At 39.7% G+C, this 101434-nt stretch overlaps 2 protein-coding genes across 4 annotated transcripts; both read right to left on the bottom strand.

Moving 5' to 3' along the window:
* Nucleotides 1–16410: 16410 nt before the first annotated feature.
* On the bottom strand, nucleotides 16411–67684 carry ppip5k2 (diphosphoinositol pentakisphosphate kinase 2). The gene is made up of 32 exons (XM_078286317.1): nucleotides 67406–67684; nucleotides 60424–60894; nucleotides 59918–60113; nucleotides 55986–56076; nucleotides 54569–54654; nucleotides 54187–54341; nucleotides 53130–53231; nucleotides 52080–52241; nucleotides 51789–51910; nucleotides 50711–50812; nucleotides 49871–49957; nucleotides 48732–48807; nucleotides 48529–48638; nucleotides 48355–48440; nucleotides 48117–48242; nucleotides 47039–47160; nucleotides 46327–46509; nucleotides 45707–45848; nucleotides 44764–44987; nucleotides 43677–43804; nucleotides 43251–43365; nucleotides 41175–41282; nucleotides 40973–41089; nucleotides 40249–40419; nucleotides 37232–37405; nucleotides 31725–31800; nucleotides 30481–30600; nucleotides 25713–25775; nucleotides 24917–24937; nucleotides 21425–21565; nucleotides 20475–20567; nucleotides 16411–20351 (listed from the first exon to the last, which is right to left on the bottom strand). Exons 2-32 carry the CDS (start codon nucleotides 60595–60597, stop codon nucleotides 19774–19776), a joined length of 4251 nt encoding a protein of 1416 aa, XP_078142443.1. The 5' UTR covers nucleotides 60598–60894; nucleotides 67406–67684; the 3' UTR covers nucleotides 16411–19773.
* An 11795-nt stretch (nucleotides 67685–79479) lies between these two features.
* On the bottom strand, nucleotides 79480–95572 carry LOC139920129 (protein NLRC3-like). Of its 3 annotated transcripts, XM_078288317.1 has the most exons (9): nucleotides 94935–95572; nucleotides 91387–91506; nucleotides 89844–90070; nucleotides 87940–89746; nucleotides 86394–86567; nucleotides 84909–85082; nucleotides 83377–83550; nucleotides 80783–80829; nucleotides 79480–80532 (listed from the first exon to the last, which is right to left on the bottom strand). In XM_078288317.1, exons 1-9 carry the CDS (start codon nucleotides 95066–95068, stop codon nucleotides 79970–79972), a joined length of 3420 nt encoding a protein of 1139 aa, XP_078144443.1. In that variant the 5' UTR covers nucleotides 95069–95572; the 3' UTR covers nucleotides 79480–79969. The 3 variants fall into 3 exon arrangements, with proteins under 3 accessions (XP_078144443.1, XP_078144447.1, XP_078144448.1); XM_078288321.1 differs by lacking the exon at nucleotides 84909–85082 and having other exon boundaries at nucleotides 79482–80532; XM_078288322.1 differs by lacking the exons at nucleotides 79480–80532; nucleotides 80783–80829; nucleotides 83377–83550 and adding an exon at nucleotides 83588–84076.
* Nucleotides 95573–101434: the final 5862 nt, after the last annotated feature.

The following is a 101434-nucleotide window of genomic DNA, read 5'->3' on the forward strand; positions in this document are numbered from 1 at the left end:
AAACCCTGTTGATTCCTGTCCCTTCCTCCATGGCGTCTTTGATTGATTTAATTTATTTGACAAATTTAAATTAACGACATATGTACAGATCTTCAGGCAGAAGATATACATTAATTAAAAGAAACGGGTCAGGATAACACAATAAAATTAGCAACATTTCCTCTGGAAGAACAGCGCCCTCTTCCTGTTTTGTGCCGTAAAGCAATCCAGCAAATTTTCCGCAAAATCCAACCTAGTGCACACGATGTAAAATGTAGTGTAGAGGCCGGTAGAGTGTTAATCTCTACCAATCTTCTCAGTGATGGTCTCATTTGTTTATTGCAATTATACTTATGTCTCAAAATTAATGTGGTAATGATTTATTGATATTGATATACAATTATACATGTAGCACCTTTAAATCGCTAACGATTCATTTGAAGTATTCCTTGCTTTAGGTGACATTATTGTGTGCATGATTAGTGGTGAATGATAATTTACCTGTCAAAATGAATTTTAAGATTACATACGCACTGTAACAGACTGATGCAATCAATCAAATTGACCAGGGAAATAAAGATGGTGGCCACCTGAAAGTGTATCTTTAGGTCTTCTTGTTCCATCCCACAATGCAATGCAATGCATTCCAAGCTTTTTCTTCACTCCTTCCTCTATCAAACTGGCAAGAAGAGATGCTAACTTTAGGATGCCTTGATCTCTGGGCTGTGTATGAAAATGGCATCAAATCATTCGGCTGCCATCTTTGTACACCAGGTTTATTGTCAAAGTTTGACGCTGCAGGCATTTCAATCTTATCGCCCACCTTTCCATAAGCAACTACATATACCCAGTTAATATTCTTTGTTGATGTGACTTAAAAAGATAATGTTCCCATATTGCCATATTAAGTATTAATCAAAACAGTCACCTGCACAGTGTCTGTCTTCACTATCAACTCCATATTATGTAGTCATAGTGTACATAGTAGATAATCAAGTACCACTCAGTTACAACTGCTACCATGCCGTACTAAATATTAGCCACGTTGTCCATGTTGTAGTTTGTTTTGATACTGCTGCTGGTCTGAATGGAAATGTAATGGAAGTTTAATTACCTTTGGCATGGTTTAATTTGCCTTTCCTAATTTACTCTTTTTCCACATGATCTGACATTTTGACCTGATTAGAGCAACTGAATCCAATTCAACTGAAACTTCAGTGTGACTGTAAATGTCATTCTAGTTAATCCAACGCAGCATGACTACTACTCAGTCAGGTTGAGCAAATGATCTAATTGCAACCTGCATAGAAATGTATTCAGTATATCCTGATAGTCATTGTAGGCACCTTGACTCTACTGTGGAATCTGTTAACATATCCAGCAGTGTTGTTATTCAGTCCAACAATTCAGAGCGGCATTGTTCATATTATTTTCAATCCTGTCGGTCCATTTTTGCAACCTGCACATGGAAGCATCCATGATACCTTTTGCTGGCTTTTGTGATATATAGAAAATGGTGAAACTCAGAATATTTATCATCTATTGACTGAGAATGCTTTACAGTTTAAAATAATATTTGAAGAACCATTTTGGTAAAAACAGTTTACACTATAGAGAACTAGTGATTGAGGGGAAGTCTATGATGTTCTGTCAAACTGGCCATTATTGTCTGTGATGGTAAAGGAAATCTTTCCCAAGCATCAGAACAAACTATCACACACAAGGAACATTGTTAACCGACTTTTTTTTATTTTTTTTTTGGCATTTCTGCTTTATTAGACAGTCACAGTAGAGAGAGACAGGAAAGAGGGGATGACGTGCAGCAGAGGGCAGCTGTCGGATTCAAACCCGCACCGCTGCGATTAGGACTTAGCCTTAATGGTACGCACTCTACCAGTGGAGCCGCCCTTGTTAACCAACTTTTAAAAAAGTTTTTGTTGAACTGCATTTTATCATTATCAAATCTCATCATTCAGTTTGAGCATTGTGTTTTTGTACTTACCTATTTACGCTCCTTGATGTGACTGACTGTTTTACATTTATTATATTTCACTGAACATTGCTATTAAAACACTATGCTATTAATATGTTTGGAGTTTTTTTTATAATAAGACAACGCTTAAAAGTCGATGGGATTTATGATTATTACATTCAAAGAAAGGGGTACTAATAAAATAACAATGCTGTAGTTACAGGGTAACAAAACAATAAGTCCAGGAAAATTAAGGGGTATGTAAATGCAAAAATTTACTTCACCCGTTGTGGGTCAAAATGACTAAGCAAGGTTCAAAAGTCTTCTGTGGATTCTTTATTCAGACATGCATGGTTCAGTTCAGTGTTCCAGACAAGCAACAAAGAAGTGACCAAGAACGGAGTTCAGGATCCACTTATATAGGTTAAAGTAAACAAAACTATAAATCTTGGCCCATAGCCAAACCTACTTGGCTCAAAACCAAACCCACTAGTTCGGACTTTTTACTGCGTGTCCACCTATAGAATCACTTAAAACCACACATAACCATATATAGTGATCATGCATGCATTCAAGCACTGATTACATCATTATAGTAAGCAGGACAAAAGACACTCCACTTTCCAGGACAAAGGAAAGCAAGAACAGAGTGTACTATCCATATAAAAAAGCACAATATTAATTTTATTTCTTACATTCCTCCCTTTTGTCACAAGGTGACAACTAAGATTAAAATAAAATAACACCAGATACATCCTACTCTATGTATACTTCACTTAAACAGTGAGGAAAACATCACTTCTAAGAGTTACAAACAAGCTTCAATCAACACGAATAAAAACCAGAAATAAAGGAAAACAAAAAAGGAATAAAAAAAACCCTTGTCTTCAACCCATGAGCTTTACACTCAGTAGAGGGCTACCACTCTGGAGAGGTTTACTAGCACATTCGATGCAGAGTGGTTTCCCCTCGTTCATCTAAGAGCTGCTTCGTCGTTGTCACTATCATCCTAGAAGACAGATGCATTTTGCAAAATGGGAGAGACAGGGAAAAAGAACAGCAGCTTTAGCTGCAGCATCAGCAACAGCATTTCCCTATGAAACTGGATCAACACCACTTGTATGAGCCTGACAATTACAAACAGCATGAAAATTATGACACATTGAAAGCATACTGAGAGTCTGCATAGACCATGATATCTTCTCCAGCACCTAGAATAAAAGCACGAGTTAAGGCAAAGAGTTCTGCTGCTTGCGCAGAAAGATGTCCTGTTGAACCCTCTACAAAGAAAACAAAGTCAGGGTTAGTCAGTGGTATGTTAAACAAGGCATCACAAAGTTTGGTAGCAATGTCAATCACTTGCAAACAGCAGTGGGGTTCACTTTCCTCTGCTGTAGGAAGAAGTATGGAAGGGTTAAGGACAGTACAACACTTCAAAGTAACATAAGACATACTAAATAGAACATTCTCCCAATGCAGCATCTTCGCAGGAGTCAGGTAAGCAGTCTTAGCCTAAAGGATGAGAGAATGAACAGCATATGGAACATGTACAGTTAAGGGACACATAGCAACAAGGTCAGCAGTTGCAAGGACAGCTTCAGTAGCTGCAGCAACAGACCTTAGGCACGAGACCATTGCTCTCTCAGTTGTAGACAGATGTTTAGAAAAATAACCAACAAGGCGTTGCTTGTCACCATGGGACTAAGTTAAAACAGCTGACATAAACCCATCTCGTTCAGAGACAAACAGATTAAAGGGTTTACTATGGTCAGGGAGTCCTAAACAAGGAGAACTAGAAAGAGCCAATTTCAAGTCAGTAAATGCTTTGTCAGCTTCAGTAGTCCAAGTCAAGGAGTCAGTCATGGCCAGATGTTTACCACCGAATGTGATATCATATAGAGGTTGAGATATCTCTGCATAGTCACGTATCCATGGGCGGCAGTAGCCTACAAGACCCCAAAACAACATAATTTGCTGTTTTATTTGAGGTTTTGGTACCTCCAAAATTGCTGTAACGCATTCGGGACCGAGTTTACGACCTTCAGGTGTGACTATATGTCCTAGATAACGTACGGACTGTAAAACCAGCTGGATTTTGGTTTTGAGACCTTGTGTCCGTTCTCTGCTAAGTAACAGAGAATGGAGACAGTGTCTGTTTTGCAGGCCTGCTCAGAAATGGAACACAACAACAAATCATCCACATGCTGTATCAATGTACTACCACAAGGAACCTCCCAACCTGAGAGGTTCTCAGCTACAGCCAAAGCAAACAAAGTGGGGCTGCTTGAGAAACCCTGAGGCATACGAGTCCATGTGTAGCACTTACCATTGAAAGTGAAAGCAAACCAGAACTGGAAGTTAAGATGCACAGGAATGCTGAAAAAAGCATTAGCCAAATCAATCACAGTAAACCAACAAGAATCAGATGGGACCTGAGACATTAAAGTTACCACATTTGGTACTGTGGGCGCTGGATGTTGCACAGCGTCATTTACAGCTCTCAAATCCTGAACAGGTCTCCAACCACCATTAGGCTTCCTAATGGGCAGAAGAGGGGTATTACAAAGAGAATGAGGATGCTCCACGATGGCACCTTGTTTTTTCAGTGACTCAATATCAGGAGCAATTCCCTCCACAGCCTCTAGGCTGAGGGGATATTGCCTCTTACATGGTCTGAAAGAGGATTTAGGTTTTACCACTACAGGTGTTGCAGTTTCCTACAACCAAAATCAAAACCGCTAGTAGCCCATAGTATAGGCGGAACCTTGGAAATCATATTTTCTTCTTCAGTTGTTAAAGGCATATGAACAAAAGAGGTGGTGTCTGGTTCTTGGTGAAGAAGAACATCCTCATCTACATGCTCTTGAGATCCTAAAAATAACCCTCATATGTTGTCATAGTAAAAATACCTAGCATCTTAGAAGAGAGAATGATACCTTCCGGACTGCAGTACATATTTATTCCCAAAGCACACATGAAATCACGCCCTAACAAATTCACTGAACAAAAATCTGTCAGTAAGAAAGGATGATCTCCTTAATATTCACCATAAGTGACAGAAAATGGTTCAGAAATCGGTTCTAACACCGGAACTCCTAATGAGCCAACTGTTTTAAGAAATTTTGTCATTTTGGGCGCATTTGGGAGTAATTTGGACTGCACAACGGAAACATCAGCACCAGAATCAACCCAAAAAAAAAGGGCACCACTACATTTCCTACTTACAAACTTAATTTAGCTGCTTTCTGTTTCCTTGGGTCTAATTTAGAGTACTGACCTTGAGTTATAATAGGGTCAGTGTCTGCCTATCCATCTAAACTATCCTGTTCACCTATCTGACCTGTCCCCGCTATCTCCTATGGGTTAGCTGGCTGGAATCCTGGAGCATTCACAGACAGGCTTGAGGGTTGCATGTGGCCAGGATCCATCAGGTGCATTCTCACGTCTTTGTATGCCAGACCTGTGTTCTGATGAACAATCACGAGCCATATGACCATACCCCCCACAGTTGAAACACCTTAGACGTTGCTGGTTGTAAAACTGTGTGGGTGGCCCTCTTCCATAGTCTCTTCCTCCACGTCCTCGTCCTCTTCCTCGTCCTCTGCGCATTTCATTGCCCCAAGTTCCCGTCTGTTGATAAAACATTAACTGTGCAGATTGGATCTTCTTACTGTGTCTTTGCTCGATGTCAGTCTGGTTCCTTTCCGCATGGAGGACATAAGCCCAGACTTCGCTGAGGGGTTTGGTTTCCCAGGCGATGCACGTAGTCATGGTCTGATTCTTCAGAGTTGGATGGAGGCCTTGTATCAACGCAGTCTTCAGCAGGTTGTTGTAGGCATCATTATCCTGGTCAACACCAGAATGGGCAGCAAACACAGATTCCATTCTAGCACGATAATCAGTAGCAGACTCACCATCATTCTGCTTGGTCCTGTAGATTTTAGGCCAACTGGTACGCAGGGAAAGCGCGGTTTTCACAGCAAAGTAGAGCTCATCCACCTGGTCTCTGTATTCCTGGTAGCCTGGATCATAGATTGTGTCCCAGCTGGCTGGCTTGATGTTCGGCCATTTTAACAGAAAACACCTGCGACATACTGCTTCCACCTCTGCCAACGTAGGATTATACATTATCAACAACTGTTTCATTGCAACCTCCCTTTTCTCACCTCCGGTTTTGTGGGGGTCCAGCAGTTCTTTGGCAACTTCCTTCAGCTCATCAGGATGCCATGGCCTGCGGACCAGGACATGCGATTGCCAGAGGCCTTGACTGTTATCTGATTGTGGATTTGGATACATCATCATAGGCATCTGGTTCACTGTCTCTGTCTGTAGGTTCGCTGCCATGCTACGAGTCTGTGGGCGGTGTGAAACAGGAGTGACAGAGGTGGAACCTACATTTGAAGGAGGAGCTAAAAACCCCAATGAAACCTCCTTCTCCTTGAGCTCAGACCCTCCCACAGTTTGTAGTGATGGATAAACAGTGGATGGTTGAGGTGGAGCCTGAGATGTAGGAGGGGCTGAAACTGCCATCTTTGGAACCGCCCCCTTGTTGTCATCTTCCTCATCATCACTCTCGTCGTCACACATTCCTGATGGTGGAGTTGTGCGAGAAAGAGCATAGGGGGGAAGCAGGTCCCTCTCTCTGTCCCTACTTTTCTTTTTCTTTTTCCTTCTGCTAACCCTTTCTTCTTCTCTCTTAGTCATCTCTTCTGTCCCTTTTGAAAGCATCACATTAGCTATGAACTTTACTGCTTTAGCTTCTGCTTCTCGCTCCCACTTTTGGAACGCATTCCAATTCACCTTCTCTCCTCACTCAATTTCATCTTTTCCTGCTCTTCTTTTTCTTCTAGCATAACCCTACATCTAGTTAAACAGTTTACGCTCAGAGTGCCTCTTATGGGAAAAACACCTTCAGTAACGTAGTGCCAAAACGGAACATCCTCAACCATGCTTTTGCCCCATTTTTCTTCTATCACTTTTACAGGACCTGCAAGTGGGTCTGAAAGTAGTTCTACTTTTCCTAGTGTGCTTTCCATCTCGCTCTCAGTTGTGGTTGCTTTCTTTTGTTTTTAGAAGGCCAGTGTGGCCTCTTCCCTAGACACAATTTATGATGCTGGTGTCCAGCACCGACAAGCTACTTCTCCCCTCTTTGCTCTCTCTGCTCTGCAACTTTACTCACTTTCTTTTTTTTTTTCTTTCTTTTTATCACTCGGACCACACAATAAAATCCCCCTTGACAAATAACTATGTCAAAAGTATTTTACACTAAATATCACAATAAGTATCTATTTTCTACATTTTATAGGCGATGACTCCTCTATACCCGCTATGATAAACATATATCATTATTATTATTACTATTATTATTATTATTATTATTCCAACATACACTATTAATTTCGGTACCTTGACAACCACTTCACCCTACTCTATTACACACCCATCACTCATTCACAACTTCATTCACACAATGCCAATGAAATGAACCATGATATCAGCCAGGTAGTTTGTACGACACTTTCGTTCAGAGCAACGTACCCTTTGTGTGGATAAATACCCACAGGACACTGATATCACTGCTTCATTCCCATCCACTCACAGTATATCACAAACAATATCTCCCCTTAAAAACTTTTTTTTTTCCTCCTTTTTTTTCTTTTCTTTTTTCACTTAGGATCCCTTTCTACCCCCTGGGCTATTTCTCTTTCTACCCCCTGGGCTATGTCCCTGACAATCTTCCTTATCTAATAATGGCAACCTCCCTGAGGCCTAACTATCCTCCCTGAGCTAAAATTTTACGCCCCCATTAACTACCTAGGTTTTTTCTTTTCTCTTACTTGTTGCAACTATGAGAATACCTCCCTGAGGAAAAATGTTTTACTCCCTCCCTGAGGAAGAGAAAAAAAATTCACAGAAACTCACCACTTGCTCTTTAAAATAGATGGACGACCCACTGAACGCCACCCGTGCCTGACTTTGGGCGGGATCCAGACCTCCTTTGCTGGAGCGGAACTATCCCTGAGTCTCCTAGAGACTCCTGCCGGCAGTTGACCCTCAGTCTAGCCCCAGGCGTCGCTCAGTGCTGTGTCCATCCCATCCTCGTCGCCAAACTGTAAATGCAAAAATTTACTTCACCCGTTGTGGGTCAAAATGACTAAGCAAGGTTCAAAAGTCTTCTGTGGATTCTTTATTCAGACATGCATGGTTCAGTTCAGTGTTCCAGACAAGCAACAAAGAAGTGACCAAGAACGGAGTTCAGGATCCACTTATATAGGTTAAAGTAAACAAAACTATAAATCTTGGCCCATAGCCAAACCTACTTGGCTCAAAACCAAACCCACTAGTTCGGACTTTTTACTGCGTGTCCACCTATAGAATCACTTAAAACCACACATAACCATATATAGTGATCATGCATGCATTCAAGCACTGATTACATCATTATAGTAAGCAGGACAAAAGACACTCCACTTTCCAGGACAAAGGAAAGCAAGAACAGAGTGTACTATCCATATAAAAAAGCACAATATTAATTTTATTTCTTACAGGTAACAATTTTGTAATTATGAGAGATTTATAAGGTAGTTATGGTGTAACTATTTCCTTAAAAAATAGGACAATTACAAGGTACAGTAACGTAATTAGGGGGGACAAAAGAAGTGTTATCGGTGCTTGTTCCCTGCTTGTTATGCAGTAAGTCCAAAGTGTGCGGGCTGTAAAATAAAGCAGTGCTTGTTCCCCTCTTGTTCACTGTAGTTATGGAGTAAGTATAAGGTTGCCCCACAGTAACTACAGTTTAACAGAAAATCACATCTGACTACTTTGGTAATCGATGTTAGGAGAGGAGACCCTAGACCAGCTGTTTGGTGACATTTCTGTAACAATATAGCATACACAAAAAATATGGAACTTAAACACAGTAACAGACTTAATTGAACATACAAGAACTTTATTGAATGTAATATACAGTATGTTGAGATGAAATATCAAATATCAGTCCCTCCAGGAATTTGCGATTTTGCGATCGCAATAATTAACGCAAATTCAAGAAATCTCCGCAATATTTGCGAGAGCTTGCAGTTTTGCAAAATTGCCGCAACTTTTCCGCATGAAATGGCCAAATCAACAGACCGCTTGTGATTTGGACCAATTGTCACATTTCGTGTCGTGGTTAGGTAATAATGAGCGGGACAGAACATGATAAACATCTATGTAAGCGCTGAAAACAAGTATAATACTATTATTATTATTTTAATTGTGGTGAAAATCGGGACATTTTACTGTTTTACAGATATTTGTCGGGACTCGGGACACCCATCTTGAAACCGGGACAATCCCGGACAAACCGGGACAATCCCGGACAAACCGGGACGTCTGGTCACTGTAATCTATTCATATGTAGCATTTGTAGATTAATTCTTCAAGGACAACGCACAGCTGAAAGATGTTTGCTGGGAAGCCACAGAGAGAGTAGAAACAGCCTGCTCCAATGGAAACAAATCCAGGAGGGATGAATCCGTAAAGCAAGCTAATGTACTTCTTGAAGCCCTAACTAAAGCTGAATTGGTGAAGGTGTTCAGTGAGTGGGAGGGACATAGGTCAAAAAATGCCATGTTCCCGTCCATCAACTACCTGCACCAAGTGGCGACAGTGCTCTTCTTTGTGGCAGGATCTGGAAATGCTGACCTGAAGCTTCATCTCCAAGCTGGAAAAGCACATTAAGAACAACACGATCTCACACAAATACGTGAAATGAACACGAACTCTGAAACACAAATTTACGTGGTGTGGACACGTATTATACGTTTCTCCACCATGAATTGAATTACGTTACTACGTACGTAGTTTAGTTTAGGGTTAAGTTTAGGCAAGTAAAACAACTTTGGTTAAAGGTCCCATATTCTACACATTGTACAATCCATTTTTACACGTTCATTTTCCAGCATCTCTCTGAGCCTTACCAAGAACAGGCTGTTTCTGTCGCTGTGTCTTTAAGGCTCATTAATATTAACGACCCCTCTGTTCTGATTGGCTATCCGTTTCAAGAGTGAAATGTGAGACACTGCAGCCCGGCAGCTACAGCTAGCTTACGGAAGGCTCGGTTTTCTAGTATGGATTGGATACTTTAACAATGTTTAGATAGCACATCCAACTCCTGCATAATCAAAGAGGCTAGGGAAATCCTGTTTTACACAATATGGGACCTTTAAGGTTAGGGTTAAGATTATGGTTAAGTTTAGGCAACTAAAACAACTTGGTTAAGGTTTGGGAAAGGGCTTGGTCATGGTTAAATAAGAAAAACGTTTGTTAAAAAAGGAAATGTGACTTACGATTGAAATATCCTTTGTAAACACTGGCAATCGAACACCGGTCGCCATAATCAAAGGTAAAAGCTTACACCCATCCACCACCACACTTAAATGTGGAACTGTTTATAGTCGTGTCTCCTTTATGTAAACGTTTCATGCTGGGAATATGTAATTTTAACACTTTACTGTATGTGCCACCAACACGTAATTTAGTGTTAACAAGTCGTGCTCATTTCACGTTTTTTCTGTGAGATCAGGTTGGGATTTAGGTATCACCTTCTCAAGATTTGTAGATAATAGGCTACTGATTTGTTTATTCTGTATCTAGTTAATACATCACAGTAGACTATAACTACTTGTAGGGTCCATTAATTTCATTCTCTTCCTGATGTTTTACAGATGAATTACTCACAGTGTTTTACAGATGAATCACTCACAGAGCCTCAGTGTGCCCCTAACACACCCCTGGATAATGGGACTGATTATGGCTCATTGCACCTCTATGGCAGGTTTGGGAGAAGTATGCTCTCATGCAGCAGCTCTAATGTATGCTGTATTGGCTGCTGTTGAGATTAAAGATGGACAGACTTATACCCAGAGAACCTGTGCTTGGGCCCAGCCAAGTATGCATTGTGTTCAGCGAGTGCCCTATGCAGAGATAAGTAATATACATTTTTACTAAGAGCCACATAACATCTGTAATGCCCCTTGTGTTCCTGACTTTACACCATCAGAGAAGGAGTGCAAGATGTTTTTTGAGATGCTGCATCAGAATGATGGTCTGGAGTCCAAGCCTAAGAAAAGTGCCATCCTCTCTGTTATTGAGGGTCACTCGTATATTCCATTGATGACACAGCTCGACTCGCCATCTCCATTGTCAACGTTGATACTGAAGATGAACCTTCGGTTGCCCTCAGTCCTCTCAGGTGTCCAGGGAAATGATCAGTTACATGGAGTATTGATAGACCAGCATTTTCACTTAACCCAAGAGAATAAAAGTCTCAAGACCGTTCACAATATTACATGTGATTTTTTTCCCATCTTTTTAGCTATTACGGTTTTAAAAGACACAGTAACTGAACCTGTGTTTTACATGGTGAAAATGTCATATTGAGAGCGCTCATCTTTTAATGTACACCAGTTATAAAGTTACCGAACTAATTGATCTTGATCTAAGCATCTTCAAGTCTTAACTTGAGTGGCTTACAGCTTCAGAATAAAATGGGAAACAATGGGCTTCACACAGTGATCATCTCTGCATTGCTTACATGTTGATGCACAGTATTGGGAAGGGAGATGTGTTGAGTGTTGGTGATATTGAGAATATTACCATTATGTGTGCTTAGTAATACTTCTTTTCCAGATGGGGAGAAGTCTGTGAGGCAGCAGCCAGGAGAGACTACACAGAGATGCTGGCAGATCAACATGAGGATTTCGTGGTTGAGGTGTCTGGGCTCATTATCAACCCTGAACTCCCCAGGCATGGATAGTCAAAAATAGATGGAACTCTGAAACACCAATTTATGTGCTGTGGACATGTATTATGTGAAAAACCTGGGTTTGTATTTAGCATAGTAAGGTATTGTAGCTAATCGTAATTGTTGTTGTGGCCATAGAAAATATACTTCCTGATCCAGAGTGGGCGTCTGGGCACCTTGAAACCATAGCTTGAGCCTCATTATGGTAAGTATATACAAACTACGTACATAAATGTTTTGCCTTCGGGCCAGTCGTTAGCTAGCTAGCAAGCTAGTAAATGTTAACTCTGTTGGAGTGGGGATAATGTTCGCTGTGTTGACTAGTCCTTTAACGTTCTATCAGCTAGCAAGATAACTTTAGCATTTACGTTAGCAAAAAATTACCATGACAGTAAGCACACTTCATCACGTTTGGAATGAAACCTAAATTAATTTAGTGCAGGAACCATATTTCCCTGGCACTGAGTAACCTTGCTATGGACTAATGAGAATTCTGTGGCACTGAGTAGCCACCGCCATGTAGTGGGTTACTAACGTTACCGGGTCAACTTCGGCTAGCACTTCACTTAGCATTTTTCTAAATGTGACGCACAGTTTCCAACTCCTTTGTCTTCACTCTTCAAGCACCTAAACAAAAGCGGGAGGCAAAGAAAGAGCACGTGGCTCCTTTTTGATGATTGGATGGGAATGGAACAGACAATGATTGGATGAATTGAATGGGGAGAATCCACAATCACTTTCCGCCTTTTCCATTTCCACGCTGACAGGGGCGCGGTGTAGTGTTATGAGCAAGGGGGGTCAGAATCCAAGATTATTTTTTTACATTTTAGATGGTGTCCCAAGGAAAACCAAAAGTTCAATCGGTGGTTAATGAAAGAAGGCCTACTTCGAAAATCAATGAAATGCCCCTTTTGCTCTCATGTTATGAAGCTGAAACTACCCTACGGCAAAAGGGCGGCAGCATGGTGAGTGGTTGTCCATGTACAGAGTTAGGCCTGTGCCCATTCTCGGTTAACTGAGTAACCGTGGTAACATGCCCCTATGAGGGTAATGAAAACAACTACAACTGGTTTACAAAAAGTCACTCATTTATTAATTTTGCACATACCATATAGCCCTCACCCTAAACACCCTAAAGTTTTTTAATTTTTTCTTCCTCGTGATTATATATTTGGAGTGCCTGGATTGTCCTTCGGTTTGTAAACATCATATTGTACTGTTGGTCTATTTTTGGGAGATTAACCCTTAATTATCATGCACAACATTGATTTTGCTCATTTACCAATTGCAGCATAATGCCAAAAAAGGACAGGCTAAGAAAACAGAAAGAAAGGGAGCTACAGCAGGCAGCCCAGGGTAGCAGCTCTCTTCTATCCTGGATCAGGCCATCTAGCAGTAAGGAGGATGAGGGAGATGTATCGCCACCTGATACAGAACCCATCACAGATGAAGAAGAAAGGTCAGAGCCCAGAGCAGAGTCATGTTGAAATAGTCATGTAGAAATAGTGAATGCTAAAGACCATCGTCTCTGTGTGAATTGATACAGTAATTTTGTAGAAATCTGATGAGTATTAAACATCTGCATGAGTGTATGGGTCAAGGGAGTAGGTTTGATTTTGACATTGGTAGGGACACACATGGGGGAGGTCCGGAGGGGATGTAACCCCCACTGTAAGCTGAGGCATTTTGCATTTATGATAGACTTCTGACCGCCATTTCATGTCATCTAGAGCCTTAATTTATAGATAGTTATGGTAGCCAACACACTCATTAACAGACACACAGACACAGGGGTGTAGCACATTAATGAATCCTTTACTCAAATTTGCCAGCTGAATGGGACTTTGAAGAGCACATTTTGTTTTAAGGCAGGTACTGTGCTGTTTCCTATTCAAACCAATGATCTGTAAACATGTATTTACATTTAAAAAATAATAATAATAATAATAATAATAATAATAATAAGATATTGTAAACTATATCCAAACCCCACATACAAACAGCTGAGTCAAACACATGCCTACGCCTGTCATTAACAGAAATGAACTGTTGGCATATTTGTTTTACATCAGTGTTGTCCAGTGTGGCACACAGCAGCATTGTTCAATCTCACTTGTGACATGTAGGCTACTTACGGTCGTCACTCATCACAGACGCACGCAACGCGGTACTTAAATAAACTAACTTTAATGGCTAAACACAACTGTTACTAATATAAAATAGGATGGAGTCTTCACTTGCATGCTCGCCGGTAGGCGGAGCTTTGGCTCTTCTTGCCCACAGCATTTCATATGTTAGCAAGAAATGGCAAAGCCAATCAGCGATTTTTTGGGGGGGTTAGGGAGGCGGTGTCACGCCAATTTTTATCCGGGCTGCAAAAATGGTCCAGGTGACGCAATGACATTCTAAAACAGCTGTTATACTAAAGTTTCGTTACAGCGTCCATTGCTATGCCGACACAGGACTCCAATGCACTACACCAATGCAGCGGGACTCGTAGTAGAGAACGCGATCTGTTAACATTGACTAGACACTGACGGACAAAACAACGTTTATTGTCAATCAAAATAATTGCTAGGGACATTTCAGAGTCGCTTGATATTGGTAGGGACACGTCCCTACCGTCCCTACCCAATTCTACGCCCTTGGTATGGGTATTGAAATAAATAAATATGTACAGTATTTCCTCTAATAGTGGCCTGTAGTCGACACGAACAAATAAAGGCCGGGGGAAAAAACTAGGTCAAAACCTAGTACATGGCTGGACCGTGTCCGTCTCCTCTCTCCGCCGCTGCCTCTCCACCGCGGCCACGGCCCGCATTGATCCTCCCGATCCGAGCCCCGGACCCCCGCCGAAATCTCGGCCGGATCACCGGGAACACATCGGCGCCCAGGTTCAGTTAGCTTCAGTTAGCTTCAGCTTACATGCAAACAACGGTGGATACCGGTAAACTCCTGGTGCCTGTTATATAATGTAACTGTAGTTTGTAGTAACGTACAAGTGCCACAAGACGGCTCGACCGGCGGAAGTCTCTGGAGCATGCCGTCGTCGATTACCGTAATTATCATAATGCATTGCAGTAACAAAAAAACGTCTACCTAACGTACCGTAACAGAAGCAGATCAGAAAACAAGGAGGCTTCGTATTAAAATATGAGCAAATATACTTATCAAACAGAGGGAATTAGAAATAAAGGCCTGTCTCTAATATAAGCCTGCTTCCAATAAAGGCCTGGTACCCTCTGCAGTTGAGGTAAATAAAGGCCCGGGCCAATATTAGAGGAAATACGGTAAGTAAGTAAAAGATGTGTATGTAACTTTATTTTTTATAAATAATTATGAGAGGGGTGCCCCTTTTTTTCCGCTTGAGCACCTGCCCCCCAAAATGTCTGTGCACGGCCCTGGGTGTAGGGCTTAAGCTCTTAAAGTCGAGATGAAACGGCATTTCGAGAGTATCTAACTTCCGTATCGTGACGTATTTCCGAGTGAAACAGGAAAGACAGGCGGGACGTAACGTTGGGAGGAATTTGATTTGAACGTTGAAAAGTGGGCGTGTCATAACACCCGAAGACACACCGAAGTACCGTGCTGCTGCTAGCTAGCTAACTAATGAATCTTAGCCTCTTAGCTCTGTGCGCTAAAAGTTGAAGATTGATTGATGGGTGGATGTCATGATATTATTGGTTGAAATTGGTTATGGGCATGCTTACGTAAGCACACGGCATATTTTGTTTTATAGGAAGAAAACATGATTGAATTTTGATATAAGAACACAAAGAAATTGATTTTTTGTATTTTTTTTGGCATATATTGTTAAATAGGCGCACAATATGACCGGGGATGTGATCTAAAAGGGTTAAAAAGGCATTTTTCATTTCATCTCGACTTTAACTACTAATTGTAGCAATTGGATTTATAATGTAACCCCCGTTTGCCACTGTCGTTCACCGTTGTGCGGCGTTAATTAGCCAACAATTGCTGCTAACTTACCTGCGATGAGGTGCTCACTGCACAGTCTGAAGTGGTCTGTTGGTGTCCAGTTGTCTTATTTAACGGCAGCTAGCCACTTATTCTCTTGGGTCAGGATCTTCAGGCCCGGATGTCCCTTTGGCATTATTGCAGCCAGTAGAAGGCGTGGCCCCGCAACGCTTGTGTCACCAGAAACCCATGGATGTGTCAAATACTACTTGCAAAGAAATTAAACATTTTTGTTAACTCATTCTGGAGAAACAAACATTTTATACCTATTAAAAAAATCTGATGGGGAATTTTATATGCTTGATTTCTGTGACACAATATATTACCAAATAATTATATAACCATTTCTATAAGATAAAATAATTTGTCAATTTTGTGCCACTAATGAAGAATCTCTCCCTCATTTGTTTTAGTTGCCACTACATTGTTCTAGTAACAAGCACTTTATAGCACTTTAAGCGCTTTTTTTTTCTTTCTCCTCTAATGTTTTGTTACTTATTTAGGTTGTTAGGCCTACTGATATATGTTGTGATGATATATGGTATGTGTTTATTATTTTGGTTTGTTTTAGTGTGACTTAGTGTGTTAAGTTTGATTTGTGTTTATTGTTTGTCTTCTGGTGATTTATGTCATGTTTTTGTTAAATAAAAAAACAAGCACTTTATAGAAAAAAATCACATCAATCCCAGCAAAATGACTTTCCAGAAATTTATTCTGAATGTATACACAAATCATATTGGATATCATGTCATAGGAAAATAAGGAGTGATGAAAATCTTTGCCATTGTAGTTTGCGTAAGGCAGACACTTCCTATTCCAGTTTTGTGAATGGGAAATGAAATGCAGTAGCAGTGAGAAAATAGAGGTGAAAAACAGTTATCTGACTTTTTAAAAGCACATATTGGACCTTGATTTTAGGCACAAGATGAGCTGATTCATTCATACCATCAGTCTCACTTCTGAAATCCTCAGCAATGAGATGTAAGCAGGATAATTCATATTCCATTTCTATTCTGTACATCTGCTTTACATTCAAATATACAAGACACTAGCAATTGGTGACTAGCATAGGCGCCATTCACTCAGTCACAGGGACAGTCACAAAACATTGCATATATACAATCAACTACAAACAACTGTACATGTGTGGACTTAATAGACACTGTGCAAGCAACATGTACAAACTGCTGCGTCATGGGATGGCCCATGATTTAATTAACTACTTAAAAAAGTAACTAGTGGTTGCAACAGGGTTCATACAAAGGTTCATCATGGTTTTTGTGACATTTCCATTACTTCTCAATGATCTTCAACCAAATTCCATTAGCAAAATGAGTAACATTTGGTGGTCCCACTGCTACTAACCCTATGAAAAGCTGACTTCAAACATGGCTAGGAGATCAACAGCATATTTGTGCACCTCGATTGTAGCTCAAAAAGTAGTCACTCCTCTTGAGGGTTTGAAATAGAAAGTAATGTCAAAAGCATTTATTTTGGATTTTTTTTTTTGTCTGAATTCTGTGTACTCTTTAAAAGGAAAGCACAGAAATGAAGAATTTCAAATAATAGAGAAATTAGATTTGTAGAATATTCATTCCTGTTTCTTAATTTGAGCTAAATTTCCAAGCTATTAATTATGCTAAACTAAAACGATAGAACATTTCATAGCATGTTAAAACTCACAATGTGGAAGTAGCTCAAGTGAATGAAGTGTCAAATGATTTACAAGTCTGATACTTTACCGTTTTATTGAAAATGCTTTTTGCTAGAACATCTTTATTTGGTTAGCTGCTGGTTTCAAAGCAAGTTAACTCATATTCCCAAGGCAAATGGTTGAACAAGCTTGATCAGTGCACCTGATGGCATCTTACATGTAGTCGCAGCAAATACTAAGTGCAGTAATTTTTAGCTGCTTATTGTTTCAACATCTCTCATTCTACTTTTGAACCACTATGTTGAGAATTTGCACCATTTAATTCTAGGCCATGGACGGGGCACAGTAGGACATGAGGAGCATTACATTAGTTTACATGGATCTGCTGACTATTGTAACTGGTAGAAATGGAAAGGTTGACTTCATAGTCAGTTAAATTTGGTAGGTATGAGATTTATACGTTACTATTGATAATCTTAGTATTTGAGCATAATACAAAAGCACTTTGACTCGCAATGTAAGCCAAGATACATTTTTTTTTTTTTTAACGTAACACTATAACCAAATTTATGATGGGTTACTGTTTTGTATTTAATTCTGACTATTACTACATTTTCTATTTCATACATTTTTGAAATTTTGTTATTTTACCTTTATGTTAATGTGATAAAACCCATTAATAGAATACTTTATATATAATGTATAACGTTATATATAACGTTAACAGGAAAAAAGTTTACAGGAAAAAAGTTATTACATTAACTGGAGGTAACTGGAGGTTATTAGATTCACAGGAAATGTATCACATTGAAATGTATCTCCCAAACTCATGCCTTTTTCTTCTGTGAAAGCTAGTTGTCCTCTGCCTTCCTAGATGGTGTAGTGGAACTGTAAGCCTGCGATCACACTGTGAGCAACGTTTATTTCCTTGTCTTAACATCCATCCAGTTAATTGAACTTTAGCAACTGAGGCTATGTGGAGAGGTTGTTGCTTCGTCTCAGCCAGAAGCACTGTGGGCTGCAATGTGGATGTCATGCCCCTCTGAGAGTAAAATCATTTGCAGGACTGAGCAGGTTGCCTTGGGTCTTCTTGAATTTTGTTGTTAGGAATTATTGGAAATTTTAAATGTACAATTGATACACTTGAGCTTGATACTGGTTGCTGCTATATTGGTCAGCTTCACAGACAAAACAGGTGGAGAACAGCTTGAAACAAGCACTAAGCTAGTTTCACTTGTTGAGATTTTATTTGTAGTCTTTCAAATTAAAGTTGTGGAGAACGGGGAAGCTTTGAATGGCTGTAATCAACATTTTGTCCATTTTGCACTTGTCAGGCGGAACTATTGTTTACGAAGCAAAAACACATCAGTAAGGAAACAAGGAAGAAATGAATGGACTTTTGGTGAGTGATGAAGGGATGGTAAGACTACCAGCCTCTGACTGTCTCTCTGAAAGTGTCTCTAAATGCAGTAAAGAATCCACAGCAAAAGAAAGGTGGTTAACAAGGGATGCTCAGTGTGTTTCTGTGGTAACAACATTTTGGTGGTGTGTACATCTCCAAAGGTAAAGGGGGACAGATTACAGAATTGGAAACCAGTCTTCATTCTGAGCAACTTCAACCATTGTTCTTTTAACTAACTGTTAATTGTGTGAACAATTTCTAATACAAACAACTACTAGCTACTGAATTGTCACTCTACTCATCCAGCCCCCCTATGACCCACACAGCCCTATAAAAATATCTATTATTGTTAAAATACATTACCCCAACACTAGTCATCCATCCCCAAATTTTGCCACATCTCCACTTCTATATTCTACGATGCTCATAATTTATTTCTTCATTCTATTGAGTGAAACTACCTCATGGTAAAATTGACCCCATACAACACTACTCATTGCACTTGCTCTTCAGCGGCAACCATAGTGTATGCAATGCAGTTTGAATGCACATAGATATTGAATATGAATATGCACAGAGTGATATGTTTAAATGACTACTTCAAGGCTTGTACTGTCACTTTCCACTGTATGAGCACTATGTGTGTGTACTGTGTTACTATGCATATTGATGATACGTCTCTGCACCAAGGCCACCAAGAGTAATTGCTGTACATTAATTGTACTCATTAAATAAAGTGATTTGGATTACAATAACTTTACAAAATTTGGAATACATTTTGTATTTTTACAGGCCTGGAAGTCACAATTTTCTAATTCCATAAAGTATTTAGGATTTTCATGAACGTACAAACCCTGAGCAGGTATTATTTCAGAACTAATACCAGAGTGACCCAAGATTACAAGTACACATATTTTCTCCTCCTAACAGCTATTCCAATAGTCATTGAATTGTATCTAGAAGATATGTAAAAACGTTCATTCAACTGATGAAGTTGAAGTTTATAATGAATCATGTTTCATATCCTGTGCTTTGCTGGTGGTCGAGGACGACGCCGTCTCTCCAACAGTAACCCTCTCCTTGTCTACAAGCGGGACGTCGAAAAAAGAGGCAAGTGGCTGCGCTTCACAACTCTCGGGACTCTGGGATGTTTGTAGCAGCGCTTTGCCGCTTACAGCATCTTGAGCAGGCAGAGCTGGACATAATGTACATGTCACAGTATCTTTCTTCGGGTGCTTTGTCAGCACTATGCCGCCTGGAGATTCCTGTGCAGCGGGTGACGCCGGCACCGTAAAAGTGAACGTTTCTTCTGGCACTTTGTGACTTTGGGTATCAAGCTGTAAAGTCTGCTTGACCCCTTTGCTCCCTGCGGTATCAGGGAATAATGAGAGAAGTTTCTCGCTGGTCTGTTGGAGAGCTGTGGATCCAGGAGAAGGTTGCTGGTCCTCAGTGGTGGTAGCTGGATGCAGGACCGGGTAACAAGTAGTTGTGGGCTCCGGCGACTTATTTCTTGCTGCGCCGTGTGGGGGAGGAACTTCAGGACTACACTGGAGGGACTTGCTTGGGGATGCACCGCTCACTGAGGCAAACAAAATGAGAACGGTCATAACGGCCGTTCAGAAGAGACACATTCCAGTCATATTATTCAACGTGTTCATTTTATATCAATGATCTACAAATGTAATCGTGACAAAGCATTTACCATTTGCCTTCTCAAGGATCTTTTTGCCTTGCGTGAATGGACAAGGCAGGACCTTAGCCGGAGTATAAGTGTTGAGAGGAGCTTTCTTCACAGCTGTTGAACATAAAAGACAGCATTCCAAATGGTCAACGTTAATAAATTAAAGCTGGGGTAGGCAGTGTTTTTAAGAACCATTTTGGTAATATTCGGTGAAAATCTCTTTAGATTCTGACAAGCTATCAGTAAGTCCACCGATAAATCTCTGTGATGGTCCCAGGCCCTGCAATCAGCCACTCCAACATCTCAGGGCGCTTGAATCTTAACGACCAATCAGGACAGCTCTCTATGTCCCTACCTGCCTGTCAATCACACGCACACATAGCTCAGTCTAGTTCTGACCAGCCTGCAAACTGCAGACAGAAAACGAATATATCCACAGACGAGATGAGTGAAACAGCCATAATCCAAACTGAACACTGGGACTGGAATAAACTTGTGTAAGGAAGCCAGTTATTTTCCCCACTGCACAACACATGTTCATCAAGGAGGAGCCAAATTCAGGTCACTCAGTCAACCCAACTATGGCTTTGCAACTGTGGTAGCTAATCTATGTGTGACAAAAAATATTTTGTTTGCCAGCGAATATTTCAGTAACAACTACACTGAGCTAGCAGAGCTGTGTTTTGCATAAAAGGTTTGCCCGAGACGACGCTCTCTCTCCAATGTAGAGTGAACCTCGCTCGACCAACATTTATATTACAGTGTGTGTTTGTTACCGCGATGGCTAATCTACACTGACAAAAATTATTTTTTGCTGGCGAACGTTTTAGTAACAACTAGATTGAGCTAGCAGAGCTGTGTTTTGCGTAAAAGAATTTGAATTTATGGGAGGGAGGGAGCAGAGAGCTGCCTGCCCCAGCTTTAATGCAGAGCAACTTGCATATTATATTGATACATTAACTGATACAAACCTGGAGAGGCTGAGATGTTCAAGATGGAATCATGGGATTTGGCAATGGAAGCCAGGAAGTCATCCACTTGCTTAAGCGAGAGCGAGTTGTGCAGGGTCTCCAAAGGGCATATGGATGGAACCATGGAGTACAACTCAAAACCTAGGGAGAAACGGCTCCAAGTGATAAGCTTATGCAATACTGCCAAAAAAAAAAGTGTATATACGCTTTCTTTATTGTTGACCATCAATAATTTTGAACCAAGCACTGGGGGAATGAAATCAGCATACAAAATCATAGCACTTTCATAATAACAGAAATGACAGCAAGCTAAAACAATTGTAAAACTCCAGATTGAGGTGGATACTGTTGGATGGAGGCAGATGAATCACAGAAATACACATTTTACTGAAGCACTTGCATCTACCACAACTCTGTCAGCAAGACTGAGATGAATGAGTGCTCACTTACCTGACTGACCTACTTTTTATTGGAATTATTAAAAACGTAAACAGGACTGATCATAAATATCACAACAAACTTAAATTAGGGAAAATACAATAGGAGTATTATACACTGACTGTCTTTATAATTATGGGTCCAGCGAAATGAAAATTCTACTTAGCAAAAATGATATGGCCGATAGTATAACAACAGTTTAAGAGTAAAATAACAATATGCAAATGAATGTTTAACCTTCTTTGATGAGAAGAATTTGAAACCTTATCTTAAAATGATTTCACTGGCTACAGTATAAACAATGGCAAAAAGGGTTCATTTACCTGATCATCAACAGTAGCTTCAAACCTAACCCCCATTTGCTCATCACTGATGTGACTCCTTTAACAAAACATGCTACATACAGGATAGGGTCAAAACAAACACAACTAAGACAAAGTAAAGGGTCAAGAGTTCTGGTGTCTCTTTATTCGAATGGGGCGTAATTCCTGGCACTGTTTTAAATTCCTTGGAGGTCAACATAGTAACAAAGATTTTTAGATATCACCTTTGTCTCATGTTCATTTATTTCCAAATGAAATTGCCGCAATTCCCTAGGGCATTATCAATCTGTTAGGTCGCTCAGTACAAGCCGAGCAGATTCAGTGAAAACCATGGCAGAGTTATGTAAGCATGAAAGAATGAAGTCATTAATATCGTATTCATACTATAGTATAAATTTTGCCTGTCTAAATGCAAATTCTGATACAGATCTAACAAGGCGCAAGTAATAAATAACAGATGCAAGCCATGAGACCGTGGTTACAGAGTGCATCAATAAATGTCTGACTGCTTTCAGAATATTCTAAAAATCACATGGCTACAATATTTTAGAAGTACAAGTGTTTCTTACTGATCAATATTTTTATTTGACTTTAAAACTATGGATACATTGCCTTTAGATACCAAACGCTGAGGATTTCACGGGTCTACAGAATGGTTTTGTGCACACCCATTAACCTTTAAAGGACAATTCCAGCGTGATTCGAGTTTTTGCTCTTTTTTGACATTTTCCAACCCTTAATGTTAATTGTGAATAATTTGGTCAGTAAAGGTAATCACTGTGAACGAGAGGTCACCAATTGTGTTATGCAAAGTTGCATCAGAATGCTAATATTAAGCTAATATCAAGCCAACAGACAAACCATAGCAAGACACTTCTGCCAGCATCCGTCCATTAAATTACATTGAAAATAAAGCTTTTACACAATTACGGCTTAAAATGGCTACCCTCCTCTTTACTGGGAGTACTGTATTTAAAAATATTTACTTTGAAAAACGACAAATTGCGAAGGAAAAATAGCATATATCTCATAACATGACAAAAGCACTGGAAAATGATCTACATTGATGTAAAACAGTAAGGGAATGCAGAAAATGAGCAAAACAATAACACTGGAATTGTCCTTTTAACACCAATTTATGTCTTGAGTTTTTTCCTCTCACTGTAACAGCGTAAAGTCTCTACTTTCTTTGGATTTTGACTGAGAGTGTAAGATAACATGAGACTGTGCTTTAAAATGTTGGCAGTCCAAAACAGTGTTCAGTTTTCACCATCACCCTAACATTTCTTATTAAAATCTGATTAAATTATTACTTGGAGAGAGGAAAATGTAGGAATACAGAGCCACCAGAAGCTTTGACACGATTTTATAATGGAGCGGGAACATATTTTTGACCATAACCTGTATATTAAGGGCAATCTCTTTTTGAAGACTTAGTGAAGACTATCGGGGAGGTTTTAAAAAAATGCAAATGAATTGTAATACCCAGCACGACATAGATATTTGCTTCTCTTTTGGGAACCCATTGCCTCAGGCTGTGCTATAATCAGTGTGGGCAACAATTAGAGAATGAGGCAGAAGGACCAGAATGAGGAACAAAGAACAAAGAACAAAGAGGAGGAGCTAGTAATTACACTAACAATACATTTATTACTAGAATATATAATCTACTATAATAAAACGGGCAAGTAAAAAAAAATGCACAAGAATCTTCCATCAATCAAAAGGCAAAATCAAACAAACAGACCAAATGAGTGAAACTCAAATGAGAAAAAAGTTGCAAGCTCATGGGGTCTTGTATCCACAGCATGAGAGGAGTGTTGAGCATAGTGATGTGTAGCATAGTGGAAAAATTTGGATCGGAATGAGCACATCTGTCCAGTTATGTTAATGTTCCTTTATTTGTTTTACCTCAATATTTACAGCAGTAAGATTTTAGTATGAATAATCCCCCACTGTCCACTGAATCAAACACATTGATGAAACTTGTAGTGCCTTTCCACACAGTATGATCCTTATCTGGAAGTAGCCTACTGAAGAGGTATATTTTTACTATGGAATAATGTAGGTTTAGTATGGACAAAAAAGTGCTGGTATTTTAAAGCCAAACTTTTGAGAAATAAAAACTGAGGGTATAATGTACTTGCAGTGATTCTTATGAAGTAGGATTTCAACAACTTATTCTAGCATAACTCAAGAAACGAGTATTGTACCCTAATATTTAAAAATAATGCAACCACAAATACACATTTAGAGCTTCACAATATATTAAAAAACTTGCTTTTGGATATTGACTGTCCTTTTTTCAAGAGCAATCAAGAGTGATGAGCCAATGAAAATTGGCTCATGCATTAGCTTTCTTTTCTGGCAGGGCAACTTATTTGTTTTCAACTGTTGTATGGGTTAAGGGTTGTGCCCATAATAGTGTATCTGTTTTTGAAATTTTAATAATCACTAGATAAATAATGTTAATATTAGGAGAAGAGGTGTGCTGTGGATGGTATGAATGGTGTACACAGCAAATCTAGGTAGGCCGATGCCATAGCCAACGGCTCTGAGGTTGAAGAGTACAAGGTTATAAGGAGGGGAAGTGGGAATTGAGGACTCAATGCTAAAGGCTATAAAGGAAGTTGAGCTACACAACAAAAATCTGGTTTAGCTACTAAAGAACACCAAACTGCATACAGACAAGAAAGAAATGGGTAAATTAAACTTGATAAAAAACACTTACCACAGAACATACTGGAAAAGACTGACCCATTTAGAAAAGCAGATAAAAAAACAAAAACAAAAATAGATCTCAAAATTAACAAACTTCCAAAATGTTCATTTACAAACTAGATCCCAAAAACATTGAATGATGCCAGGAATATGGAGAATAGGCAATGTAATGCCTACAAACTGAGATCTATTATTAATTTAAAGCACAATAGTAACTTGTAGCAGTAAAGGCAATTATTATACAAATCTTTTCCATGGTGCACAGTGAATGTCCCTCTTTGTCCACCCATATTCTGGTCTTTTAAATTTCCATTTCTAAAACAATATCCAGGGTTTTGCAAATGACATTTAAACATTTTAAATGTACGATACTAAGGTAACAGTAGGTTCTAGATGAAAACATCCACCTACTAATCAAAATCTCAAGACTCCATTTAAAAGACACTACTACCAACTGTCAATTTCTGGAAAAATCACAACGTTGAATGTTACCAACATCCAGGGGAATGGTACCAATGGCACTTTAAGAATAATGGCACCATTAAAAATCTGGGAGAAAACCTGCTAGTCTGGCCAGTCACCCATTCTATTCTAAACCATAACACGACTGGGACGGGGAGTTTTCAGGTGATCTGAAGAAGCACATGGTGTCTAAGGGTTGCATGAGCATTCAGCAGTCCCAATGTTCGCAGTCGCATTCCATGTGCTTTCAGAGTTAGCAGAATCATGGGAGGGGGAAAAAGTATTCAAACCAAAATAAAGTGGATGAGGTAACGGTGCATCTTAATTAACAAAAGCAAACATACCATTGGTCGGGTGTCGCGCAAATGAGATAGAAAATCTTTTTACACCAGAACCACGCGTGGCCTCTGAGAAAGAGAAAAACAGGCACCTGAAATGTACAATAGCTGGCAGAGACGACTTAAGAGAGGACAAAAGATAACAAGTGTTAGATGGCATGCAGGAAGGAAGGGTGGGGAAAAGAGAAGAAGCATTTGTTTTAGTGGTGAGTTTCATGTTGAGATTCCCTCAGCCAGAGCCAGAGCAAAGTGGGTGAAAAACAAACCAAAGTTTAGAGCCGATGCTAACCTTTGATGTTTGTGAAGTTCATCTCTACTGGCTTTGTGTTTTTGTTGCTGGTTGAATATACCTTTACTTGCGAAAATACCTTTATTGCGAATAATCTGCAAAAAGTGATTAGCAAACATCATCCATTATCATGTACTTGATGTCTAATAATATTGAATCTACAGCATCCTCCACTGTATAACGATGACTTAGGCCTTCCATGCCCTCAGATCAAAGACAAAGTGAATTAAAGGGATTTTGAGGAAATACAAAATCTTAACGTTAATGTTACCCGGTTTACTACAATGAACTGAGACAGTATTTCCAACAACTCACCATTCATATTAATAAAACAGCTGAATCATCATCGTACTTACTCATCTACTGCTACTGAACTAGTTTCCTCCAGCAACAACTATGAGGTTATGAACCAGTGTGGATTGACAAAAAAGTGTGGTGGTGCCAAATGAACTGATATTCAGATGAGGAAGATGCGGTAAAGGCATGTTAGTCACTTGACATCAACATTCCTTCAGTGCATCATGAAAGGCCATAGCAGTCAGCAATAGTAGTAGTTGGGCAGCTTCATACAATGACACTAAAGCTTCATAAAAAATATTTTTGTTTTAATTAAAGGAATTTCACTGAGCTTCACATGCTACAAAGCTAGCTAATTGACTGTTAAGATCTGTGTCTATTGCACTTGACTAAGCAGCTGTGGAACAGATCACCTAGACTGCAGTTTTTCAAACCCGAAGACCCAAAGTGGGGTCACAGGATGCCACTACTGATGAGGTCAACTAAATGCAATAATCTTTTTGACAATAGATAGAATAATTAGAATAGAATAATTAGAGCCTATAAACATTATAGGCTATTAAGGTAACAGCCTTAAAAACAAGAAAAACTTTGCCAGACAGGTCTACACAATTGTCTGAAAAATCACTTGGGGCTGCTTTTTTTAAAAATATGTTGATATTTTTCTGCCAAAACAAATCACTTGTTAAATCATGATTTGTAAACTCAACCTCAGTTTTGTAAATCCTACCCCAAAGGGACGCCAGATGGCGAAGCCTTCTATCCAGAACGACCTACCAAGCCCTTCATTTTTGTGCGTGGTGCGCGATGGCTCAAACTTTCACCCTTCCACCTAGGCTTTAGTATCATGTAGAAGGTACCATCAAAGTTCCAATGAAGCCCTTTGTTTTCCCAAAACGCGGTAAAGCTTGCTGATGACATCGCTCTACGCTGCTGCACGCACGGTTCACGCAGCCCTTCAGAATAAAAGTGGGCAATTGTTCCAATGTGAAGAACAGGAATTTATGTGAATGAACATATATGTACATGCTGACCAAGCACTTTCGCCGTGATTTATACTTTAAGAGCTAAAGAATAAGGGGGGCAATGCACATCATAGTATTCTATAGTATTTATAACTTGGTCAGTTCTTGCATTAGAAAATCCATTCTTATTTCTAAAAACTTGGACCAGTCAGCTGATAAAAAGGTCATCCGGTTGGCCGATGTAGAAGGAGGATGCACAAGAGAGAGCTCTCGATAATCAAGCTACTAATTTCTCCCGAATACGTCGAACTTTATATTATACAACAGTTACATTTCTTCAAACATATTACAAGATAATTCTTGAGCTAAAATTAGCAACTACAAACAGAAACAATCCTGTGCACTAGGGCCACCAGCAACTCGAGCTAGCATAAGCATAGCAAGTAAGCTTGCATACATGGTTGCCACCGTCTCAGCCAACAATGCACAGCCGTCCGAGGTTAACACCAATACCGACGCCATCACCACGAGACAGCAAACAAAGACTCAGCCTTAAGGATGACATATCAAGTTTAATTCAGGATTCAATTAAACTGCTGCAAACAGCCGTGGATGCTCTATGGGAGACAGCCATCTTCTTTCAGGGCCACCTCACGGCTACAGAGTCACTAGCCGGTGAGAACTTAGAAAGGTTCAGTGCTGCTGAGGCTACAGTCCAGTCATTACAAACCTAAGGACATGTCTATGGACAAACTATCTAAGATATATCCAAACATTGATAATACATGTAACAGGTGTTGCAAGTCCCCAGCTGATCTAACACACATGTTTTGGGCTTCCCACATGTAAGTGACTACTGGTCAACTATTTTCAGAACTCTGTCTGAAGCGCTGAATATAGACCTACAACCAAATTTTTAGAGTGCCATCTTTGGAGTTCCACCTACTGACCAGCCATTGCTTAACAAGATACAAATACAACCTTGCCTTTGCGTCATTGCTCGCCCACAGGAGAATCTTGCTTAACTGGAAATCTGACAAACCAAAGGTCTCAAAGTGGTTAGGAGATTTGTTATTCATGAACTTGGAAGCAGTAAAGTATACAATAAGAGGATCAAAGGACAAACTTTACTCCATCTGGGGTCCTACATTCTCATTTTTGAAGACTTTTTAAATATATATATATATACTAGTTTTATTTTTTTTGTTTTACAAATTTCATGTCAATATTATTTATTTCCTTTTTTCATTTACTAATCCACTTACGTTCAACCTGTTTTTTTGTGTTTTTTTAGGGTGCACAATAATACGTGGAATTTGTGTTTAAAAAAAACAATGCAAAAAAAATAAAAAATAAAATGGATTTTGGGAATTTATCTCAACAAGTACACAAGAAAAAAGCTCATCATACACATGAAGCTCCCTTTTTCACTGTAGGACCTATAAAATACATTTAAGCTAATTGACTTGATATTCTTCCTTTATATTTATAAGAGAGTAAATTCAGTCACACAGTGAAAATATGACATATCTTTCTTCTTTATCTATAGGCTACTACAGAATAACACGGGGCCTAACCTTTTTAGCTAGCCTATACATTTTCTCCAAAGAATGCTCTTTTTCTATTAATACTCTGATTTTCCCAGTACAAAATAAAAATAAGGAGACAGACTTTTGAACATGAAGGCCTATTTGATTTTTGTGCTATTGGCCATTTACTGGTGTAGTACTACAAGAGCTTTGCCTAAGCCTGCTTTTATTTAGAAAATCACAAGGTGAGAACTGCACAAAAAAATGCTCTACTTCCACATCCATAAAATCATGTTTAGGATACAAACTGCCAAAAGTAAGAACATAATCAAATAATCTGTAAATCTGTAAATTTAGATATCAAATGAACTAAATACATAAATGATGATTTGCAATTGTATCCCGAGGATTGTACTTGCAAAACTTGGGTTACAATCCCAACTCTGGATTTACAGAACTCATTTTGAGTATGCAAATGATTATATATGCCCGAACCGTTCTGTTTACGTATGATTTGTTTTGGCAGAAAAACATGGGTGGGTGTCCAGACTAAAAGTTTGAAAGCCAACGGGCTTCACGTTCTAAAACATTACTTATTTTCAAAAAATTTGCAAAAGATACCAGTGAGGGAAAACATAAAAGTCACAGGGATGGGTAAAGGATGGTACTGAGAGCCAACGCACACAGCTGTCATGCCACAGAATTCCAATGATTTGTCATGTTGACAATTTAGGAAAATTGCCTATTTGAGCAATGTGAAACATTTATAAGCCGCGCAACAATGTAAACATTGCTTGCTATACTTAAACCTGCAATAAGCGATATCAGACCTTATAACCAATCCTGAAACTGATGTGTTCTATGTGGAGATTTCATTGAGACATAATGATATTACTTATCCACGTGTTTAAAAGCGGCGCTCTCCCCCTCCTCCTCCCCCTCCCGAAAAAATTCTCATAACGGTGGAATCGATGAAGCGAGCGAGTAAACTTATTAAACTAGTAAACCTGCTACCTGCCTCTTCACTTGTCATTGTGGGACATGTGACCTTCAACGGGAGAAAAATCTGTCAAGCGAGACTGGTAACTGGCGACACTTCGCCGTAGATACATTTAGCTTAGCTATTAGCCTTTATGCACGGTGCTTTGCAATGTTTGTCCTTAGTAGGCCTCCGTAGTGCAGTGGCTTTGCTGTGTTTTATTTACGAATGTGTTGCGGTTTCTGTCACCCTCTAGTGGTCAGAAAATCGCTTATTGCAGCTTTAAATTTGGACTCCTCTTTAACGCACTGCATAAAAAAAAAAGAATAACAGAGAAGCTAAATAAAATCTGAAAGGATGGGATGAATTTGTGCAAAAATTAGAAATGCATTACAAATGAAATACGTCAACCTTTGATGTTTCGAATTAAGATTATGCCTGTAAAAAAAATCAAAACTTCAACAATAAAAAAATCACTATATGGATCTTTCTGGGTGACAAAGTAAAAAAAAGAATACTATCCAATCAGTAATCCCATCTAAATGAGTAATGATTTAGATGAGAAACAAGTTGATCCATAAAAGGGAAGAATGAGTACCATGTATGGCAATGTATTTCCTATTAAAATACACAGGAAGGAAATGTCAGGATTCCTTGACAAAATGATAAGGGTTCATCTTTTTCTTCCAAAAGATGTGTGCGTGTTTGCACATACCATCTAAGAAGCCAGAAGAGGTCAGCTTTTTGCGGTGCGCGCGAGCATAATCTTGTAGGTTTGGTGCACTGGAGGAGCCTCCGAGCACCATGGTGCTAAACAGACCAGCGCAATGAGATCCTGATGAGAGTTAGAGAAGATAGATACAGCAACCTTGTGGGCCAAATCCACACCACTGGAATGCATGCACCATGCATTTCTAGGAGATTCTTGCCACAAAAAACTGTGCAGTCTCATAAGAGCCTTCACATACTGGCAGTAATGTCACTTAGCACAAGGGGAAGAGAAGTACTTCTTTCCCTTTTCATATTTCATGTAACACAAATGGACATCAACACTAAATCTTCATCATGTAACTGACTGAATGTCTTTTTATAATTTCTATATTAATTCAAAAGCAAGATCGCTATCGCCACTGAATGCTATCTTAACTATCAATTACAGCTTTGTTTAAACATGTCCTTTTAACATCCTATATTTATTTTAACTCCATTCATAGGTCTCATGCCTTGAGTTTTCTACATTTGTGATAAGTATAATAAATAAATCAACACCATTAAAAGGACTAACACTGAAAAGGTAAGAGTTAAGGTAAACCTACAAACATACTAGGAGTAGGAATAACAAGAATGTAAAATGAGCAGCTAGCTGTTCAACTAATAAAAAAGGCTAGGACATGAATCGCAAGTGTACACTGTACTTAAACTAGTATAGCAATTTCTAAAATGGTAGCAAACAACAAATCCCTTTTCAATGGTGTCAAGAATTTGCTGTGGCTCCAACATTTTAAGTTACAAAAGACATTACCAGCATATATGAGAGATTGAGTCAGCACCTCATTAGTTGTGTGGCAAAAATCTTAGTCTACAGTATGCTTAGATTAAAGCTAATGTACAGTTTTACTTGCTCAGGCAAGCTTCACATTAAAACTTTTAGTATTCAGTCATTAAGTGTTACAGAGATTAGGAGAGGAGCCTGTGCAAAAACACTAGGTGTTTTAGGCGCAATCAACAGACAGAAAAGATTTGAAATGCACAAAACACATTCTTATACAAATTAAATATATCAACAGTAACATTTCAGTGACCAAAACGTTAAGCAAGTTAACTGAAAAATGTGTAGCTACATTCTACTATAGCCTTTTTACTCCAAGTACAGTAGACATTATATTGCATGTGAAACATTCTACATGTATTTATGATGACATGTTTAATAACTTTACAATAATTTTAAAACATGCTTACCTATTCCAGTAGTGAGCTTGAGTTCAGAGTGAAGTCTTGTGGGTCTTTGTGTGTGGGCATTGTTTTCTGACAGAACCTACAGTGGGCAGATCATACAAACTATGTAACCATGTTTCACTCTGACCCCCATGTGGGTGGATGTCCACAACTTCTACTCAAATGGATACCTTAACTGGACAACTGGACAAATAGGTTAATAAAGCAGCAGGTGGAAAACATTAGTGCAGTAGGCAAACAAGGACCAAAAGAAAAAGGAACGATGAATCATGCAACATCCCCATGGCCACACAGAGTCCATTTCCCATGAGAGATTGGCGATTACACAGGACACATCAGGCAAGAGAATATGCAGGATGGCGGGTGAGGATAGAGACAAGGCAGCAGCTTGCAGATAACAAGGTTTCAACAATCATGACCGCACAACCTTAACCAGTTAACACATTTAGGGTGTTTTCACATCGCTCTTTTTAAATTGAACCAACTCGTTCCTCTTTGTGGACCAAAAAGGGGATCAAGAGGAATCAAACTTGGTTCTCTTTGTGCTGAAGTTGTCTTTCCTTTTAAAAGAAACATAGGTTGTTGGCTAGTCCACTTCAGCTATGACGAGGTCCCAGTCCACTTTCTGTTCATGGCTTCATCTTTATTTGCAAGTCCTTTTATTAGTCCATTTGGAACCCTCACACTTTGCTTCATAACATCATAAGACACTATTAAGCTGGTGATGGCGTGTGGTATTATGTTTACATTGTAAAATAGATGCAGTTAAATAAACATAAACAAACAATAGATACATGCAGGCACTTGTTCACTCGTTTTTTTGTTTAATTTGTTTGACCATGGCAAAGAAAAGACTGCTTGTGCTTGCTTTGGTCATCAAGGCAGAGAAGCCAGAGGTGGGTGCTGTAATCAAAGCTACTTATGTAGCATAAAATCCGGCCTCCTCGTTGTTGTGATTGGCTGGCTCACAAAAGAGAGAATGCTTTTTTTTTTTAAGAATAGATTTATGGGGTGTCCTGTTGGTTTAGTTGGCTAAGGCGCATACCAGGTAACTGCAATGTCCTGGACTCAAATCTGGCCTGGTACGTTTGTCGCATGTCGTTCTCATTTTATGGCATTCCTGCTTAATTAGATCGTTTACAGTGGAAAGAGACAAGAGGGATGGGAGAGAAAGCAGGATGACATGCGACTAAGGTCCTCGACTGGATGCGAACCTGGGATGTCGCGGTTACATGGTATGCATCACAGGCAACCAGGATGCCCCAAGCATTGGAGACATTTTATTTATTTTACATCATTTATGGCATGTGTGTGCAATGACTTTTATTTTAGTACTACCCTCTACAGGCCTGAGAGGGCACAATCCCACATTTGTCAAGGCTTCTTCCATTGAGGATTTTACAAAAGCAACCTTTAAGAAGATCGATGATCTCATTGCTATAGTCACTCAACTAAGCACCAATGTCAACATGCACAAGGAAAATAGTAAGCACTTGAAAAGCAAAGTTAATAACCTTCACTATGAAAAAACACTGCAAGAATACATCCTCAAGCAAAGACAGTCTTGGAGGAAACTTAACTTCATTGTGTGAGGGAGTTGGAAGATGAAGATATCAGGCCGTGACCGTTAAGATTCTGGGTAACCTGGAACCCCAGGTTCACTCGTCATGTTTTACTATGTGCCTGTATCAGTGGGCAGTTTGGAACGAGGCCATGAGAAGTTCCTGAAGGAAAACGGGCTCTGCATCAAGGAGGTTGACATTTGCAAGGACACTGTTGCAACTGGAAAGCTGTGGCCAGTTGTGAAAAAAGCTGAAGAGGAGTGGAAGAAGGCATGGTGGAGTGGAGCCATCATTTCAGGGGGAAAAAATTGCTGTGATGACAATCAATAAAAAGTTTTAAGAAATCTCTTCAACAAATGTATATCTACTTTTATATAGGTTATGTTACAAAAGATTCATTCAAATTGATGGACTCCTTTTGAGCTGCTTTTGAGTACAATGTTACCCGACTTGAGTTAAGAGTAGTTGCTAATTACTCAACATTGAATGCTGTTACTTTTATTTAAAGAGTAACTAAACCCCAAACCCAAATCTTTGGTGAAGCCTGAAACCTAATGGTGAAAAGTAGGGTACTGAACTGGCCATCTGCTATTGGCTGGTCTTTTAGCCAGGTGATGTCACCTTCTATAGAGTACAACAGGTGGTGACATCACCTGGCACAAAGACCAGCCAATGGCAGATGGCCAGTTCAGCACCCTACTTTTCACTTTCACCCTACTTTTAGGCGTCAGGCTTCACCACAGATTTGGGTTTGGGGTTTAGTTACTCTTTAATGAAATATATTTTACCAGTTGGCTTTTCTGACTGGTAGCCATAACTACCTCAATTTAGGGCAGTAATTGTTACAAGATTACATACAAGATTTAAACTTGTTCATATTGTCACATTTTCATTTTTATTTTGATTCCTTGTAATGCAGGGATTTGAGTTTTCAGGAATTTGGGTTTGCAGACCTAGGTTTTCTTCAGGAGACACAAACTTTGGCACACATAGTGGGGAAGTAATACATATTTTAGCCATGCATCTAATCACTGAGCTGGAGTTGTAATCCTGATTAATAAATTTAAATGTGATTTACTGAAAACAGTATCTTCTAAAGAAGGCAGATGGGTCATAATAATCAAGTTAGGCAATGCTACCTTTAATTTTCACACAATAAACCTAGAATTCAACTGAAAAAAGCAACTACAATGCATATCTAATTATCTCATTTTGAAATAAGGTGCTACTGAGAACTCAGTGCAATGTAGTAATTTTACCTCAAGATATCAACCAGTAATGTCACCTAGCTTGAAATGCTTTAATTCCATGCCAACTCCATAAATGAAGTCAGAGCACTTGGTGTTCGCTATGCGCAAATAAAGCACATTTGAATGCAAACGCAAAACCGAACCATTTAGAGTGTTCACACTGAAGCAAAAATGCTGACTAATTCCCCGATTTCACTTGTTTCCAGAGTTTCACTCAGATGAAACTCTGAAAACAAGTGTGAAAACACCCTTGAATCTGTGCAAAATGGAAAAGAAACACATACTGTATTCTCATTTCCCCCCGAGAGATGTAATATCACTGTTTCATGCATGGATAGGACTGAGACAAATGTGAAATGGGCTATTTTTTGAGGTGGAGTATATGAGGGGAGTTGGATCCTGCTCTGAATGGGGGATTCAAAGGTTATGAGAGGTGGATGTCGAATGGCTGAAGCCCTCTCTCACACCTCACAAAACTTACCTGAAGGGCCAAGGCAAACCCCCCGCCTGGAAACCCCAGTTATAGTGCAGTTAACTTGAGCGATACTATTAAAAAGCACCTTAGAAGTTCTATCATTAGCGTATGGAGTCTACTTCATTGCTTGGCATTAGGCATGGCTTACATTAAAGGTGCTGTGGTGCAACTTCAATAATCTTCATATTCTATGTGTAATTTCTGGTCCAATGCTGGCCTCTATCATTCAGCGTTATCATTGCAACAACACTCTGCCCTCCGCAGAGCGAGACCATCATCAGCATGTTGGTGCCGGTTGGACTGTTTCAGAATCGATGACAATGAACGTCCTATCATGTTTTACCGAGTTAGTGCATTTTTTTTTTATTCAATGGCCGCTTGCTACGATTAGGATACTGACATCACCACTATTCCTGAACGTATCAAAGGTAAACGTTTGGAGGATTATATACATGCTGAATTTACCAGAACACCCTACCAATTAGTAATTGTGTCTCAAATTATATTTTCCGATGTGTTTTTTGCCGATAAGCAAGGCAAAAATTCCCTCTCCACTCCATGTATGCATGCTTGTGTATTTGTTTTTGTTGTTGTACAGGGACCCACTTTCCTCACTCGCACTACTAGTGGCTGTACAATAGTAGTAGTAGTAAGTACAAATGCTATGGATCAGACTTATTAGTTAGATTATTAGTCAGCATTCGTCTAACACTTCACCTGTGAGTTGGAGCAAAATTGCTCTGCACAATTGCATAACTGTAGCTCCATATGCTCCAAATATTTCCCAATAGCAACCAGGTCATTCATATCTCTTGTCCTTATATAGTGAACCCCGGCACCTCACTGCCATGCAGCTATATTTATTATGATTATGATGATCATGATGATTATGATGATTATTATTATTATTATTATTATTATTATCCTCTGGTTTACACGCATCCAAGCACCTTTAACTCAGTCATGTGTCATCTGGAAGAAAACCAATACAACTAGATCCAAGCAACCTACTGTCAGTACTGTTCAGTTTGTCTAGTTGCACATTTAGGCGTGAATCACAGCTCATAAAACTTTAAAAAGTGAATGCTGTTCTCTTCCTTTTGAGGTTGATATATTTGATCAGGGTATAAATAAGTCAAATGTATTAGATCAATGCAGTCAGTTCCACATTCAAAGCTTTTTTTGGTTCCATTTAGCAAATGGGTCGAGAAATGTAGTCAAAATAGCCTTGCCTACATTTCCTTTGTGAAAAGCAGTCAACCATTACAAATACAGTATTTAGCATCCAAGCAGAATGGGCCAGAGTCCTGAGGACAGCAGCTCCAGGTGAATAGAGGACAGACATCCCACCCACACAGATGCACACAACAGATTCACTGTTCAGCCCTTATTGTGGTCCAGATATACTGATCAAATTCTCAATCAACAACAAAATTGAGCAAGTCACAAAGGACAACTAATGTTTGTGTTTCAGCAGATGAATATAAAGACAGACCTCTACATATCAGATGTGTGTGAACATGATGACTACAAACTATGCAGGTGGACTGATTCTGCTATGGCTATTAGCTGTGATATGAGGCACAAGAACACTAAGACATCTCTTCTATATATTATAGACTCAAATTCTTTAATTCAGGGCTGGTTGTGGTGGGTTTACCTACAGCCAAATCAGTTATGTGGGCTGATTTCAAATAGCCATAGCTGAATAGTCTGTGAGCACATAATGAATAAGCTACTAAAATGATGAAATAAAAAGGAGAAGGAAGGGAATGGATGAAAGTGACAATCAATGACAACTTGGATGATCTACACACTTAATGTGCACAGAACTCAACATAAATAAACCCAGGGAGAGAGCCCTATACTAGAGTGTCTTGATGACTGGCTGGAGTCATATTTTTTTTTAAGTGTTGAAACTGTGAATTGACTGCAGTTCAAATTGTACCCACTGTTGTAAGGTAAGCATAAACTGCACCTTGGGCAGCAAGAATAATATTTCAATTAAAGTGGAAGCTAAAAAAAACAAGAGTATGTTTAAAGAAATGTAGGAAGATGCATGGAACAGTATGTGTATGCCGATAAAACATGACAGCATCTTTACATTGATCTGCTGATTAGGTGTCCTTGAGACTGCCCCAATGCTCTCAGGTGCACGCGTGCGAAAGAGCAGTGAACTGTTTCTTTGTGTGTGATTGTAATGAATTAAAAGGGTGTAAAAACCTGTTGCCATGAGCCAAAAATACTGGAAGTGAAAGCCAGTGATTTGGGGGAGACAGGGGAGGAAGTTATTTGGTCCCCTGATCTGCGTCTTCGACGCCCAGTACCAACACCACAGGTATAATGAAGCCAGGTACCAATAGAGTCAGGGCTAGACACACTCAGGGGGCTCTCTTCCTGGAAGTGAGAGAGGGGGCAAAAACAGCACAGTCATGCAACATTACAGAAAAAGAACAGTTCAGCTATGTAGCTATGTATATGTCCAATCTCATTAACATTCACAAGTACGCCTGTTTTGGAGAGTAAGGAGTCGGGTATAGAAATGTGTGGTGGTCATACTTTGCCAGGTGCAGTCTTGATTAAGTCTGGCTGCAATGGGGACTAAACAGAAAGCATAAAAAAAGATGAGGAAAAAGAAAATCAATGTATTCTCTGTTAAAAGGGTAAGGTTGATATCTAGGTCAATTCCTTGCTACTTCTGGCACTGTAAGGTTGGTCATATAGATAACAATAAGCAAGTTTCAAACAAGGTGCTAATGTATACATTTTTCTCTGGGTATTGTAATACCATTTGCAGCATATTAAAGATACAACCTAGGAAAAAAACAACTCAGATCTTCACATTTTAATAGTAAATTCATACTGTCATATGGTGTCAAGACACATAAAAACTGTGGACCACAACATTTGGTGATTCTGAACTGCATTTCATTGTTTGATATTAGTGGTTTTACTTTCAGTGAACTCTGGGGAGGGGAAACGGTTAAAGATGTTTAGCACTCTATGTACATGCAATTTGAGGATGTGACTTCTTGTTTAGTGTATGGAAATGAGCAATTAAGGGCAAGTGATTGATGGCAAAATACTCAATGCACCATACAAAAATCTTAAATTCTTAGTGACCAATACTTATGTTCTGCTGGAGTGCAACAATTTTTGTTCATCAGGCCAGATGTATTATATAAAATATTTCCTTTACAGGTAACACTAACAACAGAGGTGTGACCAACTCGAGTCCCAAGTCTGAAGTCTAAATGTAGATTACCAAGTCAAGTCAGGACAACTCAAGAGTCCAGCATCAATTTAATATCTTAAAGAAAACGAAATATTTAGGACTTTTCAATGCAATACGGTTTTAACAGTATAAAAACTTGGTAAGAGCATCATGAGTTTGATTTCTATAATCAGTTTCAACTTCAATAAATTCAATCATTCCATACAAATTCAGAAAACAGAATTTAAATTCAGTCGTCTGCTGGAACAAATCTCATCACTTTCAATCCAAGTCATTTACACAAACACAAGATCTCAAGTCAAGACTTTAGTCAAGTCTCAAGTCTTCTCTTCATGCAGCAAGTCAAGTCTCAAGCAATTAAAATTGTGACTCGAGTCTGACTTGAGTCCAAGTCATGTGACGAGATCGAGTCCCCACCTCTGCTTTATAATAAGGTTGTATTAACTAACATGAATTAATGCATTAATTAATGGTGAACAAATGCTTAACTAAGGCATGAAATCATTTCTTCATGTAAATGCAGTAATTAAACTCTGTTCATGACTTATTTGTGACCGATCTGTCTCTGTTTTGGAACTTTGGAACTAAACCATTTACTAACATTAACAAAACATGCCCAAAACTATACTCATCACAACTCTCTTCAAAAGATCCTCATCCTTCATTAATGGGTTCCTGATGAATGGTAGACATTAATTAATGTTTGTTAACCCTTAAATAACCCATTTCACATTACCTGTTGTAAAGTGTCAGCTCTGCATGCCTTACCAATGGCTTACACAAGTCCATGTGAAACATGACGTAAGGGTTCCCCGACAATGATGCATCTAGTTGGTCTTCCAAGTATATTACTAATGGCTTACTACACTAAAGACATGAATTCAAAAATGGGACAGCTCTTTATGCTTCACAAAGGGTTACTGCAGGAAATCACACAAAAAAGACAGATCGGTCATAAATAGGTCATGAACAGAGTTACTGCATTGACAAATGCGGCTTTCATCACCATTAATTAATGCATTAACACATATTAGTTAATACAACCTTATTATAAAGTGTCACCCATTCACATTACCATTTCAACATGTGACCATATATAACTTAAAAACATGCATAATAACAAGCCTAATAATCAAAAGCAATCTGGATTATCAATTACTTAACAAATTTCAGCAACATTCACCTTGTAAAACTTATAGATAAATAATAACTAAACACAGTAATCTCCCAGAGAAACAAATTGTTGAGAACTTTGGAGTAAAGAAACTGTGAAACTAGGAAAGCATTGGAAGTAAACATATAGCTCAAAGCATAGGCATATTACTTACTCCTATCTACATCTATTCAAAGCAACAACGTGCAAAAGCAGCACTACCAAGAAGGCATCAAGAGCATGATAATGATTTGGGATCATCAGATAAATAAGGCATTGGAAATTCAAGGCTGAGAAATATGGGATCTAGGGGTGGGCAATATGGACTCAATTTCATATCACTAACAATAATAATAATTTCATAATATTTTCCCATACTGTGGATGATAGCAATATGCCATCACAGTCACTTGCAACTAAAACGCAAAATGAAATGAATTGAGAATAGAACTGATAAGCGCAGACAAATGAAATCTTAGAGATATTTATAAATTCAAAGTAGGCTATTGTTCACTATGATAATATATTGTAACATGATAGGCTTAATTTGTGCTCACAGTTTTCAGGGTCTGTAGCTACTGGTAATGGGAGCAATTTGGCATGTGGAAATGTGTCCGAAGATGAAAATTAAACAAAAGGCATTGTATCGCAACATTTCAAAATTCGTATCATTGCATGATGTAATGCTGGCACCGCACTGATGCAAGTATACTGCCCACCTCTAGTGCTATTATGCCTCCTAGTTGTGTCTGAAACTTTGTGCCCATTTCTGTTCACATGTATTGTGTTCCTACATCCTGTTCTAGCAGCACTAGGATATAAACTGAAACTGGACTTTGAGGGCGCACTTACTTCCACGGAGCCAATCTTTTTGGAGCGGGGTAGAGGGGACTTCCTGTGGATGTAGATGGGGTCGGACACTAAGGGTCTGAAGGTCATGAGGGCCCGGTCTGGCTCGTCTCGCTTGGTCAGGCCCGACTCCTCGTCGCTGTCGTTCTGAGATTTCTTCTTAGAGCCCTCGTTCTGACAGATGAACGTATGGATCGTTAGGAAATACAAATACTGCAAGTGAGCTGACTTCAAAGGCTGTGCTTTCTTGAGAACGCAATGTATGGCTAGTGGGAAAAAAACATGTAAAGAGAATGTAAAAGAAACAGCCTAATGAGGCAACAGCCACCACTGTATCTATAAAGTGTTTTGAAGGAAAAATCCACCCACAGTCCACAGTCAAAGTTTGCGATTGGTCATGCATAAAGGAAGCGCTTCATATAATATATCACACTGGGACTTTCAGGGGAATTAAAAATATAATAAACACTTCAATATTGCCAAATTACACAATCATTAATCATGGTAACATAAAATAGCGATATACGATTATTTACAATGAATTGTGCAACCCTAGGATACAACAAAAAACTATTACATACATCACAAAATAACTCCTGGAACATCACAAATTGATATCTAATGGTGTAAGTATCTGAGTACCTGAGGGTGGATTTTTCCTAAGATATTGACAAGGTTCTTATTGTATCTGAGGAAAAAGAAAGTGTTTAAGGTAGCGCTCCCTTACCTCTCGAGATGCTGGCCTGTAACCGAACCCAGAGGGCAGGTTCTTGTCCTCCTCACAGCCCTTGGCCCCTGGGCTGAAGTGCAGCTCCACGTGAAACCTCTCCTCAGATGAGGGGTCCTACGGTCAAACAGATGGTATTACTCCTTCTAGTCAAAATCACGAGTGAATATACCTGGATTTTGTCCATGGTAGATGTGTTAACCTTGTTGGGATCCTCATAAAGCATGATCACAATCTGCGTCATGTAGTTCAGCTCGCTAACAACCTTGAGGTAGTCCATGGCCCTTTTCCACTGGTCATCTTTGGTCTCCTGTGAAATTAGCAGTTAGCAGTGTCTGAAATTAACTTTTGGCTTTCCTGCCAAGAATAATTTTTACCAACTAAACAAATTAAAGAGTAACTAAACCCCAAACCCAAATCTGGTCATCTGCTATTGGCTGGTCTTTGGTGCCACGTGATGTCACCACCTGTTGTACTCTATAGAGGGTGACATCACCTGGCACCAAAGACCAGCCAATAGCAGATGGGCAGTTCAGTACCCTACTTTTCACCATTAGATGTCAGGCTTCACCACAGATTTGGGTTTGGGTTACTCTTTAATATGCATTTATTCATAGAAATATGCAACCCTTCCCGTTTTCAATGCTAATTTATGTATAAAATCAGATACTGTGTGAAACAGTCAATGACGGAACGACAGCAGATTCAGAGTTTCAATTTAAAACTTGCTCATGCACTTATTCGATGGATCAAGTTTGAAGTGACTTGCAACATGGGAATAATGTTTCTCATTAGTAGGGGTGTCACGATTTCGATTCTAAATCGAAAATCGATCGAAATGAGCGTTCGATTTCGACCTTCGAAATCACAAGCAGGTTCGCGATTCTCCCAGTATTTTTTTTCTGTCCACCCCTGCCTACTTGCACGCGTCTGAAGAAAAAAACAACATTTCAGTGACGACACAGCATAGCTGCTAGAGAGCGCTATTTCACTATTTCACTATAGCGCCCAAGAGCGCCCGTCATTTTTAAATCGTTTAAAATGTACCAAAAACTGAAAATCAAGTTATCAGCTTTGTTTTATATATACTTCAAGTTGTCATCGATGAACCGGAACTGGAAAATACTGTATATCTGGTGACACTGAGACGTTTGATTTTCCCCGGGTTTAGTCGTCCTCCACCGGTAAAAATGGCTTCGCTGGCTAAGCGTCATGCTTTTAAAACCTTCTGGAAGCTGTCAGATTGTGCTGTGAGACAGAACCTGACCCGCCGTGTGTAGTGGAAAGTTACGAAGACATTGTGAGGTGAAGTCTTTTGATCGAAATCGCTTGTTCTTGTTCGATAAAACTAGACACAAGATCACCTTCACTAAACAGCGGGACCTACCTGGCTCTCACCGCCGGAGACGGACGCTGTTTTCCGGGAGGCAGTGCGCTGCGGAGTCGGTAGGAGGACTGGCCGGGTTGAGGTGACTTTTTCCATATTTGTTTGGCGACTATTATTGTCTGATCTTATTACTGTTTGGGTTGAGGCGCTGGAGGTTTTGTATGTATTTTGAAAGCTTATTGTTAGCCAAGATAGGAAGGATCTGTTTTGTTGTCATACTGTGAATGTTGACACTTCAGTAAGGAGACGCCCTGAAATGTATTTGGTACCAAATTAAAGGGAAAGTTGTGGTTTTTTTTAAATGGAAAAACTTTGAAAAAATTTGGCCATATGGCCTTAGTGTGGTACATTCCAAAAAAAAAAAATATGGCAGTTATATCACACTTGATACCATCTTTTTAAAGATGGTATCAAGAATTTGAAAATGTAAATGACAGTTGTCAGGGCATAAAACCAATGATCTGTTGATCTTTACAAATCAAGACTCGATAGTCTAACAATGGCATAGCCGTCAGTGCTGAAAAAAAGTGCCGAAAATCGAAAATTGAAATAAATCGTGGATTTGGAGAATCGTGACACCCCTACTCATTAGGCTAGTCAGGAGGAAAAGTTTGCAGAAATTTTGACACTACCTATTTGTGTTAGCCAGTGTAACAGGCAGCCATTCAAGATCCTGTTTGTCACAGAGCTACAGTACAGTACATAACCTAAGCCACTGGTTCTCAACCATGTTCCATCGAAGCCAAAAAGTGTGTCCAACCAGCTGAAAACAGCTGCTGTAGTTTTTGGTTAGAATGAAAACCTACAGACTGCTGAGCCTCATGGTTGAGTACCACTGAACCGAAGTGAGACAACTGACTCCATTGTGTGAGAAGCTACTGTAAGGCTCACGTCACAGAGGGATCCATAGCGGAGAATGGAGAGCAGGGAGTGAACATGGCTCTCGCTGGTGAAATACAACCTGGTCCTCACATGACGCTCCGGTGACATCACACCACGCGAATACCTGAATAAGACCACAGAGGCATAAGCTGGCATTAAATTCATAGTCGCACACATTTTTCAAAATGGGTACTTACAATACACTTCCTTTCTGAACCCTGTTGTATTTGTTAGGTTTATTAGGCGGCCGGGCTGTAGCCTTGCTTTAATAGCTCAATCAATTTAAGGATGAAAAAAAGTCTTCAGACCAACAGACAAAACCAGTAGCGGGGCAACAGTAACTCAATAGGGGACCCTGGTCATACTCCTGTTCTGGATTTGAGTACATCAGCTGCATGTGTGCAGTAGCAACTGTGTGTTTATATGCTTTCTTACACTGGATGCAGCTTGTTGACGGTGTCGTCATCTTGGGTCCGCTGCAGATCAGAGCGGATCTTGCGGATGAGAGGGGTGCAGTAACCTTTGGCAATGTCCAGCTTCTCAGCCTGGGAGATACCATATTCCTAGTGATAGAAGTGGGAATTAACAAATAATCCACAATCCACCGGTTACATATTGTATTGATCTCATATTATTACCTGGTGACAATCCCTACAGTGCAGGGCTCCTATATATTTTCCATACATTATACATTTTCTCTACGCTATGGCACCGGTTCCCATTCGACCGGTACCTACCGGACCGAATCGGAACACATATTTCGTTGCCTCATTTCACACGTCACGTAGCCCTTCAGAATAAAAGTCCCCCGGCAATATACCAAAACTTGTGAGAGAGAAGGGGTGTGTGCAAGACTTTGTGAGTTAAGAAGGTATTTACTGTTATTATACTGTTATTACTGTTATTATAGTTGGGTCAGGTTTGATTTATTATGTAAATTGGTTTTGTATTTATTTAATTTAAACAGTTAATATATAGCATAGATCTGCTTCAGCTAACAACAACTCCTCCCTAAATGCCACAACTGTTAGTGTGGTTGCTGGAACAGATTTTCAGCAGCAAGTACACTTTTACTATTAATGGAATGGGGTTTTCTTTAAGTCTAGAGCAACCATTTAGAACCTTAGCCTATGAAAAAGTCTATCTTACATCTTCAAGGAGAGGCATGACAACCCTGCTGTATCCCCTCAATCCCCTAAACTACTAGAAAACAATTACTTTAAATGCTCAACGTCAAATCAAGAATTAAACAGTTGACCCATACATGGGGTTGACCTGCTCTTGGTGTCAAAATACATTCTGTGAATTAGTTTTTTCTCTTTCTCAATGTGTGCTTTGACCCTTACAATCACAGTTTGCAGCTATAATATTTGAATTTTATCCTTCCTCAATTTCCTTTTCACTTCTGAAATATTCATGTAGCACAAGAAAAATCGCAATGAATCCTACAATAAAATGTCCATGAGTTGCAAATTCAAACAACCGTTTTCATACCTTCCAGCGAGCGGTGCTGGCGACTGACCTGTGGGATGACAATGTCGGCCAAGGCCTTGGACAGGCGATAGATCTCCATGGTGTTGTCCAGCTTGAGTGAGCTGTTGTGCTGCACGTCATACTTGATGCAGTCATAGATGTCAGGGATCTTGCTGATGTTGTAGCGACCATTTTTCATCTTGAAGTCCTTCTCCAGCTTGGACCAGCGACGCAGCATCAGCTCTAACGTCTCACTGTGGTACAACTGGATGTCTGATAACACAGTAGAGACAGAAGGACATAGATGCAAAACATTCAAATGTTTGACCATTTTGTAAAAGCAATCTTATCCACATGCAACAAATGCTGATTTAGGATATAATGGGCCGACAAATATACTGTTACTGTAATTATATTTTACTGACTGTGATCCATCTCCTTACCTACATGCTGTTTAAGTGTTGCAAGATCTACAAAGATCTAGATTACTTTGCTCATCCAATAACTCATTCATACATTGATAATTTTTTGTCCATTTTGGCATATAGATAGTCCCGGTCAACCGCTGCTGGGATACAAAAAATTGCATCAATTGGCCCATAAGGGGTGTTATAATAAAGTCCCAAATTGTAAGTTTCAGCCTCGCCGTCCCGTTAGTCGTAGTGACGTGAAACTTGGTACACACATGCATCTCATTATGCTGCACAATTCTGCCTCCCAAGCCAATAAAAACGAGGAAAATTAGGATATCCACTGTAGGTTTATACTTAAACTTCCCAATTCATCCCATGGACTTTGCAACCTGTGCTCATCCCCACTCACAGGTTGAATCTGTGATCAGTCTTAATAGACCAAATCAGAATGTTTGTAAACAAACAGAGCAGCTATACTTCCTATTATGCGTAAAAGTAAAATAAAAACAGAAGGTTAAGATCAATTTCTATAAGTTGTATAAGAAGGATTTTTTTTGTTTTGTTATTGAGCTCACGTACCGGATGACTTGGGGTCCTCCATCCTTTGTCGGATCTGCAGGGTGAGGTTCTGGATGAGGGAGTACACCTTATCGCAAGTCTTCACTGGGTTCTTGATCATCTGCATGGACTTAACGAGAGATGTACCACTGGTAGGAGCAAGCTGGAAATATAAAAATGACTTAATATCTCCCGAGCAAGTAAGGAAGAGTGTCTAGAGAAAACTACAAAACACTGCATAAGAATAAGATTATCAGACATAACATGTAATCCATCTATTGACCAATTATAAACATATCAACTTAAGCCTATATAGACTCTGCTATATGGCAAACCAGGGCATAGGTGGTGAGTTTTCACTTGTCAGGGATGGATTCTTAAAGATATAAACTATCAGCTAGTCCTTACTGTAAGTCTATATGAGATCCACAAACATGTACAATAGTCATGTAAAAAGGCTCATCAGCACATGGATCATGAAGAATGGACAAAGGAAAGCGAAGAGAGTTACTAGTTGTCGCCAATGTCAGTTAAGCGATTGATATTCCCACCATCATCATCATCAAATCAGAGGCCATTTTTCAGGAGACTACACAACTACAACCCTCATTGTTCTAAGATGTCCAGCCCTGGCTCTAGACCTTCTCATAGTCCTCGGTGGTGAAGTCCCTGTCCTTCTGCAGGATCTCATGGAGTCGGGCCTTGACCTTCTGCTGGCAGCTGCTGAGGGAGTCGCTGTCACTGTCCAGCAGGCCGTTCATGTTGGCACTCTTCACCATCTGCACCAGGATGGGCGTCAGTTCCCCCTCCAGTGCTAGCAGGCCCTATGAGAGATGACACCATCTGCTGTTTTACTATAAAACCACAGGAAGCTATTGATCCAGCAGAACCACAGACTAGTCATCTCTACAAAACTACAACAGAGATACACTACCAGTCAAAAGTTTAGACACACCTGATTGAATGTACTATGTTTTTCATTCTCTTAAAGCCATTTTGATCTAAAGGCTTATACTTAAATGCTTGAAATGTGTTTCTTAGACAAATATAAATAGTGAAGTTGATCCTATGTATGAATTTCTTTCCAAAGCCTTTGCCTTTCCATCAAGACAATGGGCGGCTACTTTAAAGAATCTAAAATATAAGATAGTTTTGATTTATTTAACACTTTTTTGGTCATTGCATAATTCCATTTGTGTTACTTCATAGTTTTGATGTCTTTACTATTATTCAAAAATGTGGAAAATAGTAAAAATAAAGAAAAATGTGTGTGTCCAAACTGTCCAGACTGGTGGTGTAACTCCTTGTGAGAGCCAATATGGAATCGGGATGAGATGGTAATTCCGTGCAAACCTTAGCGAAGGCAGCAGCAGTCATCTGGACCCTGCCCTCGTCTGAGGCGTAGATCTTCAGGTCGTGACGGTAGGTGCTGTGCAAGCGCAGAAGGCCACATCCAGGAAACCCTGCATAGTCACCTGTGGTAGTGAGACATTTTAGCTGTAAACTGATGTGAATGAATATTGAAAATCGGGGTTTGTGATATTTTAAATCAACACTGTATAGTGAAAACCTCAGCTTCCTCTTTGGTTTACTCATCGGCTTTGAATTGGGTGAAATTCTAGATGTATTCTATGGAAATACTTTCACTGATAATGGCTGTATCCACTTTCATACAGTATGCTAGCGTCTGACCAACACCGTTTACAGTGTACATGTGTGGTCATACAGTGTGTCAACTTGTCAATCAAAGCTCTGTTTTGAACCTAAATGATACACCCACAGTTATCAAAACAGGCCCTAGATGGAGTATAAATGTGGGAGCATGAAATAAGTAATTATCAGAGACGGGGACTCGAGTCACATGACTTGGACTCAAGTCAGACTCGAGTCACAATTTTAATTGCTTGAGACTTGACTTGACTTGAGTTATGGTGACTTGGGACTTGACTTTGACTTGCACTTTGATGACTTGAAAAGGTTTCTAAAGTCTTGACTTGAGATCTTGTGTTTGTGTAAATGACTTAGATTGAAAGTGATGAGATTTGTTCCAGCAGACGACTGAATTTAAATTCTGTTTTCTGAATTTGTATGGAATGATTGAATTTATTGAAGTTGAAACTGATTATAGAAATCAAACTCATGATGCTCTTACCAATATTAAAACCATATTGCATTGAAAAGTCCTAGATATTTAGTTTTCTTTAAGATATTAAATTGATCCTGGACTCTTGATTTGTTCTGACTTGACTTGCTGCTCTACATTTAGACTTGAGACTTGACTTGAGACTGACTTGGGACTCGAAACTGGAATTTACAGTCACCAAAATGGGTCTTTAAAGTTAATGCAATACTTGCATTATCTTCAAGAATACAAGAAATTTGTGAAGTGACAAATATTGAAAAGTATTTAGGGTTTAATAGTAGCCCTTGCCTTGTCCTCCAGGGTACATGCAGCGGAACGCCCGGCCCAGTTCTTCAGCCTGTACCCTGCCTGCTGGGGTCAACTCTCCTCCCCACTTTAACACCAGCAGTAGCGATGGGTCGTCCCGCCGTACATCTGAAAAACCAGGACCGCACAACCACAGAGTTAATCCCAATTAATCCCATAAATGTAGGAACGAGGACAACTCAGAAGCATGGGTAAATGGAAAAGTCTTACAAGAAACTACCTTCTTCCTCACTTGATGCTTTGGGGCATCCATGTGGAAGGTAGGTCAACTGAACCTTGCGATTTATGCCAGAAAAGTGACCATACCTAAAGTAACGAGTGATATATTGTTAGAAAATGAGTAGTTTATCAAATGTTAATTTGAAAATTTGAAACCGTCATGTATAATGCTTACATTTCAAGGACTGTTTTCAGTTGCTCAAGTTTTGCTTTGGACTCTTCAATTTCAGAATCGTTGTTCTGCCCAAGTTCCAGCAGAAGTTGTCTGGCTATATCAAGCACTTCCTGTAGACATGAGTGACACAAATGGCATTTTAAGGAATAAATCATCATCCAATACATAGTTACATGCATTTTATCAAATCAATTTCTACTAACCTGTAACTGCTTTGGCTTTTTCAGTTTTAGCTTTCCACTTTTGTACCCATCACATTTCTCAAAGAGATCAAAAAACCTGAAGACAAAATACATAAGGCAGTTACAACAAGCACAGATCCTGTACAGACTCACGGCGCGTGTGTTCAATTCAATTCAATGCACTGAAGCATTACAATAGTTATCAGTTAAATAATTCCACTAATGTCACTTAAATACCACAGGCAATAATGTTACCTAATGTTAAAGTTTATTGGGCAACGGAAGACGTGGTTGTATGTAAATTCATGGAAGAGAGTGGGGCTCGGTGCAAACTAGTCAAATAAATAGTGACAACCGAATTTATGAATGAGAGTGAATTCTCATATGTATGGTACACACTGGAGCAGAGCGGAGTAAAATTATCAGACTGTATGTAAGGGTAACAGGAGTCACTCCACTCCTCCGATCTCGCGATGGCTGTAAATAATACCTGTAACCATAGTAACGTTTACTTCAGAGCAATATCGCGGCTACCATTGCTTGTATTTCACTTGCGTATTTATGGTTTACTTGACACCAGTAACCAGAGGCGTCAATGTAATAATAATAATAATAATAATAATAATAACTTTATTTGTATAGCACTTTTCATACAGACTATGCAGCTCAAAGTGCTTTGACAGTTCAGCACAACCATATCACAAAAATGAATAGTTCGGCACAACCATATCACAACCATCACACAACAACACAATGTATCCATAAGATCTTAATAAACCGCCACTGACAGCGGCGTCATACTCTCTTTTTCCACCGCATGGACTTGATACTTTTAACTGCAACATTTGGGCCGGTCCAAGACCACAGAACAGGTAGGAACAACCGCAATGTTGAGGAAACAGACTGGATAGAAAATTTGAGAATGTCTCACAACACTTACCTCCGTCTCTTTCAAATTAACGATGATTATGTTACGTAACGTAACAAGTGTTGCCGCCGTATGTAACGTAACAACCAGTTGTCTAGTCCGGTTCTGGTACACACTACTCGGACTAACCGAATCCGCTCTCAAATTCAGTAGTCAATACCTGAATTTTCAGGGAGTGAGTTCGGTTGTAGAATGCGGTTCTCTCCTTAATAACCGAGCTGTGTGACCTTACCTCTGATGGCGAACCTCCATCTTCATTTTCTGCTTGGGAGTCCTGTCTCCATGGCGAATCACAGCAATGACACAGCGGAGCTCCATCCTAAGTAGAGAATGCTAGTGAGTCATGATTTGGGACAGTGCAAAAATCTAACAGAAGGCAGACCGTAGTGGGATTTTACACTGAAGGATACACCAATACAAATATTTCATTGCCTATACTGATTCGGAGTGCATAACTTTGAGTATCTGCCAATTGTTTTCTTAAATAACAGCTGTTAACCAATCCATTTGTGTGGACGCGCTCTGCTTGGTATCATTCTTATCCATCCTAAAACAGTAAACACCATGCTGAAGCTGGAACAAATACATGCATGCAGTAGCTTACAGCATGACTTGGGACGGCGTTTTATTAAACACAACAGTTGAATCATTTTGTTTTAGAAGCATGTATGAATATATAAGACTGGCGATGATGCAGCAAAAAGGCCACACCTACAAAGTGCCTACTCAATTTCTATGAGCAAAATAAATCAATATTTTCTGTGTTCTTATAATTTACACTAGCAGTCAAAAGTTTTGACACACCACATTTTTCTTTATTTTTCTATTTTTCACATTTTCAAATAATAGTAAATAGTAGCTCTTTGGTGCCAGCTGTCACCACCTGTTGTACTCTATAGAAGGTGACATCACCTGGAACCAAAGACCAGCCAATAGCAGAAGGCCAGTTCAGTACCCTACTTTTCACCATTTAGATGTCAGGCTTCACCACAATTTTGGGTTTGGGGTTTAGTTGCTATTTAACAACTCTGATATAGCCCTGCTCAGAAGCTTTGTTGCAGCTCATACGCACATGGTTCCAGAGGTGGTCGGGACAATAGGGATGTCTTCAGCCTCCAGCGGTATGGACCAGGGTATTTGAAACTGTGGAGCCAGTTCTCTCATGACGATGTTTCTGTAGGACAGGCACCAAATTACATAAGAATTCTGTCCAAAGAACCATGCAGGAAAGACATTTTTGGTGTATTATGGTGTAATGCAATCTACAGGTATGAGCTTTGACTAAACTGTTTCTGTATTTAAGTGGACAGACTGCGACTGACTATGTCTAGCATTGCCCTGTGGAGTTGTGCTTAAACCTTACTATTATTCTCCTAATTTGTGGATTATGACAACTAATTTCTTTCGTATTTACATGAACCGACTTCAGTTTCTTGTTCCGACTAATTTTTTTGGTCTATATTCTGAATATCACCAAACTTCATTCAGGTTTTACTCTAGGATAGAATTAAATCCAGACCAAATCCAATTCTGCTTCTTTTTAATAATTTTGAGCCTTTCCACATTTCAAGATTTTAAATATGGTAATCAAACTATAGACAAAAGCATTTCTATGCTACTGGAATTAAAAAAGTATTTGTCACAGAACTTCATAACTCAAATTGAATATATTAAGGCCAGCAAAATTGTTTGTATGATTATTTATCTGCTGTTCAGTGTATAATATTCCCTTTTACTGTCGTTTTAAAAATCCCTTCTTGCAGAGCAAAATCTACACAGCCATCAGGTAATTTGATGCATTTCTTTATATTTATATTTTACATTTCTGTTGTTTTTGTCCCTCACTTGGTCTAAGTAGACAATAGGCACTATTCTAAACAAATGGCTTTGGGGTATCCTTGATGTACTGATGACTACAACACATAATGATAAAAATACTAAAAATCATTTTACTTTTAGATAGTGTAGTTAATCTAAGCATGGAGATATGGATCTACAGATAGAAGTTCAATATTCATTTGATGCATGTTATTAGACTACTTTGCCAGATAAAAATCATCTCCAAAAGCAGTCGCTGGTTAAAAATGAAAGTCCTCTTTAAAACGGATTGTATATGCAATATGGAAATATATTTCTAAATCTGTTCTCACCCCAGGATTTTTGCACAGTCATCGTAGTACTTCATGGAGTTCTTGACAAAGCTGAAGCCGTTGACATCACAGACGTACGACTGACCGTTGGCACGCAGCAAGTCAAACCCACAGACTGTTTGCTGTCGAGGAAGAACGACAAGAAGAGAAAATGTGAAAGGGTATTGAATTTCCTTGAACACACCACGTGTCCTCTCATAAAGCCATACAAGATGATAAGCCCAGTCCACATTATCTTGGCTGTCCATGTGAGGACAACCTGACACACTTCTGTGGTATTCGCACAATTACCTTGAACGCCAGACAAACTTTCCAAGCGATGAGCTTCTCTCTGGCATTGAGGATGACAGGGTAGCGCACCTCCTTACCCTCGCTGTCCCGCTCTACTTTGCCGTCAAGGGCCGGAGACTTCCTGGCCTCCGCGTGGGCATAGTCAGGCCCTACTGTGTAAACCTACGCAAAAAACACACAATAAGACACACATACACAGAGATACACGCTGTCGCAACACACTGACTCCACAATTGGCTGTTCTGGAATGAGAACTAAGCATGAGTGCAGAAAGCCAAATCCGTAATTTTTCCGTTGGTCACCTGTATCATCTGTACATCACCATGCGTAAGTAGTGTAACATTAATTTTGTATATATTACTGATCAGCTATGTTGACAAAATCTTTGTTTAGTTTTGTTTGATTAGATATGCCACAATTTATACAAAAAGTGTATACAAAAAAGTAGCCTCACTAAGGTAAAGTCATCTGGAGAAGCTAATGATCGCTGCCTTCTCTAGACTAGCACAATGCCAATTTCACTTTTGTTTACAGCTTCAGATATTGAATGCAAACCATTGAGTGGTGTGGTCACTGCTCTTGGACTACACCAAGCCAAATTACAATATTTATACTACTATTTGTACTGGCTGAAATAACAGTTTGGATTTGTTCAGCCATTGAGTCCCATATCATTATGTTTTGACACCAAAACCACACTATGAGCCATAACAAGAGTCCTAAAATTGGCTTTGAAGGTTATCCTTACTTTTAAAAGGAATACACCAGGTTTTTGGGAGATTGTGCCGTTGGTCAACTTCCCCGTTAAGTGATGAGAACATAGACACCAAAATTAGCCATGTGCCCCAGGTAGATCGTTGGCTTCGCTGTGCCACGTTAACACTTTCGCATACACTATGTTGAGTAATAATCGATGAACAGCATTCTCTCAAAAGTGAGAAAAGGAGAGCTTGTAGTGGCTCTAAAGCAGTAGGACACGGTAATTTTGATCGCTAAGTGAGAGAAAACATTTAATTAAGTCAATTCCGCAATCAATCAGAGTGTAGTTACCTTGACATCGGTGCCATCTGTTGGCATGAACTCCTCATAAATGTAGGATCCTGTTTTCCTCACGTTGCTCTCGGGGGAGTAAACACTGCTTCTGCTACCGATCTAGAAGGGGACAACAATGAAAACACTGGAACACTGGAACACAAATGCATGCTAATTACTAGAAACGGAAGTAGAATCAGAGGTTGAGGTGAATGACTCAATATACGACAGTGACTGAATAGTACAAGTTCTTGTAAACACCGTGGTATAAATCTGAGCGTGGTTTGGATAATGAATGGTAATGAATGTCAGTATGCTCAGCGTCATACTGACATAAACTGTCAGTGTCATATACCTCTACAAAAGTGTACCTTGATCTGAAGCTTAACATGCAGTAATACAACATAAGAAAATAAAACCAACAGTAATGCCGGTTCCATTCATATCTTTTGCCTAAACTACACAATTCTTAGTATTTTCCTCACTTTCCAGGTCTGCTCTGACTAATATGCTGCTGGATTTCACCCAACTTCCTACAGCTCAACAGTGATAAATCCGAGGTTCTTGTCATTGGCTCTCTACAAATGTAACATCTAGCTGCAGAAATTTGGGAGTCATCGTTGACTCCAGTTTAACCCTAGATAGTCAGGTCAAGAAAGTGGGACAGTCTTGCTTCCTTCAACTCAGAAGACTCCCTAAGATTAAGGCATTTTCATCTTTGAAACACTTGGAGATTGTGACACATGCTTTCAATTCTACTCGCCTTGATTACTGTAATTACACTTTTACCATCTTGCTTTTACTTGAACCCACTTTTCATTTTTCAAGTCATGTGATTTTAATCTCTGTCTTACCTTTTTATGTAATTGCATTTTATTATGTTTTTTTATGAAGTTACTTTTTCGCTGTTTTGTTTGCACTTTGTAACTGCATTTTGATATGCATTAATGGTGAACAAAATAACACCTCTTATTACTGAATTAAAGAAACTGTAATACTTTTTAAGGCTAGATAATTTAAGACTTCTTCAGACTTTTTGAGGACCTGCAGATAGCCTGAGATATGCAGACTGTACCTTCCTGAAGAGCCTCTGGCTACCCCCACCAGCTGAGGTGGGGTAGTAGATGTAGACGTTGTGGTCCTCGGCGCTTACTGGCTTCTCTACAAACGGCTTCTGGAACACTTCCCCGTTCACCTCCACGTGGTCCTCGCCTTCCACTAGGTTACACTCTGGGAAAACAGCAGTCACAGTACAGACAAGACACATACATGATAGGGTCTTTGAAAATTGTGGTCTTTGATTTGGGGTATTTTGTCATTTCTAGCCTCACGTTGCTTTATTCTTGCATCTCTCAACATCAGTGAGTTTATCTGAGCTTAAGGAATTACAAACACAGCAAACATAGAACATTTATCAAAAAATGTTCCAAAAAACCCCCCAAACTAGTTGCACTAACCTTCTGGTCTTGCAGGGTCCCTGTTGAGAACAGCATAGCGAGGTAGCTGGATCCCCTCTGCCTTCAGTATTCTGTATACCTCCCTCCTGAAAGAAAAGAAAAGCACATACAAATATACACGTCATCAGCTCACTGATAAACCAATGAGATCAAACAAATGCTCATTAGAGGAAGCATTTAGCTTCTTTACCGATTAAATGCAATTGATTTCTTTACATTTTAATTTTAACGACAATATAGTCACCCAACTGAACACAAAACCAGCACAGAATGATTGCACATGCAGCTCATATAGTGATCTTTGATGTACAGCTCTTTCAAGCACTTGATGATATATTTTTGTACTGTGAACTGTTAGGAGTTTAAATACCTAAGGATTCTGCCTGGGTACAAACATAATCTGAAAGCACAGCGATGATTCTCTGTGTACGGCCCTGTTTTCTGTTTCGCGGAAATCAAGGAGTCTCGGTTTAAAAATGGAATTTGAACTTCAAAGCATAATACCACAAAATTGACACAGATTTTGACAAAACTGGGAAAATATAAAATTTAGTTTGAGCAGTTTCTATCATAAAAAGATAAATAAATGTATTTCAGACATGTCATGGCATGTTGTGTGTCTGTGCATATGTTTGCCTGTATGTGTACATCATAAAATCCATGTGAGTTTGTTATAGGGTAATATAGAGCTTTTAAGAGAGTTTGTAGCAAAGTGCTTTACAGAAAACAAGGGACACAAAAATAGATTAAAATATAGCTGCAGGGATGAAGAAGGAGAAAAATGAAATCTGTTAGGCCTAAATACAATGTCCATTGCCTTCATTGATTGGGCATTTCACACAATACATTCACAAATATTTGAGGCCATCTATTCAGCTGTCATGGGGTAAAAGATCATTCTATTCTGGCACAACACCCATTTTTCCATTCACTGGACAAAAGTGTGAATGCCTAATTCACACATTACATATGCCAATTCAAATAGAGCTGGCTAGTCACATAATACCATGGTTCAACAAGTGATTTTCCCCATTTTAGCCACCCATCCAACGTCATTCTATTGTTGATTACAGCCTATCTTGATGACTCGATGACTGAAATTTCCACAATGCAAATCCAATTTAGTTCCATTACTCTTGCACCGTAAATTCTCTGAACAATTGAATGCGGGGACGTGACTAGCCAGCTCTATGATTCAGCCCACTAAGAGAAAACGTTCAAGTCAACCATCTGTGTTCTTTTTCTTCCTTGGAATGACATCATTCAGCAAAGCATGAATAATGTGTTTGGCATGAATTTTTTTTTTTTTTGTTGGACATCTTTCAATATTCAAATGCAAATAATAGCATTTATGCACACCCCTAATATAGACTTGATGGTCATGTCCTTAGCAACTGTCTCTTTAGCAACAACTCACCTGTCTTGGATACAATACTGCAGGTCCAGGTCATTAATGACAAAAGGGTTCCTGAGTTTCTCGTAGGCCACTGCTTTGTCCAATGGAAAACCTGATGGAATGACAAAGACAATAAGCCTTGTGCTGTGTGTGTCTGTATGTCAAAAAAAACAGTGTTAAAACCTTGACAAATTAACTAGTGAATAAACTGTGAGAAACTGGAATTGTCCAATTGGACAGGGGATTGGGGAAGTGGAGGGATTATTTTATTCCCTTAAAATGACACAAAACAAAAGAGTAGCATAAGAAGAAAGAGAAATTTAGCAAAAAATCATCTTAGTGCTGTAGAGACCAAGTTTAGCCGAGCATTTGTACTTTGCATCATACACAGGCATTTCTTTACAAGCCCTGTTGTATACTAAGCTTGTCAACAGACTTTAACCAAAAGAATGAAATTCCACTATCCTGCTCTCTACACTGACTGAGCAAGAATATGTTTGCAAGACAGTTAAGCTTGAAAAGCAGGGCAGCCAGGTTTAACCAGCAATGTTCAAATTATCCAAACAAAATGCAGTGTGGAATTCAACAAAAGACAGTGAATGTGCCTCAACCAGCATAATGCGTTAAACAAAGCAGATGAGAGGTGGAAAACAGGCTGTTTAGATCACATGTGTTGGTGGAATTTGCAAGGTAAGCCCTGGAAGGTAAAGTGACTGTGTAGATATCGGTTTCCCACCATTTCATCTTTAAACACACATACAAATATACTATATCTATGTATGCATAAGCCCTCCATCATGTGCAGGTACTGATCTATGAGAAGGTACTGTCACACGTGAAATTTTGCAGGGTGATTTCACAATGTAGTTCATGAGATCACACTGTCATTTAATGGAACATTTAAATTACTGAGGTGGAAATGTAAAATCGTCATAATGTGCAGGGTATATAACTGCCCACTATGCCCCTAAACGTGTGTTCACACTGTGAGCATCACAATCAACAAGTAACCAGAAGTACATTCATTTCCTATATAGCTGAACAACCAGGGAAAATAAGCTGATGGTGAAGCTTGTCGGACAACAAAAGTTGGCCATGGCTGAACTTTTCAGTCATCAGCTGTCAACAGCCAATCAGCTTTCTGCACTTCTTTGTTTCCCGACTGATCTGATTTCGTTTTATGAACAAAAGTTCCACCTAGCAAACATAAAATGGACGAGAAGTTGATTATAGTCGTTCAAAGCTTCCCAGTTCTCTACCACTTTTATTTGAAAGACGACAGGAATAAATGTATGAATAAATGAACGGTTGCATCTTTTCTGATTATTTTCAATGAATGCTACTGTGGAAAGTAGATACGTTAAAGCATGGGTGTCAAACTCTGGCCCGCGGGCCAAATTTGGCCCGCAGTGTAATTATATTTGGCCCGCGAGGCAATACCAAATGACTACTAGAGCTGGCCCGCCGGTATTACACAGCGCATTCACTGCTAATACTACAAATCCCATAATGCTCTGCTGTTGTTTTAGCGCGCCAATCAGGACAGTACCCAGAAACACCCTCTCCTCTGTGACATTAGTCATAGCGACCTCACGCTACAACTGTCACCGTGCTACCCCTTCCGAAAAATGGCGAAAAGAAAGGCAGAAAACAGGAGCTTTCTGGACAGGTGGGAGGCAGAATATCTGTTTACATATGTAAAAGACAGACCTGTTTGTCTTGTCTGTGGAGTCAACGTGGCTATAACTAAGGAGTACAACATTAGACGACACTATGAAAGCTACTCCAAGGCATGGGCTTGAATGGTTGATTGATTTATTATTGTTATTTTATTTTTAAAATTATTAGCCTGTGGAAAAAGTTTATTTTGATATTTAAATCAGAAGGCTGCAAATGGAAAAGGGGCATACGATTTTTATTTACATTTTATTTAATAAATTAATGCCATTGATGTGTTTTTTTTATTTGAAATTCGATTTTGCATGTCTGCACTATTAAGTTATATATTGTATGGTAATAAGTGTTGCTTGTTCCATATTCAATGTTAAAGCAAAACTTGTTTGGGTCCATATTAAAAGGTTCATTTGTTCAATGTTGGCCCGCGACTTTGTTCAAGTTTTAAATTTTGGCCCACTGTGTATTTGAGTTTGACACCCCTGCGTTAAAGGGTGGAACTTCAATAGCATTTAGTTCAAAGTACATGTGGATTTTCATCAAATTAGAAATGAACTAGAGATATTAAGCATAGAACAAGCTTAACTTATATAGGGTTTACTCTCTACTACCCTGGTCATTACTGATGACTGTAGCGTTCTAAATACAGTACAGTGTTACTTCCGAATAGGGATATTAATGATTAATCAATGATCATTTAATCACCGTTAGGAATTTGATCGATCTATCAAGCATTCTATCATGTACAGAGTTGGTGCATTTTTTGTTTGATGGACGCTTGCCGTGATTAGGATACTGACATTACCATGATTCCTGTTGTCTGTGGAGTTTTGGAACGTAACAAAGGTAAGGAGTCGCAATTTTGTGTGTGGAGTAACACTACTAGCGAAATTGCTTTAAATTTGCATCCCTACTTCCTAATGTGGGCCTTTCCTGGTAAAGAGTAAACAACACTGGGACCTATCAAGATGACTAATAGGTATGATACTTGGAATACTGATGCCAAGGTTGTTCTGGACAAGATAGTTCATGCAAGGAAGTAACTCTGAATTTCTTAAGAAGTTTCCTGGAAAAAAGCATGATATTATGTACTAAATATAGAGAAAATAGAGGAAGACTTCAAAGGAAGAGTTACAGTATCAAATCTGCTTATCGAGTCTGATTCCTTTCAAATCCCTTATCAAATCTTTTTAGGTAATTTTTCGGAAGGAAAAAAGACAATTTCTTAGTTAATAAATAATAGTTGATTTTAGTGAAGTGCAGCCACACTTTGGAACGTCTGAGGCGATCTTCCGTGCTCGGTCAGTCCAGTAAACAAACGGGGGATTTAGCGCACACTCGGATTACGTCATCAGTTGCAGACGGCAGTTGTAGAAGAGAGAGGAGAAAAAAAGGATTCGATAAGAGATTTGTTACACTCGGAGCTTAACGGATCTGGGTATTTTACCAACTTGGACCTGGTTCCAGAATGGAACCAGCTAACGGAACCAAACCCCAGTGTGAATGCACAGTAACAGCAGTGAACTAACAGGCACTGCGTAGTCACCGGTGTCAACCTTTACAGACCAGGCTCTGTGACGAAAGGTGCATGTTCTGGCATCTGTGTTCATTAGCAGTAGGGTTGTCGTGGTGGGCGGCGTTACCGGTGGCACACGGTCTTGGAGTCCACACCGGTGGCATTAGCCCCACACTGGGAATACTGTTATTTTGTATTTTGTAAAATAAAAGCACATATTCAGAGCTTCCATGTTCAAGTTAGGCTACAAAATGATAAATGGACATACTAACAACATACTGATCACTAAATCTGATCATTAATATGACAGATTAGGATTAATAGGATTAATTATTTGTCTTTACCTAGTGACAGCAATGTGTCCAATACAATCCAATGGTAGCCTAAAGAAGGGCAATATGCCAGAATCTGCACTGCACTCACATTAACTCCCTGAGTGTTGAGCAGTGTTATAAATCGCTGATTAAAAAGTGTTACCGTTTACAAATGCCGTTAATACAGTTTGGAGAGGAATTTTAAGTTTCACTTTCATTGTAGTGACGCTGACTTTGATAGCGCCTAGACCCTCTAGTGGCGACAGGCGGTATAACCGGTATAGCCGGTGTTGGGGAGGGAAACAACACCGGTGTCAAAATGGCACCACCATGACAACTCTAATTAGCAGTTGTTTAAGAGTCTATGTGCAAACATGGGAAGCCGCAGTGACCTAGTATCACAATGTGCACAATGTGCATGGCGCATAATAGTTTAACAACAGCCCTACCTTTGGAGTGGAAGGAGATGAGACAGTCGCAGAGAGGCCAGTTGTTGACGGACTCGTTGAGGATAACATCCTCCTCAAAGGTTACCACAGTGATGTACTTGAAGAGACACAGACGCTCCAGGATCTCTTTCATGGGCTTGGACTTAGATTTTTTGGACATGGCACAGATGCCAACCACTATTTGCCTCTCTGGTGGCTGGAGAAAGGGGATAAAACCCAAACAATCAAATCCAATCAAGTAAGTTATGTTGTGTAGTTTTTAACTTGTTTCTGGATAGACTACAATTTACTGCTGACCAGATGCAACTCAAATGATCTACCATCCAGTCCTCGGACATTGAAGGGATTTGAACCAATTGTGGACTCTATCTGGACTTGGTTAATGCTATGCTAGACAATATGTCTTTAGACATGTTTCTTACAAATATTGCTAAGAAATATTCCAGGCTGCTGCATTGGATGATCACATTGTGTTTTGCTGCTGAGTCATTACAGCCACTACTCACCGAGTCATACAGCTCATCTTCATCTTCCTCTTCTTCCTCAACATTCTCGTAGAGGCAGTCGTACCCTAGGACCCGTCCGGGCTCCAGCAGCTCCTCCGCCTCAGCGTCATCGCAGCCCACGAAGAAGCGTGGATGCTCCCTGACATCGGGAGGTTCTCCTCCGGAGGAAGACATAGCTCTTTCTCTGTCTCTCTACCTCCCACTACCTCTCCACAACCCAGTACTGCATCTGTCTCTCCAGCTCTACACAGAGCGTAGGGTCTCACCTCTCTGAGGTGCACTGAACTGAGGAAAGAGGGCTAGATTCGACAGGTGCTGGGGAGGAAATGGGTTTATCCCCAGTGCATGTCCAGTTGGTCCTGGTGTGGTGCTGGGTTACCGACCTCACTGCGTTAGAGGGTCACCCAAGCGTTGCTGGAGCCTCTATCCCCACTGTCCTGCTGCTGAAGGCCCAGCATGGTGCTCAGTTCTCTGAAAATACACCCCACAACCACAGACATTAATAAACACACATAGTAGCCTTACGTTCAGGCCCAAAATCACAAATTCAAGTAGTTACACCAAATTAAAAAAAAATTACAGAAACACCACATGAAAAGGGACTTTAACTTTGAAGTAACTAAACACATCACAATTACAAAAGGCAGCTACACAAGCTGGTCAGATTAAAGCTGCAAAATGCAACTCTTGAAATAAAAATTCTAATGTGATAGCCTACATTATAGATTGTCTGTCAGTCTGTGACCCCAGAAAAAAAGAAAAAAAAAAGCTGTTTGCCTGAAATTGTCTTTTCAATGATGTTGGCAACATTTTGAAATGTATACCATTTGCTGTGGGCGTGTTGTAAAGGCATAGCCAGCAGTGAGCTGGGTTGCAGCTATCAAAGTGAGGCTAGTGGCCACAGAACAGGGAAGTCATAGCAACAACAATGGAGGAAAGCAATAAGAAAAGAAAGAACAACGAAGCTAAACTTGCAGCAGATAAGCCCTGTTCAAAAACACAGAGAACATCAGCATTACTGCAGATAGACTGCGTTCCATGTCTGCTTCTTTAACGCCCGTGGTGGCTTTACAGATGCCAGTTACCTAACAACTAAGACTAACAACACACTTCCCGCCACAAAGAGAATGCATACAGCATACTGTAGTATGTACAACACCTGTTGTACTCTATAGAAGGTGACATCACCTGGCACAAAGACCAGCCAATAGCAGATGGCCAGTTCAGTACCCTACTTTTCACCATTAGGTGTCAGGCTTCACCACAGATTTGGCTTCACCATATTTGTGGTGCCTTTACTGTTTTATTTTCTTTGCACATAGGCATATATGCTTTGTCTGCATATGTTGGTGTCAGAAATATGACTACTGTTTACAATATCAACGAAGGAAAAAGACAAGGGAAGAAAGCTTTTGTTCATAGTATCTCTAAGGGCACTTTTATATTGCATTTGCAATATTCTGTTTATTCAATTCAACCCCGTTAATTGTGTGTGCAGAATCTTGGGACCATCCTCTTTCAAAGTTGCAAAAAGGTTATTGATAGGTCAAATGGTTTGGCTTTTATCGACCAATAAACTTTTAACAAAACACGCCATAACACTAAATTGCCCGTAACTCATTAACCATTCATCTAATTAAGCCAAAATTTGAAACACACGTTGAGAAGTCTTCTGTGAACACTCCCCCAAAAGCATTTGGAGTTCCATCACTAGTGGGCGCTATAAATGCAAAAAGTTTATATCTCGTAATCGGCTACATGGATTCGTACAAAATTCGGTTTGCACGATCTAGGGTCATGACTCAGTCAATGCATAAAATTTGGTAATGATTGATTAAAGTGGGCGTGGCTTATTACAACAAATCTAAATTTCTAGACATTTCACATTCCAAAATTCAAAAAATCTAAATAAATCACCCGTACATCCTACAGAGCTGAAATTTTTTCAGCACATCCACTGAATTGTGACAAAAGTTTGCCTCACTGCAACCTATGGTCAATTCAGAAGTCCGTCACTATATTTTTCAAAATATGCAAAATCAATTAACATCTATATCTCCACAAGTCTTCATTCATATGCTACCAAAATTAACAGACATTCTCTAGATGGTAGATATCAAGTGTGTCAAAGGGTGTTCAGATCGGTCAAACTGTGAGTCCGCAGTGATATTCAATATCTTACTGTAATTAGTACTGTATGCACATCATTTTCTATTTCGCCAAATGTTTGATCAAACTTCACCAAAATATTTGACAATACACCCGAAACGAGCAGAATGATGTGTGATTTTTTTCTGCATTTTATCACTAACATTTTGACTGTTGTAAGCATGTTAAGTTTAAATAGACAAAAATACCCCAGTTTTGCACATGTGATGTCATTGCCTCAACTTGTGAGAAGGTGTGTGGAAACCATGTCTTCCCAGTGGTGCAGTCAGTAAGTCACCTTCTCTGGGGATACAAAGGTCCAGGGATCGAATCCCCAGGTGGCAAGTCCTAGTTGTGGTTGCGATGAAATGATGAACTTGACAGAAGTCACGGGCCAACACAAAAGCCGGTGTTAGACTGCATGTTTGACCTTCACAACATGTCAGTTTTTGTGTGTGTCTTTCTACCTTCTGTAATGTTTTGTCCATCTTATCAAATTGTGCTTGGACCCCTCAATCGCCGCTTGCGGCTATATTGAAAAAATGGATTTACTCAAGTAATAGTTTTCTTGTTTATTTTTTTGCATAGAAATTTTTAAATTTAAAGATTGTGAATATCGGCACAAAATATCGGCTATTGGCAGCTTCAGTTAAAAAAATATCGGAATCGGTATCGGTGTTAAAAAACCCATATCGCTCGAACCCTACTAGATTGAGAGACTGTAGTGCCTGAAAAAATATGACTGGGCTCGCTAAATTAAATGTCAATAACGAGTCAATACCCCTCCCGACACTGCCTAAGTAAACTCACAACCTGCGGGAAACACTGCTTGTGCCATGTTCGGCAAGATGTGGGTCATGTTTTTTTAATTCTTTAAGCCTAGGCACAGACACTCCAGCATGGCGGCTCTCTCCTAGTTTCAGCGGCCTGTGCTGCCTCTCATTCCTTGCCTCTCTCTAATCTTTCACCTAAACCCCTCCCTGCTGGCCGCCAGGTCAGTATGGTATTATCATAGTGTCAGGGCTTGAATGCGCCTGCCGTGGCTTCATTCTTCTGCGTCCCAATGACAAACTATTCTGCTATCTGCCAGGCAGCCTAGTTGGAGTCAGTCAAGATTCAACGCTACAAACAGCTACCAGAACAATTTCATGAGCCAGGTCCATTCTGCAGAGGCACCAGTCTTCATTTCAGATTATGTCCAATCAACCAAGCAGCAACCTTTTTTCATTTTTTTCAGTGAAGATTGGTCTGCAGCGCTTTCTACTGCCTGCCATAGTGACTTGCTGGAAGAAGACAAAAAAAATAACCAGTGAACAGGTTAAAGTTAAAATCTTTGTTCAAACCTCAGCCAAAAAAAAAAAGTCTTAAGCCTAATTCATGTTCAACAAGGAACAAGGAAATATTAAATTTCAGTGGCATTCTCTCCCATAAAAAGAGTCAAAGAGAGAAAACAGTGTATTGGAACTAAAGCTAATGCAACACAATGCTCTAACAGCAGTTTGAGAGCTAGCTGGGCCATCATCCTCCTACTGTCCTCTCAGATGTCAGTGGTCAGTGTTGGTTTCTCAAAATTAACGCATTAGCAAGATGACAGTGATGGGTAGGTTTGTCTACATTACCAGCCACACTGGCAGGTAACCAAACAGTATTAGGAGTAGGCTTGGGCCGGTCCAGTATCGATCAAAATATCTGCTAATATCGACTTTTAAAAAAGAGACCGCACTACAATCGCATGTTAAAGCAATATGTGCAGGGCAGAATTAATCGTGCGTAACACAGATAGTCATTACATTATGGAGCTGGGTCCTATGTTCTCAGACCCGGGTCAGCGCAGCATTTTTCTGACACCAATCAGCCGCCTTCCAGCCATCATGAGGCGGGTTTAGAGCAGCTTTCTGTGCTGTGTGAAAGGAGAACTTGAAAAAGCCGATTTTACGCATTATGTGGTCTACGTTGTTATGATGTGTATGACACATTGCGAAGATAACCAGTCAGAAACCACAATACGCTATCACTTATGCTTATTGTCTAACTAGCCGAAAGGCTATACTTCCATGACTTGAACTAGCCCGTGCCTTAGATCTTGGTGCCGTTGAAGATCCTTTTTACTGCACTGCAGGAGGAGAAATACCTCTTGAAAATAGGCTGTAGGCTATTTGCATTGTGCTCGAACAGGCAAGGCAACAACATCCAAAGCCTCATCTTTTTTTACTGTCGTCCTTGTAGACACAATGCTGACGGCTCACTGTACTTTTCCACATCAGGGATTAACTCTATATCTTACATCTTCTTCAATTTCTCCCTTTCTTCACAGACTCTCATATATCAAAGCAGTCATGTTTATGTATTTAGGATTTCTCTCAGCCAGAGTTGTGGGTTGTGATTAGTCAAAATCTGTCTCTTTTTCTCTCCTTCTCTTTCTCTCAATAATCTGGGCCTAAATAAATTAAGTACCCTAAACATAAACATCTATTCTTATTTATTTTTGTGGCAATTCAATAACAGATCCAATTGATCATTCAAAACCAGATAGGTCGTCACCCTACAATGTGTTGCATTTAAAACTTGCATCAGTGCACACGGGTTAATCAACAACAAGAGTGAAGACACTGGTAAGTAGATCATTTAATATATTTGTGCTTCTGTGTTGATATGATGCAGATATGACTATCAACAGTGTATTTCTATCATGGTGTTTTCCTGTGAAATACGCACAAGGCACACAGAGAAAATAGACTAGACGCCGAAACTATCGCTGAGATAGTGAGCTGAACAGTCTGACCCATTTAGAAGTTTGCACTTGGTATTTCTTTTGCTGTTATTTATTATTAGTACTATAACTGTTATTAACTGTTTAGTTATTGTAATTGGGTTAGGTTTTATTGATGATGTAAATTTGTTATGTAAATTTGTTCTTAGTGATTATAAGTAGAATTTAAACAGATAAGAGTTAATATATTGCTCAATTTTTTTGCCTTTATGGGAAAAAAAAAACAGATGGCCAGTTCAGTACCCTACTTTTCACCATTAGGTGTCAGGCTTCACCACAGATTTGGGTTTGGGGTTTAGTTACTCTTTAATGTCGTTGTTTGTGCTTTATTTTAAAGAAGGTATCGGTTCAGGCACCGGTACCGTTTTAAAGTATCGTTTTAGCACTGGTATCGGCAAAATCTAAACAATACCAATCCACATTTTTACGTGATATCTTCTCCTGGCTTGCAGGACTGCAAGACTGCTCTGCATTACTAGTAGCTGTAAGTATAATTTCCATTGCCTTAGCGCGCTCTCACACAAAGAACAGAAGAAAGTAAAGAAAACTTCTTCTGTAATCAGCACTATCTTTAACAGCTTAACAGTGTAAACAAACGCTAGCGTGGTGTAGTGTCCTGCGTTGCTTAGCAAAAAAAGCAGAAGGGATTTGTTTGTGAAAGGGTACGTATTTATCATGTTATCTCGTTAATGCAGTACCAGTTAATATGTTTAGCGTTGGCGCAGTCAGCTGACGTAGGCACAGGCTACTTTTTAATTTGCCAGACCAGCTCATAATGACACATGCCGTTACAGCCGGTGTGTAGAAAATTAAACCGGTGTAAGCTTGTACACCATATCAAACCGATTACACCGGGAAACCGGCCCAACCCTAATTAGGAGGTTCTATTCTTTTTGGTTACTATCAAAACTCAGGTACTAGCTGTTAAAGGTGCAATAAATATATTTTTTTAATACCACAACATAACCTTATCTGTGGGGGTTGATAGGGTTGTTTAGCAATACCAATGACTCAATGATTACTTGGCCAGCTGCTGAGATTTCTGGCTTTCAAAGCTCACTTCCCGGCCTACACTCTGTTTTGGAACAAAAACTCACAGACCCACCCAATCTCCACACCCCACCACCACCTACTGGCCTTTTCAGCTGCTCACTTACGGAGGACGGTGCTACAAACAAGTGACCAGCATTGCAAGACATTTCAGCTACAAAGGCTAAGAAGCCTCAAAGTTTATTTAATGTAACAAGGAAATACGCTGTTTTGAAATAAAAGTAATGGGATTTTGATATAAACTATTTTTTTTGGCATTCACTGTTACATTATACCTGTACTTTAATGTAAATGTAGAATTAGCTAGCAATGTGAAAAAGTCATTTTTCATTTCAGTGTGACTTAAATGCCCCTTTAAACGTTTAAATCCACCTGTCACCATGTTTAAGCAAAGGTTGAAGATATCAGCCTTGTCTCCCCATGCTGCCAGTCTGTGTTCAGTAGTCAGTGAGGTATAAAGATCAGGATGCAACCTTCACAATAACATCTGCCACTGGCTTAACACCTTTACAACAGCAGAAACTGGGATGCGACTAGCTATCATCATCTAGGATACATGGCAAGCCGGGCCTTAGAATCACAGCATAGGCTATTTCATGGAGAATAAGATGCTGTTAGAGTGGATAAAATATTCACCAAGCTACACATTTAACCGGGCCTTATAAAATAGTGTCTGTGTGATGCTTTATTGATTCCTCTGGGTGAATCATATTTTCAGCCCCCGGGTCCTCCTGATAGCCCAAAATACAGTCAAAGGGACGAGAACATAAATACACACGGAACACAAACATACAACCACTTTCCACTGGTACGAATGGCTAACAGCAATAGCTAAAGCAACACTGACATTTTCAACACAGCTTTACCTGGCTGGATACCCTATGATTCGTGATAGCTAACGTTACTGCTGTTTGCTTCCACTTCCTGCCAAATACCACACGTGGTTCACTTATGGGTGCAATTTAAATGATTTTGCCACACCTATGGAAAAAAAAATTGTGAAATTGCTCTTACCTTATTTATGAGGAGAAGTCCCGTTCAAGTGAAATCCGCTAGAACGTCAGCTGACTGGACATTTGATTTGATAGCCTGGCTATGCTAGCTAACGTTACCGCGAGATAACGTACGTTATCTGTCGGACCTGCCGGATGCTGCTGCGGACATTTTTCACCGAAATATGGATAATGCGCTGCCTCGGCCTATATAAATGTTCAATAAGTCATGAGGTCCTTCATATTCAGTTCAGCCAAAACTAGACTGATGTTTTTCCACCGTAAGTCCACTTTTCCTCTCTCCCTGAGATCAGTCAAGCATGCGGGAATAACATGTAACTTCCTGTTGATGTTTTTTTTTTTTTTTTTTTTTTCAAAATAAAATCCTTCATGGTAAACATATTGCTATCAGAATCAGAAAGTAACTTTATATTGTAGTAAAAGTCAAATTATCTATATATTTTATCTATACAGTATGCACATGTCTCTGTTAGAGCCTGACTGATTACACTGATAGGAGGCTATGGAAGTCAGTAATAGAAAAACAAATGAAACCGAAATGTAGGCTATACAAATCTAGGGAATATTGCACTGAGTTATGAGGGTTTTAAACACTGCAGAGAAAAAAGAAAATAAAGAATATATTTAGGGAGTAATCTGTGGTAAAATAAAAATACAGTTGTGTTTTCCCCAAAATGTCCTTTTCATTGTATACATTTATAATAATAATAATAACCACATATGTTCCTTCAAGATATATATATATATATATGTACATACATATATAGCAAGACATAATACATTCATTTTTTTATAGGCTACTATTAGGTGTCTTTATTCCCAAATTCCTGAAACAATATTTGGCAAAGAAACAAAATATCAGATGATTGTTTCTGTGTAGATTAATTTCAGTCATCCAAGTAAAAAAATGAAAACAAAATCCACTGGAGTCACATGAGTGGAGGTGTGAATTGGTGTGAAATTGTCAGGTAAGATGTTGAAACTCGGCATTGCCCTGGTGATACCCCTCCTCCATACTTGCGCTCATACAACACTAGTTTTAGACATTACTGAAAATAATCCCACAAATTTGATCAAATCACCCATCTGTGGACAAAATAATTGTGCATGTGGGTACCAGTGCCATTCCCAAACAGCAATCTGAACTGCTAAAACAGGATTTCATTCTCCTGTTGAACTCTCTAAACAAATCCAAAGTTCAAAGATACATATTGGGTCTTGTTCCCACATTCAGCCATGGAATTGGCCGTTTCAGCTGACTAATAGCCCTAAACACATGGCTATCATCGGCATGTGCCATGTCAATTGTATTGACAACTTCAACCTTTTCTGGGAGCCTTCAGACCTGATGGTATACACCCAAACAGACCTGGAACGAAGATTCCCACAGCAAACTTAAAATACAGGAATTCTTTTGGATTCTTTTATTTTGGATTATGGTTCAATCATGAGTTTTTTGCCATTTCTGCTTTATTAGTAGAGAAAGACAGGCCAGAGAGAGGGGATGACATTAAGTCCATGAGGGTCTAGGAGGTTGAGTTTTGTAATCCAGCGAGCCTCCCTGAGAATGGGGGGAGATGCCATGTCCTACTTTCAAGTTGATGTTTTCATGTTTAGCTATGGAATAGTTAATTAATTCATGTTAATTAATGTATGACTTAACTATGAGTTAAGGCTCATACTGATGATCCATTAAGTGTTAAGTAATCATATGAACTAATATTGATTGCATTGTAGAAGTGGCAGGAAAGTTGAGACGGACAACTTCTCTCGTTGACTATACCAACTCGTGTGTCATTTATTTTTAACCACAGAGCAAGACAATTTTTATCGCGCTCAAAAACACATTACGTCGAGCTGACGTCACTCAGGAAACCAGACTTTCTTAAAGGGACCGTGTCTCCTTAACCCTGAGAAGCACACAATATAACTGCATGTGTTAAACATACTCAAACCACAGATTATGGTGAATAATGTCCATAGAGTCCGCCACAGCATCATTTATTAACATTGAGCCACAGGAGTTCATGACACATCATGCATTCATTCATGCATTAAATCATGATGAGTCATGCGTAAGTTATGCATTAAATAATAAGTTGTGCAGCCTTATTAGTGTTATCAAAAAAGGGATGGTGGATGTGGTGTGGGGGGGTGTAACAATCGGGGTACTATGTCTGAGTTTCACATGTCCTTGACTGATAAAGACAGGAACGGATCATAAAGATCTGGTAAACAATTTGCATGAAGTATTCAGTACTTTTCCACCCTGCAAACAGACACACACTAAAGAAAGAATGATATACTTAATGCATATAAATGATCCAATCTTGATTTCTTCCACAGTGGTGTTATAACTTTATTACAACAAACATAGTGCAAAGACACACACTGCTAATGCCAGTGCCTGTCATTAATGAGCTACTGATTGAACATAGATGTCTCAGGCTACTGCACAATCATACTGGCTGAAAAAAAGAAACACAAATAAAGGAGTCAATATGGGGGACTCACAGGTTTAGGCTACTTCTTAGAACTCCCTGACACCTGGGATCTTTTGGCCTTAACCAGCTCATCAGCGTCAGGAGTGATAGTGAATGGCAAGGTAAACACCTTGATTTTCGGCTCAAGTTGGTTCAGGACTTGAGAATTCCGCTGAAACTCAGTCATCAATCCTGGATCATCTTGTATTGATCCAGGATGTCATCCCCACCTGCGCTACTGATGTCTCTAAGGCAGGGGAAATGCGCAGGATTTTTGTGTGGTTTCTGCTGAAATGCACGGATGCTATCGTAGAACTCTGTGTGTCGCGACTTTGCGGCTTTGTGTTGAGAACTTTCAAGTGCTCAGTCAGGTCCACCATAAACACAAGATCCTGAATCCATTTGGGATCATCCAATTCTGTCACCGCTTTCCCCTTTCGATTCATGAACACTACGATTTCCGTGCACAACTCCCCATCTTAAAGAGTAACTAAGCCCCAAACCCAAATCTGTGGTAAAGCCTGACACTTAATGGTGAAAAGTAGGGTACTGAACTGGCCATCTGCTATTGGCTGGTCTTTATGCCAGGTGATGTCACCTTCCATAGAGTACAACAGGTGGTGACATCACCTGTCACAAAGACAAAGGGGGCTGGTTAGTTAGTCTTTAACCACTTATATGCTATACTCATTGGTATCAGTTCAACAAACTCTTTGGTGACATTCAAAGATTCATCAACACCTTGGATGAAAACTGGAAGTTGAGCCACATTAAAGAGTAACTAAACCCCACCCAGGCGATGTCACCACCTGTTGTACTCTATAGAAAGTGACATCACCTGGTACCAAAGACCAGTGCCTCCAGACCGTCCAGTTTGTTAAGTCTCTTTGTTTCCCTTGCCTTGATGCCGCCTCCCGAGCACGCCACAGCAAAGAAGAGTGCACTGGCTACTACAGACTGGTAGAACATCTGCAGCAGCCTGTTGCACACGTCGAAGGACCTGAGTCTCCTCAGGAAGAACAGCCTGCTCTGTCCTTTCCTGTAGAGCCTCAGTGTTGTCCGACCAGTCCAGTGTATTGTTGAGCTGCACTCCTGGGAACCGATAGGTGTTCACCATCTCTACCTCCTCCCCCTGGATGCTGACAGGGTTTTTGGGGCTTCCTGCTCCACCACCAGCTCCTTGGTCTTCCTGATGTTGAGCTGAAGGTGGTTGTTGTCACACTAACCTACAAAGCTCTCTACCAGCTCTCTGTATTCCTTCTCATTGTCCTCCGTGATGCAGCCGACAATGAAGGAGCCATCAGAGAACTTCTGTAGATGGCACATTCTGGAGTTGAAGCAGAAGTCAGAGAACCCTCTCTGTGTACTATTCTAGTGGCAAATGCTCACATACACTATTCAACATATTAACTTTGTTGTTTGGTTAATTTTGTTGTGTTTCATTATTGAAGTAATGCATATTTTGTATGGCTATTGCTGGGAGCTGTCTGGTCCTATAGCCACAACAGAGGTAGGCTGTAGATGTTGGTAATTTGATTTGCACTCATGCTTTTGCAATGTAACAATGATCTTATTTTTAGCCCTGCGACAGAAGGGGCTCTATGGATGGCATTGTTGGTCGGTCGGTCACTCTGTTCACTACTTTATGGGAATGTGAATTGAATTAGTCTATGCAAATTTTTTTTTAATATACTTTCTTATTATACTTGAGCTGGATTCATTGGTTGCTGCAGCCACAACACAGTGTAATAACCATAGTAACACTACTAGAACTATCTAGGGTTCGATGGATATGGGATTTTTGAAGGCCAACACTAATACAAATATTTTTAGACTGAAATCACTGATAGCTGATATTTTGTGCCCATATTCAAGATAATTAAATTTGATTATTGTCCTGCCAAAAAAAAAAAACCAGCATTTCAGTGTGTGCCCCAGAATCTTATTCTTCTCAGGGTGGAAAAGCCTCTGTGTCAGCATTTACACTATCATGGGACACTAAAACTCTCATTCCACCAGATAGTTTTAATGGCCATTGTCTTAGACTTTCAGTTTTGAAGTAGGCCAAATTTTTGTTTCACAAGACTATGAGTCTAACAGCCCTGTAACATTGAATTTTGTGGACCCCAAGGGTTCCTCCACTAGATGGGAGAAGAGCTCTATTCTTGTTAGGTTTACACTTGCCTCTCTCTCTCTCTCTCTCTCTCTCTCTCTCTCTCTCTCTCTCTCTCTCTCTCTCTCAAGTACATTCCTGTGTTGCTAAAGCGAATGGATGAAAAAGATGATCAATGAAAGACAAATAGATTTCAGGGAAAACAAAACAAAGAAATAGAACATAGAAACAAAAGGAGAAAAATACCTAAAGTGAGCATAAGATAAGATTTTTAATAATTCTATAATATAAAATTGTACATTGTTCCTGGTATTGTGGCAGCAGCAGACACATTTAGCTGCTAAGTGCTGTGATCTTCCCCCTACAGAGAAGGAAGTTTATTTTCATTTGGTAGGGTTAGGGTTAGTTACTTTGAATATGGTTTTGCAAAATTACAGTTGAAATTTTTCAGTAGGCATTTTATCCCAATTTTTAATTTGTGGTTTTAAAATAGAGCCTCATATTTCACTTGCATAGAGCATAACTGGTGTAAGGAGTGACTTGTATGAAATGATGATCTTGTCTAGTGCCTACTGGAGCACTTGTACAGAAAAGTTGACTGCTCTTTCTTTAATGTCACTTTGTTAGTATTTTGCTTTCTTACATTGTTGCATGTTGTTTGTAACCTGTATGTTTGTCATGATGCTGCTTTCTTGACCAGGTCTCCCTTAAAAAAGACATTCTTCATCTCACTGGGAATCAACTGGAGAAAAAAAACATAAACTAAATACATAGAAATGCATTACCTCAGTTTATGGAAAGTCATGTTCTTGCACCTGTATTCAAAATCTATAATTTTTTGTGTTTTATTTTTTCATAATTCTAGATACTTAACATGAATTGGTAAATCGGAGTGTCAGTGACATCTTTACGGTGGCCCTGAGGGTCAAAACACAACGACATTTCACAAAACACAACAATATTTCACAAAACACGACATTTCACAAAACACAACAACATTTCACAAAACACAATGGCAAAAGAGAAAACAATTCAACATTTCACAGAAAACGGAAAAGGTAGGTCCTTTCTTTATTGTTACTGATTGGATGTATTCGTTGTCACTCAAGGTAACAGGAAGTGGGACCAGAGCAATGGCTCTGAGAGATGCGTTCCGCTGGTTCAAATTATAGTTTTTTACGATTGCTTAAGCACGATTTTGAAAACAGGGCTCATTTTGTCAAAACACTACACACAATTCACACAACCACACACACAAGTAGCAGAATACCTCAGATCTTTTGCAAAATTAAACACTTCATTCAAAACTCTACAATAATTTATAAAAACCCAATTTTGTCACTGTATGGCACACACATGGTTCATACGATCTGTTTGAACCAGTTACACACTGCTGTGCTCAATCTAAAACACTTTTAACATTTCTACTTTTCTAATGATATAGTCTGGGTTAGATTTTTTCAGAGATATTGTTAGAGTAAAGTACATGAATATATTGACCAAACACAACACACAAGACCAGTACTGCACACTGATGAAAATATTTATTTCTCTCCACATTGTAAAATCAGTCAATACATCCATGCATTTCCAAAGGTTGCATTTTGCACTGAAAATCAGAACAGAACATATTCTAAATAGAATATAGTACATAAACAGCAAAAACATTTGTGGAGACAAAAAAGAAAGCACTGCAACGTTGCCTTCCATTTTTGTTTTGCTTACGCCTGACTGGTGAGTTTACAATTAAGCACCTAAGTGTCTGTACGCCTGACGGCCGTGTTTGATCAATTGGTTATAGGTGTGGTATTTTGAAAGGCAGTGCCTTGAAATGGCAGAAGAAGTGACATCATGTTAGATTTCTGTGTCTAATGTAGAGAAGTGTGTTTAGTGTTTTGCAAAACACTGTGTGTAGTGTTTTGCAAAAAGTGTGAGGCTGAGAATGTGCTTATAGTTGTGCAGATCTGGGCTGAGGTTTTGCTCTCTGAGTGTCAGTTTCAATAATTGAGCTTTATGTGTCATTTTATATGGAGGACCGGAACTGCCAAAATCAAAAATAAATAAAGAAATAAATAAATGACTCAATAAATAAATTCCCCTATTTATTTATATTTCTGTTTTAATTTGCTTCTGTATTTATTTACCTTTGTATTAATTCCCCTATTTATTTATACTTCTGTTTTAATTTGCTTCTGTATTTATTTACCTTTGTATTAATTCCCCTATTTATTTATACTTCTGTTTTAATTTGCTTCTGTATTTATTTACCTTTGTATTAATTCCCCTATTTATTTATACTTCTGTTTTAATTTGCTTCTGTATTTATTTCCCCAAACGTATTTATTTCTGTGTTCTATTTTTACATTTACATTTCTTTATGCGTTTCTGCTTCATTACGCAAATGAGGGGGCTGTGTCTCATGGGGTCAACTTTTCGCCTATTGGTTGATCGACATCAGAGTGCCTAGATCGACTATACATGCCTTGCTCCCACACCGGTGGCCAGGCTCACTCACTACAGAAATGGCTACCTCCAGTCAGGAGATCGCTAGAGAAAGGAAAGTTTTTTGCTTGCGGGTTTGTCTGTCGGTGACATTGCAAGGCTTTTTGGGGTTGGTGAAAGAACAATTCACCGTCGGATGGCAGAGTATGGCATAAGGTGAGTGTGCATGTGAGGTCTCGGGGTGGATTGCTGTTGTGGTAAGTTACAGGATTTTATGTATTTGTAAGAATTTAAAATTATAGCAACTGGTGTTACACTGAAATCTGTGTGCCGTCAAAACGTGTCCGCTAACGTAGCATGAGAATGAGAAATGGATACGGTAGTTTATGGTATTTCAGTCCGATTAGCATCAGGTAACGTTAGCGATTTAGCTGCAGTCCCAATGAGAAAGTGTTTGATGTGGGCCTGTGAATACGAAGAAGCCTGTTGGCCACAACGACAACAATTAGCAATCGTCTAGTTAACCAGGTCCTGAAAGGACAAACCTACTATGATCGAGGTTAGGGGCTAAGTTAGTGCCGTTAGTGGCATGCTAATCTAGCGTCAGCGTTAGCGTTAGCGTTAGCTCCTCTGGCTCACTTTGCGGACACATCTCTAACGTGGCAAAACTCGAACAGTACTTTGTTTATCGGGGACTCTGCTCACCGCAAACATTTCACTTCTAATGCCAAATTAATGGAAGGGAGTTACTGGCTGATGACATGTAACATTTCATGTTCTGTCTTTGCACCTAGTCTGGTAACTCTAGTTACCAGTTACAACGAGACTACAATAAACGCTACCTTTCTCGAGGTTGTAATGTCCTATTTTTTCTTGAGACTGTGTTTAGAATCAACTACATAGTAATTATTGAGGCTGTAGGTTTGAAGGTTTGAAGATCCCCATCCCAGAAGACCCGTGCGCCCAGTCTAACAGGACGTCATTGCAGCCACGTGTCTCGGTTCAGTCAAGAGGCAGTCTGAACCCGACGCAGCTGGCAGCATCAGGGAGCTCACAGTTGCACAACACCACACACTGGTATCACTACTCTGACCCTGAGACCTAGAAAGCCCCGGCACTAGCTGACAAAGGATCTGTAGGCTAGACACTGAGAAGAGGGTACACATACTGTCAGTATATTTCATTTGAATACTTAGTCTCTTCTTTTGTTGTTTTGGTTATCTGGCATGAGGTCAGGTTGTAGTTGGGTGTTTTCCACGAATACATAACAGATAACTAAAAACATCAAATTATAAATCATTTTGGTCATTGATACTGCACTACTTTACTACACTGCAATAACTGCTACAGTGGAACACTCCCCTGTGTAAACTCACAGATGTAGATTTTGTAACATAACAGCACTCCATTATGGTCCTGCATAAGCAATGTTATGTTTTTACATGTGCCTTTTTTATGCTTTTTCTAAAATAAAATAATTGTATTCTGTATGAACAGTCAGTGTTGTGGTTACTTACTGGTTTCACATTTACTTTACATGGGTGTGTAAAGGGAAAAACTTATATAATCCCACACACAGTCTACACTTCTATGGTGCTTTATTACATTTCAATGACTGAAATGTAATAAAGCACCATGCAAGTGTAGACAGTGTGTGGGATTATATTACTTATTCAGTAACTTTTGTCCTCTGCCCCTGTCACTAAAAGACTTTTAAGTGTGCTGAAGTTTTTTCTACATGGATGTGTAATAAAGTATAACAACACAGTTATTTTACTCAAATTTATTGTCATGTAAAGTATTATCCAAAGTCACATGTTCAAATCAATTCATGCACAGAATGCATAAAAGAAACTTACTGCTCTATACTTCTAAGCTGTAAGGGCCCATAGTCTGTTTTATAAATGTTCATTGCATTCTGTAGTGAGAACACATTCAAACAGGCTGCAGACCAGGATGATCAACATGCATGTAGGTGGATCCTGAAGCTGATTCATTCTTCTGGTAACCTAGGGAATGAGAAAGGGTAACTTATTGAATTTTGCAAGCTTTATAGGAACATTACACTGATAATTACGTTTATCTATATTATATGTTTATTATTTAGCACAGACAATTTAGAGTAGATGTGAGTACTGTACAAACTAATGTACAGGACAAAGAAAGGTGTCAACTCTAAAAGAGGTAAGATGTTATGTACAGGGGGAATGACCAGCAGGCCTCCATGAGATGCAATGGTTGAATATTACAGCTATAGTTCTAAAACTGTTGAGCTAGCGTTATAGCTGAATAACACTGGCATAAATTACGACAGTCATATGTCCAAATGGTAGAAAGCATGGGGCATAACCATATGTTTGCCGGTGTCGTGACTATATTTGTATCCCCTTAAGAGGAGTTCTTCTTTCGCACACATCACACATCAATTTGATGTATTTGAACGTAATAACTACATAATGTCTGGTGTGTATCGCTAGCCAGTACAACGGCAATTGTAAGACACTTCATGGAATAAAATTACAGCAGCTATCCAAGTAACGTTAGCCAGCGAAAAGCTACCGACACCTACTGTGTTGACTAGACAGCCTCAAACCACCGGCACCAGTGAACGTCAGGCTAAAAATGAATCAAACAAACCATGCGGTACAGTTACCGTGCGAGACACTCCGGCAGGTAACGTTAGATTTCGTTTTTATGGGATACAAATTTGTCCACTATGGCTATCCAGAAATACCACATAGCTGACGCAACCACATACACACGCACGGTGAGAAAGTACGAACAACACACTGAAATTTCAACCTACCGTTCAGAGACATCCTGCTGTAGCCGTGTCTGTAAAACTTCGGCAGTTGCCTCCTCTTGTTCGGTTGACAGATTCCGCCTAAAAAATTTACGGTTTTACATGTTCTGTCACAGAGTTTTCTTCTACAAGGAGCTGCCATGTTGGTTAACACTTCTCCTTCCTAGCCTGGCCACCTGCTGGCCACCAGTGTGGGAGCAAGGCATGTATAGTCGATCTAGGCACTCTGATGTCGATCAACCAATAGGCGAAAAGTTGACCCCATGAGACACAGCCCCCTCATTTGCATAATGAAGCAGAAACGCATAAAGAAATGTAAATGTAAAAATAGAACACAGAAATAAATACCTTTGGGGAAATAAATCGGGGGGAAAATGCAAAGGGAAAATATAATACAGACATAAATACAGAAATAAATAAAATGAAAAGAATTAATAAATAAAATGGAAAATTAAATGGGAAAGTAAATAAATAGGGGAATTTGGTGCATTTAATGGCATATTTATTTATTTATTGAGTCATTTATTTATTTATTTATTTATTTTTGATTTTGGCAGTTACGGTCCTCCATAATTTTAGTGTGTAAGCAATCGTAAAAAACTGTAACAGAAAATAACGCTTCCGGCGTTTAGCCTTCAAAATAAAAGCGCAATATTTTAAACATGTGTAAATACTGTTTTAAACCAATTACTTTGTATTTAATCGTCAAATTCAATAAGTGAACACCCATATTAATGTTTGATGTCAAAATAATAATGATAAAAATGCTATAATATGTGCCATTTTTAACTATAAACGCTGCATATATTACACTTTCTGACATTTTTGACTAAATTGGACACTGTACAGTTGACCTTTTAGTGTAACTGCACAAGTTCTATGTCAAAACACTCCTGCAAACCTGAACTTTAACACACAATAATATTTAGGCCCAAATGGTTTAAGAAAAGTCATGACATGCCCTCAAAGTCAGCCATACTCTAACAGTGGGACATTTGTAGAAAAAAGTATCTAAGACACACATTTGAAACACACACAATAGTCTCAAGTCAAGTCTTTTTCACACTGTAAAATCTTTTTTTTACAGTTTTCAATTTTACTGGTTTCAATGGCAGGTGTGACTGAAAAAAAGAAATGGGACAAATTAGATATAAATACATAAATAATAAATATACAGCTTGGACCTGAATGATAGTGTGTAGAGAAAGTACAGGTCTACAGGAGTGTTTTGACATAGAACTTGTGCAGTTACAATGAAAGATAAACTGTACAGTGTCCAACTTAGTCAGAAAATGTCACAGTTTTACAGTATGGCTGACTTTGAGGGCCTGTCATGACTTTTCTTTAACAGCTTGGACCTAAATGTTGGTGTGTAGTGAAAGTACACATCTGCAGGAGTGTTTTGACATAGAACTTGTGCAGTTACTCTAAACTGTACAGAGTCCAGTCAGAAATATCAAAAAGTGTAATACATGCAGCATTTATAGTTAACAATGGCACATAATATGGCATTTTTCATTATTATTTGGACATCAAACATTAATATGGGTGTTCATCTTAGTGAATTTGACGATTAAATACAAAGTAATTGGTTTAAAACAGTATTTATACATGTTTAAAATATTGCGCTTTTATTTTGAAGGCTAAACGCCGGAAGCGTTATTTTCTGTTAATTTGAACCAGCGGAAGGCATCTCTCAGAGCCATTGCTCTGGTCCCACTTCCTGTTACCTTGAGTGACAACGAATACATCCAATCAGTAACAACAAAGAAAGGACCTGCCTTTTCCGTTTTCTGTGAAATGTTGAATTGTTTTCTCTTTTGCCGTTGTGTTTTCTGAAATGTTGTGTTTTGTGAGATGTTAATTTGTTTTGTGAAAAGTTGTGTTTTGTGAAATGTTGTTGTGTTTTGTGAGATGTTAATTTGTTTTGTGAAAAGTTGTGTTTTGTGAAATGTTAATTTGTTTTGTGAAATGTTAATTTGTTTTTTGAAATGTTGTGTTTTGTGAAATGTTAAGTTGTTTTGTGAAATGTTGTGTTTCGTGAAATGTTCATTTGTTTTGTGAAATGTTGTTGTGTTTTGTGAAATGTTGTTGTGTTTTGTTAAATGTCGTTGTTTTGTGAAATGTTGTTGTGTTTTGACCCTCAGGGCCACCGTACATCTTCAACCAAACTGGCAATGTAAATCAATAGATTATATTTTCCTTGATTTTCATGACTCACAATTTATTTAACAACAGACCAATACACTGCTTTATTTAAAGGCAACAATAATTACATATTAAAGTCAACAATTTCTGTTTAAAACTATGCAGATCAAACAATCTTCATTTAACCTTTATTCCTGTAGAAAACAAGATAGCTGTTTAGCTTGGAGGAGTGAGATTGATCAAATAAAACAAAGATTCAAAGGACAAATATTTTAACCTGTCAATCACCAATAACTGATGAAAAACAATAATTTGATTCTGTCAAGTTAAATATCTCATTCATTTCATTTTCAAAATAAAATGTCTGTTCTTGTACATGTGATGTTAAAACTCTGATCAGTTACCGTTCACATACAATCCACTCTGTTCACAGTGACTGATGGATCATGTTTGTTTACAACGACATGAGCAATAAACCTATATGAAGATGCAAACGTTAATATTCTCACTTTAAGGTGTGTGTGTGTGTGTGTGTGTTCCTGTCCAGAGTGAACTATCATTTCAGCAGCTGCTTGGTCACAGTGTGAGTGTTTCTCTCTCCTCTATCTGACACAGAGACACTGAGGAACCAGGCCCAGACCAGAACCCAAACCCAAACCCAGGGTAGAGTGGTTCAGTGAATGTGGAGTGGAAGGTGTGGATGTGGATCAGTGTGTCAGAGGAAACTGTGTAGAAGGACAGAGAGCCAGCAGGCCAGTCCAGATACACTGCTACTCTGTTAGAGTCAGAGGAGAGGGAACGTATGACTGTTGATCTGTTATTGTGACAGGCAGAGTAACTGTTATCAGAGCAGTCCAGACTCCAGGACTTGTCATTCCTTCCAAGCCAGCAGTCAGCACCCTCTCCTCTCCTGCTGATTCCTCTGTAAGTCACTCCTATATGAACCTCTCCTTTCCTCTCGACCTCCCAGTAACAGCGACCAGTCAGACCATTTCTACACAGCAGCTGTTCCCAGAAGTCAAATCTCTCTGGGTGATCAGGATATGGCTGCTCCTCTCTCACTGTCACCTTTCTGTCGTCTTCAGACAGGAGGAGCTTTCTGTGTGCTGTGTTTGGGTCCAGTGTGAGTTCACAGGCATCTGATGGAGAGAACAAGACACAATACAGCAGCAGCTTCTCATCTAATAAACCTGTTGTGGTTATTTGTTGATTTATTGACAGTTCATTTTTTAGCAGTTTCATGATGGCACATGATGTCAGCCATCATCCTGATTCACAGTAGGATCTGAATGAATGGATGTCACATACTGTGGTGTAGATGGACTTTCCATCTCAATAGTTGAATGTGTGCTGCTTTGTTTTCATGAATCAAACTAAATACACACTTACACTTCCTCACACCTGGTTTCAACCTCTGCACTCCACCATGTTCCACACTGGAGAAATAAACAGGGAATAAGTCAGATCAGCAGATTCTCTTTGATGATGGAAACATGGACATTTAATAACCTTCAATATGAAGGATTTCCACTCATATCCTCCATTAAACATGAAACAGTATTCCTCAGCTTCTCAGTGTAGCGATACCAGGGAGACATTTGCAGAAAAGCCCACAACCTTTCTGTTGTCTTCTTGAATCAACACCAAATGGCCTATCACAACAAGTGGCCATAAAGGTGTCGAATGGACACAGTCCATGGCTCAAGGAGTTGAGTCTATGCCAGCCAGAGATGTCTCCACAGGACAGCTCAGGAAATTAATGACAGGATACCAACCCGGCGAAGAGCTTTGAAACTCACACATTCCACAATTAACGACCTTTATCTTTCAGCCATCAGGAGGAGAAGGACTCAAGAACTCAGGAATACTAATGAACTATACAATCACACATCCATACTTCTCACACATCTGAATATAGGGAATCACCCTCCTTTCTTCATTTGGAGTACCAGACTGTTCTGGTTAATCAGAAGGGACAGTCACCATTGGGTGAGAACGGGAATACACACCGTGTCAATACGAAGGAACCAATGACTGCTGTTGACACTATCCAGAGTCTCATCACTACCCCCTCTCTAAATCAGGACAGTCATAAATCTCTTCCCTTTTCACATTCCTTTAAAACCTACTTTCAACTATATTTTCCCAATGTCTTTAATGGATCTTTTTTGTAGTTTGAAGTATACTAGATGTGTTGACTATAGGCCCATATATATGTTGAAGATGTTCAATAGCTAAAGTTACATGCACAGACCATGATGCGTTAAATGATTGAAGTGTATCAGATATTCATCCAGAGACACTCTCCTATTTTCATGGTCCTACACTGCCACCTTGTGGTCATTTATAGCGACGACAGGTCCGTATAAAATGTCAGTGCATCCAAATGTCTTAAATGTTTAAATTGTCTTTCTCATATTGATCACGAAGTTAGAGACCCAAGTCACATATGCGAGTTAACTTGATGAAGACTTTATAGCCACAGATTGTACCAGGAAGGTATTTGATGTCTTTATATTGATGTGCTAGCTATATAAGTTTGAATGTAAGTTGACAGGTTTTTATTATTTCGATCAATTGACAACAGTAATTGGTGGAGATGTAAAATACCGACATATTATTTTAAAAGGAATCTTTATTAAGATCACTTAGTAATAGATCCCAAAATAAAATAGACTAGAGGAATGATTCCTCTTGCATTCCTTTCCCCCCTCCCTCTCAGTTCGGGGTGAAATCTTCTCAAACAAAGAAATTAATTAGTAAACCGAAAAAGAGCGCTTAGCGTGATTTGCATGGCAAACCACGCCTGAGAATTCAAAGAGCTATAAAATGTTCTTATCTGGGTTTTCAGGGAGTTCAACATTCCGCCCTCGCCAAGAAACCTGCTGAAGCCAAGACCAACAATTTAGCTACAATTCGACCTTAGCTGAAACTTAGAGTTAGAGACGTCTTCTCCAGATGAACTTAAGAATCGCGTACAAGAAGTTTGAACCTCGCCTCTAATAGTCAAGAAGTTATCAACGCTCGGCCAAGCGAAGATCATTTTCGAAGCTATTTAGGAACGAGATAATTTAGTTTTATAACAGTTAGAAGAGCTAGAAACGTCAACTCTTCCAAGACCAGCAGTCAAACACTGGTACAACATCGCCGCAGTGTTCCACATCCAGAGAGGCCTGTTGTCTACAGCTGTGAAAAGCCGGTAGCGCTGCTTGCCTCGTGACGATAACACATCAGAGACCAGCTGTTCCAGCGTCTGCCGTTGCCAGGTAACCGGCCAAGCCGAGCCCGTCTCTCCGAGCTCAGCGGGACCAGACAACCCGACCCGGCAGGACTTCTCAACTGAACAAAGTAGGCTCTGATTATCCACGTCTTTACTGCTGAGAGTTGATGCAACAGCTTAGATTCAAATTACTTGAATAGATCAGGAAAAGTTAGGCTTTTATAGTCTAGTTGCCCCGTAGCTTTCCGCCTCGTTTCTCTGGTTGATTGATCCATACATACCTCCATTTACTGCTGCCAATTCTTATTCCCATATTTCATTATCATTTCCCTTTCATTCCTAATTTGTTTCATTTCATGTCTATTTTTAGTCTATAGTTTCCGTGCTTCATTCTGGTGATCAATATACGTACCTTATATTGCTTACCTCATTGAATTTGTTATGCTTGTATAGTTAAATAAATATTCCCATTTATTACAGAGAAGTTGTTATGTGTTTCCTTACTTGCAGAGTAAAGTAATCCCTGTATTGAAAAGATTTCACGATCTTTAGACTGATGACTGATTAGTATAAGTAAAGGTCCTTCATCTACGAAGGTGGTGCCCCCTACGGTGGTGTAAATTGATATCTTTATCAAAGTTTCATATTTTCATGCCTTTACTAAATTCTAGATTTGATAATTTTGACTCTACACGCTACATCAGTGTGACAGAGAAAATGTGTGTGAGCTCTCAGCCTTCTAGCAGACGTTGCCTCTCCATACCTGAGAGAGTCCAGTCTCCAGTGTGGATCCTCCAGTCCAGCAGAGAGCAGCTTCACTCCTGAGGCTCCTGGATGATTGTAGCTCAGGTCCAGCTCTCTCAGATGGGACGGGTTGGAGCTCAGAGCTGAGGCCAGAGAAGCACAGCCTTCCTCTGTGAGCAGACAGCCTGCCAGCCTGCACACACACACACACACACACACACACACACACACACACACACACACACACACAAGCAGCAAACAGCTACAAATTGTTGCATGTTCTTGCAATGATGTAATGCAAAAAAATGATATTGATAATTATCTCGGTTCAATTTTCCTCAATTTAAAAATAAAAGCAGCTCGGTGGCTTTCAATAATGACCAGCAGAGTTCCTCTCTTAAAGCAGAATTGTGGTTTATGTTCAACCTGGGCTTTATTTTCCTAGTTTTTCCATCATGATGATTGATTGTGTTCACTTCCTTCACTGTAGAGCTTGACATAGCTTCAGTTAAACAGGAGCGCTGCTGTCCAACACACACACACAGCAAACGCACTCTAACAGTTGGACCCAAAAAGCAATTGAAACAGAAACACTCACACTGCAGTTACACATATCTTTAAATAGCTGCGACTGAATAATTATCACAACATTTCAGTTCTAATAGTCCATCTGATGCTTTTTAGCGTTGCTCACACACTTCCTCATGGCTGCTAGTTTTCTGCTGCGTTCAGGTCATATTGGAAGAAGCAGAAGAACAGGGTTTTGTTTCATTATTCTTGTTTAAAGATTATATAAGGTTATAGTGTTGAAAAATAAGACTGAAAAACAGTTTCACTCCCGCTTGTTGTCTCGTTTATTATTATTATGTTTTTAGTTCTATTCTGCCAATAAAAAAAGTGTTAAATGAAAGTTGACTGTGATCTATTCAACTTTTATTCAGGAGCAAAATTAACCCTTTAAACTTGACAGAAATAGTGATTTTATATATATGGTGATAAAACACGATGTCGATATGATTTAATTTGTCGATAAATTTTATTCATTTTAACATTTTCAGCCATATCACCCAGCACTAATAGTTTGTTAGTTATTGTTTATTCTTGAGGATTGCTTTTGCAAACTTTTGTACAGGTTTTCTGAAAAGAGATCCTAGCTCTCAGTGTAAACTCCTTGTTTAAAAAGAGTTACATGTTGGATTTTCTCATTAGTGCACTGCTCTGAAATTAGTTATGATAATGCAAAAACTGTAACTGTCTCAAATATTAACAGTTAAGCCAAGAATCTGGTTTGTGTTTTCATTTCAGTTCTGGACTCAATTTGTGACAGAATGTGACAAGTCCTTTACTTTAGGTTTCAACAACAGAGGCAGTAAGGAGAGAAAATAATGAAATATTCTCACAGAGGATAGAAACTAGTGATAAATGTTGGTATCTCAGCTGCTTTCAAAACTCACATCAGCAGGAAAATCCTACAGAGGTCAGGTATTTTCACTGACATTAATGTGCATGTAAAGCAGAATTTAAATGTTGAACAGTATCAGTAATCCTGACCTGAGAGTTTCCAGTCTACAGTGTGGACTCCCCAGTCCAGCAGAGAGCAGCTTCACTCCTGAATCCTGCAGGTCGTTGTTACTCAGGTCCAGCTCTCTCAGATGGGAAGGGTTGGAGTTCAGAGCTGAGGCCAGAGAAGCACAGCAGCTCTCTGACACGCTGCAGCCACTCAATCTGAATAAAGAATAAAGCATTGTTTCATAATCCAATTATATCTGTTCAGGTTCTAAATGTGTAGCTCAACATTGTTATGCCCTAGACAATGGACTTTACCATTTTGTTAGTGTGGATCAGCATAATATCTTAAACAAGGGAAGCTGAGTGGACCAACAGTAGTAGGCAACAGTACAAAAAGCTAGGGATTGAGGTCACAGCACTAGGCATAAAAAAAAAACTCAAGACTAAGCAACAAATGAAAAACACCACAGCACTTAAATAGGCCACTGAGCAGGTGAAACTAATGACTAAATGATAAACAGGTGAAAACAATCAACACAAAGATCCTCTAGAGGAAAGAGTTCATGCTGCCCCCAAGCGGTCATCAGAGGCAGCAGCAGCTCTATCTGAAATCAGAAATCCATCTGAAATCAGACAGGCTGTCACACCTACGTATGTCTCACAATTGGTCCAAATATGTTTTCTGGTATATCTTCATTGGTGGAAAATCACGTGTGCATATTTGTTCAGCCTCAGAACCTTTACGTTTTACAGATATTTATACGCATGTAATGTGTAGAAATTTTCATTATCCTTATTAAACTCCCTCATGATGAAGTTACCATTTCAGTTATAAGCTCTGGTTTCATGGATATTTTGAGGCATCAGGAGTCATCATCAGTAGGGGCCACAGTAGCTGTTTTACGGCACAGGACGTTGCCAAAGAGCTTGAAAATGTTGCCCTACGTCTCACTGACATTCAACAGGGAGTAAATATCTTCTGGAACCTACATGAAAAGAGTCCAGTACCATTTATGGACAAGGGAAAGTTATGGGTCAAATGGCTGCATTTGCAGTCCGGCTAAACTAGGCTAAATACCTAAATAGGTTTCATACTGTCACCAAATTGTACAGTAATGTGGGAATAAGAAGAACACACATCGGATCATAAATTAGACCTACTCATGTGATCAATCAATGGGCTATTATGGCTCAGTATATGTATGCCTACCGGTGCATAATGGCTGTGCGTAACGATACACTGACTGTCAAAGCTAATCTATACGTTTTTTATTGATTTTTCATTTTTATTACAATAATAAGAACACAATTTCTATTTAAATCAGGCCAAATTAACAAAGATTCCACCATGTATTAATTACAGCTTGGTTTGTGAAGGTATAGGTGCAGAATCAAATTCATTTCTAAAATAAAAAATCCTGTCTGATTTCAGATGGAACAACTCTATACAGATGTCCTCAAATTAAGTGTCACCACAATATTCATATAATATTGATGTCAGCACAGAAATAAAATATGCTGTCTGACCTGAGAGTCTCCAGTCTACAGTGTGGACTCTCCAGTCCAGCAGACAGCAGCTTCACTCCTGAATCCTGCAGCTTGTTGTTACTCAGGTCCAGCTCTCTCAGATGGGAGGGGCTGGACTTCAGAGCTGAGGTCAGGACTTCACAGTGAGTCTCTGAGAGTCCACAGCCAGGAAGTCTGTGATCACAGATTTAATGTAAGATTAGTTATTATGAAAGCAGAGCTGAGACTAAGCATACCAATCAAAACTACACAGCAAACTACTACTACTACTACTAATAATAATAATAATATCAATAATTCATATTATAGAATTTGAAAAGTTTCAAAAAGTGCTGAACGAAAAAACCAAGCAGAAAAGAATACATACATGCAATTACATGACAGTAATTCTGTAAAAAGTGTTTTAAAAACTGATTTAAAAAATGATAGAGAGGCAGGCAGGTCATTTTAAATTCTGGTAAAACAACACAGGATTAACATGACACTGTAGATGACTGCAGATTAAAAAACAACAACAACCATATCATGTAATACTAACAGTGATGTAGACACTGTCCACTGGAAAATACTGCTGTCTGTTGTGATAAAATGTCAGTTTTCAAAACTTTTTAAGCACAGCCTCTTAACTCCTGAAGCTCCTTGGCTGGTTTGTATTAAGCCACCTTCATCCCAAGGAAGATAACTATAAAAACAACACTTAACTGTAAAGTCATAGCAATCATTACAGCTAAACAGATTAACTAACATGATAGCTCTATAAACAGCAACAACAATTTTGCAACAACAATTCACAGATATTTTTAGCTAATCTTTGGAATAAACAGGTGTAACACCAGTGTTGGAGTCGTTACTGGAAAAAAGTAATGAATTACACATTACTTGTTACTTTTCTTAAAAGTAATGAATTACTTTACTTATTATTCCCTGAGAAAAGTAATTAGTTACCCTACTCATTACATTGTTTTTGCGTTGCACACTAAAACGATTGTGCTAGGCTTACTTGCATTCATTGGGCCAATAAATATTGTTGACCTAAGCCACATTACCAGCAGAAGTATCTAAATAATGACAGACACAAAATCTTCTTAAGGTTTTTAGCCTACAACATTAAATTCAGACTTTCCGAGATGTATTTCCCACTCTGTTGGCTTGTTCTACTTTAATTCCAATATTTCCGACATGATTTGAAGGCAGGATAAGACGAGGGGAATCTTTCATAGATATTACACCAATAAAGAGGTTAAAGAGGCTAAAGATTGAAACACAAGTAACGACCGATCTGTTAGACCGGTAACTGTAATGTGATTACTGAAACTGTAACAGTAATGCCTTACTTTACTCCGTTACAGGAAAAAGTAATATGATTACAGTAACACATCAATTTGTAACGTGTTGCTCCCAACACTGTGTACCACTGCTATGTAGAACAACACTTTTATAGTGTGTATGTTTGAGGAACTATATATCTTTATTGTAATTCTTATGGCGTCAGGTATGAAGGTCGCTCTACACTGTAGATAATGTTAATATTCACATCAGGACTAACCGAGCCTTTCTGCAGTTCCTCACAGCTGGGATCAGTCTGCTTCGTCCCACCTTTGATGTGTTGTACGCCTTCAGGTCCAACACATCCAGAACCTCCTCTGATATCTGCAGCATGTAGGCCAGAGCTGAGCAGTGGATCATAGAGAGTTTCTTCTTTGATCTGTTTTCTGACTTCAGGAACTCTTGGATCTCCTGATGTACTGAGTGGTCGTTCATCTCCATCAAACAGTGGAAGATGTTGATGCTTCTGTCAGGAGAAGTATCAGAGGTGTTCATCTTCTTCAGGTTGCTGATGGCTCTTTGGATCCTGTCTGGACTGCTCTCTGTCTGACCCAGCAGGCCTCCTAAGAGACTCTGGCTGGACTCCAGTGAGAGACCATGAAGGAAGCGGACAAAGAGGTCCAGGTGGCCATTTTTACTCTTCAGGGATTTGAACATGGCTGTCTTCAGGAAGACATCCAGTGATTGGTCACTGCTGTGATATTTACCCCAGTCTTTTCCCAGGAATGTGTCCAGTACCTTCTGATCCCTGTTTGTGAAACAGTGGAACATGTAGACTGCAGCGAGAAACTCCTGAATGCTCAGATGAACAAAGCAGTAGACCGTCCTCTGGAAGAGGACACACTCTCTTTTGAAGATCTCTGTGCACACTCCTGAGAACACCAAGGCCTCTCTGACATCAAGACCACACTCCTCCAGGTCTTCTTGGTAGAACATGAGGTTGCCTTTCTCCAGATGTTCAAACGCCAGCCTCCCCAGCTTCAGAAGAACTTCCCTATCAGTCTCCATCAGCTGCTGTTGTCTCATCTCATATCTCATGTCATACTTCTGCTTCTTCCTCTTTGTCTGAACCAGCAGGAAGTGTGAGTACATCTCAGTCAGGGTCTTGGGCAGCTCTCCTCTCTGGTCTGTAGTCAACATGTGCTCCAGAACTGTAGCAGTGATCCAACAGAAGACTGGGATGTGGCACATGATGTGGAGGCTCCTGGATGCCTTGATGTGTGAGATGATTCTGCTGGACAGCTCCTCATCAGTGGATCTCCTCCTGAAGTACTCCTCCTTCTGGGGGTCAGTGAACCCTCGTACTTCTGTTACCCTGTCAACACATGTAGGAGGGATCTGATTGGCTGCTGTAGGTCGGGAAGTAATCCAGAGCAGAGCCATGGGAAGCAGATTCCCCTTGATGAGGTTTGTCAACAGCACATCTACTGATGATATCTGTGTGACATCAGACACAACCTCATTGTTGTGGAAATCCAATAAAAGTCTGCTTTCATCCAGGCCGTCAAAGATGAACACAACTTTACAGACAGTGAGCTTCTCTGCTGTGACCATCTGTAATGTTGGATGGAAAACATGGAGCAGCATGAGAAGACTGTACTGCTCATCTTTGATCAAGTTCAGCTCTCGGAAGGAAAGCAGAATCACAAGACTGACATCTTGATTTTCCAAGTCCTCTGCCCAGTCCAGAGTGAACTTCTGCACTGAGAAGGTTTTTCCAATGCCAGCAACACCCTTTGTCAGAACTACTCTGATGTCTGTCTTTTGGTCAGGTAAGGGTTTAAAGATGTCGTGGCACTTGATTGGAGTGTCATGGAGGGTCTCCATCTTGGATGCTGTCTCGAGCTGCCACACCTCATGTTGGGTATTAACCTCTTCACTCTGTCCCTCTGTGATGTAGAGTTCAGTGTAGATCCTATTGAGGGGGGTTCCAGTTCCTGCTTCAGCAGTTCCTTCTATCACAAATTCACATCTGTTTCTCAGACTGATCCTATGCTCACCTAAAACCTCCTGCAAACCGCCATCCGCTGGAAGAGAAGAAAGAATAAGCAGGTGTTTAACAAATATGCTATTGTTTCCTGGTTTTAGAAATGGTGACAACAGTAGACAGACCCCCAGTCTTACATTGTGCAATGCTGGTTTGACTGGGTGTCTGCAGTCCAGGTCTTGTTCTGGACCTTTTTCCACACTGGGGACACACTGATGAACCAGACTGGTCCCAGTATGAGGTGATGCACTGTGTGCAGAACCAGTGTCCACAGCTGGTAGAGACTGGATCCCTCAGGACCTCCTGACACAAGGCACAGCAGGACAGCTGCTGCTTCACAACACCACGACTCCTCTTCTTCTTTCTGTAGGGATGAAGGCAATTTATTATGAAAACATGAAGATTTAAATAAAAAACTAAAATAAGAGCTTTAACTATTTTTTGTTGAAATTGTAAACTAAATATCAGGATTTTGCCGATACTATCTGCAAAGATGTTCAGATAGCATCATGCTGCCACAACATGTAAAGTTTATTTTCACATTTTTATCCGTCACCATAGTTTAATCAGTCAACACTGCACACCCATCCTCTCACCCATCATGGATAAATGTCACTGTGGCGATCTTGGATGAATGCAACATTGTAGCAGTTTTTCTGGTTCACTTCATATGTAATTGTCATTAATGAATGCTCGGCTCAATACAAACAACATGCAGTCCTATTATATCAACTTTAATGAAACTTGTTAAAGAGCACAGACATTGCCTGGCAGTCATTGGTAAATAAATAAGTTCCATTCTTGACAACCTCTGACTACAGACAGTGTTAGCAGGGCACAGAGATTGATCACTGCAGTTAGGGTGTCTGACAATAAAAAGAAGATACGATGGTAGAGTTCCACTACATTACATCTACATTATCAGTCAGTTTCTGTATTTACATGTCTAAATCTCCTGTTCTCCTGTTGAAATTGGCTTTTCAACGATGTTGGGACGTTTTGGTGTGTAAACCATTTCCTGTGGCCGTGTCTTATGCGTGTGGCCAGCAGTGAGCTGGTTGTGGCTATCAAGGTGAGGCTAGCAGGATGAGGGAACTGGACCAACTGTGGGGGAGGAGGGCGGGACTAAGGGTGCAGCCACAACTATAGCTGGTTTTCTGTGCCCCGAACCATAGTGGAAGTTTACTTTGTTGGATTTTAGTATCTACAAATCATTTCTTCTCCAAAGTTGTACTAGAAAAATATATCCAAGACAAAAATGTGATAAAATATTGTTAATAAAGTTTACAGCTTCTATTATATTCATTCAGAATCTTTATTGTGAATTTAAATTTAGATCACAGGTGTGTGAATATTTTCTTTGAGTGTAAATTCCAACATGCAAGTTGTAAAGTATTTAGCTGAAAAAACATATTTATAGTTTCTGGATAACATAATCCAGATGAAGATCCATTTTGGTTGAACAGCTGTATTGCAGAGCAGTGAGCAGTTATTTTTCTCTTTCCAGTGTCTTTCCTTCATATCCTCACTACAAGCTTTGCTTCGTGAATACAATCCTCTCATAGTGTGTAATGCAACAGTGAAGAGAAACAATTCTAAATGACAGAACAGAACATTTTTCCTTCATCATTATTAATCAAGTTTTATCAGGTAGGCTTACAGTATGACCAGTCCTCTTACTTTGTGTCTGAGGGTCCAGGTTCATTACTGAAGTTTGGAGGTTTGCCTTTAGACCGGTCACTCTTCATAGACAGACAGCTGGGTACTGGAGACTCTGCTCTCTGCCTGTGGTACTGACCTCTGGAAACAGAAATGTTTTATACATATCATTAGTTCTAGTAAAGACAGACAACAATGCATGTGACGTTGCATATTGTCACTTTTTCTGTCCATCTGGTTCCTCCATCTGGAGTTTTTGCTAAGGTGAACAGCTGGTTAGTCTAATGTTGTCAGTCTGAATGATTACAGGCCTGTTGCTCTGACTTCTGTTAATATGAAGGTGTTTGAGCGACTGGTCTGTAACCATTTATCCAATGTTGAGATGGACATGTTTCAGTTTGCCTATCGGGCTAATAGGTCTGTAGAGGATGCTGTGTCTCTGTGCCTACACAGTATCCTGCAGCACCTGGAGGCCCCCGCCACCTATGTAAGGGTTTTGTTTATTGATTTTAGTTCAGCATTTCATACCATCGTGCCCCTTAAACTATTTGATAAACTTCAGGTGCTGGGAATTAATCAGTCTCTATGCAACTGGATTTTAGATTTTCTGTCAGATAGGAAGCAGGTGGTTAAGATAGGTAACATGTTCTCTAGGCCTATGACCCTCAACACTGGGGCCCCTCAGGGTTGTGTTCTCTCATCTCTGCTGTACTCACTATATACCAATGATTGTGTATCCCATTCTGAATCTGTGCAGACTTTTAAATATGCAGATGACACAACAGTGGCAGGCATGATAAGGAACGATGATGAATCAGCCTACAGGGCTGAGGTGGGGGCCCTAGTGGAGTGGTGTAGGGCAAACAACCTGGTTTTAAACATCGCTAAGACAAAAGAAATGATAATTGACTTCCGGAGGGGTGAGGTGGTCCTCCCTCCACTGGTCATCAATGACCAGATAGTGGAGAGGGTTGACACTTTTAAATTCCTTGGCACCACCATATGCCACACTCTGAAGTGGGAAGTCAACACCAGCCATATAATTAACAAGGCCCACCAGAGGCTTCACTTTCTGCGCCAGCTTAAAAAGTTTGGCGTGACTGGGGAGGCGATGCTGCACTTCTACAGAGCTCCTGTGGAGAGTGTCCTCGCCTTCTCAGTCACAGTGTGGCATGGCAACACAACCGCCCTTGAGAGGGGACAGTTAGAAAGAGTTGTATGCACAGCGTCTGAGATCATTGGCTGTGACCTTCCCTCTGTGTCCTCCATATATGCCGCACGTATCAGACGCAAGACGCAGAAGGTGATCGCCGACCCCTCTCAGGCTGTTCGTTACTTGAACTCTGACGCACAAGCACTTGTAGTAGTAGAGCAAGCATTAGCCAACATACACTTTAAACGTAGGTTACAAAGCAACAAGCACTTTAAAATGAATGTAGCAGCACAAAGCACTTTAGGACTTCATCATATTATGTATGTTTGAATGTATAAATGTGATAACTGTTTTTGCTGTTCTTATTTCATATATTTTATTTACTTATGTGTGTGTGTTTTTTTGTCTGTTCTTAAGAGCTGCACTGAGGCAAATTTCTATCAACTGTGTTGACATGGCAATAAAGTATTGAATTGAATTGGTTATGTTCATATCCTAATCTGCTCTGAGCCAGACTTTCATTTGTACTGATCAGCTCTGTCCTTTGGCTGCTGAGCACCTCTTCCAGCTCCTGCATCCTTTGTTGTAATTTCTGTTTTTTTCCCTCATATTTATTTTCAACATATCCTGTCGTAGCGGCAACTCAAGGCTTTCTGCCTAGATTGTGCGTTGGTTAGTCTGATCAAGACCACACTGCAGGTCTTGATTAGTTTGCTTCAATTTGATGATTTCAGCAAGGCGTTCCTGTTCTCGGTCATGTGCCTGTTGGTCTGTCTCATGTGTGCTACCATGTTGAGAGCCACACACCCAAGAGCGTTAGAGAGATCCTTGCCTCTCTGTGTTTGGTCCAGAGCTTCAGACGTAAACTCTGCCAGGTTCTGGCTGATCGTGTCGGATCCAGCACTCTGTACAGACTCTGCAGAGTCAGTCAGTCTTTCATCAAGACCGCTAACAGTGACTCAAGCAATTCAAAAGAAAAAGACAGGTTTTAACTCTCAGTAGGTTTGGACATCTTGGTCCTAAGGATGTCTTCAGCTGCAGCAGGTTCTGATGAGTATACAGTATATGTGGCAGCCTAAAATGTACCACTGTTCCATTGTATCAGTGAGTATGTTTACATGCACACCAATACTTCCATTACTGGGAGTAATCAGCTTATATTATAAGTAACATGATTCCTCTAATGACTCGGTTTACATGGATTCAGTTAATAATCTGCCTGTCGCTCGTCACTCCACTGCACTGCTCCATGTTGTTTGCTTTGTAAATACAACATCCAGGTTACTGCGTCTGGTGACCTTTGACCTGTTCAGTTTGAAAAAGCCAAAAGAAATCTAAGGTGTTTACATGCCTCAATAGATGGAAAGAGTGAGCAGAAATCTAGCTGTGTTAACCAGGTTCTGCTTACTCTGATTATGAACTTAGTCTGATTAAGAGAATCAGATGAAGGCCTTAACATGACACTTTCAGTCTTAGTATTGCCTTAATTGGGCTAAGATCCAACTATTAGTGCGCATGTAAACGTACTCTATGTAGGAGCAGTTTAGTGGGTTAATCAGTGATTCCAGTAGTGAGAAGGTTTCAAGGAGGGACCACATGAAGAAATGAAGTAGAATTACAGTTAAAATTAAGTTTAACTAAACAAGTGAGTTTTATTTGATTAATTAAATGGCTGTAACGGCAGATGGGTTTTCTATGGAGCCTGGGAGTGGCCATCGGGAGAAAAATAATTCATGTCGTGGTCACGATTTACTGTAACATGAGCACAATATGCAATTTGAGCCCTCGCTTTGTTGTATTCATTCATTCTCTCCATTTGGTTAATATGAGCTCTCGTTTTGGTTTATTCGTGCGCACCAGATACAATTCATTCCCTCGATTTGTGCTCTTGACGTGCGCTCGACATGTAAAACGTGCACACAAGTTGCCGAAACGTGAAATAGTGAAATGGTGCTCTGGATGTATAAAACGTGTGCAAGTCACAAGCTTCTAAAGAGTCAGAGCACATCATTTCATTTGAAACGTGGCGTTGCCCTGGCTGTGTTGACAGTAAATCAAAAGAAAAGGCAACATGTTTTCAGAGGTGGTTGAACTCAACGGCTCGGCTTTTTGGGATAATTGATGTGCCGTTTTAATTGTGGGAACATAACTATTTTGTGCGCACAAATTCTGAATTAGTAGGAATGAAAAAATAAATTGAAATGTATTCCGTGCTTATGAATTTAGCCAAACCGAGGGCAGGTATTAACCAAATCCAGGGAATGAAATGTATCTCATGCGCACGTTGTTCTATATCTTGGCCTGCATAAAACGTTTTTTCTCTCCCTATGGCCACTCCTGGGCTCCGTAGTTTTCAGTACAATAGTGTAGGTTATCAAATAACATTTCCTCATTACAGTATAACCAGTCCTCTTACTTTGTGTCTGAGGGTCCAGGTTCATTACTGAACTCTGGAGGGTTTAGTTCTTTAGACCAGTCACTCTTCATAGACAGACAGCTGGGTACTGGAGACTCTGCTCTGCCCTCCTCTTCCTCCACACGAACACTCATCTTCTGGACTTCAGTCTGAGAGGTAAATCAGTAACACTGGAGACACACACACACACACACACACACACACACACACACACACACAGACATACAGTTAGTATCACCTTGTTTTCTTTAAATATGTCTAATTAAAACAGTGTGTATTAAACAGCCAATCAGGACTTTGTATCCACAGATGAATCAGTGATAAACTGTTCAGTTCATTCTGACTCTTATTCCCTCTACAGTCCACAGGGTGACAACTGACTCAGAGACTTTTACTGTAAAATAATAATAATGTTGTAATAACACCAACTGAGACTTTTACAGTAAAATAATAATAATAATGTTGTAATAACACTCACCCTGCCTCAGTCGTCCTGTTTCCCTCCTTCTGCTCTGCTCTGTGTCTCAAAATGGAGTCTGAACTAACTTGCTTCACACTTTCACTTTCACTGTTCCCTCCCTCTTCTCATGTACCTGGATCATCTGACCAGTGTTGCTCCTCCCTGCTGTATTTCCTGTAAATGTCTGTGTATGTGTGTGTGTGTGTGTGTGTGCGTGTGTGTGTGTGTGTACTTTTTCTTGAGATTTGTTTATGAGAAACTCTCTTGTATTGAATAGCTCTGATTGAAAGGAGGTTTGTGAAAAATGCTGAGTGGGGAAATTTTACAAGATACTTCATTTCTGAGATGAAGTATGTTGTTTTCAATACAAGAGTATATTTTTCAAGTTATTATAGTATATATGGCCTGATGAAGACTCTATAGTTGAAACACATCGGCGTAGCCCATATATTAAAGGCTTTTTAACCTTTTCAACAAAGAAGTGTGGCTTGGACTGTTCTTTTGGGGAGATCAGCCTTCTTAACCACAAACAATGAGCTTCATTCCCCCTTTTTTGCCTGTTGATGTGTAAATCTTGACTCAGAGACGGATCGGCCATCTGGAAGTTCTGGAAAAGTCCAGAACGGCCGCTTGTTCCACGCCGCCTTGACCCTTTTTATGACACTGTGCTATGCTTTGTCATACTTTGAGACACTTTGGTGTTCATTTTATGATAATTTGGTGCTTTGGTGTATTCTGGGGTACTTTAGGGCATTTAGCAATATTTTTTAATCTGCTTTGTGGTACAGTGTGGTACATTATGATACTTTGTGGTACTTTGGAGTACGTTTGGGGTAGATTATTGTTTTGGGCCTTTACAAAGCACCATACATAATTTAAGATGGAGCAAGGAGACAATTCATTCATTATTTATAATTGATTGATTGATGGATCGATCCATTCATATTTATTTATTCTAAATGTATTCATCTTTACAAGATTTTATATATATTATATTTATATTTATAAACTTAAAAGGGGTGGCTGGGGGGTTTAAAACTTAAATAGGGTGAATATTTTTACTTTTATATAGTTTTTACCCAAATTTACCACTGCAGTTACAACTTCATTCATTTCCTCTGTCAGATAATGACAAACCTCAAAGGTGAATTACCTCAGGTGTTATTACCTCAAAGGTAATTACATTTACTTTTCTGAGTAGTTTTTAAAGTCGGTCATTTTTCTTTTACTCAAGTACGTATTTTAAATCACATCCATTGCAGAGTACTAATTTTGTTGCTCTCCATAAGCAACAGAAACTGGACAATTGTAAATTGACAAATTGTGGAGCTGTTCACAATAAACAGTCTGTCAGCAAAGAAGAAAAGAGTAATCTGGCTTTACTTTGTTTGAGCAGTTTTTGTCATTTCCAAATTTTTCAATGAAAAGAATTGAGTTTGAACTCTGTCCTCTTGTCCTTTTAGAATTGCAGGGGAAAGATCACATCTATCAACGTTCTCTTTTTTGAAAAAGTAATTCAGTAACTTTTACTTTACAGTACATTTTAAATGAGCTACTTTTTACTTTTACTTAAGTATATCTCTACACCAGTACTTTTACTTCTATTTGAGTAAAATACCAGCAAAGTAAAAGTACATCTACTTGGACATTCTGGTAGTCTTTCCACCACTGGATACTAAACACCTTTCTATCAGTGCTAGTGCACTGCTGGTCTGTACATCATAAATATTGGAACTGAATAAACAGGCCCTGTACATCCTTCTATCAGTGCTAGAGTAGTGCTGATCTATAAACAATAAATATTATGAATTTTAAAAAATTGACCTTTTGCCTCTCAGCCAGCTCCAGGGTATCGCTGGTCTATAAACAATAAATAAGCAGAAGTAGTAGTAGTAGTATTAAGAGTACTAGTAGTAGCAGCAGTAGTAGTACTAGTAGCAGTATTAGCTAACAGCAACAAAAGCTGTTAAGCTGGTAGAGAGTGAAGTAATGGTGGTAATAGTAGCAGTAACAGCAGTAGTAGTAGTAGTAGTAGTAGTTGGTCAGTTGGTAGAGAGTGAAAGTAGAAACAGGATGAATGAACTGAATCCTGGTTCATTTCTCTCATCAACTGGTAGATGTGATGAGAAATGGGATGTGATGAGAGTGCTGCTGCTGGGTAGACTAGGCTCAGCTAGGTTGGATAGGTAGACCTGCTCTGTCTTTCCAACATGCTACTTTGTGTCCTGTGCTTTGGTTTGCTTCCTTGTGTTTTATGTTGTTGCATACTGTGTTACATCATTTTGTTTGGTGATTGATTGTTGATCAGTTAGATCTAGGTAGGCTCATTCTCTGTAAAGTCCTTTGAGACAAGCTTGTGATGAAGGACTACAGACTATAGAAACAAAGTTGACTTGATTTGACTCTTAGCAAACCCTGTTAACAGACATGTTAATCAGTAGCCTACATATTAAGTAAACATTCTCTATTCTACACAGACCCGGCGGCAGAAGCAAATCAGTGGACGGGCATTTCATTTTCGTGGGGGGGCTTAATTATGATATCAAAAAATATTTTCACCGCTTTTTTAAATCACATTTTCACAAGACACAAGACGACCTACTTTTGCTACAACAATTCCACTGTGATTTCAATAGCCTACGATTAACAATATTGCCCAATCATATAGGAAGTTCACTTTCACTCACTTTATTGACAAGGAACTGGCAGCCCACGATATACTCCAGTAGCTCCAGTAGAGGTTTTACTTTAACTATATCCATGTCTCTCTGTGGGGACTCCGGGACCGGGTCCAAGGCAGCAGTGCGCCAATGAGATGGCTGTTGCGCTCACCAAAACACGCACACAGCTCTCCATGCACTGCATCCACAACATTATAAAACAACCTCTCCAGCTCAGATTTTTCATTTGTTTTGTTTTGTCCAACACTTTTCTCCACTACATAGTCCCGTAGATTCTGGTTTACACCACACTTTCTCTTACTTGGCCCAGTTGTCGTTGTGGCATCGTTGGCCGCTGGTACAGATGTGTTCCATAATGCAGAGAATTTGTTGCCCAATGCATCCCGACGCACTGTTAACAAGTGTTACAGCAGTATACAAGTCCATATTCTCGGCTTGTAGCATGCGATTCGGGGGCTGTAACAGAGATAAAATCCTCTGGATCAGGTGAGCTATGAACTTGAAGCTCAGCTGCGTAATTGCGCGAAGGAGACCCGCGGCTTCGATGCACACGTACAGTTGAAATATCATCAAAATTGTCAATGATGATCGATACTGTCGCCAAATGACCTATCCACCGCTGATCCAACAGGCGTTTTAAAGTTTGGCCTTTGTAGTGAATTGATATTGTGGGTTTTCTAAAGAATTTCTAGATTGCAGATATGGAAAACCTCCTCAACTCAACTGACATGGCATGAATAATAACTAAATGAAGTTGGTGATTGAAACAGTGCATGTATGGTACGTTATATCACGGCCAAGTTTATACTCGAGTAGTTTCTGCACTCCTCCATTTTTTCCCTGACATAATAGTCTAGCAGGAGAAATAGGTTCCCATGTACCCACATGGCATTTTTTTGTAACCTGTTTTTTTAGGACCCTAATGGTGTCTAGTTAAGAATTTTTCATGTTGCCAAGGTCAACTAATGGCCCATGTGGTTCGTTTGGCGGCCATCTTGAATTGATGTCCACGCGAGTGGCGAAAAACGCCGATTTTCATAACTCCTGAACCAGACATCATACAAAGACAAATGAACCCACTTTTTCATATAATTTTGACACCAGGAATCAAATGGAAAGGTCACTGACATGGTACAACCACTCTTTATTGGTAAAAAAAACAGGCAAATAACAAATTTTAGGCTCATATAACTTTTGCTATTTTGTTTCCTGTTTCCTGCAATAGCCAAATGAAACTAGTTTATTCTATCAGTTGCAAGGTTATTAAATGGATGGCAATCACTCTAACTGACATAGCTGGCAATCTGATAATGAAAGCAAAAGTCATCAAAACCCCCTGTTTCACTGATCATCATCGTCGTCCATCTCATCATTAATCTCCACCTCATCCTCTTCCCCCTCATCATCATCACTGACGACACCAGCAGCCAGACCTTCATCATATGGTTTAGGCCTCCAGAAGATCGGCTCAGCTGCCCGCTTGTAACAGGCCATTCTATAGTTCACCCGCTGGATGTGGGGGATGAGTGAGTTTTGGCAGGGGGGCAGGCGAGCAAAATCGACTCTCGACTTGCTGCTGAGGGTCTCGTCTTCTCCCACAATCTTCTTGAGCATCTTGCTCCTGACCAGGTTGACTGATGTCTCACGTGCTTGACTGTACATCACGCATGTGAAGCCCTCCAGCTGCTCCTGCACTTCCGGCTTCACCTTCCACTCATCGCCCAGCTGACTGTAAAGAGATTGTTGGGATAATTGCTAAGTTTGCTCTTTCCAAATCTTGCATTCTATTCAATGTACATAACATGCCAAATTATCTAAAAATTCATCCACCTCAACCTGAAAGCCTTTTGAAATTTAGGGTTCTTCTGGAGCTTTTTGAGCGGTGCCACCTTGCCCTTGCCCTTGAAGGCGCTGGTACAGTACTCACCACTGAATACATAGTAGCCGAGCAGGGTGCTGCAGTACGGCTGCCCAAGAGAGGTGGCCAGCTCCGTGACATTGACCAGCTGACGGTGCCTGCCCGTGCCAGTGTCAAGGTAGATGATGAGGTTGATGCCGTCAGCGTGATGCAGGAGGATGAAGAAGACGTCGGTGTCCGGGGTCCTCACTACTGCCGACTTGAAGCCCAGCTTGACGGCATGATGCAGGTAGAGCACAACCCGGCTGTCTGTCTCCTCCCGGTCTGACTGGAGGGCATGGATCTCGGTGACCTCAACCTGAAATGGCACAAAACACCCCAATGCATGGTAGCTTATATTCTTGGCAAACAATCTGCTAACACAAGACCTCATTGAAGTTTCCTAGGTATGGATCAATCAACTTACTTCTCCATCTGATGACAGTAGCTGATGAGCTATTCCCTCCACGATGAGAGCAGCTGTCTCGCACTTCGCCAGGGATGCGCCATCATAAACTTTAGAGAGCTATATAATGTATTATGCAAACTCTCTAGGGGGGCACAGAAGCTCTGTAGGCGGGCCCGGCCCCCTAAGGCCCACCCATAGCACCGGGTATGATTCTACACACTGAGGACAGAGCTGCACATGAACTCTGCTGAACACTGACTGTTACCTGGAAGAAGACTGGAAGTAGACTGGATATAGACTGGTTGTAAACGGTTTATAAACTGGAAGTAGACTGGCTGTAGGCTGGGAGTAGACTGGTTGTAAACGGTTTATAAACTGGAAGTAGACTGGCTGTAGGCTGGAAGTAGACTGGTTGTAAACGGTTTATAAACTGGACGTAGACTGGCTGTAGGCTGGAAATAGACTGGACCTGGGAGGACCATGTCGTCTCCCATTTTTTACCAGAATTTTTTACTTACTTGCAAATAAAGTCCATTATCAAATCATTGCTTTCTAAGGGTAGGCTATACACATAGGAAACAAAAGAGATTTAGAGGATAAACTAAGGGGAGCTGCAAACAGGAGAGGTACAGTCTCAGCAGTCTACAGGTTGTTGTCCCTTGCTTCACCTGACTGCAGCTCCCGAACTAAATTACAGTGGGAACGTGACAAGGGTGTGCTCACAACACAATGGGATGCAGCAATTAAAAATGCTACTAAAATATCAAATTGTTTGAGATACAAAATTTTGCAAGTAAAGGTAATACACAGGGCCTATATTACACCCTGCACATTGAAAAAAATTGACCACAGGTTATCAAACTTGTGCTGGCATGGTTGTGAAGTAGAGGTCACACTTATGAACTTGTTGTGGTATTGTCCACTCGTTAAGAGATTTTGGTCGTATGTTGTTGAAGACTTATCATGTATTCTTAATATAGATATCAAACCATGTCCGGTAAATTGTGTACTTGGTGTGAAAATGTACAATCGCAATGTGAACAACGTATTATT

This window comes from Centroberyx gerrardi, chromosome 2 (genome assembly GCF_048128805.1).
Source record: "Centroberyx gerrardi isolate f3 chromosome 2, fCenGer3.hap1.cur.20231027, whole genome shotgun sequence".
Lineage (NCBI taxonomy): Eukaryota > Metazoa > Chordata > Actinopteri > Beryciformes > Berycidae > Centroberyx > Centroberyx gerrardi.

What these genes read in the sequence shown, in the direction of transcription:
- ppip5k2 (XM_078286317.1), bottom strand. Translation starts at nt 60,597, where the DNA reads ATGTCTTCCTCCGGAGGAGAACCTCCCGATGTCAGGGAGCATCCACGC. An exon ending in TTTTTGGCTCATGGCAACAG is followed by an intron (nt 31,801 to 37,231) that starts GTTTTTACACCC and finishes TGCCCACTGTAG; the next exon opens with GTTCTGTCAGAAAACAATGC. An exon ending in CAAGCTCACTACTGGAATAG is followed by an intron (nt 30,601 to 31,724) that starts GTAAGCATGTTT and finishes AACTCTCATCAG; the next exon opens with GATCTCATTGCGCTGGTCTG.
- LOC139920129 (XM_078288317.1), bottom strand. Translation starts at nt 95,068, where the DNA reads ATGAGTGTTCGTGTGGAGGAAGAGGAGGGCAGAGCAGAGTCTCCAGTA. An exon ending in TGGAGACTGGACTCTCTCAG is followed by an intron (nt 80,830 to 83,376) that starts GTATGGAGAGGC and finishes TTATTTCTCCAG; the next exon opens with TGTGGAACATGGTGGAGTGC. An exon ending in GAAACCAGGTGTGAGGAAGT is followed by an intron (nt 80,533 to 80,782) that starts GTAAGTGTGTAT and finishes TCTCTCCATCAG; the next exon opens with ATGCCTGTGAACTCACACTG.